The sequence below is a fragment of the Oncorhynchus gorbuscha genome, linkage group LG10 (genome assembly GCF_021184085.1).
Source record: "Oncorhynchus gorbuscha isolate QuinsamMale2020 ecotype Even-year linkage group LG10, OgorEven_v1.0, whole genome shotgun sequence".
Classification (NCBI taxonomy): domain Eukaryota; kingdom Metazoa; phylum Chordata; class Actinopteri; order Salmoniformes; family Salmonidae; genus Oncorhynchus; species Oncorhynchus gorbuscha.
The window spans coordinates 22,191,017-22,315,154 of record NC_060182.1 but is presented as its reverse complement, the minus strand read 5'-3'; the positions used below and the strand labels follow the sequence as shown (position 1 = coordinate 22,315,154).

General features: G+C 43.4%; 6 protein-coding genes across 13 annotated transcripts; 4 read left to right on the top strand and 2 right to left on the bottom strand.

Moving 5' to 3' along the window:
- Positions 1–18,430: 18,430 nt before the first annotated feature.
- On the bottom strand, positions 18,431–29,448 carry LOC124045428 (transcription initiation factor TFIID subunit 4-like). The gene is made up of 17 exons (XM_046364718.1): positions 29,217–29,448; positions 28,731–29,065; positions 28,272–28,548; positions 26,222–26,370; positions 26,005–26,130; positions 25,784–25,912; positions 25,572–25,694; positions 25,363–25,452; positions 24,996–25,238; positions 24,393–24,528; positions 22,578–22,692; positions 22,267–22,436; positions 22,044–22,174; positions 21,652–21,777; positions 21,480–21,536; positions 21,157–21,276; positions 18,431–20,427 (listed from the first exon to the last, which is right to left on the bottom strand). The coding sequence occupies exons 1-17, from the start codon at positions 29,446–29,448 to the stop codon at positions 20,263–20,265; spliced, it is 2,724 nt and encodes a 907-aa protein (XP_046220674.1). The 3' UTR covers positions 18,431–20,262.
- Positions 29,059–34,332, top strand: LOC124045694 (protein LSM14 homolog B-like). 4 transcript variants are annotated; one of them, XM_046365228.1, is made up of 9 exons: positions 29,059–29,511; positions 29,798–30,690; positions 31,005–31,168; positions 31,806–31,938; positions 32,077–32,265; positions 32,617–32,694; positions 32,837–32,998; positions 33,276–33,414; positions 33,546–34,332. In XM_046365228.1, the coding sequence occupies exons 2-9, from the start codon at positions 30,570–30,572 to the stop codon at positions 33,691–33,693; spliced, it is 1,134 nt and encodes a 377-aa protein (XP_046221184.1). In that variant the 5' UTR covers positions 29,059–29,511; positions 29,798–30,569; the 3' UTR covers positions 33,694–34,332. The 4 variants fall into 4 exon arrangements, with proteins under 4 accessions (XP_046221184.1, XP_046221186.1, XP_046221185.1 ...); XM_046365230.1 differs by lacking the exon at positions 29,059–29,511 and having other exon boundaries at positions 29,538–30,690; positions 33,546–33,704; positions 33,812–34,332; XM_046365229.1 differs by lacking the exon at positions 29,059–29,511 and having other exon boundaries at positions 29,539–30,690; positions 33,546–33,700; positions 33,812–34,332.
- A 2,071-nt stretch (positions 34,333–36,403) lies between these two features.
- LOC124045425 (calcium-responsive transactivator-like) lies at positions 36,404–66,511 on the top strand. The gene is given in 12 exon segments (XM_046364717.1): positions 36,404–37,031; positions 41,934–42,010; positions 58,868–58,952; positions 59,142–59,199; positions 59,202–59,288; positions 59,955–60,194; positions 61,191–61,352; positions 63,850–63,951; positions 64,543–64,635; positions 64,870–64,989; positions 65,167–65,294; positions 65,519–66,511. Coding segments are annotated over 12 exon segments (1,248 nt in total). The 5' UTR covers positions 36,404–36,962; the 3' UTR covers positions 65,546–66,511.
- A 4,930-nt stretch (positions 66,512–71,441) lies between these two features.
- mtg2 (mitochondrial ribosome-associated GTPase 2) lies at positions 71,442–81,625 on the top strand. Of its 5 annotated transcripts, XM_046365223.1 has the most exons (7): positions 71,442–72,147; positions 72,477–72,624; positions 78,501–78,589; positions 78,978–79,101; positions 79,225–79,377; positions 80,010–80,192; positions 80,400–81,624. In XM_046365223.1, the coding sequence occupies exons 1-7, from the start codon at positions 71,917–71,919 to the stop codon at positions 80,516–80,518; spliced, it is 1,047 nt and encodes a 348-aa protein (XP_046221179.1). In that variant the 5' UTR covers positions 71,442–71,916; the 3' UTR covers positions 80,519–81,624. The 5 variants fall into 5 exon arrangements, with proteins under 5 accessions (XP_046221179.1, XP_046221178.1, XP_046221180.1 ...); XM_046365222.1 differs by lacking the exons at positions 78,501–78,589; positions 78,978–79,101; positions 79,225–79,377; positions 80,010–80,192; positions 80,400–81,624 and adding exons at positions 73,500–73,615; positions 73,791–74,009; positions 74,172–74,310; positions 74,396–75,022; XM_046365224.1 differs by lacking the exons at positions 71,442–72,147; positions 72,477–72,624 and adding an exon at positions 77,864–77,981 and having other exon boundaries at positions 80,400–81,625.
- Positions 81,626–87,590: 5,965 nt separating this feature from the next.
- Positions 87,591–108,821, bottom strand: LOC124045691 (cadherin-like protein 26). Its single transcript, XM_046365220.1, has 19 exons — positions 108,732–108,821; positions 104,681–104,752; positions 104,488–104,580; positions 104,118–104,279; positions 103,804–103,951; positions 103,372–103,544; positions 102,577–102,705; positions 102,246–102,431; positions 101,565–101,842; positions 101,295–101,440; positions 100,883–101,110; positions 100,296–100,517; positions 99,778–99,908; positions 95,994–96,077; positions 93,567–93,635; positions 91,699–91,806; positions 91,464–91,496; positions 91,253–91,324; positions 87,591–89,190 (listed from the first exon to the last, which is right to left on the bottom strand). Exons 1-19 carry the CDS (start codon positions 108,759–108,761, stop codon positions 88,984–88,986), a joined length of 2,571 nt encoding a protein of 856 aa, XP_046221176.1. The 5' UTR covers positions 108,762–108,821; the 3' UTR covers positions 87,591–88,983.
- On the top strand, positions 107,846–118,284 carry LOC124045692 (uncharacterized protein slr1851-like). Its single transcript, XM_046365221.1, has 3 exons — positions 107,846–108,065; positions 116,769–116,814; positions 117,081–118,284. Exons 1-3 carry the CDS (start codon positions 108,012–108,014, stop codon positions 117,410–117,412), a joined length of 432 nt encoding a protein of 143 aa, XP_046221177.1. The 5' UTR covers positions 107,846–108,011; the 3' UTR covers positions 117,413–118,284.
- The last annotated feature ends 5,854 nt before the right edge of the window (positions 118,285–124,138 follow it).

The window sequence follows — 124,138 nt, the reverse complement described above, 5'->3', positions numbered from 1 at the left end:
AAGAGATGGCCCAAAACTCCCTCCGCCACTCCTCCACTAACCCGTTTCCATTTCAGTGTGTACTAGGATATCAGCCGGTCCTGGCACCGTGGCATCAGAGCCAGATCGAGGCACCTGCGGTGGATGAATGGTTTCGGCGGTCGGAGGAGACATGGGATGCTGCCCATGTGCGCCTGTAACGGGCCATCAGGCGACAGAAGGCGAGCGCCGACCGTCACCGTAGTGAGGCCCCGGTGTATGCACCGGGGGACCGGGTCTGGCTCTCGACCCGAAACCTGCCCCTTCACCTGCCCTGCTGGAAGCTGCGGCTGCAGTTTGTGGGGCCATCTAAATTCCTGATCAGACTGAACGAGGTATGCTATAGGTTACAGCTTAAGCACCTGCTTTCAATATACTTTACATCCCTCATTTACTCAAGTGTTTCCTTTATTTTGGCAGTTACCTGTATGTGTCCATGTTGGAAATAGTATAGGAAACACATTGTCAAAAACAAACATTTCAGATTCCGTTTACGGAGATTACTTGAAGCCCAAAATCAGTGGATGGAATAACAACCATTAGGATAGAATGACAATCTGAAGTCTAAGCCTTTTACTACAGACAGTAAAAAAACAACATTTGGACACACCTACTCATTCCAGAGTTCTTCTTTATTTTTACTATTTTCTACATTGTAAAATAATAGTGAAGACATTACAATTATGAAATAACACATATGGAATCATGTAGTAACCAAAAAATTGATAAACAAATCTAAATATATTTCAGATTCTTCAAAGTAGCCACCCTTTGCCTTGATAACAGCTTTACACACTCTTGGCATTCTCTCAACCAGCTTCAGCTGGAATACTTTTCCATACATTCTTGAAGGAGTTCCCGCATATGCTGAGCACTTTTTGCCTGCTTTTCCTTTGTTTTGCGGTCCAACTCATCCCAAACCATCTCAATTGGGTTGAGGTCAGGTGATTGTGGAGGCCAGGTCATCTGATGCAGCACTCCATCACTTTCCTTTTTGATCAAATAGCCCTTAACCAGTCTGGATGTGTGTTGGGTCATTGTCCTGTTGAAAATCAAATGATAGTCCCTGTTAGTGAGCATTTCTCCTTTGCCAAGATAATCCATCCACCTGACAGGTGTGGCATATCAAGAAGCTGATTGAATAGCATGATCATTACACAGGTGCACTTTGTGCTGGGGGCAATAAAAGGCCACTCTAAAATGTGCAGTTTTGTCACACAACACAGTGCCACAGAGTTCTCAATTTTCAGGGAGCATGCAACTGGCATGCTGACTGCAAGAATGTCCACTAGAGTAGTTGCCAGAGAATTGTTTGTTCATTTCTCGACCATAAGCTGCCTCCAACGTCATTTTAGAGAATTTGGCTGTATGTCCAACCGGCCTCACAACCGCAGACCACGTGTAAGCACGCCAGTCCAGGACCTCAAAATCTGGCTTCTTCACCTGCTGGATCATTTGAGGTCAGCCACCCTGACAGCTGATGCAACTGAGGAGTATTTCTGTCTGTAATAAAGTCCTTTTGTAGGGAAAAAATCATTCTGATTGACTGGGCCTGGTTCCCAAGTGGGTGGGCCTTCCTGCCCGGTCATGTGAAATCAATAGATTAGGGCCTAATGAATGTATTTCAATTGACTGATTTCCTTATATGAACTGTAACGCAGTAAAATAGTGTAAATTGTTGCATGTTGCGTTTATTTTTGTTCATTATAGTTTGTGGGCCAAATATTTCAGATGTTTTCATTAGAAGCACGATTTTCGGGATGTCTCGTGGTTTGACAAACACAGCAGATGAGGAAGGGCAATATTGGTGGATGCAATAGATTGAGATGCAGCCCTGCATAATAAAAAACACATATCTCTAGCTTAAACTGTAACAAGTATTACGATGGGTATTTCTTTCTAATGTAATTCGATTACCACAGGGCTGCAGAAATTGTGTTTTTATTTTTTCCAGCTCGTAACCATGTGTGTGAGGTGTATACTTTTGTTTCAAAGTAGATTGTTTAAGATTACCAAGAAACACTCTGCGTGACCCTGATTTAGCCCACTGCAGTAAAAGGTGAATATATATATATATATATATATATATATATATATATATATATATATGTATATATATGTATATATGTATATTTTCTAAACAACAATTTGAGGGCAATCAGAGAGAAAGTTTCCAATATCCAGCAAAAGTAACTAAATCTCTATGAGTAAGGGAACTGTAGGTGGTCTGTGTACTGACCAATCAAACGGCATTGCAGTGTTTTTGCACACATACCCTCATTGAACAAAATCACTTCAGTCTCAAATAAACCAGTCCTTGGTAGGCCTACCCGTGGGTTTACCCATAATGAAAGGCCTAGAGAATGACATAGGTTATCACAGGCCTATGTCCATTACAAGGTTTGTACCAGTCAGAAATGTGAGTGATTGCTGTTGCTGTTAAAAATCCCAACATAATCAAGAAGAAAACAGCTACAACGACCATGTTGGAAACCATGTGTAGGCCATGGCCTAGCATCATGCCTATTCACAGTTCAAAGGCTAGACTATTCTCCTCTAGGCCATGGCCTAGCATCATGCCTATTCACAGTTCAAAGGCTAGACTATTCTCCTCTGGCCTAGCCATGGCCAGTTCAATCATGCCTATTCGCAGTTCAAAAAGGCTGGACTATTCTCCTCTAGGCCATGGCCTAGCATCATGCTTATTCACAGTTCAAAGGCTAGAAAGGCTAGACTATTCTCCTCTAGGCCATGGCCTAGCATCATGCCTATTCACAGTTCAAAGGCTAGACTATTCTCCTCTAGGCCATGGCCTAGCATCATGCCTATTCACAGTTCAAAGGCTAGACTATTCTCCTCTAGGCCATGGCCTAGCATCATGCCTATTCACAGTTCAAAGGCTAGACTATTCTCCTCTAGGCCATGGCCTAGCATCATGCCTATTCACAGTTCAAAGGCTAGACTATTCTCCTCTAGGCCATGGCCTAGCATCATGCCTATTCACAGTTCAAAGGCTAGACTATTCTCCTCTAGGCCATGGCCTAGCATCATGCCTATTCACAGTTCAAAGGCTGGACTATTCTCCTCTAGGCCATGGCCTAGCATCATGCCTATTCACAGTTCAAAGGCTGGACTATTCTCCTCTAGGCCATGGCCTAGCATCATGCCTATTCACAGTTCAAAGGCTAGACTATTCTCCTCTAGGCCATGGCCTAGCATCATGCCTATTCACAGTTCAAAGGCTAGACTATTCTCCTCTAGGCCATGGCCTAGCATCATGCCTATTCGCAGTTCAAAGGCTAGACTATTCTCCTCTAGGCCATGGCCTAGCATCATGCCTATTCGCAGTTCAAAGGCTAGACTATTCTCCTCTAGGCCATGGCCTAGCATCATGCCTATTCCCAGTTCAAAGGCTAGACTATTCTCCTCTAGGCCATGGCCTAGCATCATGCCTATTCGCAGTTCAAAGGCTAGACTATTCTCCTCTAGGCCATGGCCTAGCATCATGCCTATTAGTTCAAAGGCAGTTCAAAGGCCAGACTATTCTCAAAGGCTCTAGGCCATGGCCTAGCATCATGCCTATTCACAGTTCAAAGGCTAGACTATTCTCCTCTAGGCCATGGCCTAGCATCATGCCTATTCACAGTTCAAAGGCTAGACTATTCTCCTCTAGGCCATGGCCTCATCATGCCTATTCACAGTTCAAAGGCTAGACTATTCTCCTCTAGGCCATGGCCTAGCATCATGCCTATTCACAGTTCAAAGGCTAGACTATTCTCCTCTAGGCCATGGCCTAGCATCATGCCTATTCACAGTTCAAAGGCTAGACTATTCTCCTCTAGGCCATGGCCTAGCATCATGCCTATTCACAGTTCAAAGGCTAGACTATTCTCCTCTAGGCCATGGCCTAGCATCATGCCTATTCACAGTTCAAAGGCTAGACTATTCTCCTCTAGGCCATGGCCTAGCATCATGCCTATTCACAGTTCAAAGGCTAGACTATTCTCCTCTAGGCCATGGCCTAGCATCATGCCTATTCACAGTTCAAAGGCTAGACTATTCTCCTCTAGGCCATGGCCTAGCATCATGCCTATTCACAGTTCAAAGGCTAGACTATTCTCCTCTAGGCCATGGCCTTCATGCCTATTCACAGTTCAAAGGCTAGACTATTCTCCTCTAGGCCATGGCCTAGCATCAGCCTATTCACAGTTCAAAGGCTGCCATCATGCCTATTCACAGTTCAAAGGCTAGACTATTCTCCTCTAGGCCATGGCCTAGCATCATGCCTATTCGCAGTTCAAAGGCTAGACTATTCTCCTCTAGGCCATGGCCTAGCATCATGCCTATTCACAGTTCAAAGGCTAGACTATTCTCCTCTAGGCCATGGCCTAGCCCTAGCATCATGCCTATTCACAGTTCAAAGGCTAGACTATTCTCCTCTAGGCCATGGCCTAGCATCATGCCTATTCGCAGTTCAAAGGCTAGACTATTCTCCTCTAGGCCATGGCCTAGCATCATGCCTATTCACAGTTCAAAGGCTAGACTATTCTCCTCTAGGCCATGGCCTAGCCCTAGCATCATGCCTATTCACAGTTCAAAGGCTAGACTATTCTCCTCTAGGCCATGGCCTAGCATCATGCCTATTCACAGTTCAAAGGCTAGACTATTCTCCTCTAGGCCATGGCCTAGCATCATGCCTATTCGCAGTTCAAAGGCTAGACTATTCTCCTCTAGGCCATGGCCTAGCATCATGCCTATTCGCAGTTCAAAGGCTAGACTATTCTCCTCTAGGCCATGGCCTAGCATCATGCCTATTCGCAGTTCAAAGGCTAGACTATTCTCCTCTAGGCCATGGCCTAGCATCATGCCTATTCACAGTTCAAAGGCTAGACTATTCTCCTCTAGGCCATGGCCTAGCATCATGCCTATTCACAGTTCAAAGGCTAGACTATTCTCCTCTAGGCATGGCCTAGCCCTAGCATCATGCCTATTCACAGTTCAAATGCTGGACTATTCTCCTCTAGGCCATGGCCTAGCATCATGCCTATTCACAGTTCAAAGGCTAGACTATTCTCCTCTAGGCCATGGCCTAGCATCATGCCTATTCACAGTTCAAAGGCTAGACTATTCTCCTCTAGGCCATGGCCTAGCATCATGCCTATTCACAGTTCAAAGGCTAGACTATTCTCCTCTAGGCCATGGCCTAGCCCTAGCATCATGCCTATTCACAGTTCAAAGGCTAGACTATTCTCCTCTAGGCCATGGCCTAGCCCTAGCATCATGCCTATTCACAGTTCAAAGGCTAGACTATTCTCCTCTAGGCCATGGCCTAGCATCATGCCTATTCGCAGTTCAAAGGCTAGACTATTCTCCTCTAGGCCATGGCCTAGCATCATGCCTATTCGCAGTTCAAAGGCTAGACTATTCTCCTCTAGGCCATGGCCTAGCATCATGCCTATTCGCAGTTCAAAGGCTAGACTATTCTCCTCTAGGCCATGGCCTAGCATCATGCCTATTCACAGTTCAAAGGCTAGACTATTCTCCTCTAGGCCATGGCCTAGCATCATGCCTATTCACAGTTCAAAGGCTAGACTATTCTCCTCTAGGCCATGGCCTAGCCCTAGCATCATGCCTATTCACAGTTCAAATGCTGGACTATTCTCCTCTAGGCCATGGCCTAGCATCATGCCTATTCACAGTTCAAAGGCTAGACTATTCTCCTCTAGGCCATGGCCTAGCATCATGCCTATTCACAGTTCAAAGGCTAGACTATTCTCCTCTAGGCCATGGCCTAGCATCATGCCTATTCACAGTTCAAAGGCTAGACTATTCTCCTCTAGGCCATGGCCTAGCCCTAGCATCATGCCTATTCACAGTTCAAAGGCTAGACTATTCTCCTCTAGGCCATGGCCTAGCCCTAGCATCATGCCTATTCACAGTTCAAATGCTGGACTATTCTCCTCTCTCTGTATCCTCTCAGACAAGCATCATATGAATGAACATGATGTCCTAATAATAAGCTTTACATTGCAGGTTATTTTTTCCCCGGAATACTGCGGCTGTAATTAATGGACACTTGGCATGCTTGGTGTGCCTGGCGATTTGTCGAATCCATAAAAAGAGATGTCGAGGTAATTATGTTTGGCATGATATATTGAAAGTAGGAATGGGCGAGCTAGTCAGAATGCCTGACAGCTGTGGTGTGCAGATGCTATCAGACCTCTTGTCCACGGCGATAAAATGAAAGCGGGTCATTTTAACAGCTAACAGCTGTTCATGGCTAATTTGTTCAATTATGTGTGGAGGAGGCACGAAGAGGTTGTTTCTGGGCCCTAAGGGACTTCCACTCCTAGATATTCTCTCTTTCTCTCTCTCTTGTTTTCTGAGAATGAACATACCTGCAAGCAGAGCGACTTTGTATTCCTAGCATTCAGCAGCAGGGGAAGGCTCCGATAATGACACGATTGATGTTGTTATTTCTCTAATGGTTGCTCATGTTGAGCAATTCATTATCAAGACATATGTATTTATTGCAGTGCAACTGTCTTAATAAAAGGACACCAATAATTAAAATCTCTTGATGACTTATTGCCAGAACAGTTTCTTTCCCCCTGAGTGAGATGTAAAACTGTAAAGTTGCAGGAGTTGTCTGACTGATTTCAAAACCATATAACGTTTATTTTAAATATTTAAAGTGTGTTTATTGGTCTGTGTGGCATGGCAGGATGTGTGTGAGGGTGGGGGGGGGTGGTCCACATGTGTTTGTGCATTTGTGCTTGTGTGTGCAGAGCCGTAGCCAGGGTTCATTCACCTCAGTCTATCTACAAACACATAGCCTATTAGCTATATAATTAGCCGCTGCACATTAACTGAGCACAGGGAAAACTACAATTTACACTGAACAAAAATAAAAATGCAACAATTTCAATGATTGTACTGAGTTATAGTTCATATGAGGTAATCAGTCAATTTAAATAAATTCATTAAGCCCTAATCTATGTATTTCACATGACTGGGAATACAGATCTGTATCTGTTGGTCACAGATAGCTTTTAAAAAAGTAGGGGCACATCTCCTTTGCATAGAGTTGTTCAGGCTGTTGCTTGTGGCTTGTGGAATGTTGTCCCACTCCTCTTCAATGGCTGTGCAACATTGCTGGATATTGGTGGGAACTGGAACACACTGTCAATACTGAGCATCCCAAACATGCTCAATTGGTGACATGTAGCAGTGAATTGGTTTAGGTCTTATATGACCAACAGAACAGAAGTATGTAATGTTGATGATGTTTTGTCAGAGGCCAAATAAATATCCTGTGGAGCACCGCAGGGCCTCGCTTATTTTATATATGCCAGATACAATAAAGTTTAAACTCCTGCTTTATGCTGATGATTCAGCCATACTGGTATCAGGGAAGGATACAGTTTACATAGAGGAAACCCTTAGTAAGTATTGCATTTTGTAGAGATTGGTTGACTGACAACAAATTGTCAATACATTTAGGAAAAACGAATCAATTTTGTCTGGAACAAAACGTAGATTGCTTAGAGTTGACAAGATAAAGGTCAACTGTGCAGGTAAGGATATTAAATCTAAAACAAGTGTAACTTATCTGTTGTGTCCATAGATGAATCCCTTTCTGGAGACCTGATTTCTGCAAAAATGATTTCAAAAATGGCGACCAAATTGAAATTTTTATATTGTAACACTAGATATTTTTAAACATGAGCTGGCGCACACCCAGAAAAATAGTTTGTGTGGAGGTGCTGACTAACAACGAATAAACAATAAACTATCAAAATAAAGAAAGTCGCACACTCCATGTATGAACTCCCAGCAATTGAATGGGTATTTACCAACATTTGGCATCACTGTGCCTTCCTCAGGGTAATGTCATGAATACTTGAATCAGGTTATGTAGACAAACAGTGCAATTAGTGCAACCAATGACAATAGTGAAGGGTGGGTCATAATGATTAAGTTAATTAAAATTAATTTGTGAAACTGATAAAAAAAATAGTATATGGCATATTAAATGTATTTTTCATATTTCGTTTCATATTTACATGTAATCTTTTGGTTCAACCTTAATGTATAATTAATGTATAATGAGCATCATCAAACAGGGGGAACATATTAAGTGTACGCGACTGAGCTGTAGAAAGAATATATACATTTATTAGACTTGTTCATAAAGGAAAAATGTGTTCATTAGGGCCTGAGGTCAAAGTCAATATTCAGACCACTAGGGGTCAACGTTTTTAGAGAGGATATCCAGTAAGCCTCCCTTTGTATTAGTGGGATCTCCATGTTACCTCATCTCCTTGGTAGAGCAACATGCTCAATGCCTGTGTATTTGAGGGAGGAGATGGGATGGTTAGCTTCAACAAAGTGAGCTGCTACTGGATAGTCAATGTTCTTACACCTGATTGAGCTGCAGTGTTCAGCTCTGCGTTGTTTTAATTGTCTTTTCGTTTGTCCTACATAGGCTTTTCCACATGGGCAGGTGATGAGATATATTACTCCCTTGGTTTTGCATGAGATGATACCTCTAACAGGGATCTTTCCACCTGTATGTGGGTGTTTGAAGAAAGATGTTTTATAGTGCTATTGCACTGTGCGCATGAGCCACATTTGTAGTTCCCATTTTGGATAGGTGTCTCGAGTGTCTGAGTGGGCTCAGGGGGCAGGTCAGATCTCACCAAGCTATTTCCAGGAGTGTGAACACGCTTATAGACCACCAGTGGGGGTTCCTTGAAGAAGTGTGCAATTTTTTTTCTGATTGCAGAATATGCCAGTGCTTTTTCAGGATTGCTTTCATTTTGGGTGGTATGCAAGCCAGCGGCATACCACCCTGCATACCACTGCTGGCTTGCTTCTGAAGCTAAGCAGGGTTGGTCTTGGTCAGTCCCTGGATGGGAGACCAGATGCTGCTGGAAGTGGTGTTGGAGGGCCAGTAGGAGGCACTCTTTCCTCTGGTCTAAAACTATTCCAATGCCCAGGGCAGTGTGTAGGGTGCCATCTTTCTGATGGTATGTTAAATGGGTGTCCTCACCTCTCTGAGGTCATTAAAGATCCCATGGCACTTATTGTAAGAGTCGGGGTGTTAACCCTGGTGTCCTGGCTAAATTCCCAATATTTCAATCATACCATCACGGTCACCTAATAATCCCCAGTTTTACAATTGTCTCTCTCCTCTCCCCTGTATCTATTCCCCAGGTCATTGCTGCAAATGAGAACGTGTTCTCAGTCAACTTACCTGGTAAAATAACAGATAAATAAACAATGTAAAAATTCTCAGAACCCTTGGTGTGCTTAGTTCAAAAGATGGTTGTGTTGTTTTTCTGCTTTGGTTGAGTTTTTAGTAATTCCTCTCTTGGTTTTGGAGATATTTTCATCATTGCAGCATCAAGAGTTTTGTCCTTGTAGCATCTCATTTTAAATGTATCTGTCATTTCATTTTTTTAGCATTGAGGTCAAAATGGTGGCCACAGATTCGTTTAACCCTGCATAACTGGCTATATGGTAGACCATTGAGGGAAAGGGGATTGATATTTTACATGAGATATTTTAACATAAAAGTTAAGAAACAGCTTGTCCCAACTTTGATTGTGTTATTTTGACTGCCTGCTCTGCTTGATATAGTGGGCTATCAAAACAGCAACAACAAAAAAGAGAATGCAGGTCAAGCAAAATAATGTTATCAGTACAGTGCCTTGGGAAAGTATTCAGACCCCTTGACTTTTTCCACATTTCGTTACGTTACAGCCTTATTCAAAAATGTATTCATTCATTTTTTTCCTCATCAATCTACACACAATATCCTATAATGACAAAGCAAAAACAGGTTTTTAGAAACGTTTGCTAATTTATAAAAAATAAAAAAACAGAAATGTCACATTTACATAAGTATTTAGACCCTTTACTCAGTACTTTGTTGAGACAGCTTTGGCAATGATTACAACATCGAGTCTCCTTGGGTATGACACTAAAAGCTTGGCACACCTTTATTTGAGGAGTTTCTTCCATTCTTCTCTGCGGATCCTCTCAAGCTCTGTCAGGTTGGACGGGGAGCATTGCTGCACAGCTATTGCTATTTTCAGGTCTCCGAGAGATGTTCGATCAGGTTCAGGTCCGGGCTCTGGTTGGGCCACTCAAGGACTTGTCCCGGAGCCACTCCTGCATTGTCTTGGCTGTGTGCTTGTAGTCGTTGTCCTGTTGGAAGGTGATGCCAGCAGATGAATGGCACGACAGTGGACCTCAGGATCTCATCACGATATCTCTGTGGATTCAAATTGCCATCGATAAAATGCAATTGTTTTCGTTGTCAGTAGCTTATAATTGCCCATACCATAACCCACTGCCACCATTGGGCACTCGGTTTACAACATTGATAACAGCAAACTGCTCACCCACACAACGCCATCTGCCAGGTACAGCTGAAAACAGGATTTATCCATGAAGAGCACATTTCTCCAGCGTGCCAGTGGCCATTGAAGGTGAGCATGTGTCCATTGATGTCGGTTACGATGCCAAACTGCAGTCAGGTCAAGACCCTGGTGAGGACAACGAGCATACAGAAGCGATTTTCTGAAATGGTTTCTGGAGAACTTTTTTGGTTGTGCAAACCCACAATTTCATCAGCTGTCCAGGTGGCTGGTCTCAGACAATCCTACAGGTGAAGAAGCCAGATGTGAAGTTCCTGGGCTGGCGGTTACACCTGGTCTGCAGTTATGAGGCCGGGTGGACGTACTGCCAAATTCTATAAACATTGGAGGTGGCTTATGGTAGAGAAATTAACATGTAATTCTCTGGCAACAACTCTTGCTGAATGCAGGAATGTCCAACATACCAATTGCATTCTCCCCCCAAAACTTCAGACATTTGTGGCATTCTGTTGTGTGACAAAACTGAACATTTTAGAGTGGCCTTTTGTTGTCTCCAGCACAAGACACACCTGTGTATCACGCTGTTTAAGCATGTAAGCTTCTTGATATGCCACACCTGTCAGGTGAATGGATTATCTTGGCAAAGTAGAAATGCTCACTAACAAATTTGCACACACATTTGTGCACAAAATTGGAGATAAGTTTTTGTGCATATGGAACATTTCTGGGATCTTTTTATTTCAGTTCATTAAACATAGAACCAACCCTTTACATGTTGCATTTATATTTTTGTTCAATTTAATACATGCTGAGGGATCTGTTTTGCAGAAAAAGTATTATGTAAACAAATTAATTTAACAGCAAATTTCCAGCAATTCCACACATTTTGCCATGACTTATGGTAGGTTATTAATATTACATCTGAGTGAGATTGACTAACAAAATCATTGGGGCCCCCTGGAGGTCAAGGCCCCCGGGCACTTGCCCTGCATGCCCGGTCGGTAATTCTGGCATGATTATTACAAGTCTAAAAATCTGTCTAGACTAACTAATTTCCCAATCAAAAATATTTTAACGGTCATGAGCTAATTGAGTGACTGTCAGTGAGTGATATAACACGAGCAAAACTGCTGTAACCAAGTTTCGAAATTGCACCTTGTGTATTCTAACTCTCAACAGTAAATTGAGACTCTGACTGAGATCCAAAAACATACTCTGTTTACTGAAGAGTATCGCTGTCTAATCCTCTCCCACTGATAAAAAAACCACTCAGTGGATGAAAGTCATCAGTAGGGATCTACCCAAACAAACTACTGTCTCTCTCTCTCAGCCCCACTGCTCAGAGGGATTTGGCTCCTTGGTGATTCAACCTGCTAACATATTTCTGCCAATTAAATTAGATATGTGCAAGGCAATATGTAAGATTACTCAGAAATGATGAACATATACCGTTAAAGGCAGATGTTTACATACAGTGATGACTCCAACCTAAGTGTATCACAATTCCAGTGGGTCAGAAGTTTATATACACTAAGTTGACTGTGCCTTTAAACAGCTTGTTCCAGAAAATTATGTCATGGCTTTAGAAGCTTCTGATAGGCTAATTGACATAATTTGAGTCAATTGGAGGTGTACCTGTGGATGTATTTCAAGGCCTACTTCAAACTCAGTGCCTCTTTGCTTGATTCATGGGAAAATCAAAAGATCAGCCAAGATCTCAGAAAAACAATTGTAGACTTCCACAAGTCTGGTTCATCCTTGGGAGGAATTTCCAAACGCCTGAAGGTACAACGTTCATCTGTACAAACAATAATACGCAAGTATAAACACCATGGGACCACGCAGCTGTCATACCGCTCAGGAAGGAGATCTGCACGTCGCTCCAACGGGTAGTATAACTTTTTCATTATATTTCATTATATCACAACGGTTTGATTTGTCTTATCTTAGCAATTTCTTCTCAGCTAGCTACATAGCCGTCTTTGTATCAAAGATAATTGCGTAATTATCGTATTTCGCCGTCCTAACGTAGTCTTCACTAGCCAGCTAGCTAACGTCCACTGATTAGCTGCACTGGAGAAACTATTACACTCAACTGAACGACTTGATTAGTTTAGTGTTAGCTAGCTACATAGCTGTCTTTGCTGTCTTCGTATCATCGTATCATCGTATCCAAGATAATTGTGTTGTTTAGGTTTAGAGTGTGTAGTCTTAGAGTGATTATCTTAATTTACCGAGGTTAGCTAGCCAGCTATTTGTCATCCTTAACGTAGGTGACTCTGCTAGCTAGCCAACAGCTAGCCAACGCTAGCCAACGTCTTCTGTATAGAACTCAACTACCTGGTCGCATTCACAGGTAGTATCACATTTTCACTTCATTTCATTACAGTACAACGGTTTGATTTGTTTGATCGTAGCTAGCTACTTAGCTAGCTACATAGCCGTCTTTGTATCAAAGATAATTGTGTAGTCTAGAGCGATTTTCTAGGTTCGCTAGCCATCTATTGTCGTTCTTTTAACGCAACGTAACGTAAACAACACTGCTAGCTAGCCTGCTAGCCCCCGAATAGCAACACTGCAGAAACTATTACACTCAACGGAACGACTTGATTAGTGTAGTGTCAACAACGCACCCACTGCCAGCTGGCCTACTTCAGCAGTACTGTATCATTTTAATCATTTTAGTCAATAAGATTCTTGCTACGTAGCTTAACTTTCTGAACATTCGAGACGTGTAGTCCACTTGTCATTCCAATCTCCTTTGCATTAGCGTAGCCTCTTCTGTAGCCTGTCAACTATGTGTCTGTTTATCCCTGTTCTCTCCTCTCTGCACAGACCATACAAACGCTCCTCACCGCGTGGCCGCGGCCACCCTACTCTGGTGGTCCCAGCGCGCACGACCCACGTGGAGTTCCAGGTCTCCGGTAGCCTCTGGAACTGCCAATCTGCGGTCAACAAGGCAGAGTTCATCTCAGCCTATGCCTCCCTCCAGTCCCTCGACTTCTTGGCACTGACGGAAACATGGATCACCACAGACAATACTGCTACTCCTACTGCTCTCTCTTCGTCCGCCCACGTGTTCTCGCACACCCCGAGAGCGTCTGGTCAGCGGGGTGGTGGCACCGGGATCCTCATCTCTCCCAAGTGGTCATTCTTTCTCCCCTTACCCATCTGTCTATCGCCTCCTTTGAATTCCATGCTGTCACAGTTACTAGCCCTTTCAAGCTTAACATCCTTATCATTTATCGCCCTCCAGGTTCCCTCGGAGAGTTCATCAATGAGCTTGATGCCTTGATAAGCTCCTTTCCTGAGGACGGCTCACCTCTCACAGTTCTGGGCGACTTTAACCTCCCCACGTCTACCTTTGACTCTTTCCTCTCTGCCTCCTTCTTTCCACTCCTCTCCTCTTTTGACCTCACCCTCTCACCTTCCCCCCCTACTCACAAGGCAGGCAATACGCTCGACCTCATCTTTACTAGATACTGTTCTTCCACTAACCTCATTGCAACTCCCCTCCAAGTCTCCGACCACTGCCTTGTATCCTTTTCCCTCTCGCTCTCATCCAACACCTCCCACACTGCCCCTACTCGGTTGGTATCGCGCCGTCCCAACCTTCGCTCTCTCTCCCCCGCTACTCTCTCCTCTTCCATCCTATCATCTCTTCCCTCCGCTCAAACCTTCTCCCACCTATCTCCTGATTCTGCCTCCTCAACCCTCCTCTCCTCCCTCTCTGCATCCCTTGACTCTCTATGTCCCCTATCCTCCAGGCCGGCTCGGTCCTCCCCTCCCGCTCCGTGGCTCGATGACTCATTGCGAGCTCACAGAACAGGGCTCCGGGCAGCCGAGCGGAAATGGAGGAAAACTCGCCTCCCTGCGGACCTGGCATCCTTTCACTCCCTCCTCTCTACATTTTCCTCCTCTGTCTCTGCTGCTAAAGCCACTTTCTACCACGCTAAATTCCAAGCATCTGCCTCTAACCCTAGGAAGCTCTTTGCCACCTTCTCCTCCCTCCTGAATCCTCCGCCCCCTCCCCCCCCTCCTCCCTCTCTGCAGATGACTTCGTCAACCATTTTGAAAAGAAGGTCGACGACATCCGATCCTCGTTTGCTAAGTCAAACGACACCGCTGGTTCTGCTCACACTGCCCTACCCTGTGCTCTGACCTCTTTCTCCCCTCTCTCTCCAGATGAAATCTCGCGTCTTGTGACGGCCGGCCGCCCAACAACCTGCCCGCTTGACCCTATCCCCTCCTCTCTTCTCCAGACCATTTCCGGAGACCTTCTCCCTTACCTCACCTCGCTCATCAACTCATCCCTGACCGTTGGCTATGTCCCTTCCGTCTTCAAGAGAGCGAGAGTTGCACCCCTTCTGAAAAAACCTACACTCGATCCCTCCGATGTCAACAATTACAGACCAGTATCCCTTTCTTTTCTCTCCAAAACTCTTGAACGTGCCGTCCTTGGCCAGCTCTCCCGCTATCTCTCTCTGAATGACCTTCTTGATCCAAATCAGTCAGGTTTCAAGACTAGTCATTCAACTAAGACTGCTCTCCTCTGTATCACGGAGGCGCTCCGCACTGCTAAAGCTAACTCTCTCTCCTCTGCTCTCATCCTTCTAGATCTATCGGCTGCCTTCGATACTGTGAACCATCAGATTCTCCTCTCCACCCTCTCCGAGTTGGGCATCTCCGGCGCGGCCCACGCTTGGATTGCGTCCTACCTGACAGGTCGCTCCTACCAGGTGGCGTGGCGAGAATCTGTCTCCTCACCACGCGCTCTCACCACTGGTGTCCCCCAGGGCTCTGTTCTTGGCCCTCTCCTATTCTCGCTATACACCAAGTCACTTGGCTCTGTCATAACCTCACATGGTCTCTCTTATCATTGCTATGCAGACGACACACAATTAATCTTCTCCTTTCCCCCTTCTGATGACCAGGTGGCGAATCGCATCTCTGCATGTCTGGCAGACATATCAGTGTGGATGACGGATCACCACCTCAAGCTGAACCTCGGCAAGACGGAGCTGCTCTTCCTCCCGGGGAAGGACTGCCCGTTCCATGATCTCGCCATCACGGTTGACAACTCCATTGTGTCCTCCTCCCAGAGCGCCAAGAACCTTGGCGTGATCCTGGACAACACCCTGTCGTTCTCAACTAACATCAAGGCGGTGGCCCGTTCCTGTAGGTTCATGCTCTACAACATCCGCAGAGTACGACCCTGCCTCACACAGGAAGCGGCGCAGGTCCTAATCCAGGCACTTGTCATCTCCCGTCTGGATTACTGCAACTCGCTGTTGGCTGGGCTCCCTGCCTGTGCCATTAAACCCCTTCAACTCATCCAGAACGCCGCAGCCCGTCTGGTGTTCAACCTTCCCAAGTTCTCTCACGTCACCCCGCTCCTCCGTTCTCTCCACTGGCTTCCAGTTGAAGCTCGCATCCGCTACAAGACCATGGTGCTTGCCTACGGAGCTGTGAGGGGAACGGCACCTCAGTACCTCCAGGCTCTGATCAGGCCCTACACCCAAACAAGGGCACTGCGTTCATCCACCTCTGGCCTGCTCGCCTCCCTACCACTGAGGAAGTACAGCTCCCGCTCAGCCCAGTCAAAACTGTTCGCTGCCCTGGCCCCCCAATGGTGGAACAAACTCCCTCACGACGCCAGGACAGCGGAGTCAATCACCACCTTCCGGAGACACCTGAAACCCCACCTCTTTAAGGAATACCTAGGATAGGTTAAGTAATCCCTCTCACCCCACCCCCCCTAAGTTTTAGATGCACTATTGTTAAGTGACTGTCCCACTGGATGTCATAAGGTGAATGCACCAATTTGTAAGTCGCTCTGGATAAGAGCGTCTGCTAAATGACTTAAATGTAAATGTAATGAGATGCGTTCTGTCTCCTAGAGATGAATGTACTTTGGTGTGAAAAGTGCAAATCAATCCCAGAACAGCAGCAAAGGACCCTGTGAAGATGCTGGAGGAAACAGGTAAAAAAGTATCCATTTCCACAGTAAAACCAGTCCTATATCGACATAACCTGAAAGGCCGCTCAGCAAGGAAGAAGCCACTGCTCATTACATTTACATTTAAGTCATTTAGCAGACGCTCTTATCCAGAGCTCAAAAACCACCATAAAAAAGCCAGACTACAGTTTGCAACTGCACATGGGGACAAAGGTCGTACTTTTTGGAGAAATGTCCTCTGGTCTGATGAAACAAAAATAGAACTGTTTTGCCATAATGACAATCGTTATGTTTATAGGAATGGGGATGCTTGCAAGCCGAAGAACATCATCCCAACCGTGAAGCACGGGCGTGGCAGCATCATGTTGTGGGGGTGCTTTGTTGCAGGAGGGCCTGGTGCACTTCACAAAAGACTGCATCATGAGGAGAGAAAATTGTGGATATATTGAAGCAACATCTCAAGACATCAGTCAGGAAGTCAAAGCTTGGTCGCAAATGGGTCTTCCAAGAGAACAATGACCCCAAGCATACTTCCAAAGTTGATGCAAAATGGCTTAAGGACAACAAAGTCAAAGTATTGGAGTGGCCATCACAAAGCCTTGACCTCAATCCCATAGAAAATGTAGAACTGAAAAAGCGTGTACGATCAAGGTCTGCAAACTTGACTCAGTTACACCAGCTCTGTCAAGAGGAATGGGACAAAATTCACCCAACTTATTGTGGGAAGCTTGTGGAAGGCTCCCGAAACATTTGACCCAAGTTAAACAATTTAAAGGCAATGCTACTAAATACTAATCAAGTGTATGTAAACTTCTGACCCACTGGGAATGAGATGAAAGAAAAAAAGCTGAAATAAATCACTCTAATATTATTCTGACATTTCACATTCTTAAAATAAAGTGGTGATCCTAACTGACCTAAAACAGGGATTTTTGTACTCTGATTAAATGTTAGGAATTGTTTAAAACTGAGTTGAAATGTATTTGGCTAAGGTGTATCTAAACTTCCAACTTCAACTAAGTATTTGGGTAGACTTGCGATGCTGCCCAAGTATGGGATATAGACTGGGTGAAGACACAGGGATTCACAGGAATCTACTGTGTCTGCAGAGTGAACAGAAACAAACTCCATAAGCCTAATATCCACACTATCTGAAACAGGGACATGACTCTGTACGCTTTACTGTGAGCCCTCAATGAGCTGCCCAACTGTGTGTGTCTGAGTGTCTGTAGTAACCCAGTGGTGTGTACGTAAAGATCAACAGTCTGCATTCTCAGTCACTGGAGCCAGAGCACAGCCAGAGACATGACTCCTGGTGCTGTTTGGCTAGCTAGTGTTGCTCATAAAATCTCTTATCAGTCTGGCATTCTCAACTCATATCTGTTGCTGAGCTAAGGGGAGAGTTTGGAAACTGACGGTATGCACCAAAGGCTGCTGTACTGATAGAGCCATATGCAGGGGTGGAATTAATAATAATAATATGCCATTTAGCAGACGCTTTTATCCAAAGTGACTTACAGTCATGTGTGCATACATTCTACGTATGTGTGGTCCCGGGAATCGAACCCACTACCCTGGCGTTACAAGCGCCATGCTCTACCAACTGAGCTACAGAAGGACCAGGCTACAGCGGTCAAGGCTTTGTGATGGCCACTCCAATACTTTGACAGCTTTGAAACATTGTAGCATCTTAAAATACTCCCCCAAAAGATTTTCACTTCGTGAACTCCATTCACACGTGTGTGACTTTGGCGGCATTGACTTGGATCACGTCCACATAGATACAGGTGAGATCGGTCTCACTCCCAAAGACACAAAGCTAATTCATTTGGTTTTCTGCCTGATGCTGCCTCGCTCTGTTTGAGGGACATAGAGATTGTGACAAAATAGTGCCCTCAGGTGGAAGAATTATGCACTTCAACTCAGGAACTATATTAATTCAAATGTAAATCATTCATCATAGCTACATCATTGGAGCCCATCTGTCTTTGGGCTAATAAAGTTGATAACCACTGTATAAGACAAACTACAAAACACACAGGCATTGGCAAGATCCACCGATAGGTTGTGGCACTATTTTACATTTTAATGAAGGAGATCATTCTCTCTCAATCATCTATAAAACAATTGCAATTAAAAAAACATTCTTTCACTTAGAATATTTACATATTAACAAGTGGCTGTGCAAAATGTACAAGATCTTAATAAGAAGTAATCTGCTTCAGGTTTTTCACTAAAACCAGTTCTCTGATAGAACATGGATAAAGGGACAGAAGCGGAACAGCTGCTAGGGGCTACGGTATTGAAAAATATGTACAGTCAAAGGTTTCATCAATACCATCCAAAAGCTTAACAACCAACCAATTAGTATGTGCGCTAAGAAATACAAAGAATACACAGAAAGTGGGTGTATGCTTCTGACCGACTGCTTGATTAAAAAACGGATCGTTCGGGGGGTGATTTCTGTATACCATATTCTGCATTCCATCCCACATCACCATGGCAGCTAGTAATGGCCTCCCTTCAATCATAAACGCTATCCATTGCCAACTTTGCATCAGTCTCACTTTTCATTGTTGCATCAATTAATTAATGTAAATTGTTTTACATTACTCCTCTGAAAAAATATATATATATATTGTATATCAATTTCTTCACACGGTCTACTGATAAAAAACTTCAATTTACCGACTGCTTCCATAGGATGTGTTTGTGTGTATGTTTTCATGTAGGCATATACATGTACAAAATTATTATCAACAGACATGCTGACAAAATAAATAATCATTATAAGTGACTAAAAACAAAGTCCAACACACAAGCACCTGGGAAGAGACGCTAAAGCAGAAATCAAACGAGTCTAAAATCTCTGTGGAAAATTGACTGATTGAGAAGGAGTTCTGTCAGAGGTGGAGAGTTAGAGATGTATGATTAATATGGCTTATTATGGCTGCAAGGCAGCTCGGTGGAAGAGGAATACCAGTCAAATTAAAATAATCCTCAGTCCGTAAAAGAGCACGAGAATGAATGACTAGAAAATAGGAAAAATAAAACGTCTCCTCAACAAAATGCACAGTCTCTGTATCGTCAGGTATTTGACGTTACTCCTGCAGGTTTATACATTTGTTGGTTAAACATGTTAAAAAGTCCCCTAGCTGGGGATCTTTCTAAAGAATGTCTAATCATATATTGCATGAGGTTAAAGGATGGAAAAGCTAATGCATGTCCTTACTGCAAAACATGAGGATATTTCCAGACCCAAAGGAGACCTCACAAATAAGAGCATTTCCCCTCCAGAGGAGTGTATGGGAAGGGACCTGGTTGCAAGTAGCAGGTCTCTAACATAGAGAATGATTGAGGCCTCTAGTGGACAAAAGGCCGTATTAGCATAGGCAGCGCCATTGGGGGCATCCACCATTTTAATGTGGTCAACTAGGTGGGACTTCCAACTTTATTGGCAGATCTCTCCTGGTGGCCTTGTTGAAGTCATGTCCAACTGGGTCATCAGGAGGGATCAGGCAATCGCGAAGAAGGCCAGAAGAGCTAGTTTGATAGGTCAGTCCCAACAACTCATTGTTTCACAGCTGCAACAGCCTGGTCTCTCTTGAGGAGGGAGTGTAGGGTTCAGCTGATGATTCATTTTCCAGGTGTCATTGGTCTCTCCTCTAGTCTAGGAGGTCATGATTCTAGGAGAGCACAGAAGAAGAGACGGTACCATCAAGGGTAGCTGGTCTATCTTGCCCTTTGAGGGAGGTGCTATTGGTTGTTCTTGTCTCTAGGGGAGGTGCTATAGGGAGTGGCTGGTCTCTGTCTGTTAGGGAGGTGAGTGACTTGGTTAGTCTCATTCATTTCTTGTCCCTTAGAAAAGCATTATTGGGCATGTCCGGTCTCCCTGTGTTATTTGAGGAGGCCTTTATAGAGCAGGTGTGAGCGGCTGGTGTCCCGCTCATTTTCCAGACAGAAGAGCAGGTCCCTGAGGTTAACCCGGGTGATGCGCTGGCGCTGAGGCCTGGAGCCTCCGCTACTGTACCCACCTGACGGAGAGGGACCAGAGCACATGTCCTGAAGAGAAAGAGGAAAAAGGGGAGAGAGAGGTGGGGGAAGATAGAGGAAGTAAAGTCCATTTGATCTTCAAAAATATGTGTATGATAGGGTGCTATCATCTAAAAAGCATTATTTTCTTTGTTAATATCCATTAGGATACTGTCTCATCCTCCAGTATTTATGCTGCAATAGTGTGTGTCGGGGGGCTAGAGACAGTCTGTTATATCTGGAATATTTCTCCTGCCTTATCCGGTGTCCTGTGTGAATTTAAGTATATATTTTCTCTCTCCCCCCCTCTCTCTCCCTGAGCCTGAGGATCATGCCTCATGATTACCTGTCCTGATGACTCCTTGCTGTCCCCAGTCCACCTGGGCATGCTGCTACTCCAGTTTCAACTGTTCTGCCTGCGGCTATGGAACCCTGACCTTATCCCAGACCTGCCGTTTTAAACTCTCTAGAGACAGCATTTACTCCTGAGGTGCTGACCTGTTGCACCCTATACAACCACTGTGATTATTATTATTTGACCATGCTGGTCATCTATGAACATTTGGGCCATGTTCTGTTATAATCTTCACCCGGCACAGCCAGAAGAGGCCTGGCCACCCCTCATAGCCTGGTTCGGGTTTCTGTACAGCACTTTATGACATCAGCTGATGTAAGAAGGGCTTTATAAATGAATGTAATTGATCAGGAGTCAATGATCTAGCCCAGAGTAGAAGTCTATGTTTGGTTATGGTACTCTACCTCAGCCCCGGTTCCGCTGACAGGGGAGTTCATTTTCCTTTTCTTCCTGGGGCCGATGGCTGCCAGGGCCGTCATGTTGGCCTCCGTCTGCCTGATCTGATTCAGCTCCTGCTGCTGCATCTAGACCACACACACACAGAGAGAGGGAACAGGCATTACAACACAAGACTACTTTGCCTGAAGACAGACACATGACCACACATACCGGCACCCACTATAAATGAACATATTGACACACAAAGAGTATGAGAAACACTACAATTCATTCACATACAACATGTTACACACACCATGTATACAGCTACACCAGCCTGTACTCTTACCTCTTTAGCCTTCTGTTTAAGCCGAAGCTGCTCTGGGTCCTCTTGTCGTGATCGAGACTGGGGGAAGAAAGAGGCACAGTATTCAGTATCAACACTACTAGCACTTGTAGTATATGACCACTAGATGGCATAAACACCTATACATTACTGCCTCTGGTGGAGAGTTAGTTACCTTAGCTGCCTTCATCAGGATCTCTCTCTCCTGCTCCTCCTTCCTCTGTTTCTCCATCTGATCCAGCTGCTCAAAGAACTTCAGCTGTGCTCGCACGTCACTCACCTGTTCACACTTATCCTCCTCCTGAAGGAGAGCGAGAGAGAGATGGAGGGAGAGTGGAAAGATAAATGAATTACAAGGGTAAAATGGTTCAATCAGATATTATCACTGGCATCATCAAATTATTTCAGCACTTTTTGCAAAACTGTTGCAATGAGCGCCAGTGAAGATCAAATACCAAATAACAAACTGGTTTTGACTAAATATATATACAACTTAAATAGCTCATGAAATAACTTTACTCGTGAACCTCTTCCACACAAACACCCACAGAAGCTGTGTTCATTCACCTTGAAGGTGATGCTTTTCTGCTGCGCCACCACCGTCAATTTCTCCAGCAGGTTCTGCAGCCGATGCTGTGTTGCATGGGACACGTAGCTGATCACCTCCGGCCCCAGGTCAGTCACCCCTAACCTCCCGCCTGTTACAACACAAGAGGACAGGAGATGTCATAGATTTTAGGTACAGAATGTGTGTGTGTGTGTGTGTGTGTGTGTGTTGTGTGTGTCTCACCTATCTCATGTACTCTCTGGGTTAGTGAGGAGGTGAAGAGGAAGGCCTCGTCTTTACAAGAGCGAGTCACCATGCCGACCAGCTCAGAGTTGGTTGCCAGAATGCGGGCACTCTCCTCTGATAGGTTGACTCCAGCCATAGAGGCCACGTCATTTATATCATCATCATCCCTGAATGGAGGGAGAGAAACTGTTTATAAGGCCTCATTTTCACTTGAAGAATTCCAAAATCATCTGATTTGGACATGTATGTCTATTATGAGTGTGTGTGTGTGTGTGTGTGTGTGTGTGTGTGTGTATATGTGTGTTTGTTTGAAGGTTCCTCCGCCTGCCTCCTTCTGCCTGTTCTTCAGTACTACAGAGAGCATAGACTGGGGCCCCAGTGTTACCTTGGCTCCTGGTGCTAGAGCCTGCTTCACTACAGGAACTGAGAGAGGGAAGAGACGGAGAGAGAGCAGGAGAACGTGAGGGGGCAGTTACATAACAGAGACACTATATTTTTATTTAACCTCCCAACCCTTTCACATTGTATATCATAACTCAGTAATAAATCATTCACTTTTTCTTGGTAGAGCTGAAAAGAGAAGCGGATGTCAAGAGGAAGAGAGATGGCGGAAGAACACATTTCACAGATGGAGAGCTTTCCATGGGTCCCTCAAAACCCCATCCATCAATATAGCATGCAGTTATATACATATGTCACAAGGGGAAGTGTTTCAATATAGTCCTCGGTCAGTGAAGCCAGCAAGGCAAGCCAGGAGGACACCGGACACACATACACACCCACAGCAGCAGCACTTATCATATTACTGCCATCTCCACTAGCTAATAGCAGCTGGCCACAGACAGAACCAGTACACTTCTTTCTGTCTGTCGCCTTCGATCATGGACACTGCTAACTGGCATTGTTCACACTGTGTGTCTTTGTCCCAGAGCCTCACAGCCCAGTGGGAAAAATACCTCACACAGGAAAGATCCAATCCTGCACAGGTGTCGTATCACATTCTACAGCGATGGTATCAAAGCATTAAATAATACAATGAATCAGGTAATACAAAGTACTATTAGGCCCATAGTATATTTTATCTTTTGTATAAATTATATTTCTATTAGAATGTTCATCTATGACAAGTACACAAACACATGCATCAAACACACAGGCAAAATGCAGAGAGTCAATGTCTGGCCCCAGCGAAAACCTAATTAGCATTGCTTCACAAGACACATCTGAAGGTCCCTCGTACCAGTTGAAAAAATGAATGGAAGTATAAAGAGCATTCTGAAATATTCAGACCCCTGGACTTTTTCCACATTTTGTTACGTTCGAGCCTTATTCTAAAATTGATTAAATTAACTGTTTTCCTCATCAATCTGTACACAATATCCCCCATAATGACAAAGCAAAACCAAGCCATGAGGTCGAAGGAATTGTCCATAGAGCTCCGAGACAGGATTATGTCAAGGCACAGATATGGGGAAGGGTACCAAAACATTTCTGCTGAACTGAAGGTCACCAAGAACACAGTGGCCTTCATCATTCTTAAATGGAAGAAGTTTGGAACCACCAAGACTCTTCCTAGAGTTGGTTGCCCGGCCAAACTGAGCAATCAGGGGAGAAGGGCCTTGGTCAGGGAGGTGACCAAGAACCCGATGGTCACTCTGACAGAGCTCCAGAGTTCCTCTGTGGAGATGGAAGAACCTTCCAGAAGGACAACCATCTCCTCAATAAAACTGAGTGGCCTAGCCGGAGACTGGACTTGAACCTGATCGAACATCTCTGGAGAGACCTAAAAATAGCTGTGCAGCGACGTTCCCCATCTAACCTAACAAAGCTTGAAAGAAATGGCAGAGAAGAATGGGAGAAACTCCTCAAATACAGGTGTCCCAAGCTTGTAGTGTCATACCCAAGAAGACTCGAGGCTGTAATCGCTGGCAAAGGTGTGTCAAAGTACTGAATAAACAGTCTGAATACTTCTGAAAAAGACTAACGTAACAGAATGTGGAGAAGGTCAATGGGTCTGAATACTTTTCACATTTCTGAATACTCCCCCCACGCCCCCGGCTTCGACAGGGCTAAGATTGTAATGGGATAAGAAAGGACACAGAAAATACAAAACACACACACACCTGTCTGAAGCTGTCTGACCACCTGCGGCTGCCCCATGATGATGTGACTGTGGGGTTGGCCTCGGAGCGTAACCATGGGTGACTGGGCCAGAGTCACCTGAGGCCTCCCCATTGCCCCCTGCTGCTGAGGCACCATCTACACACACAGAGACAGAGAGGGGCAGAGAGAGGCCATAGAGAGTGAGACCAGAGAGAGAGAAAGCGACCAGAGAGAGAGAGAGAGAGAGAGAAAACAGAGAGAGAGAAAACAGAGAGAGAAAGCGAGAGAGGCCATAGAGAGTGAGACCAGAGAGAGAGCGACCAGAGAGAGAGAGAAAAAACAGAGAGAGAGAGAGAAAACAGAGAGAAAGCGAGAGAGGCCAGAGAGAAAGAAAGAGTGCAGACCTGAACCTTACTGTGCAGGCTCGGGTATTTCCTTTTCACATAGTCCTTTCCAGCATGTTTCCACCAACTATGGTGGACGCGTAATCAGGCGATACACTTGGGGTCATCCCTCAACATAACATACAGTCATATAGACTTCCCATTACATTAAAACAACAAGGCACCCTACCCATACAACAGAGGAAACACTGAGTGGAGTATCATTAGGATATAGTATACCAGGCCAGGCTTGCTATGAGGTGTCTGGGCCAGGCTGATGACAGGAGACTGGTGCATGGTCCCCTTGGCCCCAGGGCTACTACTGTTGAGACGGGAGTTCTGTGCCGTGGACGTGCCCCCCAGCACCGCAGCAGTCAAGGCCTTGGAGGGGGCAGCAGCCTGGGCGCCAGTGTGAGGCAGCTGGCTCTGCTGGATGAAGGCTGCCGAGTCTGGGGTCATTTGACGCAGTGCAGGAAGACTCCTCTGGAGATGGGAAGGAAGAGCACAAATCATTCTCTCATCTACAGTATATTGCATCGTTGGCCACTTGTATTTATTTGAGTGTATAGCTAGCTACATTAGATAAGGGAACAGCCATCAGTCTCACCTTGAGGAAAGGCACGAGATATGGCTGAGGAGAGGAGTTGAGCTCCCGGTATAACCGACTGGTGAAGTCCTCCGCTTCGATCTTACTCTCCTGTGGTGGTAGAAAAAAACAGACAACATAGAAAGATAAAGTGAGAAAAATAGTGGGAGTGAATGCAAGAGACCGACACATATGGCCAGACAGATGGCCAGACAGATAGAAAGGTGTACCAGCAGGCTCTTGACTAACTCCTTGACGTTGGCTGTGGTCTCAGACGACTGCTTCCCGCTGGATGCCAGTTTGATCAGCGTGGACAGGAAGTTCTTACACTTCTTCACATTCTCCAGGATCTCCTAAACACACATATACACAAGTTAGGACCACTGCATGACTATTTAGGAGTAGATAAATGTTGGAAGGAGGGAGATGAATGTTGTCTCACCATGGTAGAAACGACCGTGGGGGCACCTGGTGTCCCAGGGGTCCCTGCTCTATGGGTGACTGCTGCCGAGCAAGGCTGCACTGGAGCCTGACCTGAGGTGGCGGCCGCTCCACCCAGCATAATGGTGTTCTGTACGAGGTGGGAAAGAGGAAGCAGGGTATGAAATGAGACTAAGGGGGAGATTGAAGAGAATTGAAGAGGGGAATGAGTTGTGTACCTACCTGTTGTAGTACAGGAGGCCTCTGGAGGGTGGTGGTGGCCTGGACAGTGGTCTGGGCCGTGGAGCCCTGCTTAGTGATGGTGGTGGTGGGGGTCACCTGACGGGACATCATGGGCGTCCCTGGAGCCTGCAGGACAGAGGAGAGGACAAGGGTTCAGGGGTTCACACTGCGATCTCTCCATCCCTGTAGGCAAGATATGATTAGTGTGTGTGTGCACCTGTACAGAAGTGATCTGGACAGGGGGAGTGCTGGTGGGGGTGGCTGCCCGTGGGGTCATGGCGCTCTGGGACTGGGATTGCATCTGGGCCAGGGTCTGCTGGTGGATCATCAGAAGCTGCCCACTCTCACTGCGTACCAGCACCATGCCTACACAGGGCATGGAGGGGTCAGGGGTAAAAAGTCAAAACAGGGGATATAGATCGACAGACAGACACTTACTCAATACAAATAACGTTAAATATCTTAATAATAACTATGGAAACACTTTGTTTGGTTAGAAAATACAGTGTTTGCCACTCTTGGCAGAAAAGTACCTTTTTTATTGTCACAACAAAAAACATTCAGCTCTCAGTGGAGAGTTTAACGAGAGCTAGCATTGTTAGCCAGAACCTGTGAGACATGCAACTCCCACAGAAAATGTGCCACATGCATGCAACTACATTACATAATGTGCTATGGTGTCAGCGTGGCTATTGATCAAATCAGTCCATTGTATGTGTGCCAGGGTAGCCTGTGTGTGATTTTACAGACGACACAAGTAGACAGAATCAATAGAACGTTCCCACAGGTCAATGTCCTCGTGGAGCATAAACAACTGACAGCAAAACACACACGCACACACATGCACAAGGAGTTTTGTCTAATAAACAAACCAAAGGTGCAGCAGCGATGGCAACTGTAGCTGATATGACATCTCCAAATGTTAACTACAAGTTTGCAACAAAGTTTCTGTTTCACAGAGAGTTTTTTAGCTGCCCGCAAAATACATTGTAGCCTCTCTCCACTGTGGCTAACTGACATAGGGTGAAGTCAGCTTTAGTGGGACACTTTTTGGTAGATTACCATGTAGACAGTCAAAATCAGTGTACCCCTACTCAAGCAATGTTTATTTAAATTAATGAATGTCTTATCTACATTTTAATGATAAAACAAGTTAACCATTTATTATTCAGTGGATGCTACATCCCCTAAAACAAAACCAGAGCCCTACTTTTGATGAAGAGTCTTTCAATGCTAGTGGGACACTTTAGTAGATGAAGTGGGACACTATTTTCTCATTAAGAACACAGTGGCCCACAGCACCTGGCACTTGTGAAATCATCAATTATACTTTGTAGAGGCTTATAGAAAACACACCATCTGTATAAAAAAATGAAGTTAAAGACAACCTTCGACTAGACCCTCTCAATGCCCTTGGAAAATGTATTTGGGAACACTCCAAGCTCTTGGTGAAAAATCTAACAGAGACATCACAGCTTTACCCCCCACTGTCCCTTTCCAAAATGGTGCCTCTTTTCTATCCTCCCTTTCCCATGTCACTGTCCTTTCTTTCCTTTCCTACTCTCTTTCCTGCTAATTCTATCCATCATCACCCTATGCTGTTTATGTGCTACATAACATCTAGAATCCATTTACAGATGTTAGGAACAACTAAAAGAATATATTTCAATGTATTTTAGAATATCCAATGAGTGAATTTACATTTAAATTTGATTAAAACGTTTATTTTGTGCATTTTAATAGCTGAAAATGTCCCTGTCCCACTATCCAAACAGTGGGACACCACTATACATCAGATTGTCATAAATATTATAACTATTTACGTGAATGGTTATTATATTTCAAAACACTAGCAGTAAATATTAACTTTAACATGAAAAGCTAGATTGTTGAATTATAGTTGACAAAATGGCAGGGCATATGTTTCATCTGGTCTCTCCATCTGAGAAACCTAATCACACACAAATACCACAACGATGTCACACTCACCAAAACCATGTTTTCATGCACAGAACACATTCAGCAAAACCATGTTTTCATGCACAGAACACATTCAGCAAAACCATGTTTTCATGCACAGAACACATTCAGCAAAACCATGTTTTCATGCACAGAACACATTCAGCAAAAAAAATAAAATAACATGTGTTGGGACTGGGCTGCAAAATTATAGTACAGTTACAGTACCCTCAAAGAAATGGCCCACTAATGCTGACTTCTCCCTAACTGGCTACTACTACGTCAAAACACCTGAGAATTAAAGTTACCTGGAGGGAGCTGAATGTTTTGGATGTTTGAAGCATTTTGTTGGGGTTGCGGAAGTCTCGGGGAGAACACCTGTGGCGCGATCGCCTTTATCCCACCAGGACAGGCTGCAATGGTCGATGGGATGGAGGTCCTCACATTTTGCAAAACCAGGCTTTTACCTATAACACAGGGGCCGGTCACTTCTGAAGTCGTTTGTCTGGTCTTTTTGGAGACTCCAATGTGTTGATTTGGGCTTCTGAACTTGCAGGGTGGGCAACGTTGACAGATCGTATCAGAACCGTATTATTACTCCCGCTCTGCGCGGTGACTGTTCCGAGGGGTTGCATAGGCGGCCTCACGAGCGTGACAGTGGGCACACTGTTTAGAACAGACTGCTGAGACGATATCACAGTTGAAGTGACAGCATTGTGCATAAGAGGTGTTTGAATGACTGTGCTGGAAGTTGAGGGTAAGACTACGTTTCCTTTGACTACGGAGCTCGGTCCGTTGTTGACAACCGCGACGGCGGGCACAGTGCTGCTTGCCGAGTTCACCAAAGCAGCAACACTTCCTGAATTATGAGAGTTTATCGCAACGCTCCTTCCATTTAAGGTTTGTACACCAGCCGCCCCAGTTTTTCTGGTCCCAGCTCCGTAATCGGGAACCTCCGTTATCACACCACTGACTGCCCCAGTCTTGCTCGGACTGTGCCCGGCTGTCATGCTCGATCCCACCGCCGTTGTCCCGACCGCAGCATACATGGTTGAACCCTGGGACCTCCTACTATTAATGACCCCCCCTGGCACGCCAGTCCCTACAAAAGAGGAAACAGATGAGGGATGGGAATATCTATCAATTGAACATGTGTAGCTAGATAAGCAAGTTGTCAAATTGTTTGGCTAAAAGAGACAAAAACAGAAAAACGTGACCAGAATAAACTAACGTTAACCAGTAATCTATTTTACCTGGTTTAGCAAGCTCTTGTGAAAGTCCCATTTCGCTGTCCTGGAAATTGGAATTGCGACCTACAGCTGAGTTGTCAATGTGATTTGCTGCAGCCTGGACCCTAACTGAAGACTTTCCACGACCCGATCCCGTGAGCTCAGACTCCAAAGACCCAACTAGATCACTAACTACTTTCTCGTCCACCTCTGTGTTGAAGAAAACATCATCCAGTAAATCGGAGCCCGCCGCCATCTTTACTCGGTCGTGAGACGCATGCACCGATTGGATACTCCGTCACTCACATCGGATTCCAGGGTGCTCTGATTGGTTATTGTTAGATTTACAGTTTGGGATGAATTGTTATAAATTACATTTAAGGAATCGCAGCAGGATGCGATATAGCACGGGCGAAAAAATTGGGACGACAGTACAGACAGGGTTGCATTTGGTAGTTGTGCGGCTAGCGTTTCCAAATGGAAACGAACCACACACATCGATTATGTTACCGAGTTTTGTTACTATTTTGAATCATTATAGAGGAAATGCAGTGGCTTTCTTTGAGCTTTTATTCTCGACTCAAAATGGCTGCGTTGTTTTTCAGGCGGTCTGTCCTACAGCTGCTGTCACCGCCCGCACGAGGGCGCTGGTCGAGCGCTCGCTGCCGACTGTCAGAACTGGACAACCAGCTTCGTGCCCACTGACAAACACTGACACATATGCAGGACAATAGCATCTGTCATTTACTTTGTTTTACTGCGGACATGTAACGGTAGCCTATTCATACGTTAGAGATTGATGTACATGTGATATTTTAACTTTCACTTGGTATGCTGGTGCTATTGCCTCAATAATGCGCTCGAGAGAGAATGTGTAGGCTAAATGTAATTTTAATAAAGTTGAATAAAAACATTATAGGCCTATACAATTATCATATATTTATTGGTTTCGGTCATATTGTACATTTGTTTTGATTAGCCTATTGATATTTAGCCTAGTTAGGCTTTGTAGCCTAGTTTATGGGCTACAATAAATATTATAGAACGAAATTGCATGAACTCGGCATATTTGCAACGACACTTAGCCAATATGCATATATGCCATCAATAACTGTTACATATAGAGTATAGTTGATTAAGTTCCAATTAACTTTTATAACTCTTCAGCAAATGCAATCCAACCATGACCCCTTGAGGCACAGGTGCACTTGTAAATGAGAAGGCGTGGCCCATGGCTCACCTTGGAGTGATGGTCCATAAATTCCCTCTAATGAGCCGCATATTACCTTGCTGTCATGTGAATCACATTTAAAATACAACGCAGAGATTAATTAGGCTACTTGACGATTACTTGTTGCCATTAGTTCACCAGCCACCATGAGCGTCGGGACTCCTTATATCGGCAGTAAAATCGGTTTGATTTCCAAAGCTCTAAATCGGTATGAGGGCATCTTATACACCATCGATACCGTGAATTCGACAGTGGTGTTGACAAAAGGTAAATTATGCGAGCGGCCAAAGAGAGCATATCCACTCTCAGACGGCAGTTGGAGTCAAAGAAGACCTGTTTGCTCCTAAAATAAGGGATTGTGATCACATGTGGCATTACAAATAGGTGATGGAGCCCATACTTTAAACACAGACAATGCGAGCAGTGGGATGTGAAAGTAAAGTTTCAATATGGTCACTTAGGCCTACTGTTGTATTTTGTACCGGATAGTTTGTGTGTACAGATGTCAATGGATTGCATAGTAAAACATCTGCTTTGGACTGTCAATGACCTTCCATGATTGTTTTCTTGTTCATATGCAGTGAAGTCATTTGGATCAGAGGGCCGACCCACAGACAGGCCAACCCCTCCCAAAGACGACGTCTATGAGTACATCATATTCAGAGGAAGTGATATCAAAGACATCTCATTGTGTGAGCCTCCAAAATCCCACCATGGCCTGCCCCAGGACACTGCCATTGTGCAGGTAGGCTGGCTATGCCTCCCTCTCACTCTAAGCGACATTCTGCCTTCTCAACCATTAGCTTCGCCCAAGACTGCCTAGTGTGAACTACAGTACGGACGCTGTGTTTTAGCATTAAGAAACGCCAATCATCGCTTGCGATACTGCTTTTGAAACATATGGCCATTTCATCAAGGGAAGCCTCCATCCAACAAAACTACACTTCCACCACATTTCCAGAGTTGGTTTACACAAAGGTGTTTGGAACACGCTAATTAGCAAAGGTAGTCGCTTGTCTTCTGTTTTCCGTAAACAAACGTTGTATTATGGAGCTATGGCAATTTGGGAACACTAGCCCTTGGGTGTTTATCAATTTAAACGTTTTTACTTTTTAAAGTATTTATCGGTGTTGTGTAATGAAAGCTAACGTCCTTCTGCTTCCAATACTGTACCGCAAGCGACACGTTAATGTTCAGATTGAGCATCGGGGATCTTAGTTAACAAAACTCCCCCTACAGAAAACGTCTTCGTCCAATGATTTATGTGTAATGTAATTGAGTCATGATCAATGGCTATGCCATGAGCCCGTCCATAATATCAGTGTTTCGAGTAAATTATTTATTCATTTGCTGTATTCTTTCCTTGTTTTGGTGGGGTTCAGTCATCACTCAGCACCTCAGCGTCCTCCTATAATCCAACTCCAGGACCAATCAGTCCCTACAGGATCCCATCGTATAACCAGCTAGCAGCAAACTATCTACTCAACCAGCAGTATGCTGCAGCCCTTGGTTTGGGTGAGTCAGTGAATAAGACTGGGAACTGATGGAGATGATTCATGTTGCAACACTATTCATTTTAATGATAAAATCCATTATCGGGTGCTTGTTTCCAATGATGATATATAACCTCCCTCTTGGTCCTATTCTACTCAGGTGGAACTCATGGCCCTCAAGTGAGAAGGGGTCCTATGGTGGAGCAGGCTGTCCAGACTGTGCCTCTAGATGAGACAGGGCAGAAGAAAGGCCAGAGTCTGTCTCAGGAGCAGCGCAGGGAGACCAGTAGGCCCATGCAGCGAGCTGCACGAGGGAGCCCACAGCCCCAGAGAGGTTCTGGACCAGGCAGTAAGCAGACTGGGAGCAAGCCGGGATGAGCTGGTGGTACTTCAGGCTGATATGGGGGGGATTTCCTCTATTTACTTTATGCTTGTAAAATAAGGATAAAGAAATGCATTGTAGAATATGAAAAATAGAAAGGACCTGAATGTGTGTTCAGCTTTTGCATTGTAGAAGATGCATTACTTCCCATAGTATACATTGGCATAATGGCTGATTTTGAATTTAACTGATGTCATTTCACTTGTTTGTTCTGGTTAAGTTGTAGATGTAATAAAAAATTACGCCTGTGGAAAAACATGCGTTCATACTGTAAAACGGACTATGTAATGTGATTTGCAACTAGTTTTCTACCATCAGGTGGCTCCGATGTACAGCTTCGGTGTACAACTTCCCAAGCCAATGATGAGAACAGGCCACCACCAAGGAGGAGACCAGGTGACCCCCTCCTGTTTTTAGCTCTTGGGCCAGGGACATTATCTAATTTGCTCTGGATGGTTGTATAGTAAACCATTTTGTTATAGAATTTCTCATACCTTAGAATGAATGACTTGTCATTCTTTCCATTTTTGTCCTGCAGGAGCTCGTAGGCCCAGGAATCGTAATCGGGGCCAGCTCCTTGTGAAGAGCTCCATGCCCAGCACCCTCAAGTTTGAGTCAGACTTCGACTTTGATTCTGCAAATGCCCAGTTCGACAAGGAAGCGCTAGAGCGGGAGATGCAGGACAAGTTGAACATCAAAGGTTGGTTGCATTAAAATAACCACATGTCTGTGACCAATGGGCCTTTGTGCTTTGTACTATAGTTGCAGGAATGTGGCAATTTGACCATGACTGTGATCATGCATTAGGCAACCATTAGCTCATGATTTGGCCATCACTGAGTGGGGAAAGTAATGCAAAAAGGGGACTTATAACTCTGGCGGAAATGTATCCTCCCAAAATATGATTTGGTATCATGTGCAAGCATTTCAGAACCATGATTTTGTTCATTGTTCGTCCATGCTTGCATCTTCACTAGAAACACAGGATGAAGGGAAGGAGAAACCAGAAGTAGACACTGGTGAGAAGACAGTGGAGAGGGATCCATTTGGGCCCAAGTGCTACTATGACAAGGCCAAATCCTTCTTTGACAACATCTCATCAGACCATAAATCCAGGTGACCATGTTTATTTTATAGATGTGCTCTGAACATGACTATCTATTGTGCTGTCAATTTCATGTGTCACAAAATGCTTATGAAGATCTGACTAATCTCTGCGTGTCTAATCATGTTACACTATGACCCAGACGCACTACCAGGGCGGAGGAGAGGAAGCTGAACGTTGAGACCTTTGGGGTTCCTGGTAGCTTCCTGAGGTTCCGTGGGGGCTACCGCGGCCGCAGAGGGCTAGGGTCCGCACAGCGCCGGCCCTCCCAGCGAACTGGGAGGCTGTGAGGGTCAAGTGAGTAAGGACGCATGTTTATTCAAAAGCCTGGGTATATATTGCTTGTGATTAGAGTCTAACCAGGCAAGTCTAGTAGTATATATATATATAATTTTTTTAACCCTGCAGGCCTCGTTTGACGCTTGGGTTACCTTGTGCATGAATTGCCACTGTGGTTGGTTGTGTATGTACTTTTGTTTTTGTAGTTAACCAAAATGTAACATTTTGCATTCCATTATTTTTCTCTGCCATCATGAAGTGTTTTGTAATGAGAATTTATTTTTACTCTTGGGACCCCACACCTGAATAAGTATATGAGAAGTGAAATGCATTGCTTTTTCTTTATTTTCTTTGAGCCTAAGGTACATTTTGGCTTTTGACATTGTTTTGAATTTGCTTGTGCTTTTCATCCTTTTCTGTATTCGGATAAATGGATGACATGCAAACTTCCTAAACTGTTCAAGGGATCAATTTGAAGGTGAAACTGGTGAGGGTAAAATACTTCATGATATTGTAAATATTACTTAACTTAATTAAAACAGACCATGTCTGCTAAAAATATTGAATTCCCATGTATTGGTTTGTTCTTATCATTTTGAGAAAGTAAGTGTTCAATTGTTACAACGCAAATAAACATGGGAAATTGCTTATTCACTTGTTCTCTGTTCAATGATACTAGGTGGATGTTGTAGTTTTTAAATGCAGATATTTTGCATTGCAAGAATAAGGTAAAATCTTAAGAATGCATGTGATCCATTCGGGCACCATTGTTTCTCAATCCATTCCATTGGGACTCCCAGGGAGGGAGCATTTTGTTTTAGTCTTAACACCCAGTACCTTGAGCACTGGAGTCTACCAGCACTACCATAGCCTACCTGATTCAACCAAACAATAGTCTGCTGATTAGTCAAATCGGGTGTTTATGCCGGACTAGAACAAAAATATGCAATCCTTGGGGGTCCCTCCAGAAATGGCTAGAGAAACGATGAGAATTCATGTAAATGATGAGATTCCTGTTTTTTAGTTATGACTGGTCAAAGTGTACATGGTTTTTCTGCTTTCTCTGTTTCAATAGCCGTGACATATTCCTCGATTTCCTCTTGGACCAGAATCTATTTACAGTGGAAAATAAATAATTAGGGGAACATTAAGCTGCACTATTACACAGGTGAGATCCTCTGGATTTGCTGAGATGTCACGATTTCAAACAGACCATTGATTCATCCCGCTTCATAATGGCTAGCTCAATGTTCTTTCCCCCTGACTGGACAACCTGCGAACACAGGGTGCAAAGTTTGATGGAGGAAAATCTGTGTTTTGTTCCAATCACTACATTGTTGCCATCAAATGTTCTTAAGTGGTGTAAGCCTCACCTCAAGTAGCCCTCTGATGGCAAGCGTAATGGTGTCTGTATCGGACTCCATATCCTCTTTATAGTTCTTCTCTAGAAACTCCCGAAAAGTCTTGGCAGATCTTCCAATAGCATTTGCCTATGTACGGTTCTTAAGAAAACAAATGAGGTTCATAAGATAGTTCAAAGGTGTAATTCCTCAATATCTTAAGATTTAATGATTTTCTTCCGAACTTCCCAAATATCTTCTTACAAATCTTCCAAATATGTTTGTTGCTAGGTGTGTTGTTAGGCAACCATTTTAGCTATCTAGCAATGGTAATCATGTTATCATATTTCTTACTGAGATTACTGCTCTAAAACATGTTCTTGGGTTTAAAATAATCAATACTGAATTTTTCAGATTAAGTTTGTGAGTGAATTAAACATGGTCAATTGCTTTCGTGAGCTTTTTTTCTCTCATTACCCTGAGTTTAAAACAAGGGTTTAGCTATCTTGGAATTAAGAACATTTCCAATAACTTTGTTTAATTTTTTTAAAGTATAAACATATGAAATAGAGCAAGAAAATGTCAAACATTTTGGAGGATTTGCACATTTACTTAAGTATATAGTTAAGAAAAAAATGCCAGTTAACAAGAAGTTTCTTAAGGTTTTATGAATTTGGGCCCTGCACCTGCGAAATTCGGCGCGAAAGGACCCGATTTCGTGTTTTTACGAATTAGTTTAGCTATCCAACGTTGCCATGACATCGACTACAAGTGTGATGGGAGAAGGAGAAGCAGTTTTAGCACAAATATAACTAAGCCAAAATAGTTAATCTGTGTCGTTCACAGTGGGCGCAAATTAAGCACTGTGAACGGAACACGCAAGGAGGGCGGAAAAGCCAAGTACTAGCTGGTGAAATCCTATTGGCGCGTTGTAGCATGTATTTGCATATTTCCGTTAGGGCTCGACACGTCTGTGAAGTGCGCGTGTGTACAAACTAAATTCATTCCTTCTTAACAACGCGATATTTTACAATTTAGTGCACTGTGTTCGTAACAGATTCTAGTTTTGGAAACAGAAAAAGGTATTGAGATCAGATGTCTCATGGATGAGAATTAGCATAATGTCGGCTCAGTTTCATCTAGTTCCACTCTCTCTCACTACCCGCGACTGGACTTCCATTCAATTCAAGGGGTTTTATTGGCATGGGGAACATGTGTTAACATTGCCAAAATAAGTGAGGCAGATAATATACACAAGTGACATAAACAATAAAAATGAACAGTAAACTCACTACCATATTTGGTGGTGAGAACGTTCTAAAGGGATGCTTCCTTCAGCTTTATAGCCACGTGACGTGTCTGGGTTACCTCTTCTCTCTGTGGTACTGTACTGTACTGTCTTTGCCTCTACTACTGGGTTGTCTGGCTATATTGTAAACATTTATGAAAACAAAAATTAGCTTTTTGCTCTTAATTTAAGGTTAGGGTTATGTTTAAAATCAGATTTTAAGAAGACAAATTGTAGAAATAGGCGGGGTTTAGGACTTTGTGGCTGTGGTAACTAGGGACGACCCTACTACTGTGAGAAAAAATCTACTGCAGCCTGCAGCCTATGTCTGGTTTATACCAAAAAATTACTGAGTGAGCGTCTCGATCAAGGCGAATCTTTTCATAGACATTATGGAACTCTCCACCTTTGCAACATCACCAAATGTATAGTAAACTATCAATTTGCGTCCAGGAGAATATTGTTGTTTATTCGTCATTTATTTTCATTTTGGTGTAATCCAGGGGTTCACACACCCCTATGATTTTCATAAAATGGGAAACCTAACTATGTTATAGAGGGCAACTATGTTATAGAGGGCTGCGCGCTAGATATAAGCTACATATTACAATACAAATAGGCTTTTCATTTTTTTCCATTTCCTAATATCACAATGTCGGTTGCATTTTCATCGGCGCGCCCAAGGAGCAATGGGGAGGTGACACAACAAACTATACAAAAGGTAATGCTATTTCTTTTTGCTCCATTACGTCGTCAAATATGACATATTTTGTCGATTTGAGAGCTTGCATAGTCAGTCAGTGTCAATGGTGGGAAAGTAGTGAACATCATCACAGAGAAGGCAACTGGTACAGTAGAGCGAGGCAAACAGCGAGGGGATGATATGACACTATTAAAACAGATTGACATTACTCAAAGGCTACTTTTTGTTGTTGTTTCCGTTGCCCCCTAAAACTTCAGTGTGCCTTTCCATGTAAGCTTACATAACGGCTACTATGTTATGCGTTAAAACATCAATGTTGACAAATAATAGAGCATAAACATCCTAGAAAAATATGCAAGTTTGTCCCGAGTCTGACTGAAATAGTGCTTATTCTGGTGCATGCCCTTTATAGGATTTTTTTGTGAACTGTTGCGAGTGATTTTTTTCTTGGATCAATATTGTTTCTTTTGAAAACCATACTCCAAATTGTTACCAAAAATAGCAAGCCGTGACAGAGACGTGAGAGTAGACTAGTGATAATTATTTGGACAGCCACTGAGTGGTAAAGAGGCACGTGCACTCGATGAACGGATAGTCTGACAGTGGCGACAGAGAGTGATTCATGGAAGGTGTGTGGATTACGGGACAGTTTTGAGCCTACGTGCAGCAACATCCTTGGACATTTGTTAAGCCTAGAGGTGATGAGGCAGGCATTGCATTAATTTAGGGTGGCTTTCCAATGTTTTAGGGCATCTGGAAGTATTTTAATCAAACACGGTTAGAGCGCTTAATTTGGATATGCGTACCGTAGTTAATAGAAGACAGCACAGGTTCTCCTTTCTAGTTCACTGTTTTTTGTCACTGATGACGAAATGTTATGATTGGCTGAAGATAATGAAAGACTTGAGTTGCAGGGAAAAAAACAACGGCTCCGTTCCACTGAAACAGTCTCTTATGCGACGTTAATGATGCTCCAAGAAAAACATCCGACCCAGATAATTGTGTTGAGCAAGAAAGGGGGGGTATTCAGGACAATTTATTATAGTGTAGTAACATTATAGTAAACTACTCTAACGTTTTTTTTTGGTATCACTTTACTTGACACCCAGTGTCATGACACGATCATAATATGTCATAATAGTAACCTGTCATAATATGGTCATGACCCATATATTTACACCTGTTGTGACATACACTATATATACAAAAGTATGTGGACACCCAGTGGATTCAGGTATTTCAGCCACACCTGTTGCTGACAGGTGTATACAATCGAGCACACAGCCATGCAATCTCCATAGTCAAACAATGGCAGTAGAATGGCCTTACTGGAGAGCTCAGGGACTTTCAACCTGGCACCGTGATATGATGCTACCTTCCCAACATGTCAGTCTGCCAATTTCTGCCCTGCTAGAGCTGCTCCAGCCAACTGTAAGTGCAGTTATTGTGAAGTGGAAACATCTAGGAGCATCAACGGCTCAGACGCAAAGTGGTAGGCCACACAAGCTCACAGAATGGGTCTGCCGAGTGCAGAAGTGCATAGAATGTATAAATTGTCTGTCCTCAGTTGCAACACTCACTACTGAGTTCCAAACTGCCTCTGGAAGCAATATCAGCAAAATAACTGTTAGTCGGGAGCTTCATGAAATGGGTTTCCATGGCCGAGCAGCTGCACACAAGCCTAAGATCACCATGCGCAATGCAAAACGTCTGCCGGAGTGGTGTAAAGCTCGCCACCATTGGACTCTGGAGCATCTGGAGTGATTAATCACTCTTCACCATCTGGCAGTCTGGCGAACAAATCTGGGTTTGGTGGATGCCAGGAGAACACTACCTCCCCCAATGCAACTGTAAAGTTTGGTGGATGAGGGATAATGGTCTGGGGCTGTTTTTCATGGTTCGTGCTAGGCCCCGTAGTTCCAGTGAAGGGAAATCTTAATCCTACAGCATACAATGATATTCTAGCCGATTCTGTGCTTCCAACTTTGTGGCAACAGTTTGGGGAAGGACCTTTCCTGTTTCAGCATGACAATGCCCCCATGCCCAAAGCGAGGTCCATACATAAATGGTTTGTCGAAATCAATGTGGAAGAACTTGACTGGCCTGCACAGAGCCCTGACCTCAACCCCATCAAACACCTTTGGGATGAATTAGAATGCAGACTGCGAGCCAGGCCTAATTGCCCAACATCGGTGTCCGACCTCACTAATACTCTTGTGGCTGAATGGAAACAAGTCCCCACAGTAATGTTCCAGCATCTAGTAGAAAGCCTTCCCAGAAGAGTGGAGGCTGTTATAGCTGCAAAGGGCAGGCCAACTCCATATTAATCCCCATGATTTTGGAATGAAATGTTCGACAAGTAGGTGTCCACATACTTTTGGTCATGTAGTGTATATTGCGTTATCTTATGGCTGGTTCTGACACTTGAATAAGAGTGTAGGTGTCATTTATTCAAATAATTTTATTCCCTGCCAAGAAGTTTCCTTTGGTTTGAAAGTTTGTTTCTCAAGTCCTTTGATGTTGTACAGTCATGTTTTTTTTCATCATATTTTAATTAACTGGTAGAAAATACACTTTATGACACAGTCAAGAAGAATTATAATCATCCTGTGTCACTTTACTTGGACTAATAATATACTCTTTTTGACCATAATCATATAAGCCAGATAGGCCTATCACCTACAAGCCCTTATATCAGTCATCAGTCAAGAAGAGGGTGCCTTGTCCTTCTCCTGACATCTGCTGTCACGACTTCCGCCGAAGTCGGTTCCTCTCATTTGGCTTTCTAGCTATCGCCGCTCCATTTTTCACGTGTACATTTGTTTTGTCTTGTTCCCTGCACACCTGGTTTTCATTCCCCAATCAATTCATATGTATTTATTCCTCTGTTCCCCATCATGTCTTTGTGTAGAATTGTTTGTGTTACGTGTATTTTGATATTGTGGATATTGTTACTCGCATTACTTTTTGTCTATGTTCTGTGTTTTCGGCATATTATATATGTTACTTTGTGCTGTTATTTTGACCGGAATAAAAAGTGTGCCTGTTCACTACACTCTGCTCTCCTGCACATGACTTCACCTCCAATACACACTCCTAACATCTGCTCCTGCATTCATTCCAGTCATCAGCAACAGAGCATTGGGGTAGGTGCATGTCTGACATCAATGTGTGAGCAATAACAATGATAATTAACAAAATGTTAAACAGTATAAACAGACTGTTGAAAAGTAGGCTATGGTGCAATGGAATGTTTTGCCTTGTGTGATAGGTTTTGTGGGTTTTTACACTATTATGTAGGTGTCATATTTTTTTCAGATGTTACTATGGAATACTAAACTATTATTACAAGCATTTCGTAAGTGTCAAAGGCTTTTATTGACAATTACATGAAGTTGATGCAAAGAGTCAATATTTGCAGTGTTGACTCTTCTTTTTCAAGACCTCTGCAATCCGTCCTGGCATGCTGTCAATTAACTTGTGGGCCACTGATGGCAGCCCATTCATGCATAATAAATGCTTGGAGTTTGTCCAAATTGGTGGGTTTCTGTTTGTCCACCCGCCTCTTGAGGATTGACCACAAGTTTTCAATGGGATTAAGGTCTGGGGAGTTTCCTGGCCATGGACCCAAAATATCGATGTTTTGTTCCCCGAGCCACTTAGTTATCACCTTTGCCTTATGGCAAGGTGCTCCATCATGCTGGAAAAGGCATTGTTCATCACCAAACTGTTCCTGGATGGTTGGGAGAAGTTGCTCTCGGAGGATGTGTTGGTACCATTCTTTACTCATGGCTGTGTTCTTAGTGAGCCCACTCCCTTGGCACACATGAATGGTCTCATGATGCTTTACTGTTGGCATGACACAGGACTGATGGTAGCGCTCACCTTGTCTTCTCAGGACAAGCTTTTTTCCGGATGCCCCAAACAATCGGAGAGGGGATTCATCAGAGAAAATGACTTTACCCCAGTCCTCAGCAGTCCAATCCCTGTACCTTTTGCAGAATATCAGTCTGTCCCTGATGTTTTTCCTGGAGAGAAGTGGCTTCTTTGCTGCCCTTCTTGACACCAGGTCATCCTACAAGTCTTTGCCTCACTGTGCATGCAGATGCACTCGCACCTGCCTGCTGCCATTCCTGAGCAAGCTCTGTACTGGTGGTGCCCCTATCCCGCAGCTGAATCAACTTTAGGAGACGGTCTTGGTGCTTGCTGGACTTTCTTGGGTGCCCTGAAGCCTTCTTCACATCAATTGAACCGCTCTCCTTGAAGTTCTTTATGATCCGATAAATGGTTGATTTAGGTGCAATCTTACTGGCAGCAATATCCTTGCATGTGAAGCCCTTTTTGTGCAAAGCAATAATGATGGCACTTGTTTCCTTGAAGGTAACCATGGTTGACAGAGGAAGAACAATGATTCCAAGCACCACCCTCCCTTAGAAGCTTCCAGTCTGTTATTCAAACTCAATCAGCATGACAGAGTGATCTCCAGCCTTGTCCTCGTCAACACTCACACTTGTGTTAACGAGAGAATCACTGACATGATGTCAGCTGGTCCTTTTGTGGCAGGGCTGAAATGCAGTGGAAATGTTTTTTTGGGATTCATTAATTAATTGCAATTCATCTGATCACAATTCATCTGATCACATAACATTCTGGAGTATATGCAAATTGCCATCTTACAAACTGAGGCAGCATACTGCGTGAAAATTAATATTTGTGTCATTCGCAAAACTTTGGCCACTACTGTGTGTGTGTGTATATATATATATATATATATAATGTGTGTGTCATGACAGTGTTATGATCATATTATAACAGGTTATGTCAGCTGTTATGACATTTTATGGCATGTTATCACCGTGTCATAACGTGTTATGACGCTGTGTGTCAAGTGAGGTGTTACCTTTTTTTTACCTCCCAAAGATGCTGGATGAAAATCACCATCTGATACAATGTATAATGGATTACCAGAACAAAGGAAAAACAGCAGAATGCACACAGTAGGTGTCACATCTGTCTTCATAGGCCTACTGTTGTGCACATATACATGTTATAGGTTACTGTATGCAGAAGTTTGCCGGGAAACTCGATGTTGAATTGCATTGAATTCCACTTTGGGAAGAAATGAGAGTTTGCATCAGGAAAGTATAATTACATAAACTTTTCAAAGTTCTGATGAATGAATGAATTACTTTTTATTTTCGCGTCAAATCGCCAGTTGGCAACCCATCCCTTATGGGATTAATTGACACATAAACAAACAATACAATAATTAACTGTGATAATTCAGTGATAATTGTTCTTCCGGGGATTTCTGCTGTGCGCATCACATAAAAAGTGAACAAAATTAAAGATAAAAATCAATACATAATAATAAACAAGGTTATCCACACAGTAATTATATCCCTAGAGCAGTAAATAATATACATACAATTACATATATACATACACATACCTGTCACGCCTGTTCCCACTCCCCCTCCCTGGCGCCTTGTGCCAGGCTCCCCACATTACACACTCCTGCCACCATCATTACGCACACCTGCCTATCCCACGTCACGCGCATCAGCGATTATTGGACTCACCTTGACTCAATCACCTCTGTAAATACCTCCCCTATATCTGTCTGGTTCCCTGCTTCAACATGAATTGCCGTTTGTCGTTTTGTACCCGTGTGCTGACGCTGTTCTTGTCTTGGTCATTGTCTGTTTCCTTATTAAATGTTGACTCCCGGTACCTGCTTCTCATCTCTGGCGTCGCTCTTTACAGAATGCTGAAGCCCCCAAACAAAGCTTCGGGGAGTGCTGGCTTTCCAGTTGGTGGTGACGTTGGGTCCGGAGGCCGCCACCAATGGACCCGGGGGTGCCTAAGCCAGCTCGTCGGCCTGTCACGCTCTAGCTGGCTAGAGAGGTTTCTTGCCCCGGTTGGCTCGGGAGGCACCCATCCTACGTCGATCGTCAGGGATTTACGTCCAGCCGGCTCGTCAGGCTGCTATGCCTCAGACGGATCACTGGGTTCCCACGCCTCAGAGGGATCGACAGGTTTTCACGCCCCAGCCGGATCGTTGGGCTCCTATGCCTCAGCTGGCTCGCCAGGCTCCCATGCCTCTCCCGGTTCGTCGGGAGTTTACGCCCAGCCGGCTTGTCCAGCGCCCGTGCCTCGGGCAGGCCTGTCAGGCTCGCCCAGGTGGGACGCCGGGTGGTGCCCCTAGGGGGGGGGGGGGGGGTACTGTCACACCTAATCCAGCTCCCCCTCCCTGGTGTTCGAAGGCGCCAGGCTTCCCAGTTTTACTCACTCCTGCCACCATCATTACGCACACCTGCCTTCCCCCCGTCACACGCATCAGCAATTATTGGACTCACCTGGACTCAATCACCTCTGTCATTACCTCCCCTATATCTGTCTGGTTCCCCACTCTGTTCCCTGCTTCAGCATTAATTGTCGTTTGTCATTTTTGTTCACATGTGCTGACTGTTCTTGTCTCAGTCTTTGTTTGTTTCCTGATTAATGTTGACTCTGTCAATAATTTCCCTGTATTTAGTGCCATACACCATTCCTTCAGTTCTGACCAGTTCCTGCCGATGAAAAACATCCCCACAGCATGATGCTGCCACCACCATCTTTCACTGTGGGGATGGTGTCCTCAGGGTGATGAGGTGTTGGGTTTGTGCCAGACAAAAAGCTAAATTTTAGTCTCAACTGACCATAATACCTTCTTCCATATGTTTGGGGAGTCTCCCACATGCCTTTTGGTGAACACCGAACGTGTTTGCTTATTTTTTTCTTTAAGCAATGGCTTTTTTTCTGGCCACTCTTTTGTAAAGCCCAGCTCTGTGGAGTGTACGGCTTAAAATGGTTCTGTTTGTTGCCTCTCTGATTAATGCCCTCCTTGCCTGGTCCGTGAGTTTTGGTGGGCGTCCCTCTATTGGCAGGTTTGTTGTGGTGCCATATTCTTTCCATTTTTTAAATAATTAATTTAATGGTGCTCCGTGGGATGTTCAAAGTTTCAGATATTTTTTTATAACCCAATCCCAATCTGTATTTCTCCACAACTTTGTCCCTGACCTGTTTGGAGAGCTCCATTGTCTTCATGGTGCCGCTTGCTTGGTGGTGCCCCTTGCTTAGACTCTGGGGCCTTTCAGAACAGGTGTATATACACTGCTCAAAAAAATAAAGGGAACACTAAAATAACACATCCTAGATCTGAATGAATGAAATATTCTTATTAAATACTTTTTTCTTTACATAGTTGAATGTGCTGACAACAAAATCACAAAAATGATCAATGGAAATCAAATTGATCAACCCATGGAGGTCTGGATTTGGAGTCACACTCAAAAATTAAAGTGGAAAACCACACTACAGGCTGATCCAACTTTGATGTAATGTCCTTAAAACAAGTCAAAATGAGACTCAGTAGTGTGTGTGGCCTCCACATGCCTGTATGACTTCCCTACAATGCCTGGGCATGCTCCTGATGAGGTGGCGGATGGTCTCCTGAGGGATCTCCTCCCAGACCTGGACTAAAGCATCCGCCAAGTCCTGGACAGTCTGTGGTGCAACGTGGTGTCGGTGGATGGAGCGAGACATGATGTCCCAGATGTGCTCAATTGGATTCAGGTCTGGGGAACGTGCGGGCTAGTCCATAGCCTCAATGCCTTCCTCTTGCAGGAACTGCTGACACACTCCAGCCACATGAGGTCTAGCATTGTCTTGCATTAGGAGGAACCCAGGGCCAACCACACCAGCATATGGTCTCACAAGGGGTCTGAGGATCTCATCTCGGTACCTAATGGCAGTCAGGCTACCTCTGGCAAGCACATGGAGGGCTGTGCGGCCCCCCAAAGAAATGCCACCCCACACCATGACTGACCCACCGCCAAACCGGTCATGCTGGAGGATGTTGCAGGCAGCAGAATGTTCTCCACGGCGTCTCCAGACTGTCACATCTGTCACATGTGCTCAGTGTGAACCTGCTTTCATCTGTGAAGAGCACAAGGCGCCAGTGGCGAAATTGCCAATCTTGGTGTTCTCTGGCAAATGCCAAACGTCCTGCACGGTGTTGGGCTGTAAGCACAACCCCCACCTGTGGACGTCGGGCCCTCATACCTCCCTTATGGAGTCTGTTTCTGACCGTTTGAGCAGACACATGCACATTGGTGGCCTGCTGGAGGTCATTTTGCAGGGCTCTGGAAGTGCTCCTCCTGCTCCTCCTTGCACAAAGGCGGAGGTAGCGGTCTTGCTGCTGGGTTGTTGCCCTCCTACGGCCTCCTCCACGTCTCCTGATGTACTGGCCTGTCTCCTGGTAGCGCCTCCATGCTCTGGACACTACGCTGACAGACACAGCAAACCTTCTTGCCACATCTCGCATTGATGTGCCATCCTGGATGAGCTGCACTACCTGAGCCACTTGTGTGGGTTGTGGACTCCGTCTCATGCTACCACTAGAGTGAAAGCACCGCCAGCATTCAAAAGTGACCAAAACATCAGCCAGGAATCATAGGAACTGAGAAGTGGTCTGTGGTCCCCACCTGCAGAACCACTCCTTTATTGGAGGTGTCTTGCTAAATGCCTATCATTTCCACCTGTTGTCTATTCCATTTGCACAACAGCATGTGACATTTATTGTCAATCAGTGTTGCTTCCTAAGTGGACAGTTTGATTTCACAGAAGTGTGATTGACTTGGAGTTACATTATGTTGTTTAAGTGTTCCCATTATTTTTTTGAGCAGTGTATATTGAGATGATGTGACAGATCATGTTACACTTAGTTTGCACACAGATGGACATTATTTAACGAATTAAATTACTTCTGAAGGTAATTGGTTGCACCAGATCTTATTTAGGGGCTTCATAGCAAAGCGGGTGAATACATATGCACGCACCCCTTTTCCGTTAGTTATTTTTCATTTCACTTCACCAGTGTGGACTATTTTGTATATGTCCATCACATGAATTCCAAGTAAAAATGCATTTAAATTACAGGTTATAAAAATAAGAAAAACACGAAAGGTGTCTGTTTATCCCTGTTCTCTCCTCTCTGCACAGACCATACAAACGCTCCACACCGCGTGGCCGCGGCCACCCTAATCTGGTGGTCCCAGCGCGCACGACCCACGTGGAGTTCCAGGTCTCCGGTAGCCTCTGGAACTGCCGATCTGCGGTCAACAAGGCAGAGTTCATCTCAGCCTATGCCTCCCTCCAGTCCCTCGACTTCTTGGCACTAACGGAAACATGGATCACCACAGACAACACTGCTACTCCTACTGCTCTCTCTTCGTCCGCCCACGTGTTCTCGCACACCCCGAGAGCTTCTGGTCAGCGGGGTGGTGGCACCGGGATCCTCATCTCTCCCAAGTGGTCATTCTCTCTTTCTCCCCTTACCCATCTGTCTATCGCCTCCTTTGAATTCCATGCTGTCACAGTTACCAGCCCTTTCAAGCTTAACATCCTTATCATTTATCGCCCTCCAGGTTCCCTCGGAGAGTTCATCAATGAGCTTGATGCCTTGATAAGCTCCTTTCCTGAGGACGGCTCACCTCTCACAGTTCTGGGCGACTTTAACCTCCCCACGTCTACCTTCGACTCATTCCTCTCTGCCTCCTTCTTTCCACTCCTCTCCTTCTTTTGACCTCACCCTCTCACCTTCCCCCCCTACTCACAAGGCAGGCAATACGCTCGACCTCATCTTTACTAGATGCTGTTCTTCCACTAACCTCATTGCAACTCCCCTCCAAGTCTCCGACCACTACCTTGTATCCTTTTCCCTCTCGCTCTCATCCAACACCTCCCACACTGCCCCTACTCGGATGGTATCGCGCCGTCCCAACCTTCGCTCTCTCTCCCCCGCTACTCTCTCCTCTTCCATCCTATCATCTCTTCCCTCCGCTCAAACCTTCTCCAACCTATCTCCTGATTCTGCCTCCTCAACCCTCCTCTCCACCCTCTCTGCATCCTTTGACTCTCTATGTCCCCTATCCTCCAGGCCGGCTCGGTCCTCCCCTCCCGCTCCGTGGCTCGATGACTCATTGCGAGCTCACAGAACAGGGCTCCGGGCAGCCGAGCGGAAATGGAGGAAAACTCGCCTCCCTGTGGACCTGGCATCCTTTCACTCCCTCCTCTCTACATTTTCCTCCTCTGTCTCTGCTGCTAAAGCCACTTTCTACCACGCTAAATTCCAAGCATCTGCCTCTAACCCTAGGAAGCTCTTTGCCACCTTCTCCTCCCTCCTGAATCCTCCTCCCCCCTCCTCCCTCTCTGCAGACGACTTCGTCAACCATTTTGAAAAGAAGGTCGACGACATCCGATCCTCGTTTGCTAAGTCAAACGACACCGCTGGTTCTGCTCACACTGCCCTACCCTGTGCTCTGACCTCTTTCTCCCCTCTCTCTCCAGATGAAATCTCGCGTCTTGTGACGGCCGGCCGCCCAACAACCTGCCCGCTTGACCCTATCCCCTCCCCTCTTCTCCAGACCATTTCCGGAGACCTTCTCCCTTACCTCACCTCGCTCATCAACTCATCCCTGACCGCTGGCTACGTCCCTTCCGTCTTCAAGAGAGCGAGAGTTGCACCCCTTCTGAAAAAACCTACACTCGATCCCTCCGATGTCAACAATTACAGACCAGTATCCCTTCTTTCTTTTCTCTCCAAAACTCTTGAACGTGCCGTCCTTGGCCAGCTCTCCCGCTATCTCTCTCTGAATGACCTTCTTGATCCAAATCAGTCAGGTTTCAAGACTAGTCATTCAACTGAGACTGCTCTCCTCTGTATCACGGAGGCGCTCCGCACTGCTAAAGCTAACTCTCTCTCCTCTGCTCTCATCCTTCTAGATCTATCGGCTGCCTTCGATACTGTGAACCATCAGATCCTCCTCTCCACCCTCTCCGAGTTGGGCATCTCCGGCGCGGCCCACGCTTGGATTGCGTCCTACCTGACAGGTCGCTCCTACCAGGTGGCGTGGCGAGAATCTGTCTCCTCACCACGCGCTCTCACCACTGGTGTCCCCAGGGCTCTGTTCTAGGCCCTCTCCTATTCTCGCTATACACCAAGTCACTTGGCTCTGTCATAACCTCACATGGTCTCTCCTATCATTGCTATGCAGACGACACACAACTAATCTTCTCCTTTCCCCCTTCTGATGACCAGGTGGCGAATCGCATCTCTGCATGTCTGGCAGACATATCAGTGTGGATGACGGATCACCACCTCAAGCTGAACCTCGGCAAGACGGAGCTGCTCTTCCTCCCGGGGAAGGACTGCCCGTTCCATGATCTCGCCATCACGGTTGACAACTCCATTGTGTCCTCCTCCCAGAGCGCTAAGAACCTTGGTGTGATCCTGGACAACACCCCGTCGTTCTCAACCAACATCAAGGCGGTGGCCCGTTCCTGTAGGTTCATGCTCTACAACATCCGCAGAGTACGACCCTGCCTCACACAGGAAGCGGCGTAGGTCCTAATCCAGGCACTTGTCATCTCCCGTCTGGACTACTGCAACTCGCTGTTGGCTGGGCTCCCTGCCTGTGCCATTAAACCCCTTCAACTCATCCAGAACGACGCAGCCCGTCTGGTGTTCAACCTTCCCAAGTTCTCTCACGTCACCCCGCTCCTCCGTTCTCTCCACTGGCTTCCAGTTGAAGCTCGCATCCGCTACAAGACCATGGTGCTTGCCTACGGAGCTGTGAGGGGAACGGCACCTCAGTACCTCCAGGCTCTGATCAGGCCCTACACCCAAACAAGGGCACTGTGTTCATCCACCTCTGGCCTGCTCGCCTCCCTACCACTGAGGAAGTACAGCTCCCGCTCAGCCCAGTCAAAACTGTTCGCTGCTCTGGCCCCCCCAATGGTGGAACAAACTCCCTCACGACGCCAGGACAGCGGAGTCAATCACCACCTTCCGGAGACACCTGAAACCCCACCTCTTTAAGGAATACCTAGGATAGGATAAGTATTCCCTCTCACCCCCCCTTTAAGATTTAGATGCACTATTGTAAAGTGACTGTTCCACTGGATGTCATAAGGTGAATGCACCAATTTGTAAGTCGCTCTGGATAAGAGCGTCTGCTAAATGACTTAAATGTAATGTAAATGTAAATGTAAATGAATACTTTTGCAAGGCACTATATATATATATATATATATATATATTATATATTTATACACATGCATTTGGAAAAGTATTCAAACCCCTTGACTTTTTTCAAAAATAATATAATAATAATAATATATGCTATTTAGCAGACGCTTTTATCCAAAGCGACTTACAGTCATGTGTGCATACATTCTATGTATGGGTGGTCCCGGGGATCGAACCCACTACCCTGGCGTTACAAGCGCCATGCTCTACCAACTGAGCTACAGAAGGATGTTGTTACGTTAGTCTTATTGTATAAAAAAAAATCCCCTTCATAAATCTACACACCCTGTGGTGACAATGCAAAAACAGCTTTTTAGAATTTTTTGCAAATTATTTAACAATACAAAACTTATATCACATTTACATAAGTACTCAGACCCTTTACTCATTACTTTGTTGAATCACCTATGGAAGAGATTACAGCCTCGAGTCTTCTTGGGTATGACTCGACAAGCTTGGAACACCAGTATTTGGGGGGGTTTCTCCCATTCTTCTCTGCAGAGCCTCTCAAGCTCTGTCAGGTTGGATGGGGAGCTTTGCTGCCCAGCTATTTTCAGGTCTCTCTCTCGAGTTTTTCAGGTCTCTCTCTCTCTCTCTCTCTCTTGTCCCAAAGCCACTCTTGCATTTTCTTGGCTGTGTGCTTAGGGTTGTTGTGAACCTTCAACCCAGTCTGATGTCCTGAGTGCTCTGGAGCAGATTTTCATCAAGGATTTCTCTGTACTTTGCTCCGTTCATCTTTCCTTCGATCTTGACTGGTCTCCCAGTCCCTGCCGCTGAAAATCTTGGTTTCATCAGACCAGAGAATCTTGTTTCTCATGATCTGAGGGTGCTTAAGGTGCCTTTTGGCAAACTCCAAGTGGTCTGTCATGTGCCTTTTACTGAGGAGTGGCTTCCGTCTGGCCACTCTAACATAAAGGCCTGATTGGTGGACTGCTGCAGAGATGGTTGTCCTTCTGGTTCTTGGTCACCTCCCTGACCAAGGCCCTTCTCCCCCTATTACTCAGTTTTCAGGCGGCCAGCTCCAAGAACAGTCTTGATGGTTCCAAACTTCTTCCATTTAAGAATGATGGAGGCAACTGTGTTCTTGGGGACCTTCAATGCTGCAGAATTATTTTGGTACCCTTCCCCAGATCTGTGCCTCGACACAATCCTGTCTTGGAGCTCTATGGACAATTGCTCTGACAGGCACTGTAAACTGTGGGACCTTATATAGACAGGTGTGTGCCTTTCCAAATCATGTCCAATCAATTGAATTTACCATAGGTGATACCATAGTCTTAACGTCAACAGTGAAGAGGCGACTCCGGGATGAGTTCCTTTGTCCAGTGTCTGTGTTCTTTCACCCATCTTAATCTTTTATTTTTATTGGCCAGTCTGAGATATGGCTTTTTCTTTGCAACTCTGCCTAGAAGGCCAGCATCCCGGAGTCGCCTCTTCACTGTTAAAGTTGAGACTGGTGTTTTGCGGGTACTATTTAATGAAGCTGCCAGTTGAGGACTTGTGAGGTGTCTGTTTCTCAAACTAGACACTCTAATGTACTTGTCCTCTTGTTCAGTTGTGCACCAGGGCTTCCCACTCCTCTTTCTATTCTGGTTAGCGCCAGTTTGTGCTGTTCTGTGAAGGGATTAGTACACAGCATAGTACAAGATCTTCAGTTTCTTGGCAATTTCTCGCATGGAATAGCCTTCCTTTCTCAGAACAAGAATAGACTGATGAGTTTCAGAAGAAAGTTATTTGTTTCTGGCCATTTTGAGTCTGCAATCGAACCCACAAATGCTGATGCTCCAGACATTCAACTAGTCTAAAGAAGGCCAGTTGTATTGCTTCTTTAATCAGAAAAACAGATTTCAGCTGTGCTAACATAATTGCAAAAGTGTTTTCTAATGATCAATTAGCTTTTTAAAATGATAAACATGGATTAGCTAACACCACATGCCATTGGAACACAGGAGTGATGGTTGCTGATAATGGGCCTCTGTACGCCTATGTAGATATTCCATAAAAAAAATCTGCCGTTTCCAGCTACAATAGTCATTTACAACATTACCAATGTCTACACTGATTAATTTGATGCTATTTTAATGGACAAAAAATTAGCTTTTCTTTCAAAAACAAGGACATTTTTAAGTGACCCCAACCTTTTGAACGGTACAGTATGTAAATAAGGTATTTCTGTTTTCTATTTTTAATAAATGTTCAAACATTCTGAAAACATGTTTTCATTTTGACATTATGGGGTATTGTGTGTAGTTTGAAGATGATATATTTTTTGTGAATTAACTTAAGAATAAGGCTGTAATGTAACAAAATGTGGAAAAAGTCAAGGGGTCTGAATACTTTTCGAATGCACTGTACATATACACAGACAGTTGAAGTTGGAAGTTTACATACACCTTAGCCAAATACATTTAATCTCAGTTTTTCCACAATTCCTGACATTTAATCCTAGTAAAAAAAATCCTGTTTTAGGTCAGTTAGGATCACCACTTTATTTTATGAATCTGAAATGTCAGAATAATAGTAGAGAGAATGATTTATTTCAGTTTTTTTTCATCACATTCCTAGTGGGTCAGAAGTTTAGATACATTCAATTAATATTTGGTAGCATTGCCTTTAAATTGTTTAACTTAGGTCAAATGTTTAGGGTAGACTTCCACAAGCTTCCCACAATACGTTTTGTGAATTTTGTCCCATTCTTCCTGACAGAGCTGGTGAAACTGAGTCAGGTTTGTAGGCCTTTTTGCTCGCACACGCTCTTTCAGTTCTGCCCACAAATTTTCTACAGGATGAGGTCAGGGCTTGTGATGGCCACTCCAATACCTTGACTTTTGTCACGCCTTGGTCATTGTATTTTGTGTTTTCGTTATATATTTGGTTAGGCCAGGGTGTGACATGGGTTTATGTTATTGTGTTTTCGTATTGGGGTTTATAGTATTTGGGATCGCGGCTGATTAGGGGTGTTGTATAGGCTTGGCTGCCTGAGGCGGTTCTCAATCAGGTGAGTCAGGTGATTCTCGTTGTCTCTGATTGGGAACCGTATTTAGGTAGCCTGAGTTTCGCTTTGTATTTCGTGGGTGATTGTTCCTGTTTCTGTGTAGTTTCACCAGATAGGCTGACTCTTCACCAGATAGGCTGTAATAGGTTTCTTGTTCTGTTTGTTGTTTTTGTATATGTAATAGTTATTTAATGTATCGCGATCTCTTCATTAAAGACATGAGTAACCACTACGCTGCATTTCGGTCCGACTCTCTTTCTACAAACGAAGAACGCCGTTACAGAATCACCCACCACACACAGACCAAGCAGCGTGTTAACAGGCAGCGACAGCTTGAACAGCGAAGGGAGGACGTTATGGACAGCAGAGGCATGGAGTATACGACGTGGGAAGAAATCGACAGGTGGGCGTCCGACCCAGAGAGAGTGCAGGAGCCCGCCTGGGATTCGCTGGAGCAGTGCGAAGAGGGCTATAGGCGAATGGAGTCGAAAAAAAAACACGGCGGCGCAGAGCGAAAACCGAAAGTAACCCCCAAATATTTATTGGGGGAGGGCTCAGAGAGAGAGAGTGGCTGAGTCAGGAGTCAGACCTGAGCCTACTCTCCCTGTTAATTGTGAGGAGCAGCGATATAAGGACTTCTGGTCTTGGGAGATGATATTAGACGGAAAAGGACCCTGGGCTCAGCCTGGAGAATATCGCCGTCCCAAGGAAGAAATAGAGGCGGATAAAAAAAGCGGAGAGGCGCTGGCATGAGGAGGCAGCACGGCGCGGTTGGAAGCCCGAAAAGCAGCCCAAAAAAAATATTGGGGGGGCTTAATGAGAGTATGGCTATGCCAGGTAGGAGACCTGCGCAAACTGCCTGTGCTTACCGGTGGGCTAGAGAGCCCGGGCAGACACCGTGTTATGCTATGGAGCGCACGGTGTTTCCAGTGCGGGTGCATAGCCCGGTGCGGTTCATACCAGCTCTTCGTATTGGCCGGGCTAGAGTGGGCATCGAGCCAGGTAAGCTTGGGCAGGCTCGGTGCTCAAGAGCTCCAGTGCGCCTGCACGGTCCGGTCTATCCAGAGCCACCTCCACACACCAGTCCTCCGGTAGCAGCTCCCCGCACCAGGCTTCCTGTGCGTGTCCTCGCTCCTGTAGCACCAGTTCCAGCACCACGCACCAGGCCTTCTGTGCGCCTCGCCTGTTCAGCACAGCCAGAGCCTTCCTTCCCTCCTGCGCTGTCGGAGTCTCCCGCCTGTTCAGCGCTATCAGAGCCTTCCTCCTCTACAGCGCTACCGGAGCCTCCTGCCTGTTCGGAGCAGCCTGAGCTGTCAGTCTGCTTGAAGCAGCCAGAGCTGCCAGTCTGCAGGGTGCTGTCAGCCTGCATGGAGCAGTCAGAGCTGTCAGTCTGCATGAAGCAGCCAGGGCTGCCAGTCTGCAAGGAGCTGTCAGTCTGCAAGGAGCTGCCAGTCTGCAGGGTGCTGTCAGCCTGCATGGAGCAGTCAGAGCTGTCAGTCTGCATGAAGCAGCCAGAGCTGCCAGTCTGCAAGGAGCTGTCAGTCTGCAAGGAGCTGTCAGTCTGCAAGGAGCTGCCAGTCTGCAGGGTGCTGTCAGCCTGCATGGAGCAGTCAGAGCTGTCAGTCTGTATAAAGCAGCCAGAGCTGTCAGTCTGCCATGATCTTCTAGATCTGCCAGTCAACCAGATTCTTCCAGATCTGCCAGTCAACCAGTCTCTTCCAGATCTGCCAGTCAACCAGTCTCTTCCAGATCTGCCAGTCAACCAGTCTCTTCCAGATCTACCAGTCAACCAGTCTCTTCCAGATCTGCCAGTCAACCAGTCTCTTCCAGATCTGCTAGTCAACCAGAATCTTCCAGATCTGCTAGTCAACCACAATCTTCCAGATCTGCCAGCCAGCCAGGATCTACCGGAGTCTACTACCTGCCTGAGCTTCATCTCAGTACTGTGCTTCCTCTCAGTACTGGGCTTCCTCTCTGTACTGGGCTTCCCCTCAGTTCCGGGCTGCCCCTCAGTTCCGGGCTGCCCCTCAGTTCCGGGCTGCCCCTCAGTCTCAAGCTGCCCCTCAGTCTCGAGCTGCCCCTCAGTCCCCTCAGTCCCGAGCTGCCCCTCAGTCAGTCCCTCAGTCCCGAGCTGCCCCTCAGTCCCGAGCGGCCACTCAGTCCCGAGCTGCCCCTCAGTCCCGAGCTGTCCCTCAGTCCCGAGATGCCCCTCAGTCACGAGCTGCTCCTCAGTTCTGTGGGGTTCTGGGTGAGGACTATTAGGCCATGGTCGGCGGCGAGGGTGGATTATCCCAGGACGCGAAGGGGAGGAACTAGGACTTTAATGGAGTGGGGGCCACATCCTGAGCCGGAACCGCCACCATGGACAGACACCCACCCGGACCCTCCATATGGTTTTGAGGTGCGTCCGGGAGTCCGCACCTTAGGGGGGGGGGGTTCTGTCACGCCTTGGACATTGTATTTTGTGTTTTCGTTATGTATTTGGTTAGGCCAGGGTGTGACATGGGTTTGTGTTATTGTATTTTCGTATTGGGATTTGTAGTATTTGGGATCGCGGCTAATTAGGGGTGTTGTATAGGCTTGGTTGCCTGAGGCAGTTCTCAATCAGAGTCAGGTGATTCTCGTTGTCTCTGATTGGGAACCGTATTTAGGTAGCCTGAGTTTCGCTTTGTATTTCGTGGGTGATTGTTCCTGTCTCTGTGTAGTTTCACCAGATAGGCTGTAATAGGTTTCTTGGTCCGTTTGTTGTTTTTGTATATGTAATAGTTATTTCATGTATCGCGATCTCTTCATTAAAGACATGAGTAACCACTACGCTGCATTTCGGTCCGACTCTCTTTCTACAAACGAAGAACGCCGTTACAACTTTGTTGTCCTTAAGCCATTTTCCACAACTTTGGAAATATGCTTGGGGTCATTGTCCATTTGGAAGACCCATTTACGACCAAGCTTTAGCTTCCTGATTGATGTCTTGAGATGTTGCTTCAATATGTCCACATAATTTTCCCTCCTCATGAACCAGTCCCTCCTGCAGCGAAGCACCCCCACAACATGATGCTGCCACCCCCGTGCTTCACGGTTGGGATGGTGTTCTTCAGCTTGCAAGCCTCCCCCTTTTTCCTCCAAACATAACGATTGTCATTATGGCCAAACAGTTCTATTTTTGTTTCATCAGACCAGAGGACATTTATCCAAAAAGTATGATATTTGTCCCCATTTGCAGTTCTTTGTCCCCCAAACCGTAGTATGGCTTTTTTTATGGTGGTTTTGGAGCAGTGGCTTCTTCCTTGCTGAGAGGCCTTTCAGGTTATGTCGATATAAGACTTGTTTTACTGTGGATATAGATACTGGAGGAAACAGGCACAAAAGTATCTTCACAAGGTCCTTTGCTCTTGTTCTGGGATTGATTTGCACCAAAGTACGTTAATCTCTAGGAGACAGAACACGTCTCCTTCCTGAGCTGTATGACGGCTGCGTGGTCCAATGGTGTTTATACTTGTGTACTGTTGTTTGTACAGATGAATGTGGTACCTTCAGGCATTTGGACATTTCTCCCAAGGATGAACCAGACTTGTGGAGGTGTATAATTGTTTTTCTGAGGTCTTGGCTGATTTCTTTTGATTTTCCCATGATGTCAAGCAAAGAGGCACTGAGTTTGAAGGTAGACCCCGAAATACATCCACAGGTACACCTCCAATTGACTCAAATGATGTCAATTAGCCTATCAGAAGCTTCTAAAGCCATGACTTAATTTTCTGGAATTTTCCAAGCTGTTTAAAGGCACAGTTAACTTAGTGTATGTAAACTCCTGACCCACTGGAATTGTGATACAGTGAAATAATCTGTCTGTAAACAATTGTTGGAAAGATTACTTGTGTCATGCACAAAGTAGATGTTCTACCCGACTTGCCAAAACTATAGTTTGTTGACAAGCAATTTGTGGAGTGGTTGAAAAACGAGTTTTAATGACTCCAACTTAAGTGTATGTAAACTTCCGACTTCAACTGTACATACATGCATTGGCGATTTTAGTATGTAAATAATAATAATAATAATAATATATGCTTTAGGTGGGGGGGTGGTCCCGGGAAAAAAAGCGCCATGCTCTACCAACTGAGCTACAGGACCACGTAAATCTTGGTGGGGGGAAAAAAAAGAAAGTTGGATGCATGCGAGCAAAGCCACTCCACAATACAACACTAAACAATATAGGAATTGCCATGTTGGGCCCACAAACGGTTAGGGCCTACATAAAGCTGTCCCAACAGCAGTCCCAAAGTCTTACCACTGTTCCACCTGGCTATCAGTGGTGCCTTGTCTGGCAGCAAAACAGTTCAGTTCATTCAGCCTCATTTACTGCCATTAACAAGGGGCATATAAGCAGACAATGAAAGCTCTTACAATATTCTATGTTTACATTTCTCTAAAACAGGTTATAGGCTACATGTGCACCACCAAGTCAGAACAGTAGGCGTAATTAAATTATTTGGGTGAGGCACATGAGCTACTAACATCTTACTACACAACATACACTTAGTATTACATTCTTAGCTACAGTATACATATCTCCCTGGCATATTACATCATTTATGCAGTAGCATACAATACATTTTTGGACTCACCTTGTTCTGGTGTTCTCACTTGAACAGGAAGGCGCCGCAAATTGTATCATCAAAGTCTGGCATTCTCTGGATTCATGGTGCTTTCAAAACAACTGGGAACACTGAAAAAAATATGGTTGAGTCATGACAATGTCATTGATCTTTAGGTCGCAGCTCTCAAAAGAGGCCTGATTTACAATTTCCCAGTCGAAGCTTGTGTATTCCTGGCTTCCCAGTTGTCTTGAACTCATAGAAGTCACATTTTCGCAGTTCTGTGTTAACAGTTGTTTTGAGCACGATACAAATCATGCTTCATTAACAGAATGCCCGATGTTGAATGTTTATCATTTTGAATTTGTGATTTCCAACTTGTTCTGTAATGTTTATGTCCAATGGCCAATGACCACCGATACGTTTTATCTATGATTTCTCTTCAGTTTTTCTCTTCAAGGATGAAACATTATTTGCCAGTAGATTGTCGACTTTATTCATGTTGATGACTGCTAGCTAAGATTTTGAAAGTATGATGTCAAAGCTACTGTAGATATAACGTGATTTGACATAATTTTATCTGTGGCCAATGACCTTGAGCCTTCTTGGATAGGCACTTCTAATGTAACTTTATGGCAGCACCCAAGGTGCTAGAATTTTTTACATCTACCCTTAGACTTGGCAGTGACGTAATGTCCCCATGAGTGACAAACACTGAGCCAATCATGGCGTAATGCTCTGTATTTTCTGCTGGCTTGCCCCACCACATACATACATACATACATACATACATACATACATACATACATACATACATACATACATACATACATACATACATACATACATACATACATACATACATACATACATACATACATACATACATACATACATACATACATACATACATACATACATACATACATACAGTATATATATATATATGTATACAACCAGTTAAAGGTTGTGTTATTCCATGTGTTATTCAATCGTTTTTATGTTTTCACTATTATTCTGCAAATGAGAAAATAATAAAAATAAAGAAAAACCCTTGAATGAGTAGGTGTGTCCAAACCTTTTACTGGTACTGTACATATGTATACATATACTTACTGTACACGGTATACATACACATACATACATAACATCTACAGAAAAATTAAACAAGGCATTTGAACTGTCTATCATTTGAATAATGCGCAGAACCTTGTAAACACATGCAAGAGGTCAAGAAAGTATGCATGTTTCTGTGGATGCATGTTTATCTTGTACACATGCTTCAGGTGATAGAAATCTGAACGCCCTACCAGCGCTTTGAAAGCTGATGTCGTTATACTTTCCTGTGGATATATTGTCTCACCTTCCTACAACCAAAAGGACCAACCGCGCAGACAAACGTACTTTAAAATGGTATTTTATTCATCATTCTGGCTTGTAGAGATCGTGAGAGGAAACTTTCTGTTATGCAGGTGAGTGAGGACCCAAAAGCGACTTAACAGAAACAGAGTTTATTCAAGTCCAAACAGAAAATAACAAATCCTGAATCCTTAACAGGAAATGTCCAAACGGGGATAACAGAAATCCTCTAGTTTGTAGAGGGGAATAACAGGATAAGCGGCCACAGACTGCAGGTCGCTTCGGGTAGGCGCAGGCCGTAGCTGACAGAGACACCTGCTCACACGCAGCATCTGATGAAGGCAAAAACACGACAGGACGGAACAAGAACACAGCACAGCAAACAAGGATCCGACAAGGACAGAAGCAGAAACAGAGAGAAATAGAGACTTAATCAGAGGGCAAAATAGGGGACAGGTGTGAAAGAGTAAACAAGGTCGTTTAGGAGAATGAGGAACAGCTGGGAGCAGGAACGGAACGATAGAGAGAGAGAGGGATAGAAACCTAATAAGACCAGCAGGGGGAAACGAATAGAAGAGAAAGCACAGGGACAAGACATGACAATACATGACACTTTCCTGATTGAAACGCTCATTTCTACCCGACAGAACGTAATTCAACGTCAGGTTTCCAGTCAAAGCAGATGTATACTTGGATGAAGATGTTTTAAGCATGAAGATAGTATATCACAGGTTAATGATAGTCATTATGTTAAAGTCTCTCTGTGCTTTGATAGGTATCAGCAGATTCTTCACAGAAACCTGGTCTATCTGGCCACGATAGCAGATTCTAATCAGAACATGCAGTCACTGTTACCTGCGGTAAGTCAGCATGGAGTTACGCAATTTAGTCATTTCTTTCTCTCTCTCTCGTTATCTCTCAATTTCTCTCACCACACACCTCTCTTTTAATGTCTTTCTTCCTCCCTCACCCTTAGAGCTGTTATTTTTCTGTAACACAATTCTCGAGAGATGTAAATTCACATCTCTCCTCTCTTTCTTTTTTTCCAGCCTCCTACCCCTAACATGGGGAGTATGGGTCCTGGAGGGATGGGGCAGAACGGGGGCAGTGGCCCATACACTTCCAGAGCAACCTCAACGACGCCATGACACCTGGCCTGCCCCCCTCCTCCATGATGCAGAGTCAGATGAGCAATGGTGAGACCCCCATCTCCCCACACGAACACACACACCTCCATCCACACACACTCACACACCTTTGTCTGTACGTGTGTACAATCTCACTGCTGGTTTCTCTGCTCAACTGACTGTCTGCTGCATGGTCTGTCTGTCTGACCCTCCAATTCACCCCCTATAGCTTGGCAGCATCTCGGATCTCAAGTCTTCTCATCTCTGCAGACATCATTTTATGGGTGCATATTGATAGTTTAAAGTGGCTTCTTATTCTAATATCTTCATAATCTTCTTCAGCTGCACTGATCCCTTAAGACATTACAAATGGATGCAATTTGGCAGATGCTAACTGTGCATTTACTTTCACCTGGCCAGTTCTCTCATGGTATTGCACATTAAGGAATGGAAAAATGGAGAGGAAGCCACTTTAGACTATTGAGATGCACCTTTATGTATCCATACAGGTCTTTTTCCTCTTGTCAATCTGTCCCTCCATGTTTCCAGTAATTCTTCTCTCGTTAAGTGTCTCTGCATAATCCCAGCACCCCAAACCTCTTAATTTAGTCCTACACGAGCCTCCTGTGGTGTAGCGATGAACTGAATGTGTTGCGTTTCCATGGTGCCTGTGGCCATGGTGGCATTACGTGTGCCTGAGGGTCCGGCTGCTTTGACTGCTCAGTGTGTTGTCAGGCCCCAGCCATGCTCCCATGCTGCAGCAGCAGCAGCATGCGGATCAGACACAGTCGGCTGGGCCCTCCTCCACGTCCCTCAGCCTGCCGGCCAGCACCCACAGCTCAGCCTTGGGCTACAGCCACCCCGTGCCCTCCTCTTCCCAGGGCAGCATGGTCCAGGGGCCTGGCCCAAGCCCAGGCTACGGTTCTTCCTCTTCTTCCTCCTCCCGCAGCAACCTCAACATGCAGTCCAACCCAGGTGAGCCAGCCAGGTGCGGAGGAACCAGAGACCAAGGACCAGTGGCATAGCAATAAGCCATCAAAGCCAATGATATTCAATAATTGAAAAAACAATTCCTTTGGCAATACATGATTTCTAATTTGGCTGTTCTATTTTGCTTGCCTCTAGTGAGTCTTGTTGCTAAGTACGTTACTAGTTAATGACGAGTCCACTCCTAGCTCAGGGAGTGTGATTGGCCAGCCCCCACTGCAGTAAATGTCAGAGCTCTGGAGGGGAAGGGGGGATGATCAAGGAGAAAGGGAAGCTGAGAGGATGAACAGATGTGAATCTGAGTGGAGTGTATTCTGGAGTTTGAGTGAGGTTGTAGTTTTGGCCTAGCTCTCAGCAGGGCAAAGAGAGGGAGGGAGCGATAGGGAGTTGTGCTCTCTCTGAGGATTCTAGAAAATGACGATTGTATTGATTTAGACAGGACACCAGTGAATGATTGACTGATCCAGGGAACCCTGAAGGTATTCCACCTCCACAACTCTTCCACATCGTTCTCTATAACCTCCCTTCTCTTCCCTAGCTTTTAGAAAACCTTCTCTAGTCTTTATACGCTTGAACTTCACAATCCATAACCTCCGAATATCGCATTGTCCTGTATGAACGACAAGAAGATCCAAACATATTCAGTTCATCAGACTGTTAGGCATCCCCTTCCTCCCTCTGGAGTCTAGTATCGTCCCCAATCCCAGTCACCACCCTGCTTCAGGCTCTCCTCTCCTCTCCTGACCTCTAACCCCTGACATGCATCCCTGCAGCCCGCCCTCGTCTCCCTGGTAGTCAATGTGTATTTATCTCTGTTTTATGCACTGACCCCTCTCTGGCTTCTTTTGCATTTACTGCAGAGATTTACTCCCCCAATTTCTGTTCTGGTTATTAATGATGATGACAATAATGAAGACGATGATGATGTTGACATAGGGGTGTGTGTGTTGATGAATAACGGCCCTTCCCCCCACCATCCTCTAGTCTCCATGATGCAGCAGCCTCATTACCCGTCGTCCCAGACTGGGGCCGGGCAGCAGCACTACCAGGGCCAACAGACTGCTATGGGCATGTTGGGGCAGAGCGGACAAGGCAACAGTATGGTGAGCCAGAGGCCCATGGGGACTTACCGACCCACACAGCAGGGTAGGTGACCATGTCTTTCTCTGTGTTCCTACAGGCTGCTGCGGTTTGGTTAAGAGCTGCAGGGGCATGCTAAGTCTGCAGGGATGCATGTGGCTCACTGTGGTCTATCGGTGGAGAAGATGGCTGTATGGTTTTGAGTGTAGGTGATTACTTGTGAAAGATGTAGCCAAAGTGAATGCAAAGGACATGGATGTGGGTGAAACTTTGAGATGTTAATAGTTAGCAGGCGTTTAGGAAGTGTGCGCCTAAAAACAGACTATGATATGTAGGGTGGATGTAATCTGTCTATGATGCACGTACGTTACCATGGTATCGCAGGTGTGTAGCCTAGAGGATCTGACCTATGGTAATGGTCTGCCAATGACTTTAGGAAGAAGCAGACTGAAGATTTATGGCTGTTGTCACTTGAAGTCCCAGTCTCTGTAAATCACTTTACCCACGCTGTGTCAGCATGTGCCTAAAAATAGTCCCCAAACATCCCCTTGTTTGGTGTGGGATGTGGGCTAGACACGTTCCTCACAGAGACTCGTCAGTAGCTTGTCTGTACTGGATTTCTGAGACACTGTCTCCAGGGCAACAGAGGTCACTAGCCCCGGGTTGTATGGTGTGACTTACCCTGGTCTTATCCCAGCTTGTCCAGGTACAGTCACTGGGTCCTGTCTACATGGACTGTATTGTTCTGACTCCGAGTTGGGTTAAGTGACCAGCTCACAAGCCATCCTTTGATTGGTCGAATGGTTGTTGCTAAGGCGCTTCTCTCGACTGTGTCTGATGATATTGGGTATTGTATTATCGGATATCACGCTTGGAGATTGTCTTTCTAACACTGTCAGACTTTTTTTGTGGCAAATTGTTGCCGGTGTAAAGTTCATCTCTGACAATGGATATTTATCAACGGGAATGTAATAAGACTTTGTTTTGCCATGGAAGATGCTTTCTTCTCTAGCTGTTGACTGCTGTGATAATGGTCCTTTAGAATTACGTCATAGGATCAATATGTTGTAGAATATTTATATTTTGCGAGACTGCGAGTTTCTATCTTGCAGATATAACGATATTTCCAGCAATACATTTGGCAACAGAATTTTTTTTTTTTTTAGTTGGTAGTTTGTGATGTAAAAGGAAGGAATGGCATCTGTAGTTTTTGCAGACCACCAACAACACCACCAAGACCAACACCACCAATAACACCACCAAGACCACCACCAACACCACTGCTTTCTCATAGGAATCTATAATTTTTCAGATCATGGTTTGGATAGGGCTGAACATTCTGAAATGAGAATGATTGGACTCAAATGGCAGCCAAAATCCTTCACTTCTTTGATGAATTTTCTTCCCAACACAAGCATTATCAATTCACATTTCAGATAGAGTAGGGAATAGCCATCCTTCGGAACAAAATAAGTGAAAACCAGAATACGTGTGTTTCAACAAAGAGACTTCAGTTTACTTACCGCCTCCTACACTATCATTTACATTACATTTACATTTAAGTCATTTAGCAGACGCTCTTATCCAGAGCGACTTACAAATTGGTGCAATCACCTTATGACATCCAGTGGGACAGTCACTTACAATAGTGCATCTAAAACTTAGGGGGGGTGGGGTGAGAGGGATTACTTAACCTATCCTAGGTATTCCTTAAAGAGGTGGGGTTTCAGGTGCCTCCGGAAGGTGGTGATTGACTCCGCTGTCCTGGCGTCGTGAGGGAGTTTGTTCCACCAGTCTAATTCTACTTGAACTTCAGTCATTCAACCACAAAAAAATCTTCTCATGACATCATTTAGCACCCATATGACGCCACTTCTCCTCTCCCTCACTCTCATACGCACAGACACACACTCATGCGCATACTAATGCACGCAGGCACGCATTGTGCATCTCTCACTCTCGTGCCTCTCGTTCTCTCTCACAGTCACACACATTTTGCTATTCTATCCTCATGGGGAGCTATTTTCCCTAACCTTAACCCCAGCCCTAAACCTAACTAGAGTAACCACTTACTCTAATTGTAACCCTAACCGCTATTCTTAAAATAGCCTTTGTCTTCATGGGGATGTGGGAAATGTCCCCACAAGGAAGAATTGTCCTTGTTTTAACTTCCTTGTAGGGACTTTGGGGGATTTAAGGTCACACACACACACACATTTGTTTTACTATCCTTGTGGGGACCAAACAATTGAATAACAAATCCTATTTTACCTAACCCTTAAGCCCTAACCCTAACTCCTAACCTTAATTCTAACCCCCAAGCCTAAAATAGTAATTTTCCTTCATGGAACCGGTGAAATGTCCACACTTGTCTGAATTTTCCTTGTTTAATATTGTTGTGAGGACTTCTGGTCCCCAGAAGGATAGTAAAACCAAACACGCAGACACTCCCCTCCAACTCTCCAACTCCCAAAGTGTCCTGGCCCAGCCTCCTTTAGTCACCAACAGAGCCCCATTGGTCGGACCAGCTGATTAACCAATCCTGGTGTCGCCTGTCTTGCAGGATGTGCACTGCAGTACATGGGACAAGACGAGTTCTACGGAGAGCAGTATGGACACACTCAGAGCTCCAGTGAGCCCATAAACCAGCAGTATTACCCTGATGGTAATCATTCAGAGCCTTGACCCTCACACACACAACCACTCCAAACACATACACACCTTTCAGACATCTCAATCAAACACACACACACACATACATGCCTTCCTGTCTGTGTTATCCCACTGCCCTGTCTTCAGCGCTGAACTCAATAAATCAATCCTCTGGCTTCTTGTCTTTTCTTTATCTTCTTGTGGGAGTTTAATGGGAGTCTTTTGTACGGTCATAATATGGATGGATTATGATTGTTATGGCAAAGTGCAGAGGTTGGTCCCAGAACTGTTACCTCCTGGTGTGTCTCTGTTAATAGTGTTCCCCTTTGGTGTACCTAAACTTGCAGTTGGTCCCAGAGATTTCCCAAAGCCCCAACTGATTGTAGGGTGTTTGTGTGTGCTTTGTTTAAATGTGAGTTTGTATTTGAGTGTCCGAGGCACGGCAAATGTCTGTTTGTGCTCTTGTCATCTTATGGGTGCACACCTATGTATGTATACGCTTTATGAACTGTGAGAGGACCAAGCTCTCTATAGCATATGTGTGAGAACCCACATTGTTTATAATAGAGTGGTTTTGGCACGTGCTCATTCCTGCCCACTCCAGGTCATGCCGAGTACTCCTACCAACAGTCGTCCTACGGCGAACAGGGCTATGAGAGGCCCTTTGACGAGTCCTCACAGCACTACTACGAAGGAGGTATGTTCCCAAACCACATCAGACTCATGCCTAATAAGCATAAAGGTTGTGATAGTATTGTAGCTGCTAGCTATCTGCCACACTAGACCTAATCTCAGACACCCAGAATTAAAATATAGCAGATGCTTGATTACTATTTATGTTATGTGCATCTGTCCACAAGGAACTACAGTCCTCTTAATACAAGTCTGAAGTCAATCTTGAAGAAGTTACATCCCTACTTCTGACCCCCAGGCAACTCCCAGTACAGTCAGCAGCAAGCCCAGTACCAGCATGGCTCAGGTCAGCAGCAGCCCTTCAGCCAACAACAGTACACCTCACAGCAGGGCTACAGCACACAGCAACAGGGCTATGGTAAGGAACACACACACAGGTGCTCACTTGCCTATGTTTTGCTATGGACATGTTGATGCAGATGGTTGGGAATTTAACATTAAATCAGTAAATTGGTATTTTGAGAAGATTATTGTTTTACTGTTACATCTGTCAGAGTGATTGAATACTTGGTTGACTGACTGATTTGGTCTCCAGGTCCAGGTCAGGGTGCGTCGTCCCAGTACTCCCAGTACCAGCAGGGTCAGGGCCAGCAGTATAGCTCCTACCGCTCCTCCCAGGCTGCCCCTGGGGCACAGACACAGAGGCCCTACGCTTACGAACAGGTACAGCTACAGCTACCCCTGACCCCACGTTTTGAGGAGGACGGTGCTGTCCAACCAAACATTGGGTAAATTGGGCAACTCACACCGCAAATTACCACAATGGCGATGCCCATGGGTTGCTTTTAATCATGAGAAAGTATTAATGATCGAAAGTATTCCCCATCTCACGCTGACCTGAAATGACTAAAGATTTGTGTTTTCTTTTCTACCTCCCACTCCCTTAGGGTCAATATGGAAACTACCAGCAATAAGGCACCACCTCCTGGGCAAACTGGTGGACAGGTTAGGCAAGGGAACAGTTCTGTGAATGCCCCTTAACAGTCATGTGTAAACCAGTCTGAGTAAATTAGTTAGATTAAGCTCTGAATCCTTTTAGTTTGCTGAGAGACATATTAGAAGGCTAGAATATCAGCTCCATTGTCCGCTTATTCACTATTTTCTAGCTGAATAGAGGTAAACTGGTTCAGGAGATCCTGTATGAAGCACCTCTCATCTCTGCTTTCTCTCCTCACCCTCTATAAGAGGCTTTGAATTAGGGGGGTATCTGGTAACAAGTCGGGGCATCCTCAATAGTATTATTATATTAACATGGGCACTATATGTGTTTTAAACTCATGTGAAATTTTAAACCTGCCTCTAAATGTCTTCCTTCCTTGGTCTGTGACCTCTATCAGCCTCTACCTGGCTCCTCATATCCTCCCTTTCTGTCTTTGTTCTTCACAGGGTGCACAATACAAGTACTATCCTCTCTTTAAGAATGTAATTGGAAATGTGCCAATTAGGTTGTTCACATTTACATAAGATTGATCTAATATCATACAATCAGCATCTATTATTCAGTGTAGAGAATAACTTAAGAGTTGACTCTTGATAAGTGTACTTTGATTAAGGTGAAAATGGGGCTTGTCGGTGGTGTTCAACCTGTCTTTAGGTTGTGTGTTTTTAAATCTGTGAAGTTGTGTGGGTCAGTCAGTGTGTGGTGTGACAGACTGTTTTGTGTTAACACTCTCTTTGTGTAAGAAGAACCAATGTTTTAGTAAGGTAATAGACACAATAGCTGGTGAATTGACAAGTGTGCATCAACTACACTACATTGCCAAAAGTATGTGGACATCTGCTCATCGAGACTGCCAGATGGTGAAGCGTGATTCATCACTCCAGAGAAAGTGTTTCCACTGCTCCAGAGTCCAATGGCGGTGAGCTTTATACCACTCCAGCCGACGCTTTACATTGCATATGTTGATCTTAGGCTTGTGTGCGGCTGCTCGACCATGGAAACCAATTTCACGAAGCTCCCGATGAACAGTTATTGTGCTGACATTGCTTCCAGAGGCAGTTTGGAACTCAGTAGTGAGTGTTGCAACTTCAGCTTCTGTCAGTCCCGTTCTGTGAGCTTGTGTGGCCTACTACTTCGCGGCTGAGCCGTTGTTACTCCTAGACGTTTCCACTTCACAATAACAGCACTTACAGTTCACCGGGGCAGCTCTAGCAGGGCCGAAATTTGACAAACTGACTTGCTAGAAAGGGGGCATCCTATGAAGGTGCCATGTTGAAAGTAACTGAGCTCTTCAGTAAGGCCATTCTACTGCCCATGTTTGTGTAGGGAGATTGTATGGCTGTGTACTCGACTTTATACAGCTGTCAGCAACGGGTGTGGCTAAAATAGCCGAATCCACTCATTTGATGGGGTCCACATACTTTTGTATATATAGTGTATCAACACCATCATAATCTCATCACATAATACAGTATGGAAAATACATGTCCATGATCAACCCCTTTTGTTCAAATTTGGTCTGATTGCCTTTCTATTTTTTAACTAAGTGTTTTTTTAAATAAGCTAAATCATTTAACTTTTATATGGTATATTGGAACTTTTTCCATCCTATATTTATTTATCAATTAATTTTATTTAATTATCAGATGTTTCAGTATTTATTATTCTGTTTCATTCTCTGTAATGCACTTTTATTTATCATAATGTCATTCAAGTTGTTTCTAAGAAATGATTTCCAAACAGAAGAATGTGTTTGGCAATCGGTACAACACCTTTTCAATACGAGCAATACAGTCAGTCATTGGAGCAGAGTGATATTATCAGTAGGCTTGTAATTAGATTTTCTGTGTGCTACCACACATTTTTGAGTCTATAGCCTATTAGAGTACAAAAATGAAAGTCTTATTAGCAATGTGTCTTGCTGAATACATAACCCAAAGTATTATTGTTGGCAATTGGTTTGGATTTTGCTTCAACTGTCTTAGCCCATATGAATGGATTTTTCATTTTTTTTTAAATTATTGTGGAAGGACCACTAGAGGGCAGGCTGGGCTCATGGATAGTAGCCCAACAAAGCATGGGAGACAAGGTAACCAGAGTCAATTAAGCACAGCTGACGGTACTAATGAGATACTCTCCTTCCCCTATAAAAGAGAGAATGGAACCAGCAGAGAAGGGGGAAACTATCTCTGGAAGATGGCCACCGAGAGAGAGAAGCTGTGCTGAAAGAACCATGAAGACGGTGACAAACCCATGATTTATGTTTGTTGTAGTTTAAAGATTATCCTATTGTGTTCTTGTTTCATCTGGAGAAGATGTGTTTTTTTCCTTGGAAGATTTTTCATTGATTATGTAAATGTTTTTGTTGACAAAATACCCTCAATAGAGAACAGTGTTCAATCAGAAAAACCTACTCCTGACTCGTTTATTCCACCTTCCCGCTTTAGAGTGACGCCTAATTACTTGGTACGCTCACATTATGTTTTTACGAAATGTATGTCGTCATAGCCTATGTCTGTGAGTGCATATGACATACTGACATATTTGGTTTCCAGCAACTAAAAAGTTTGCCATTTGTCTTGCTCAATAGACTATATTTGACATGATCATAGATCAAGTTCGGAGGTAAGGCCTTAGTGTTATAGAAGACAATTGTCAAATCAGTTTGTCACACAAACACATTGCCTTATTATTTATTGACAAAGTACAATAAAGAGATTTTGTAAAAAGATTTTGTGGTGGTTTTTATTTAACTCAAAAGATTTAATAATTTTTGAAAATCATGGTATGTTTTGTTGTATAGGCCACCATTAATATATCCCCTGTAATAATCGTAGTAATGTCAGACTAGAACTTTTCTATATGGTGCTGAAATGATATGAATCTCAAAAGGGGACAGCACAACTCATTACACCTGGAAGTTGCCATAACTTACCAAGACAGCGGGAATATCTGCTCACCTGTATGTTAAATTAACTATACAGTGACAATCATAGGCTTCTTTAAATTGCATAATAATGTATTATTATCGCTAGCCGTGTCCTCAGAGCATGTGCAGACCAGCTGGCTGGAGTGTTTCCAGACATATTCAATCTCCTTTCCCAGTCTGCTGTCCCCACTTGCTTCAAGATGTCCACCATTGTCCCTTTACCCAAGAAAGCAAAGGTAACTGAACTAAATGACTATCGCCCCGTAGCACTCACTTCTGTCATCATGAAGTATTTTGAGAGGCTAGGTAAGGATCATATCACCTCCACATTACTTGATACTCTAGACCCACCTCAATTTGCATACCACCCCAATAGATCCAGACAATACAATTGCAGTCACACTGCCCTATCTCATCTGGACAAGAGTAGTCCCCGTGAATAGTCCCTGCGAATAACATCGAATAGTCCCTGTGATATGCAACTGTTCAGAGAAGTCAGGAACCAATACACACAGTCAGACAGGAAAGCAAAGGCAAGCTTTTTCAAAGAGAAATTTGCATCCTGTAGCTCAAACTCTAAAAAGTTTTGGGACACTAAAGTCAATGGAGAACAAGAGCACCTCCTCCCAGCTGCCCACTGCTCTGAGGCTAGGTAACACGGTCACCACCGATAAATCCATGATAATCTAACATTTCAATAAGCATTTCTCTATGGCTGGCCATGCTTTCCTCCTGGTTACCCCAGCCAACAGCTCTGTCCCCCCCGCAGCTACTTGCCCAAGCCACCCCATCTTCTCCTTCACCCAAATCCAGATTGCAGATGTTCTGAAAGAGCTGAAAAACCTGGACCCTGGGCTAGACAATCTGGACCCTCTATTTCTAAAACTATCCGCCGCCATTGTTGCAACCCCTATTACCAGTCTGATAAACCTCTCTTTCGTATCGTCCGAGATCCCTAAAGATTGGAAAGCTGCCGCGGACATCCCCCTCTTCAAAGGGGGTAACACTCTCAAACTGTTATAGACCTGTATCCATCCTGCCCTGCCTCTCTAAAGTCTTCGAAAGCCAAGTTAATAAACAGATCACTGACCATTTCGAATCCCACCGTACCTTCTCCACTGTGCAATCCGGTTTCCGAGCTGGTCACGGGTGCACCTCAGCCACGCTCAAGGTCCTAAACGATATCTTTAACCGCCATCGACAAGAAACATTACTGTGCAGCCGTATTCATTGATCTGGCCAAGGCTTTCGACTCTGTCAATCACCACATCCTCATCGGCAGACTCGACACCCTTGGTTTCTCAAATGATTGCCTCGCCTGGTTCACCAACTACTTCTCTGATAGAGTTCAGTGTGTCAAATCGGAGGGTCTGCTGTCCGGACCTCTGGCAGTCTCTATGGGGGTGCCACAGGGTTAAATTCTTGGACCGACTCTCTTCTCTGTATACATCAATGATGTCGCTCTTGCTGCTGGTGAGTCTCTGATCCACCTCTACGCAGACGACACCATTCTGTATCCTTCTGGCCCTTCTTTGGACACTGTGTTAACAACCCTCCAGGCAAGCTTCAATGCCATACAACTCTCCTTCCGTGGCCTCCAATTGCTCTTAAAGACAAGTAAAACTAAATGCATGCTCTTCAACCGATCGCTGCCTGCACCTGCCCGCCTGTCCAACATCACTACTCTGGACGGCTCTGACTTAGAATACATGGACAACTTCAAATACCTAGGTGTCTGGTTAGACTGTAAACTCTCCTTCCAGACCCGCATCAAACATCTCCAATCCAAAGTTAAATCTAGAATTGGCTTCCTATTTCGCAACAAAGCTTCCTTCACTCATGCTGCCAAACATACCCTTGTAAAACTGACCATCCTACCAATCCTTAACTTCGGCGATGTCATTTACAAAATAGCCTCCAATACCCTACTCAACAAATTGGATGCAGTCTATCACAGTGCAATCCGTTTTGTCACCAAAGCCCCATATACACCATTGCCACCTGTACTCTCTCGTTGGCTGGCCCTCGCTTCATACTCGTTGCCAAACCCACTGGCTCCATGTCATCTACAAGACCCTGCTAGGTAAAGTCCCCCTTATCTCAGCTCACTGGTCACCATAGCAACATCCACCTGTAGCACGTGCTCCAGCAGGTATATCTCTCTGGTCGCCCCCAAAACCAATTCTTTCTTTGGCCGCCTCTCCTTTCAGTTGTATGCTGCCAATGACTGGAACAAACTACAAAAATCTCTGAAACTGGAAACACTTATCTCCCTCACTAGCTTTAAACACCAACTGTCAGAGCAGCTCACAGATTACTGCACCTGTACATAGTCCACCTATAATTTAGCCCAAACAACTACCTCTTTCCCTACTGTATTTATTTTATTTATTTATTTTGCTCCTTTGTACCCCATTATTTTTCTTCCGCTGCAAATCTACCATTCAAGTGTTTTACTTGCTATATTGTATTTACTTTGCCACCATGGCCTTTTTTTTGCCTTTACCTCCCTTATCTCACCTCATTTGCTCACATCGTATATAGACTTGTTTATACTGTATTATTGACTGTATGTTTGTTTTACTCCATGTGTCGTTGTATGTGTCGAACTGCTTTTTTTAATCTTGGCCAGGTCGCAATTGTAAATGAGAACTTGTTCTCAACTTGCCTACCTGGTTAAATAAAGGTGAAATCAAATAAATAAATAAACATTGAAGAATCTCAAATATAAAATATATATTTTTGACTGGTACTGTATATATTTAACCAATTATGAATGTTTAGCTGCTTGTTCAGTTTCGATTTATTTTACTGTTTTAATACGTTAAATAAATCGACTTTCCGCTAGTTTTGTATCCGTATTGTATTATTTATGAATAAGCAATGTGTAGACCCATCGCTGTGATTTGCTGTGCTTTTTGACCCTCGGTCGGTCCCGTAGGTAGATCTCGTTGAAGATGACATTCAAAATAGGTACCGTGTAGCTCATTTGATCCAAAAGCTACATATTACTTAGAGTTGCAGATGGCGATGTTATGTGTAAACTCTAGATAGATTATTGTTGTCATTTGTTATCGATTTAATTAGCTAGTCGGTTTATTGACGGTGATTTCGTTAACTAGTAATAGTAGCTGACATTAGCTTGCAGGCTAAAGCTGGTCTAACGCAGGGTTTTCTGGGTGCACGTTTTGGGTTTTGCCCTAGTTCATCACAGCTGATTCAAATAATCAAAGATTGAAGATGGGTTGGTTATTTGAATCAGCTTTGTAGTGCTGGGGTAAAAAAAAAAACTAAACGGTGTCCAGAACAGAGTTTGGGATACCCTGCTTTAACGAAACGAGGTCAGGGCTACACTGGCTGTCTCACTACGAAATAACTACGGTCTATGCTCTGAGATTACATTTGATTATTTTGCAATGTTAACTACATTGACCAAATTTCAAAGCCGAAGATGGTTTGTCCAAGAGATAAGTCAACTATTTGCACAAGTTTGCGTTAGGCACGAGTTCATTGGCAGCTTGTTGCTAGGGCTCAAAAGCAACTTGGCAGCACAGAGGAAAACTGGAATCATGAATGTCAGCACGTCCTGTGCATTGTGCGCCAAACCTCGAATTTCTAAAAAGAAAGAACTTTCAGAAAAGAAACTGGTATGTCATGATATACTAGGAAGATGGCTATCTCATATCCTCTGTCCTCATCACACTAGCCAAGCACACGTTGGTTTGTTTATATTTGCAATACCCAAGTTAGCTAGTTTGTTTAGATTGCTTGTTTTCTTGGTCTTCTGCTCTATCATGCACTCACACATGGATAAGTAGATATTGATGACACTATTAGTTAAGATGAAACATTGGTGCTATGCCAGTCCAGTGTGATATGAGTTTAGACCAATGACTTGTGTATATAGACTGCAGGTGGCTAGTTAACGAAGCTTATGTTAATGTTCACTTTGGGTCTCTCTCTCTCTGTTGCTCAGACTCGCCACTTTGTGGACCACCGCAATGTAAAGCTACTGGCTGGAGCAGGTGGAAAAGGGGCCTGCACCTTCCACAGTGAGCCCCGAAAAGAGTGGGGTGGACCAGATGGAGGGAATGGAGGAGATGGTGGGAACATAATCATCAAAGGTGTGTCAGACACACCGTCACACTCAAGTGGTGCACTGTTCCCAAACAGAATTGTTTATCACAGGTCGACCGATTTATGATTTTTTTTTCAACGCCAATACCGATTATTGGAGGACCCAAAAAAGCCGATGCCGATTAATCGGCCAATCTTTTTATTATTAAAAAAAAAACATTTTTATTTGTAATGATGACAATTACAACAATACTGAATGAACATTTATTTGAACTAAATATAATATATCGCTAAAAATCAATTTAGCCTCAAATAAATAATGAAACATGTTCAATTTGGTTTACATAATGCAAAAACAAAGTGTTGGAGAAGTAAAAGTGCAATATGTGCCATGTAAGGAAGCTAACGTTTGATTTCCTTAAAAAAATTTTTTTTTTTTTACCTCTATTTAACCAGGCAAGTCAGTTAAGAACAAATTCTTAACAAGGCAGTTACCCCACCGTTCCTAGGCTGTCATTGAAATTAAGAATGTGTTCTTAACTGACTTGCCTAGTTAAATAAAGGTATAAAAAATTGGCAAAATCGACGCCCAAATTTTCCGATTGTTATGAAAACTTTAAATCGGCCCCAATTAATCGGCCATTCCGATTAATCGGTCGACCTCTACTGTTCATACATTGTTTATAATCTCGTTACAATGTGTTTGTCTTCTGAGGTGCTCTCGTTTGGCTATTCAGATCAATGTTTTGATCATCAGGAGATCCACAATAGGCTTACAATTTCACAAGGATATAATCAGGCCGAAGAACATTTTTCTTTATTTGTTGGGATATTTTAACCAGGGCATTGGAGACGGTTTTCATATGTGTACTTCAAGCCATCAAGTCCTATTTCCGAATATCTGTGATTTGCGTGCCTCCAGTCGACCTGCAGGTGAAATCCCTGGCGCAGGTCGCCCCCGTTTACAAAGGAGACAATGGCGATTCAGGAGGCAGTAAGAACTGCTATGGACGCAACGCCAGCACAACCTACATCGCTGTGAGTTAGTTCCCATGACTACAGCTGGGGTGTTGCTTTTAATTAGGGGTTCTTTATATTATTATTATTTTTTAAACTTTTGTTTAGCCACGTAATTGCCACAAATACCAGATACTAAAATGCTGACTGTAAAATAGTGTAACTGAATATTGTTTGGTATTTTGTGATGGTGCAGGTGCCAGTGGGCACGGTGGTGAAGGAGCAAGGGAAGACTGTGTCAGACCTCTCCCAGCACAACCAGGAGTATGTGGCTGTGTTTGGGGGGGCAGGGGGAAAGGGAAACCGCTTCTTCCTGTCCAATGAGAACCGCGCCCCCATGACGGCCACCATGGGAGAGAGGGGACAGGAGAGGGTCCTCCAGCTGGAGCTGCGCACCATGGCCCACGCCGGACTGGTGAGACACGGAAGAGGGACTCACTCTACTGACTTGGCCTATCTTATTAAATGTGGGCTGGTTAAAATAATATTGTATAAATATAAATGGTATGTACTCTATCCCCCCAAAAATGAATAACATTTTCTTGATTTACCTGTTGGTGTGTGTCTTCCACTCCAGGTTGGGTTTCCCAATGCAGGGAAGTCTTCCCTTCTAAGGGCCATATCCAATGCCAGGCCTGCTGTGGCTGCCTACCCCTTTACCACTCTTAACCCCCATGTGGGTATTGTCAACTACAGGGACCATGAGCAAGTGGCAGGTAAAGGAGTTTTTGATTTTAGTGTTGTATATTGTTGGGCACAAAGGTTGGTGTTGTAGTTTACTGTCCCCATCCTCTTGTCTAGTGGCTGACATTCCTGGTATCATCTGTGGGGCCCATCTGAACCGAGGCCTAGGGATCTCCTTCCTGCGCCATATTGAGCGCTGTCGCTTCCTTCTCTTTGTCCTGGACCTGTCCTCCCCAGAACCCTGGACTCAGCTCCAACAACTGCGCTATGAGCTGGACCAGTACGAGCCCGGCCTCACCCACCGGCCCCACGCTATCGTGGCCAACAAAATGGACCTGCCTGGGGCTCGGGGAAACCTTGAGGCCCTCCGGGGCCACGTGGCCCACAGGGTAATCCCTGTGTCTGCCCTCACAGGCCAGAACACAGAGGAGCTGATCCTGCACCTCAGGGAGTTATATGATGGCTACCTACAGACCCATGGACAGGGCAGTGGGCAGGACATGTCCACCAGGTGGTAGGTCTGCCCTGGAAAAGGACTGAAAGACTTCCATGCCTTTTCCTCACTGCGCCTCACCTGCTAAGTGTATTTTGTTTAAATTATAGAACTAAATAAATACACAGCTCAAAAAAATAAAGGGAACACTAAAATAACACATCCTAGATCTGAAAGAATGAAATATTCTTATGAAATTATTTTTTTATTTACGTAGTTCAATGTGCTGACAACAAAATCACACAAATTATCAATGGAAATCAAATTTATCATCCCATGGAGGTCTGGATTTGGAGTCACACTCAAAATGAATGTGGAAAACCACACTACAGGCTGATCCAACTTTGATGTAATGTCCTTAAAACAAGTCAAACTGAGGCTCAGTAGTGTGTGTGTGGCCTCCACGTGCCTGTATGACCTCCCTACAACGCCTGGGCATTCTGATGAGGTGGCGGATGGTCTCCTGAGGGATCTCCTCCCAGACCTGGACTAAAGCATCCGCCAACTCCTGGACAATCTGTGGTGCAACGTGGTGTTGGTGGATAGAGCGAGATGATGTCCCAGATGTGCTCAATTGGATTCAGGTCTGGGGAACGGGTGGGCCAGTCCATAGCATCAATGCCTTCCTCTTGCAGGACCTGCTGACACACTCCACCCACATGAGGTCTAGCATTGTCTTGCATTAGGAGGAACCCAGGGTCAACAGCACTAGCATATGGTCTCACAAGGGGTCTGAGGATCTCATCTCAGTACCTAATGGCAGTCAGGCTACCTCTGGCAGGCTCATGGAGGGCTGTGCGGCCCCCCAAAGAAATGCCACCCCACACCATGACTGACCCACCGCCAAACCGGTCATGCTGGAGGATGTTGCAGGCAGCAGAACTTTCTCTGCGGCGTCTCCAGACTCTGTCACGTCTGTCACATATGCTCAGTGTGAACCTGCTTTCATCTGTGAAGAGCACAGGACGCCAGTGGCAAATTTGCCAATCTTGGTGTTCTCTGGCAAATGCCAAACGTCCTGCACGGTGTTGGGCTGTAAGCACAACCCCCACCTGTGGACGTCGGGCCCTCATGGAGTCTGTTTCTGACCGTTTAAGGAGACACATGCATATTTGTGGCCTGCTGGAGGTCATTTTGCAGGGCTCTGGCAGTGGTCCTCCTTGCACAAAGGCGGAGGTAGTGGTCCTGCTGCTGGTTTGTTGCCCTCCTACGGCCTCCTCCACGTCTCCTGATGTACTGGCCTGTCTCCTGGTAGTGCCTCCATGCTCTGGCCACTACTCTGACAGACACAGCAAACCTTCTTGCCACATCTTGCATTGATGTGCCATCCTGGATGAGCTGCACTACCTGAGCCACTTGTGTGGGTTGTAGACTCTGTCTCATGCTACCACTAGAGTAAAAGCACCGCCAGCATTCAAAAGTGACCAAAACATCAGCCAGGAAGCATAGGAACTGATAAGTGGTCTGTGGTCACCACCTGCAGAACCACTCCTTTATTGGGGGTGTCTTGCTAATTGCCTATAATTTCCACCTGTTGTCTATTCCATTTGCACAACAGCATGTGAAATGTATTGTCAATCAGTGTTGCTTCCTAAGTGGACAATTTGATTTCACTGAAGTGTGATTGACTTGAAGTTACATTGTGTTGTTTAAGTGTTCCCTTTATTTTTTTGAGCAGTGTATTTATTCAACTGTGAAAATGGAATTGATTTAATAAATGCGTTTCAGTAAATCTGATTACTCATTGTTTTATTTACACAAGTACTGAGATCTGTGTACAAGGGTCAGTACTGATGACATCAGAGTTATTGTGATGTAATATGTACTTGTGTTTTCCCTTATATCAACATTATACATTTTACACCTTGGATGTCTAGAAACACACTTCATCAAAAATGCAAGTACTGGTACATCTTAGACATTTGGATTATTTTAACTACGCTGATAAATATTAACGCAGGTTTCCTTATATGAACTGTCGCTCAATAAAATCTTAAATTGTTGCATGTTGCGTTTTATATATTTGTTCAGTATAATGACAGGAATTCTCATTGATGCGTCTGTCACCTTCGCTAAAGGATTTTTCTGTGTTTCTTGGTTGAAAAACAAAACAGCAGTGAGTTTCTGCTGACCTTTGACCTCTTGAGAGCAAACGAGATCAGGTATGGGCTGGCACACCATGGCTAGGTTTCATTCTAGAAAACTGATCCCTCTGTCCTTGTTATATGGCAGAAACTAGGTGGAGCTAATGTATGTAAAGGGGAAACAATTAGAGAATAGAAGGGGATAAAATAAAATGTAGCGCTTGTGTTGTGGATGGGGTTGGGTCTAGTCATGTGACAAACAAAACAACATCCAATTTAAACTTGAGTGGGGGTGTGCAAGCAGGTTAGCAGGAAATAGCTAGGCTTTAACAGAGCTCTGTTGATGGTTCCTCACAGATTTTTCACTTTGGAACCTTTCAGATGTGTCTACTTCTTTCTACTCCACTTAGAAACATCATCAGCCTACACTCAGACCAGTCAGAGTCAAATAAAAATGGACAAAGACAGTTATACACTATTGCCGCGTTCGTGCTATAAGAATTATCGGAAGCTCCAAGTTCCCTGTGGGAAATTTCGCTTGATAGACACACCAAATCGTAATTACAAGTGGGAAACAGAAAATTGTGTTTGCCAAGTTGTGACTTTTCACTCACTGACCTTTTACCTTTTCAACCAAAGGATGACAATCAGTTTATTACAATACATATTGACCTTATCAATATGTATAATGTAGCTAATTTGACCACAAGCTAGCTAATAACTGGGAACTCGGAAAGAAATGTGGTCAAATCATGACATCAGTGATCTTTAGGTCAGAAAGTCGGAACTCTAGTTTCCGATTTAGAATTCCGTGTTGGATGACCGTTCAAAACGATTTATCCTAATCGTTACATCGTTTTTCCCCTAGTTCCCAGTTGTCTTGAACACGCTATAGCTGGAGATTTACCAGTTCCTAGTTGTTTTGAACGCGGCATTACAGAGACTCACCAACCAATCGAATAAGAGAAAGGGGGCCTAATCAGCCGGTCGGATAAAGAGTGAAATGTAAATTAGCCAATGAGAGTTAGACAGAGCAGCTGGATATAATTTAGACTAGCCAATCACAATAATGTCATAGAGTGGAATCTGCAGTGGAATATGCCGGAACATTGGCAGTGCATCCTGGGTAAGAAAACATTGACAGGTGAATGAGAACAGTCGAGATAGAGAGAGTATCGCGCAGGATGAAAGAAAGAGACCTGGATAGAGAGCCGCTGGGGTGTGTAAAGCTTTCATCCTTGCGACAAATGAGAAATAGAACGACAATTGTAATGGCTTCTGAATGATGTTCGGGGAGTTAATGAGTTTAACACTGGTGCAGTGCAGTGTAGTGTGTTGAGCATGGCCACTTCTGCAGCAGACGTCTGTACTTTTAAAGGATGACCCACGACACCTGCCCTCAGGGCGCTGTTATTGTGGTCTGCATGCTGCTGTTGCGTCACATGTTCATTGTCAACTCGACGGGCCTCCACTACAGCTCAGTTTGTTCTCCCCTGAGGTGAGGTGGAGTGCCTCCTCTCCACATATGTATTTCATGAGGACATTGTTGACCTGTGAAAAGGTCTACTTTTAAGTATTGATTCATTCCGTATCATGTTGTTTATTCCATTTGGTTCTGCATTTGAAGTGTCTTTCTCTCCCACAGACCAGCATGTGAGAGAAATGGACAAAGAGAGTGAGAAGTGGGCCAGAATTCTGTGGGACTACCTTTGTCTGCCCCATTCTCTGGAAAAGGCAAGCCTTCATATCTGATTGTACAGACACATAAGATACTTTTTGACTGGATTTAAAATGAACTGCAATCAGAATTGTAAGCAGTATGATGCTACATCCTTCCCCATTATCTTTTGATTTGATATGATTATATGATCTGCTCTTCTGGCTTCACCAAAAATAACAACATAATGATCTGTACTCTTTTAGGATGATGTCATACTACTAGATTTTCTCTCAGTGTTTTTGTAACAATCAATGCTGTCTCTGTTGAATAATCATGTATGTTCTGTCAGTGATGTCATCATTTGAAATGCCATGATGTCCTCTGTTGAAGTGCCATAATCCTGTCATAGTGATGTCATAATTTATGTATCTGAAATTGCATCATAATCCTGTCTGATCTCAGAGTGATGTCATAATAGGCCTGGGTTGCCATGATGTGCGTGTGGCGGAGAGGTCAGCCGCTCTCTTCCTCGAAGGGTGGGCTCCTTGGCTGCTCTTCACTGGTTACCAAGGCAACCAGACTGCAGGTCAGCAAGACTGAGCATCATTCTCTCTTTCTGTCCCTCTTTCTGCAAGAAAGCACAAAGGCACACACACATTCCATTTTTCTACCCAATGTCTCTGTCTGATGTGTGTCTTGTGTGGTCCAGGTGTGTGGTCGAGGCCAGAGGCTGACGTGTTCCTGGATGTGGCTCTGAGGATGGGAGTGCCCAGGGTGAACATACTGCTGGAGACAGAGGCCACCAACACTGGAGACAACATCTGCTTCTCATACAGGCTCCTCAAGGAGAGAAACATCCCAGGTGAGAGACTCTTCATTAGACACAATGATGGAGAACCTTTCTTATGAAATGTCTGTTATTGTTGTTGCGTTATTCTACAGCTAGGGGGCAGGACAACACAACTGAATCACTGGAACACATTTCAGCCAAGCCAATATATTATTCCTATTACAGGAGGCTGTTGAGGGGAGGACGGCTCATAATAATGGCCTGTAAGGAAACCATGGAATGGCATCAAACGCATGGAAACCATGGAATGGCATCAAACGCATGGAAACCATGGAATGGCATCAAACGCATGGAAACCATGGAATGGCATCAAACGCATGGAAACCATGGAATGGCATCAAACGCATGGAAACCATGGAATGGCATCAAACGCATGGAAACCATGGAATGGCATCAAACGCATGGAAACCATGGAATGGCATCAAACGCATGGAAACCATGGAATGGCATCAAACGCATGGAAACCATGGAATGGCATCAAACGCATGGAAACCATGTGTTTGATGTATTTGATCCTATTCCACTCCAGCCATTACCACGAGCCCGTCCTCCTCAGTTAAGGTGCCACCAACCTCCTGTGATTCCTATGTACAGTATACCGATGTGTATTTTGTCATGTACCCATTTGTGGTTGTCTACCCCAGCCAACAGGGTGATCCTGGTCCAGCAGCCCTTTATGGAGCGCAGGGTCTCTGCAACATTCCTGCGCCAGTGGCCTGACCAAGGGGAACATACGCATGCCATCGTTACCTCCCCCCAGATGGGCATCTCTGCCTACCCCCATCCCACTGTGGGCACTGCCACGGACCTCATCACATACATGCTAGGTATGTACTCTGTCCATAATCCCAGGACTTGTGTGTTGTCTTAAAGCATTTAGACCATGTCAAATAAATATTTATATGGTAAGCCCACCTGTCATCTTTCTAGTGCAGGAATGTATGAAGGATTTCAGAATAAAATATTGTAAAAGACGTGTACAAACAACAGACCAGAATATGATGCTGTGAGTAAGGTGTAAACGTGTGTTCCAGGTGTTCTAGAGAGGATCCGTGACTACCCACAGAAAGGTTTCCAGGTGGAGCAGGAGATCACACCCAGTGCTCTCTCTGCCTACCACTGGTTTCTGCAGGCTGGCTACATTCCCAAGTGAATACACAACACACACACTTGTGCTTAAGTTTCGCCACGGACATGTTGATGCTGCTGATGGTTGGGAATTTAACGTTAAATTTCAGTAAATTCATATTTTGTGAAGATGGTTGTTTCATTGATACCGTGACTTGAGGCGTATGAAAATGTGCCACAGAACTCAATTTGTGCTTACCCTTATTTACATACCATATAGAATATACATTAAAAGACGACCTCAGAATATACACCCAAATAAAACAACTGGACTTAAGCCCAAGTGTTTAATTGATAATAATCTTAAACATGACCATCATGTATAACATCATTAGACTACTTTTGTCTTGCAATATGTAGGTAAGAGATGGTATGTTAAAAGAATGACCTCTTTCTCTCTCATTCACCATTATAGCACTGTTTCATTGCAGCCATCACATTTGTAAAATCAGAGCTAAAAAGTAATTGACATTCAAGTATTTTACACTCCATGTTGCTCACTTCCCTGGTCTGTTCTCAGTGCCGAAATCCTTTTGTTTTCTGCTGGCTGGTAAAACCTGGCCAGTGTACAATAGAGTAGAATGTAGCATGATATGTACAACCAGGCTCCCTACGGCACAGCTGTACATAGCTACTGCCCTGCCATGTAAGATCCATTGGTAAATTGCATTTATTTTCCTTCCAGCACTGAGTTCCATCTTGGTCATTGATCTCCATAGTCCTGTGTATTTTATGCTTTAAAAAAAGTAAGTTTAACATTGCTTGTTGTTATCCAGATTTTCCAAGAGCAGGTTTGCTGTTCTACCTCATTTTTAAGCATGAGTGATCCAGTTCAATTTATAATCCATGAAAGCAGCCGGTACCTAGCCTGTTATGCCCATGCTAACTAGTCAGTCCTTGCAGAGCCTCTTGCCCAAGAGGGAGAGGTGGGCTTAGGATGTGCTGGGGTATGGGGTGTTGCAAATGGAGGCCAGCGTGTTGAACCTGGCGCCCAAGTAGAGTAGCTTTTCCTGGTCGAAGGGGGGTCTCTGATGGCAATAGCACCCAGCTGGAGGTCGGTCTCTAGGTCTAGGTGGGGGGCATAGTCCCCCAGCTCCTCTCCGGGAATCTGCAGAATTAACATCCTCTGGAGAAGGAGGGAGGGATAGAGGGATTAGAGGTCAAAGGTTAATGAAGGGATAGAGTTCACCAGAGATTTAAAAAATAAACATTAGAAACAGTTTTTTTTTTTTGCTGCACATTGTTACATGATTGAGTAGAGTCACCAAGGGTCTGGTGTTATTGAGAGAATAATTTTCTCCCCATGAGGAGTATCTTGTTTTTGTCATCATTGATCTGCTCATCGTTGACCCCTGAGTGATCAGAAACATACTCTACACACACAACCAATACAAAGCAACATTAATCAAGTCAACTACTTTTCCTGAGAGTTTCACAACTTTAATTGACATTTTAGATCTTGAAATACCTGTCCATAACCATTGGAGTGTAATTTTGTGGGCGCACTCTGAAACCAAATTCAAAATGTTGCAGTAGTTCAGTGCCACTGAAAATGTAATTGACATGTTAAAAGTGGATGAAGGTAGTAGATTTATTAGACTTATATAGCCTACCTTGAGGTTCCTTGTTGAAACTGTTCCCGTTGCTCTTGGTATGAGGAAAAATACCCTGAATATCCTGAACACACCGGTGCTCGCATACTGGTGGACCTCTGTACAGCCTGGGGAAAGAGTATCACATTTACTTTGCATGGATCAACAATTTTCCATTTGCCAAATATGCCCAGTGTGAACCAAAACAGTACTTATGAATGGTGATTAAATATGGCTGGTTTCCAAACCGGCATCTTGATTGGTAGAACAGCAGCTTTTGCTCCCAGCAGACTGTCCACTTTGAGTGTGATACATGTAGGCACCAATGATCAAAATAGCATATTGTGTGATGGGGAAAAAAGCAATGACCAGAGATTAATGTGATGTTAATGTTGTCTGTTACCTTGCAATCAGTTCCTGGGATCTCAATGTTAGATTTGATCTGACGTTCTTCAGAGTTTTCATCTGTAGGGATCAGCTTCAGTTCTCTTTTACTGGTCAACAGGAGGGACAACAGTAGACAACCTAGGAGGAACTCACACTTGAATAAATACAAATCTCCACACACACTGAAGTTCTAACGAACTATACCAAATCAACACTAGGTGGGGATGTAGGCCAGTATATCTTTCTCAAGTGTAAGATTCACATCAATGGTGAAGTTTCCCCTAGGCACAGATCTAGGATCAGCTTCCCTGTCCCAATCCTAACCTTAACCATTAGCGGGGAAAATGCAAAACTGGCCCACAATTAACATCTAGGGGAATCTTCACCCTACTCCTAAGATTGACTTACTTTGCAGTAGCAGCGTGACACCGATGACAATCCCTACAGCCCTCGCTCCAATCTTGGTTCCAGAGGCCCTGCCGAGACTGCAGCTGGCCACCAGAGCAGTCATACACTGTGACGGACAGGTTGTGGAGGGCTCCCTGACCCTGCTGGTCCAACACCATGAGCAGAAGGTTGTAGTGACCTGCGTACCCTGGGTTCTCCTTCACCAGGTTCACTGTATCCTGGAGGGATGTGTAGTAAGAAAGAGAGTCATTAACAGCATTAGTTTAGCAAGTTTATGACTGCGTGAAGTGTAGGCTAATAGTATGAGACTTGGGCCTACTTGGTGTGTGAAACCTACAATAGTGGTGTGTAAAGGTCAAAGAGACCATATGTAATAATGGATGAGGAATGAGATTCCAGATAGTGTGTACACACTTTAAAAAAGGTGCTTTCAAGAACCTAACAGGGTTCTTCGGCTGTCCCCATAGGAGAACCCTTTGAAGAACTCTTCTTGGTTACCGGTAGAACGCATTTGGTTCTAGGTATAACTGTCCACCGATGGTTCTACATGGAACCCAAAAGGGTTCTATCTGAATCCAAAAACGGTTCTACCTCAAACCAAAAAGAGTTCTCCTATGGGGACACCCGAAGAACAGGTTTTGACGGTGTGGGTGAAGATTGGCGGATCGTTGACATCCTCCACCGTGACTGTCACCTGATGTGTTGTGCATTGAAGTCCACAAGCAAAGGCAAAAGGTGTTCAGAGGAAAGCGCATAGATGCGAGAAGGAATTCTACAACGAGCAAAATTATCATGAGGTTTGTATTTGTAAGTCGCTCTGGATAAGAGCGTCTGCTAAATGACTTAAATGTAAATGTAATGTAAATGTATGTGGCTGCTATGAAAGGGAACTGTGTTTGCGTGTGATCAGGGGTGTATTAATTTCGTCGATCCTGTTGAAAAACGTTTCTTAGACGTAAAGAATTGGGGATAAACATGCCTGAATTTGTCCAATAGAATCTCTTGTTTGCAACTATTGGACTGATTATACCCTAGATCAGCTAGACGCAGACGAGTGTGCAAGGCGGTTTTGAATATGTCACTGTCTGCCACCTTCATTACAAAATGTTCCTCTCGACCTGTTCACCTAAGTTGTAAATGTTCATTCATAGACTAGGTTTTAGCAACCTCATGATAAGTATAGAGAAATATTAGTATCATGTAGTAGACTAAACATATCGATGTTACATTGAGCTGGTTGAATGGAATATGAATGACAGTCTATTACCAATATGCTGTAATAGAAATGGCCATGCTCATAAAAAAAACCATTAACGTCACCGACTGCCATTGGTAATTTAAATCCTAGTCTGAATGAACACAGATGGTTCGGTCCCTCTCACAATAAAACTCCTATTCCACAAGTCACCAGAGGGAATCTCAAATGGTCTTCCCAAACTGTGTCCAAATTAATAGTTGCTCATGATAAACCACTGTCTGTCTGCCCGTCAGTCCATTGACCCTGCATCCCTCTATTCAGCAGATAATCGATAGCAAACGTCAATCCTTACCAGTATCATGAGCAGACATGTAGTTGTAGTCATCCTCATCATGTATCCAACTGTGTGAAATTATGTTACTCCAATGCCACAGAGTGTGGGCTTGATCCCTAAGTACAATACAGATACAGTCCACCTGAGGTGAAAACACAGCTCAAGAGACGTGTCCTGGCTTCAGTATTTATTTCTCTCTCTCTTTCGCTCTCTTTTACTCTCTCTGCGGCCTTAGTCAGTCATGCAGTAACTACAGTACCAGTCAAAAGTTTGGACACACCTACTCATTCAAGAGTTTTTCTTAATTTTTTTACTATTTTCTACATTGTAGAATAATAGTGAAGACATAAACTATTAAATAACACATATGGAATCATGTAGTGACCATAAAAGTGTTAAACAAATCAAAATATATTTTACATTTGAGATTCTTCAAAGTAGCCACCCTTTGCCTTGATGACAGCTTTGCACACTCTTGGCATTCTCTCAAACAGCTTCATGAGGTAGTCACTTGAAATGCATTTCAATTAACAGGTCTGCCTTGTTAAAAGTTAATTTGTGGAATTTATTTCCTTCTTAATGCATTTGAGTTGCATTTCAGTTGTGTTGTGACAAGGTAGGTTTGGTATACAGAAGATAACCCTATTTGTTAAAAGCCAGAGTTCATATTATGGCAAGAACAGCTCAAATAAGCAAAGAGAAATGACAGTCCATCATTACTTTAAGACATGAAGGTAAGTCAATCCAGAAATGTTCAAGAACTTCAAGTGCAGTCGCAAAAACCATCAAGTGCTATGATGAAAGTGGCTCTTATGAGGACTGCCACAGTAAATGAAGACCCAGAGATACCTCTGGAGGAGGATATGTTCATTAGAGTTAACATTATAGTTAACTGCACCTCAGGATTTGCAGCCCAAATAAATACTTCAGAGTTCAAGTAACAGACACATCTCAACATCAAATCTTCAGAGGAGACGGCGTGATTCAGACTTTCATGGTTGAATTGCTGCAATGGAACCACTACCAAAGGACACCAATGTGAAGAAGAGACTTGCTTTGGCCAAGAAACACGAGTAATACACCATTCCATTTGGGTTGTGCTTAGTGGGATTATCATTTGTTTTTCAACAGGACAATGACTCGGTACCAGTGCCCCCTGTATATAGCCTCCACACTGACTCGGTACCGGTACCCCCTGTATATAGCCTCCACACTGACTCGGTACCAGTGCCCCCTGTATATAGCCTCCACACTGACTCGGTACCGGTACCCCCTGTATAGAGCCTCCACATCTCCTTACTGTGTTACTTTTTATTATTGCTTTTTATTTTAGCCTATTTGGTAAATATTTTATTCTTCTTGAACTGCACTGTTGGTTAAGGGCTTGTAAGTCAGCATTTCACGGTAAAGTCTACACTGTTGGTTAAGGGCTTGTAAGTCAGCATTTCACGGTAAAGTCTACACTGTTGGTTAAGGGCTTGTAAGTCAGCATTTCACGGTAAAGTCTACACTGTTGGTTAAGGGCTTGTAAGTCAGCATTGCACGGTAAAGTCTACACTGTTGGTTAAGGGCTTGTAAGTCAGCATTTTACGGTAAAGTCTACACTGTTGGTTAAGGGCTTGTAAGTCAGCATTTCACGGTAAAGTCTACACTGTTGGTTAAGGGCCTGTAAGTCAGCATTTCACGGTAAAGTCTACACTGTTGGTTAAGGGCCTGTAAGTCAGCATTTCACGGTAAAGTCTATACTGTTGGTTAAGGGCTTGTAAGTCAGTATTTCACGGTAAAGTCTACACTTCATATCTTCGGTGCATGTGGCAAATAAAGTGTAACGACCCTGGGTTTATAAGCGCGGAAATCGACCCTGCTGCTCGAGCATGCTTTTGCGGCACAGTCGATAGCGCGCCGGACCTCGGGCTCGAAGGTCAAGGGTTCGAGACCTGCTCCCTGCTGTTTCATTTCAAAAGTATGATTTGATTTGATAAATTGGACACACCTGAGCGTCATTAATGTCTCTAGGACGGTCTAATAGGACAAAATGCCAGGGCTGAATTCTTGTCCCAGTCCATCTGTGACGGGAAGTCAATTCAACCCCAATGTCATTTACTTTAGAAGGTGGATACTGTATAAAAAATATTAGGACTTGCAATAATGTTACTAATAGAAATGGGTTTTCTAGCAAATGCATATGTATTATAAACGGCTACCCTGGGGCAGCAGGGTAGCCTAGTGGTTAGAGCGTTGGACTAGTAACCGAAAGGTTGCAAGTTTGAATCCCCGAGCTGACAAGGTGCAAATCTGTCGTTCTGCCCCTGAACAGGCAGTTAACCCACTGTTCCTAGGCCGTCATTGAAAATAAGAATATGTTCTTAACTGACTTGCCTAGTAAAATAAAGGTTAAAATAATAAAAAATAAACAAATCAAACTGTTAGCTCCTTATCGATCCTCTGCTTATTACATAACGTTGCAGCTCTACTGCAACATAGAGGACAATATTATCTAGTGCTTGATGTTGTGTGCATACTGTTTTTTATATAGCACAAACTTTACAGAATCAAGTTGTGTACCGCACCTCTACACACTCTAGGTCTCTCCACTCCTCTATTCTGTAGTATTACAGAACCTGTTCTACAACTTTGTCTGTAGCATCAACAAGAAGGGAGGGTCAGAGCATGTACTATCAGCATGATTCAAACTCAGTTTGCTGAGGGATCATTAGAATGGGTTAGATATGGGTACAAATTTAGATCTTAATTTGAGCCAGTTTGCTATAGCAGGAAAAGAATCCTGCAGCAACAGCAAATGTGCATTATTATGTGGATTATAATTCATGGCCATTTTTTTTAGGGGTTGATATATTCTTCATAAGAGAAAATCAAGTCTGAAATGTTAACGTGGAAATTATGAACTTCCGAAGCCTTTTAAACCTCAAATACACTACACGTTTTAAGATATCCTGCAAAAGAGTGGGCAAATTAGTGCCAGGACGACACAAAAAATGACCTCCTATTCATATGAATTGTTACAGTGGGTGTGTCAGTTTTACGGAGAACACAAGGGGGTGTTCCAAGGAATCCATGTCATTGAAGTGATGTCATGTTTAGTGTGACTAACCTTGAAAACCGTTTAGGATCATAATCGTGTTTGTTGTGAAGTATGGCTAAGAGATATGGAGACACGTTTCCATGACGCACATACTTTAATCAAATTTGAAATATAAACAAAAACATTTTGATATATTGACTACTGATACAAAAGCGGCATGGTGGACGTTAGCAGGGAGTAAAAGAGAAGCAAGTCAAAAATGTTAAAAAAGACCAGTGGGCAAAAGTGAAGGAAACCAAGTCTAGTATTATACAGTGAACCTTTACGTTATGTTTAGGATACACAACAGCACAGCTTTGATTGCTCTTAAAGGTTTGTTGAGGGCAGGGCACACACTGGTTCCAGGCTCTCAGATTAGCCATGGTTAGGCATTGTCACTTTTCTGCAGATAGGTGATGATTCCAAAATAGCTATCAATTGTTCTCCTGAATCTGCTGTGTCCCAATTCTATACTACCAGATATCTTGTTGGATTCTACTCCATCGAGGTCAAGAAATTAGTTGAAAGCAACATGTGTAAATCATTATCCTAAACAGAGAGAGGTTATGAATTATCATTAGCACAATAGTAAAACTCCCACAGAGGTGATGATGACGTTTCCATTCAAGTGTTGGCATCGAAGTTATCCCATTCTGGCATAGCTCGTAGATCAAGAGATGATAAGCTGCTGCTGAAAAGTACTGTGAAGCGTGATGATAAAAAAACACACATTAAACAACAAAACAACAGTGGTGGAAAAGTACCCAATTGTAATACTTGAGCAAAAGTAAAGATACCTTAATAAAAAAGTACTCAAGTAAACGTGAAAGTCACCCAGTGACATGTACGGATAGCCAGGGGTACACTCCAACACTCAGACATTATTTACAAACAAAGCATTTGGGTTTAGTGTTTAGTGAGGTTGCCAGATTAAAGGCCCTATCGATGAACAGGGATGTTCTCTTGACAATTGTGTGAATTGGAAAATGTTCCTGTCCTGCCAAGCATTCAAAATGTAATAAGTACAAAATGTAATGAGTTATTTTCTTTAGTAATGTATTGGAGTAAAAATAAAAGTTGTCAAAAATAAATAGTAAAGTACTATAAAGTATTTATGCTCAAGTACTTACTTTACACCACTGCAAAACAATCACCATACAAACACACCCCGGCCCTGTCAAAACATAAATCAATAAATCCATCCGAGCATGATGTGGTTTATTCAGTGCAGTGATTCATTGTGTCTTCAGTCCCTCAGTCCCTCCTTGTGTGGGTAAAAGCCAATCCAGCTTGGTTTTGGTCGGTATTTTCTTTCCCCTCTGTCGTATGATCCAGAATCTCAATGGATGATGTTTGGTGTAAGTGTGTCCTCTTCTCCAGCTGATGGCTCTCACCCTATCAGTGTCGTAGAGCAGTTACATAAGAACCATCTCCAGTCCCAGTCCAGCCAGTTGTTTGTGTTTGTGTTTGTGTTCATGTGTGTGCGTGTCTACAGCCTGATGTTCCTCTCCTGCATGTCCTGCCGACAGATGCCCCCCAAGGTGTTGAACTTTGACCCCAGGTCCCCCAGGAACTCCAGGTTGTCATCTAGATTGTTTAGTGACAGTTCGTCCAGTGACTGGCACTTGCTGCCTGTCCCCTCGTAGCCATACCCGTAGGGTTGGTAGTCCACCTCGTCTCCAATCATATGCAGCTTCTGGAGATCCAATGTGTCAATGTTAGAAAAAAGTTCTTAAATCATATTTTTTAAATCATATTTGAATTAGATTCTACAAAATCTTATAAAACTCTCAATACTAGTAACTAAACAAGCAGGCTATTTATATGTAATAGATCCAATAGAGGGATACTTGTTACATTACAGAATTGGTATTAATGATAAGACAAATATTACCACCATTTGTTCTTGTTTTCAAGACCACATGGTGCATCACACACATCTTTACCTACATGTCTCTCTCTGTTCCAACACCACAGGCTACTTACTGTATGTAACCTTTTCCACATGTCACCATGACATTTTCTGCATGTCACATACAGTACCAGTCAAACATTTGGACACACCTACTCATTCAAAGGTTTTTCTTTATTTTGACTATTTTCTACATTGTAGATTAATAGTGAATACATCAAAACCATGACATAACACATATGGAATCATGTAGTAACCAAAAAAGTTTTAACCAAGACAAAATATATTTTATATTTGAGATTCTTCAAAGAAGCCACCCTTTGCCTTGATGACAGCTTTGCAAACTCTTGGAATTCTCTCAACCAGTTTCATGAGATAGTCACCTGGAATGCATTTCAATTAAGAGGTGTGCCTTGTTAAAAGTTCATTTGGGGAATTTCTCTCCTTCGTAATGCATCTGAGCCAATCAGTTGTGTTGTGACAAGGTAGGGGTGGTATACAGTGGGCTCCAGTGTAGTGCAACGGTCTAAGGCAATGCATCTCAGTGCTAGAAGCGTCACTCCAGACCCTGGTTCGATTCCAGGCTGTATCACAACCAGCTGTGATTGGGAGGCCCATAGGGCAGAGCACAATTGACCCAACGTTAGGGTTTGGCCGGGGTGGGCCGTCACTGTAAATAAAAACGTGTTCTTAACTGACTTGCCTAATTAAATAAAAAAATAAAAACTGAAGATCGCCCAATAAAAAATAAAAAACAGAAGATCACCCTATTTGTTAAAAGACCAAGTCCATATTATGGCAAGAACAGCTCAAATAAGCAAAGATAAACAACAGTCCATCATTACTTTAAGACATGACGGTCAAGTCTGTTACTTGAACTCCGTGAAGCATTTATTTGGGCTTAAATCTGAGTTTCAGTTAATTGCCGATTTCTGAGGCTGGTAACTTATCCTATGCAGCAGAGGTAACTCTAGGTCTGATGAAACTTTCAAAGTTCTTGAAATGTTCCGCATTGACTGACCTTCATGTCTTAAAGTAATGATGGACTGTTGTTTATCTTTGCTTATTTGAGCTGTTCTCTCAACATCAACTGTTCGGAGGAGACTGCGTGAATCAGGCCTTCGTGGTTGAATTGCTGCAAAGAAACCACTACTAAAGGACACCAATAATAAGAAGAGACATGCTTAGGCCAAGAAACACGAGAAATGGACATTAGACTGGTGGAAATCTGTCCTTTGGTCTGATGAGTCCAAATTTGAGATTTTTGGTTCCAACCGCCGTGTCTTTGTGAGACGCGGAGTAGATGAACGGAGGATGTCCGCATGTGTGGTTCCCACCGTGAAGCATGGAGGAGGAGGTGTGATGTTGTGGTGGTGCTTTGCTGGTGACACTGTCTGTGATTTATTAAGAATTCAAGGCACATTTAACCAGCATGACTGCAACAGCATTATGCAGCAATGCACAATCCCATCTGGTTTGCACTTAGTGGGACTATAATTTGTTTTCAACAGGACAATGACCCAAAACACACCTCCAGGCTGTGTAAGGGCTATTTGACCAAGAAGGAGAGTGATAGAGTGCTGCATCAGATGACCTGGCCTCCACAATCACCCGATCTCAACCCAATTGAGATGGTTTGGGATGAGTTGGACCGCAGAGTGAAGGAAAAGCAGCCAACGAGTGCTCAGCATATGAGGGAATTTCTTCAAGACTGACTACCTCATGAAGCTGGTTGAGAGAATGCCAAGAGTGTGCAAAGCTGTCATAAAGACAAAGGTTGGCTACTTTGAAGAATCTCAAATATTAAATATATTTTAATTTGTTTAAAACTTTTTTGGGCTCTTACCCGGTCTATGTGCTCTGAGATGTGCTGGTTTGACAGCAAGCCGAAGGAACGGGAATACCTCGAAGAGTTACTCTGAGGAGAGAGTGGAGAAAACACAAAAAAACAAACATGGATGATTGATGGAGGAACAACAGTGTATGTCGTGTGTATGTATGTGTCAATGGTGTGGTGTCAAGTCGACCACATCCTGATAGTGCACGGCAACACTTACCCTCATGGTATTGTTCCTGCTTGTAGTCTGGTACTGCAATTAGAAAATACACATTCATATTAGAAGGATCAACTGCATTAATGCACCCACTTCACTGTATAAAACCTTGATAACATGTAGTTCATCTGTAATAATGTGTATCTATACACCTGTCAAATCATACAGCACTATGGTAAAGAATTCATAAAAGGAGGGTTATGTTTCCCTCTAGTGGCTGCCTGGAGATGTCACTCACCATGCCCCGCCCACCCTGGCTTCTCAGAGTTCCGTTGGCCTCGCCCATTCTCTGGAATGTTCCCCCTCCTGAGAACCCTCCCTCTCCTGACGAGGACACCTGGGTGACCTGGGGAGAGATGGAGGTTGAGTTCTGAGACACAGACGCTGCTGCTGGGACTGTACTGGATGGCTGCTGTTTGGCAAGCTCTGACCCAACTTCACTATTTTGAGATTCTTTTGTCATTCATTTTTACTTTATTTTCATGAAATGTATCCTCTATCATTTCTTACAACCGACAAGAACATTTGAACATCAGATCAGCAGTTAATTACCTAAATTCAGCCTTCATCTTCAACTCATCTGCCCTGAGGTCTTTTTGTAATTCCGACCCAATTTTTGGGATACGCAAGAGGAAACGCCGGCATTACAGAGGCAAGAGAGGAAGGATCCTGAAGAGTGTAAGGCGAAGGGAAAACCGGCCACCTCTTCCCTCCATTGTACTTTTTGATTCTTGAACTGCAATATTCTCTGCATTTCTGAAACATGGCTCTCGGTCTCCCTCACCACTAGGGGTGATAAAGTCGTTGACCACTGTTATTTTACCCACAAGCAAGCATACAAGGCCCTCCCTCGTCCGCGATTCGGCAAATCAGATCATAACTCTGTACTCCTGCTTCCTGTTTACAAGCAGAAGTTCAAACAGAAAGTACCTGTGACACAATTCATTGAAAAATGGTTACAAGAATCAGAGAATATGCTACAGCAATACTTAGTTAGCGCTGATTGGAATATGTTTTGAGACTCCGCCGATAACATCAACAAGCTAACAACTTCCCTCACCGGCTTCATTAGGAAATGCATCGGCGAATTTGTCCCCACAGTGAAGGTTCGCTGCGTCCCCAATCAAAAGCCCTGGATTAACACTGAGGTTGGCGCTAAACTAAAGAATAGGGCTTCCGCAGACAGGGCTTTCGCAGCCAACCCTGAGGCTACGGCTGAGGACTGGAACAAGTACAAAAAGTCCTGCTATGTCCTCCGCAGAGTCATCAAACGAGCAAAAGGACAATATAGGAATAAGGTGGAATTATATTACACATGCTTAGACACCCGCCGCGTCTTACAAAGGAAGACCCAGCCGTAAACTGCCCACCATTGCCTCTCTATCAGACGAACTCATTGCATTTTATGTGTGCTTCGACAATACCAACATTGTGCCGCGTGTGAGGGCCGTCACCGAACCCAGATGATTGGGTGATATCGCTCTCTACAGCTGTACCATTGAGAACACCTTGACTGGCTGCATGACTGCCTGGTATGGCAATAACACCGCCCTCGATCACATGGCACTATAGAGGATGGCATGAACAGCCCAGTAGGTCATTGGGGCCGAGCTTCCCGCCATCCAGAACCTCTATTAGGCGGTGTGAAAGGAAGGCCTGGATAATCGTTGAAGACTCAAGCCACCCAAGCCATAGACTTTTCTCTCTACTTTCGCACAGCAAGTGGTACCGGTGCATCAAGTCTGACACCAACAGGCTCCTGAACATCTTCTATTCCCAAGCCATAAGACTGCTAAATAGCTAACTAAATGGCTACACGCACTATCTGAGTTAACCCTTGTCACACACACTGACACTCAGATTGAGCTGTAGCCAGTGAACATGGGCAGGCATGAACTGCAAGTATTTCACAGTGGTTTGATGTGATGTGAGACTTCCATTGACTAGAGGTGAGATGCATCCAAAAGGGAAAAGTATTTCAAGTTATTTAAAAACATATACTTTTAAAAAAGTTTTTAAACAATGCATTGATGTTTGCATTGTGTGGACCTAAGGCTGAAACTTCAATGCTTGAAAATTGTCATTGTCAGTAAGGATGTCACTTACAATGGTCCTCCCTGGGGTTCTGTACATCTCATTGGTCTCTTGGGTGATCTCATTAGTCTTCTGAGTAAACTGTCAAATCATAGAGCAAGAATTAAGCACAGCATAAACAACAGTTATTTAGACTGTGATCAAAGTGTTGTAGTAAGATGGTAGAAGATATAACAACTAGTCTTGTTGGTGGTGACAGAATTAAGAATATAATAATATTTACATTTTAGTCACTTAGCAGACACTCTTATCCAGAGCGATTTACAGTTAATGAGTTCATACATTTATTTTTTTTTTCTCCATGCTGGTCCCCCGTGGGAATCAAACCCACAACCCTGGCATTGCAAGCGCCATGCTCTACTGTACCAACTGAGCCACATAATATGATATACAGGTATGTGGAGTAGAATTTCTCTAATGGTGGCAAATTAAGTGGTGTAGTACAGATGTAGGATCTTCATTTGATCCCCCTGTTGCAGGAGAACTTTTCACTTATAGTGTATTTGAGGTTTTGAAATTTCAGACTAGATTTTCCCTTACGAAAATCTATCAACCCCTACAAAATTTCTGCCCTGCTAGAGCTTCCCCCGGTCAAATGTAAGTGCTGTTATTCTGAAGTGTAGGAGCAACAACGGCTCAGCCGCGAAGTGATGAACCACACAAGCTCACAGAACGGGACTGCCGAGTGCTGAAGCACGTAGCCGTAAAAGATGTCTGTCCTTGGTTGCAACACTCACTACCGAGTTCCAATCTGCCACTGGAAGCAATGTCAGCTCAATAACTGTTCATCGGGAGCTTCATGAAATAGGTGTCCATGGCCGTGCAGCCGCCCACACAAGCCTGAGATCACCATGCGCAATGCCAAGCGTCAGCTGAAGTGGTGTAAAGCTTGCAGCCATTGGAGTCTGGAGCAGTGGAAATGTGTTCTCTGGAGTGATGAATCACGTTTCACTTTCTGGCAGTCCGGTGGACGAATTTGGGTTTGGAGGATATCAGGAGAACGCTACCTGCCCATGCATAGTGCCAACTGTAAAGTTTGGTGGAGGAGGCATAATGGTCTGGGGCTGTTTTTGATGGTTTGGGCTAGGCCCCTTAGGTCCAGTGAAGGGAAATCTTAACGCTACAGCATACAATTACATTCTAGATGATTCTGTGCTTCCAACTTTGTGGCAACAGTTTGGTGAAGGTCATTTCCTGTTTCAACATGACAATTCCCCCGTGCACAAACTTAGGTCCATACTGAAATGATTTGTCAAGATCGGTATGGAAGAACTTGACTGGCCTGCACAGAGCCCTAACCTCAACTCCATTGAGCACTTTTGGGATGAATTGGAACACCGACTGCGAGCTAGGCTTAGTCGGCCAACATCAGTGCTCGACCGCACAAATGCTCTTGTGGCTGAATGGAAGCAAGTCCCCGCAGCAATGTTCCAACATCTAGTGGAAAGCATTCCCAGAAGAGTGAAGGCCGTTATAGCAGCAATGGCGGGACCAAATCCATATTAATGCCCATGATTTTGGAATGAGATGTACGAGTAGGTGTCCACATACTTTGGACATGTAGTGTATGTTAGTCAGCGCCCTTCTAAATCTTCTGAATCTCACTGATGTGGTCCACCGGGCCTACTTCACCATGCACGCTGTGTACTACACAATCCAATACACTCAATGTCTTAGTGCATACTAATTCTCTCCATAATATCCGTACACTCTATACATCTCTGGTACACACTACTTAGATGTGGCCTATACTTAGCTCTTTAGTAGTCACATCTGTACTGTATTCTATAATTAATATTCACCCTTTACAAAATGCAAGTCTCCAAGACTTGTAAGCAAATGTTTAGGTTTCTGAAAGCACATTTTAAAGTGGAACTGCCACCTGTTTTTTTGGCGCTCTAACACATTCTTTGAGCAGATGAGTCATCTTCCCTGCACAGTCAGCCTTACCATATAAATGTGGTTTGGAGAATGTGGTCAGTGTTGTAGGCTTACTCACTCTGCATGTGGCACATGTTCTCATGAGTCACACCAAAATCATGGATGTGATCTTTAACTCTCTCATTGGTACTACAGAAACTAAATGATGCTAATAGTGACCGAACCTGCTTCTTTCAGTGATTACCATGCATACAGTATGTTTTAGAGGGAAGCACACACCCTACACAGAAACCACTAATTACCTGTAACTGTCTTGATATTAATTCCTTTCTCCTCCATCATATGACACCTCACACACTCTCACACGCTCTCTCTCACACAACTCCACCTAACCGTGCAGAATACACCCACAGATACAACTTTGAAAAATCTCCGACCCTGTGTTGACCATAGACTGTTTTTTGTCTTTTTAAATAAGGGTTGTGACACGGAAAAATATGAGTTACAGAAAGAATGAAAAAGAAGACAAGAAGAAAGTAAGAATAGTGGCCAGTTTACCGGTATTCCTAAGGTGGCCTGCTTCATTCCATCTATCACCTCCCTGTTAGGAGTGGTGGGGGTCAGGATCAACATGGGCTCACCCTAAAAGGAAGGGACAGGAGGAGAGGGAGAGAAGAAAAAAGGAGGATATGGGTATAAGAGCGGAAGAGAGGAGACAGGTAAGTAGAGAGGATAAGAAAAGAACAAGAGTTTATGATTGCAGAGGAGAGGAAAGAGAAAAGAGATGAGGAGAGGAAAGAGACGAGAAGAGGAAAGAGGAAAGAGATGAGGAGAAGAAAGCGAAAGAGATGAGGATAGGATAGAGATGAGGAGAGAAAAGAGGAAAGAGATGAGGAGAGGAAAGAAATGAGGATAGAAAAGAGATGAAAGAGAAAAGATAGAGGAAAGAGATGAGGAGAGGAAAGAGGAAAGAGAAAAGAGATGAGGAGAGGAAAGAGAAGAGATGAGGAGAGGAGAGGAAAGAAGTGAGGAGAGGAAAGAGAAAAGAGAGGAGAGAAAAGAGATGAGAAGAGGAAAGAGATTAGGAGAGGAAATAGGAAAGAGATGAGGAGAGAAAATAGATGAGAAGCGGAAAGAGGAAAGAGAAAAGAGATGAGGAGAGGAAAGAGCAAAGATATGAGGAGAGGAAAGAGCAAAGAGATGAGGAGAGGAAAGAGAAAAGAGATGAGGAGAGGAAAGAGTAAGAGATGAGATGAGGAGAGGAAAGAGACGAGAAGAGGAAAGGAAGAAAAAAAGAGATGAGGAGAGGAAAGAGTAAAGAGATGAGGAGAGGAAAGAGTAAAGAGATGAGGAAAGTAAAGAGTAAGAGTAAGAGATGAGGAGAGGAAAGAGACGAGAAGAGGAAAGGAAGAAAAAAAAGAGATGAGGAGAGAAAATTAACATTGAAAGTTATTACAAGATGAAACATCATGTCAGACTACAAACTGTTCACATACCAGAGGAAGAATACCTGTCTTGCCAACAGTAAAAACATGTCTAACCCAGACTCAATGACAACAATAACATGACTAGGGTTTCAAAGCTATTGGTGATTTACCAAAGTTACCGGAATCTTCAGTAATTTTGGTTATTTACAGAACATCTATGGCAACCTATTGTAACTTTGGTCAATTATACTTGAATAACTAAAATGTATATATATTTTATATATCTGTGTCAATATCATCCATGAGTATCTAGTAGATAGACCATATGGTTCAAAAGAAAATAGCCCAATTCATGAATAAAGCATCAAACTAACATGGCATTATTTTCAATTACCTCTGAAACTCTTCACCTATTGACTTTTCACAACTGCCACCAGTTTGACGCCAAAACATTGACAACAAATACATATTGACATAATAAAATAATTACATACTGACATAGTAAAATAACTACATACTGACATAGTAAAATAACTACATATTGACATAATAAAATAACTACATACTGATATAGTAAAATAACTACATATTGACATAATAAAATAACTACATATTGACATAATAAAATAACTACATACTGACATAGTAAAATAACTACATACTGACATGGTAAAATAACTACATACTGACATAGTAAAATAACTACATATTGACATAATAAAATAACTACATATTGACATAATAAAATAACTACATATTGACATAATAAAATAACTACATATTGACATAATAAAATAACTACATACTGACATAGTAAAATAACTACATACTGACATAATAAAATAACTACATATTGACATAATAAAATAACTACATACTGACATAGTAAAATAACTACATATTGACATAATAAAATAACTACATATTGACATAATAAAATAACTACATACTGACATAGTAAAATAACTACATACTGACATAATAAAATAACTACATACTGACATGGTAAAATAACTACATACTGACATAATAAAATAACTACATATTGACATAATAAAATAACTACATACTGACATAGTAAAATAACTACATACTGACATAGTAAAATAACTACATACTGACATAATAAAATAACTACATACTGACATGGTAAAATAACTACATACTGACATAGTAAAATAACTACATACTGACATAATAAAATAACTACATACTGACATAGCAAAATAACTACATACTGACATAAAATAAAATAACTACATAAAATAACTGACATAGTAAAATAACTACATACTAAAATAACTACATAATAAAATAACTACATACTGACATGGTAAAATAACTACATATTGACATAATAGTAAATAACTACATACTGACATAGTAAAATAACTACATAAATAACTACATACTGACATAGTAAAATAACTACATACTGACATAATAAAATAACTACATACTGACATGGTAAAATAACTACATACTGACATAGTAAAATAACTACATACTGACATAATAAAATAACTACATACATAGTAAAATAACTACATACTGGCATAAAAAATAACTACATACTGACATAGTAAAATAACTACATACTGACATAGTAAAATAACTACATACTGACATAGTAAAATAACTACATACTGACATAGTAAAATAACTACATACTGACATAGTAAAATAACTACATACTGACATAGTAAAATAACTACATACTGGCATAATAAAATAACTACATACTGACATGGAAAAATAACTACATACTGACATGGTAAAATAACTACATACTGACATAGTAAAATAACTACATACTGACATGATAAAATAACTACATACTAACATAATAAAATAACTACATACTGGCATAATAGAATAACTACATACTGACATAGTTAAATAACTACATACTGACATAGTAAAATAACTACATACTGTAGTAAACTAACTACAAATTGACATGAAAACATAGTAAAAAATAACTACATACTGACATAATAAAATAACTACATATTGACAAAGTAAAATAACTACATACTGACATAGTAAAGTAACTACATAGTAAAATAACTACATACTGACATAGTAAAATAACTACATACTGACATAGTAAAATAACTACATATTGACATAGTAAAATAACTACATACTGACATAGTAAAATAACTACATATTGACATAGTAAAATAACTACATATTGACATAGTAAAATAACTACGTACTGACATAGTAAAATAACTACATACTGACATAGTAAAATAACATAGTAAAATAACTACATACTGACATAGTAAAATAACTACATACTGACATAGTAAAATAACTACATACTGACATAGTAAAATAACATAGTAAAATAACTACATACTGACATAGTAAAATAACTACATACTGACATAGTAAAATAACTACAAGTGTGTCAAATATTTTTAAAGGTTATTTCATGATGAAACCCTCATATTAAACACCAGTGGTATTCACTGGTATTCACCAATGGTATTCACTAAGTTGATGGTTTATATTTAGGATGATGTTTTACAGCTTTGTCATTCTATTTTTTATTTTAAAATAATCTTGTTTTATTATTACATATTTTACATGTGATAAAGCCACACAGAGTGCCAGAGATAGTTACAGACACCTGTGATATTCTGAAGTACCCAAGAAGGCCGCGAGATGTCTTGTGATAGATAACATAACATCTGTGAAAGACACACAAATTCTGGTAGTTTACTGGTAAACTTATAAAGTTTCCATTAATATCCCCTTCCTTTGCAACCCTACACATGACAGCTCAGTAAGTGATTGTATTGTACACTCCTGTCTTTGTGCTGAACACCCAGACACATAACTTAATGTATACATTCGGCACAAATACTGTAGATATACATGCACGTGAACATATCCACACACACCTTGCATGCACTGCCCCCTGCCTCCTCGTTGTATTTGATGAGAGTCTGGTTGCCCTCTTCTTGCAGGTTGAGGGGGAGGTGTGTGAACGTCTTACCGCCACACTCACACAGCAGGAGGAAAAGCAGTAGCACTGGGAGAGGGACATACAACCACAGTCACCACTAACAGTCATATCTCATAGCTTTTTACCATACAAAAATGGATGCATGCTGTATCACTGCTATCTATGTTTTAATTACAATAATGCATCAAAAGTTTGCTCTCAATTTGATAGATGTGATTTAGTTTAGACTGAATTGGTGTCTCTCTCTTTATTTTTTCCACTCTGAATTTCAGGCCACAAGCACTAAGTTCTACGAGTATCTGAGTAACTGACTTACTGATTATCCTCCTACTCTATAACAAATCAAATCAAATCAAATCAAATCAAATTTATTTATATAGCCCTTCGTACATCAGCTGATATCTCAAAGTGCTGTACAGAAACTATAACCATTCCTATTCCCTTCTAACTTACGTAAGAGGAGCAGCAGTCCAGCCAGCAGCAGTCCTATAGCGGCAGGGCCCAGGCTGGAGCTCTGGGGGAGAGAGGCCCTACACTTGTCTCCTTTCCCACAGTCACACACTATCACCTGGACAATGTTATGTGACTCCTGGCTTTGCTGGTCGAGGATCACCAGAGGCACTGTGTAGTTACCGTACGGCAGGGTCTTCAGACTGACCAGACCCGCCTCCATACCTGACCACCGGGGGGAGAGCGAGGGAGAGTGGTGAACGGAGAGGAAAAGAAGGTAGGAGGTTAATTAAGCAATAAGTCCTGGGGGGGGGGGGGGGTGTGGTACATGGCCAAAATACCACGGCTAAGGCCTGTTCTTACGCATGACTCAACCCAGAGTGCCTGGATACAGCCCTTAGCTGTGGTATATTGGCCGTAAGGACCTGGCGTCTGAGTAGTGGTATTTTCTAGGTTAGCAGGTTGTATGGAGATAGTAGATGGATAAAAGCAGTGCTTTGGTGTGTGGGTGTGTGTGTGTCCGTGCGTGCGTGCGTGCGTGTGTGTGTGTATGTGCATGCGTGTGTTTATGGGTGTGTGATTCTGCTGACCATTGGCAGGGTCCAGTTTCCAGTGGCTCTTCAGTGTTTTGTCTCCATTGTCCACTCCCAGGGAGAAGGAACAGGGGCATCCAAAGGGAGGTTTGTCCTTGTCTTCTACTGGCACAATCACTTTGTTACCACACATGACCAGCTCCTTCTCCACCAAAGAGGGTATGTTATCATTGATATCCCCCAGGTGAACCAGAATGGTGCCTGTAGCTGTGGCAGGAGGTTTGCCTGAGAGAGGAAGATATTCTTTAAATACTTTATTATGCTCAATAGCATATACTGTACATATGCATACGTACGTACACACACAGCTACATGCATTTTCACACGCACACAGGTGCACATGCAGGCACACACACAAACACTCACACAAACACACAGACACAGACAAACGCACACCTCACGCACTAACCGTCATCTATGGCATGGATTAGGATAGTGTATATGTTGTCTTTGTTGACGTGAGGTGACTCCCGGTCCATCTTCTTCACTGTGGTAACCGCTCCTGTCTTGTTATCTATGGTGACCCAGCCTGCTGGGTCCTCAACTAACTCATACCTGGTCAGGACATGGATGGGACAGATAGATGCTTACTTTGAATGCATACTGTACATACAAAATAAGTTGTGGTAATCAATTTCACAACCCAGGTGAATCTGAGTCATCACATGTTGCCACCTACCTGATTTTTCCCACATCTGAGTCAACGTCAGTGACCTTGGGCGTGTACAGCACCTTCCCTGTCACCTCCTCCTCCTTCATGTACACGTCTACCACCTTTTTGTCAAACTCCGGGGGGTCGTTCACGTCAATCACCTTCACCGCCACGTTCACTCTCTGGGGGGGCGCGGTCAGGGTTTTAGGGGAGTTGGGCCCTCCTGAGCCACACACAAACAGAGGCTCCTCGTTCTCCACGGCGATCTCCACGTTGGTCACCGTCGTCTTCTCAAAATCCTTCCCCTGGGAAATGTAGTCAATAAGTCAATACAGAACAAAAACTACTTGGAACTGAAAAAACTACTTGGAACTAATACTAATACTAATCTTAATTTGACCAGTTTCTCACAGCAGGAAAGTAATCCTGCAGCAACAAGACATGTGAGTTAATATGTGGAGTATAATTAATGGTCATTTATGTAGGGGTTCATACATTTTTCATCAGGGCAAATCAAGTCTGACATTTTAAGGTGGAAATGACAAACTTTTGAAGCCTTTTTAAACTTTGAATACACTAGAAGTTTGCATTTACTGTTGTGCAGGAAAATGATCTGCAACAACAGAGTGATCAAATTAAAATGGCATATCTGTAAGTGACGTTGATGCTCAGAACCTTGTATAAGGTCATAAGGTCAAACAGACTCACCTTGATGACAGTCAGTATACCCTCGTTGGTCTTGGGGTCGGTCTCAATCTTATAGTTCCCTTCCTCGTTCCCCTTCACAATGGAGTAAACAGCCCGCCATGCGGGGGTATTGGGGGTGTCTGCGTCAGTCACAGCCACTCGGAGTATCTCCCTATTGGACTCCATCTCCATAACCTGAGTATTGTACTGCACAGAAAGAAGGTAAAGTAAATATTTGTGTTTCACAAATGACTTAAGACATGTTCACTCAATCAATCAGTTGATCAATTGATCAATCAACCAACAAATCATTGAATCAGTCAATCAACCAGTCAACCAACTTGGAACTTACAGTCTTGTTTTTGAACACTGGCTGGTGAGTGTTGGAGTCTATTATGTGGAGGTTGACCACTGCAGTTGAGGACAGGGCTGGTTTCCCATGATCCTTAGCTTCAACAGTCACTTTATACATCTTTACTTTCTACATGAAGAACAAAATAAATTAAATATTGATCCCACCATTTTTAAATACAGATTAAAATACATATTAAGAACCCCTTTGTAATATTGAGTTACACCCCATTTTTGCCCTCAGAACAGTCTCAATTCTTCGGGGCATGGACTCTAAAAGGTGTTGAAAGTGTTCCACAGAGATGCTGGCCCATGTTGACTCCAATGCTTCCCACAGTTGTGTCAAGTTGGCTGGATGTCCTTTGGGTGGTGGACCATTCTTGATACACACAGGAAACTGTTGAGCATGAAAAACCCAACAGCATTGCAGTTCTTGACACAAACCGGTGCACCTGGCACCTACTACCTTACCTCATTCAAAAAGGTGCTTAAATATGTTGTCTTGCCCATTCACTCTCTGAATGGCACATACACAATTCATGTGTCATTTGTTTCAAGGCTAAAACACCCTTCTTTAACCTGTCTCCTCCACTTCATCTACACTGATTGAAGTGGATTTAACAAGTGACATCAATAAGGGATCATAGCTGTCACCTGGATTCCCCTGGTCAGACTCCCCATGTCATGTTCATAATGTTTTGTGTATGTGTTTGTGCGTGGGTGCATCAAGTGGGTGTGTGTCTGTGCATGTAATGGCTTGTCTGTTTGTGTGCTGTGTGTTGTAGTGGAATCTCACATCGTAGTCGAAGCAGCCGGTGAAGGTGAGCTGGCTCATCTTGGTGCCCTCCACCTGCTTCAAGTTGATCTGGGGCTCAGCTGGCTCCTGAGACAACACCCTTAAACTGATGGCAGAGTTCTCTGTGTTCGCCTCATCCCTGTCCTTGACTATCAGAGGCACTGGCAGATAGCCTAAGACGGGGAGACGAGGGCAGGTGGGTAAGAGCAGGAAGGTTGAGGAGAAATATTGGGGAAGAGGAGAGAAGATGAGAGAAGGGGAAATTAGTTCCCCTTTACATGTTCTCTCTGCTCAAAAAGAGCACCCACTTGCCACTTGATTTCTCAGCCGAACGCAATGACTGATTGGTTCTTGTGCGAACAGTCTAGTTAAGTATATTTTGTGCAAGGCCTATATGCAGGCATATGATTTACAGCCTTTCTGTGTACTGACCCTCTGGTAAACTTTCTTTCACACTGGCTTTCGTGACAAGGTTCTCAAAGTAAGGCTCATTGTCATTGATGTCCTTAATCGCCACGTCGAACCCCAGAGTCCTGTCCACGGGATTACCAGTCGCCTTGTCCATGATGTCAAAATTAATCTGTAGGAAATAATATTATGATTGTCAATTTATGTTTAGATATTCTTTTTGGTTAAGATAGTTTTATCTGTCTGTTCTGTAGTTTATCTGTGGTTTTATATTTTATCTGTCTGTTCGTCCGTCTGTCTGTCTGTCCGTCCTTCTGTCTGCGTGTGTTGATGCTTACGTGAAAGAAGGGGTATGTCTCCCTGTCGATGGGCTTGTGTACAGAAACCACTCCGTCCGTTTCGCCGATGGAGAACACGCCCATCGGTTCCTCGGTCACTCCGGTTCCACTTATACGGAACTGGTAGTTGTTTATGAGCATTGGTGTTCTATCGTTGAACATCTGGAAAGACAGCCTTGTTGATGAGCAGTTTGCAGTGCTATGAATACTGTATCCCTGGTTTAGGAGAAGCCCAAAATGGGTCCAGGGTTTACAGTATGACTTACTACAGAGTTATGTTGGAAGCATCTGTTCTTCTGATGAATGACTATTATACTATTTATGTGCCCAGTGCTTTTGTACCTTGTTTGGTGGTGTATGATATTTTTACCTGTGTGGCTATCTTGGGAAAAGGTCCAGGGTCCTCCTCCACTAGCTCAATGGTGGACAGGACCCACCTTCTTTTGGAACGCACCAGCAGCTCCTTTAGGAAAGGGGATGAGGGCCATTGTACTTCTTTCTTTAAACTCAAAAATGTATTTCAAATTGTTCTCTCTTTTTTTCTGGAAATGCCCATGACATACCCGCTTTTCCCGCTTGTTCATTGTATAGTTGCCAGTATCGTGTGCCAGTGCTAATGCAACCATGATTGAGACCTGATGACATAAACAGTGCAAACATGCAATTAGAGAGAATATATGTGTGCATAGTAAAAATCCAAAAATACATGAAGGTCAAGGTGTGGTTCATCCAGTCATATTCCCACCCTGGGTTCGATCTAATAGCCTGCAGGTGAGTCATTGTAGGTGACAGACCTCTGGGAGACATGATCTCTCTCTCTCTCTCTCTCTCTCTCTCTCTCTCTCTCTCTCTCTCTCTCTCTCTCTCTCTCTCTCTCTCTCTCTCTCTCTCTCTCTCTCTCTCTCTCTCTCTCTCTCATGAACACTGTTCATAGACATTTGTATAGACATAATAAAAAACACAGATTATACCTAATGAATCATCCAATGAGGTAGCCTAGCGGTTAATAGCATTGGGCTAGTAACCAAAAGGTTGTGTGTTTGAATCCCTGAGCTGAAAAGTGAAAGATCTGTTGATGTGTCCTTAAGCAAGGCACTTATCCCTAATTGCTCTGAATAAGACTGTCTGCTAAATTACTCAAATGTACATTTAATTAGAAGGGAAACTAAGAGATGGACACTTGTAGTTGGTCAAGGGATGGTCAAATTGAAAAGTTGCACCACAAATTAACAAATTAAAAAGCTGAATAATATGTTTATTCAGGGTCAGGCATTAAAATGCAATGGGGTGTGTATTATGATGATTTAAGCAAAGCTCTTACGGTTGAAGGCAAGGTGAAAGTTTATAACAATTGATTTGGGATTATATTTACTGCAATCAATTGACATGTATATTACATAATAAGTAGTTTGAGAATGTGGGGCTACACCCCAATGAAGGCTGTCCGCTACACATTGACAGTTTTGGCTCAGTCCAGTAAAGAAGTTCAGAGTGAAAGCGCAATTCGATAGATCGGTGATCGATTAAATTCTGGAGACTGTTACAAAGTATGACGTGAAATGAGGACACTTGCATTCTCACCACCATGGACTCTGATAAAGACTTCAGGTTTATTCATCCTCCATAAGCCCTGCATACTCAGCTATCAACACCCATTCAGTGATGTCTCAATTATCATGGGAGATTTTCAAAGTCATTATTGATTCAAAGCTCAGTGAACTCCCTACATGTTCAGACAGGTCGTTTTAGTAGAGAGTAGTTTTGCATTAACATTCCAAGAAAGTTATTTAGCATATTTCAGTAAGTGATGCTGTGAAATTACTGTGAACGGACATGTCCGTTCACAAAATAATAGTGGTAAAAGTTTAAGGGAAGATGGTATATTTACAGTTAAATAGAGTGTGTGCAGAGCATTGGATAGCATAATTACTTACGCCTGACATGATTTTCAACGGAAAGTCTAGTTGAAAAAAGTTCACCAGATAATACCAGTTTGCAAGCTAGATTCAGCTAGCCTACAGTACAGCTAGCTAATTTCTCTGAGGTGATTTGGCTAGCTAGACAGCTAATATGGACATAATCAGCTTTGTAAAACATGGATGAACTTGACTGATGCTCCAACAGGCAGAAGCAGAGATTCGAAGACTAGGGAAAATATTCTCTTCCCATCAGTTGTTGATGTTTTGATTTGTAGTCTACTGCCCTGAAGCACACTTCACAGCTGAATCTAAAATAATAGGCATCCTTGCACACTCACACTTAAAACCTCTTAAGGATCCGCCCCTTTTTTCAATTTTCGCCTAAAATGACAGACCCAAATCTAACTGCCTGTAGCTCAGGCTCTTTAGCAAGGATATGCATATTCTTGGTACCACTTGAAAGGAAACACTTTGAAGGTTGTGGAAATGTGAAAGGAATGTAGGAGAAAAAACAAACATTTTTTGTGTATTTTTTTGTACCATCATCTTTAAAACGCAAGAGAAAGGCCATAATGTATTATTCCAGCCCATGTGCAAAGTTTCGGAATGATCCAATGAACCATTGCATTTCTGTTCAAAATGTTGTATCAAAACTGCCCAAATTTGCCTAATTTGTTTATTAATCACTTTTCATGTTCAAAACTGTGCACTCTCCTCAAACAGTAGCATGCTATTCTTTCACTGTAATAGCTACTGTAAATTGGACAGTGCAGTTAGATTAACAATAATTTAAGCTTTCTGCCAATATCAGATATGTCTATGTCCTGGGAAATGTTCTTGTTTCTTATAACCTCATGCTAATCGCATTAGCTTACGTCAGCTCAACCGTCCCGTGGAAGGGACACCGATCCCGAAGAAGTTTTCAAGACAATGTCAATCAGATGGCAATGAAATCTCCCATTTGTCCAAAGTGTAATTGGTATATGCCTATATGTAGCCTAACTGAACATCAACGGCACCAGGTAGCCTAGTGGTTAGTGTTGGGCCAGAAACCAAAAGGTTGCTAGATTGAATCCCTTGAGCTGACAAAGGAAAAATCTGTTGTTCCGCCCCTGAACAAGGCAGTTAACCTACTCTTCCTAGGCCGTCATTGTAAATAAGAATTTGTTCTTAACTGACTTGCCTCATTAAATACAATGAAAAGCCCCAGCTAACACACTGACTCCAATAATCAACTAATCATGATCTTCAGTTAAAAATGCAATTATTTTAAGTCAGGTGTGTTTGCTAGGGATGGAGAAAAGTGTGACACCAATCAAGCCCTGAGGACTGGAATTGCCCAGGATTGTCTGGAGGGTTAAAACCCCTGTTAGGTATTTTGTGCCATTGTTTATGAGTTAGGTTAGATATACTAAAAACCTTTCAACATTCAGAGAGAAAACACTCAAAGCATTGCAGAGTGGCATACTGTTATTTTAAAGCATGGGAACAGGTTATAATGTTGTTTTACACTCTGGACATTTTTTTCCAATCCCACAAAAAACACAACAAAGCGCCTATGCAAAACCCTCACTGTCACTCAAAAATGTGTCTGCCCGCTGAAAATCTTTTCCTGTGTGTGTGTGTGTGTGTGTGTGTGTGTGTGTGTGTGTGTGTGTGTGTGTGTGTGTGTGTGTGTGTGTGTGTGTGTGTGTGTGTGTGTGTGTGTGTGTGTGTGTGTGTGTGTGTGTGTGTGTGTGTGTGTGTGTGTGTGTGTGTGTGTGAACTCCACCTGCCCCTCTGTCTGAAGCATGCATAGGGTACTGTAGCTACTGACGTTACAGGCGTGATTCAGAAATTAGGGAGAGATTTTAATTAGAGAACAATGGATACACTTTTTCAATGCCAGTTAACAATATTATACATTTACATTACATTTAAGTGATTTAGCAGACGCTCTTATCCAGAGCGACTTACAAATTGGTGCATTCACCTTATGACATCCATTATAGTTATCACGTTTCACATTGTATTTATCAACTACAAAAAGGTAAGACGTGTTTTTATTTTAATTCTGGTGTTGCTCCACACATACAATCTTGTTAGCTAGCCAGCTTGTTAGCTAGCTCTGATCTAGCTCTGGAAAACTCTAGGTGACATTATGTGTAATGTAATGGATCTGAGATTCATGATCAAGAGCTAGCTCTGGTCCAACATTAGTTAAGCCAAAAACATTCAAAGTTCCTCCATAGAAGCCGATCCTCCGTAGGTATAATTCTGTGCATGTCATAACAACAAGATGCCCAGAGCTCTATTCATCCTCAAAATTTAGGTCGCATGTCGCACCTTACACTACACTTCTATGTCCAATGCATGTACATAGCTTGCCCGCTCCACAGCAAGCTACTCTATCCATTGGTGAAGCAATTTAATGTCAAGCTAAATGTAAAAAAAAAATGTTTTTTCAAATTGAGATTTAAAAAGGAACACAGAGGAACAATATTAACCATGACTTATTTTGGGTCGAAACGTTTCAGAACTTTATTTTGCTGGTCGGAACAGTGAAACTGAACACAAAAAAATAGGGTTCTGTTCAGAACGAAACAATTGGAAAATAATTTGAGTTCCAACCCCTGGTTTAGACAAATGTGCCTATTTTGTCAATGCTAATATACTTTAGCACAATGAATTCTGTAGAAGCTGGTTTTGTACTCACTATCAGCTGAAGCAAGGACAACTTCCCCATTTTGGAACGTTCCGCTTGATATCCTCTGGGTGAGTGTCAACAACTCACCTGTGGTAGAGGAGCTTGAGACACTTGGTACAGGCAGTATGTGAGGGACGGCCCACTATCCCTCCAGGCAGAACAGGCGTGTTTGATCCTGTGTGCGTGTGCGTGTGTGTGTGTGTACATAATCAGGACCCTAATGTGCTAACAAATCACCAGAATGTCCTAACAAGGTAGGAAAACAAGAAGATTTTAGAAAATTCTGAACTTTTATCATGTTCTGAATTAGTTAAAATGCTATTTTAGGCTTAAGGGTTACACTCTTAGAAAAAAAGGTGCTATTTAGAACCTAAAAGGGTTCTTCGGCTGTCCCCTTTGGAGAACCCTTTGAACAACCCCTTTTGGTCCCATTTAAAACACTTTCCACAGAGGGTTCTACCCACTGTTCTCTCTAAGCTGTTCACTGCACAGGACTGCGTGGTCCCCGGGACTGCCCAGGCAGAGAAGAACCAGAGTGAACTTCACTCCACTAGAGATTTCCCTGTTAGTTAACACTATCAACGTTTCCCTTTACTGTGGGAATTGTGATCGAATCAACGCAATATTAGCCACTTTCAATGCAACATACTGAAACAAAACAAACTATGCTTTTGTTGTAGGCAGAATGCAGTGGAGAGTAGGATTCTATTGCATTGACAGGCACAACTCAGGCCCATACTCTTCTACACAGACATGTGCGCCATAACCAGTCAGAGCTGCAGTACGCCTATATGCAAATAGACCAGTGCAATATACTGTATGGATCTGTGCCCTTCAGCGGTTGTGATTAGATGAGCTTGTTTTGAGATCAAAGAGAGAGCTACATGTAAGGACATGAGCACATTTGTACATTTGTTCATATCCTTTGCTTGTAAGTGATTTATTAGCCCCGTTACAGATAATGTGTAGTCAACAATGGAGGAGTGATTACCTCCTACAAGAGCACAAAACGTGTGCATTTATAGACATTGTTAACCAATAAAATGTATAAAAATGATTAAATAATTTATCTTTCGTCTCTCTGTGTTTTCATAATTTGCTGTCAATTAGCAAGTGGCTGAATCTCACAGGAGAAATCATCCGAGTGAGGGAAACAGTGCCCCTCTGTCTCAGTATGTGTAGTCCATGTATCTGATGCTATCTGGAACAAAAGAGTATGACATGTTGCCGCCATAGCATTTGATTGATTGATGGTAGCAAGCATTTGGCCTCCCTTGATCATTTTTCAAAATAAAATAATTAGCCAATCAGCGTTGAGCTGAGCTCAATTGTGGGTTGTCCTGGCACAGAAAAATGCCCCCCAGGGGAAGTCAGTTTGGATTTGCCTTACACCAATCAAGTCACATCCTAAGCTAAACGTCATCGTTGTCAGTCAAAAGTGTCTGTTTCTGGTCTGCTTGTGTTGATGTCCTGCAGTAGCTAGCTTGCTAAATCAGCCCTTTCCTAAGCCATGGATGGAGATTGGATTTGGACTTGGGGTTTTGACTGAATTCTCTGTACAGGCCAATGATTATGATGGTGATTCTGGTGATTCTAACCATGAATTAATATATTGTGCCACTGGTCTGTGATGATTTAATTTCAATATGTAGCCTTAACTAGCTAGCTAACTTAGCCAATTCCTTTTTGCCCATGCATTTTAGCAAGGCAGCCTATGAAAACTAAAACTAAAAGAGTACTGTATGACATAACCATAAACCATTTTGCAAACATGAAAGAAAGGAGAATGGCATTGGCATTCAACTAATCTACAAGTAGGGTGAGTCAACATTATTTTGTTTAACTTGCGCATGCATGCAAGCACACACACACACACACACACACACACACACACACACACACACACACACACACACACACACACACACACACACACACACACACACACACACACACACACACACACACACACACACACACACACACACACACACACACACACACACACACACACACACACACACAGAAATCAGTACCATTACAAGCCACATCATGCAGTGCAATCTGAAAATATTCAGACCTCTTGACTTTTTCCACATTTTTTCCACATTGTGCCTTGTTAAAAGTTTATTTGTGGAATTTCTTTCCTTCTTAATTAGTTCGAGCCAACCAGTTGAGTTGTGCCAAGGTAGGGGTGGTATACAGAAGATAGCCATATTTGGTAAAATACCAAGTCCATATGATGTTAAGAACAGCTCAAATAAGCAAAGAGAAACGAGAGTCCATCATTACTTTAAGACATCATGAAGGTCAGTCAATCCGGAAAATTTCAAGAACTTTGAACGTTTCTTTATGTGCAGTCGCAAAAACCAGGAAAGGAAGACCCAGAGAAAGGAAGACCCAGAGTTACCTCTGCTGCTAAGTTAATTAGATTTAACAGCCCTTAACAGAAATTGCAGCCCAAGTAAATGCTTCACAGAGTTCAAGTAACAGACACATCAACTGTTCAGAGGAGACTGTGTGAATCAGGTCTTCATGTTCGAATTTCTGCAAAGAAACCACGACTAAAGGATATCAATAAGAAGAAGAGACTTGCTTGGGCCAAGAAACATAAGCAATGGATATTAGCCTGGGGGAAATCTATCCTTGGTCTGATGAGACCAAATTTGAGATTACTGGTTCCAACCGCTGTGTGTTTGTGAGACACAGAGTAGGTGGACAGATGATCTCCGCATGTGTGGTTCCCACTGTGAAGCATTGAGGATGAGGAGTGATGGTGTGGGGGTGATGGTGTGGGGGTGCTTTGCTGGTGAAACTGTCAGTGATTTATTTAGAATTCAAGGCACACTTAACCAGCATGTCTATCACAGCATTCAGCAGCGATATGCCATCCCATCTGGTTTGTGCTTAGTGGGACTATCATTTGTTTTTGAACAGGACAATGACCCAACATACCTTCAGGCTGTGTAAGGGCTACAAATATAAAATATATTTCGATTTGTTTAACACTTTTTTGGTTACTACATGATTCCATATGTTTTATTTCATAGTTTTGATGTCTTCACTGTTATTCTACAATGTAGAAACCCTTGAATGAGTAGGTGTGTCCAAACTTTTGACTGATACTGTAAGTATTCAGACACTTTGCTATGAGACTTGAAATTGAGCTCAGGTGCATCCTGTTTCCATTGATTGATCATCCTTGAGATGTTTCTACAACTTGGAGTCCATCTGTGGTAAAATCAATTGATTGGACATGATTTGGAAAGGCACACAACTGTCCATATAATGATTAACAACTCATGGTGTAATTGTAACAACATACAGGAACTCAAGTCATTTAGTTCACCTAACCTAGAATGCAGACCGTATTATCTCCCACAATAATTTTCTTCCGTTATTGTCACAGCCGTGTATATCCCCCTCGAGCCGATACCATGACGGCCCTCAAGGAACTTCACTGGACTTTATGCAAACTGGAAACCATATATCCTGAGGCTGCATTTATTGTAGCTGGGGACTTAACAAAGCTAATTTAAGAACAAGGCTATTTAAATTCTATCAGCATATCGTCTGTAGCACTCAAGCTGAAAAAACGCAGGACCACTGACCCTCCTTTCAGCAAATCTGATCACGACTCCATTTTGCTCCTCCCTTCCTATAGGCAGAATCTCAAACTTGAAGTACCCGTACTAAGGGCTACTCAACGCTGGTCTGACAAATCAGAATCAACCTTGAAGATTGTTTTGATCACGTGGACTGGGATGTTTCGGGTAGCCACAGAGAATAATATTGACGTATATGCTGACACGTTGAGTGTGTTTATAAGGAAGTGTATAGGAGATGTTGTACCCACTGTGACTATTAAAACCTACCCTAACCAGAACCGTATATAGATGGCGGCATTCGCGCAAAACTGAAAGCATGAACCACTGCATTTAACCATGGAAAGGTAATGGAATATGGCTGTATACAAACAGTGTGTTTATTTCCTCTGCAAGGCAATCATACAAGAAACACGTGATTATAGAGACAAAGTGGAGTCGCAATTCAAAGGCTCAGACACGAGATGTATGTGGCAGGGTCTACAGACTATCACAGGCTGCAAAAGGAAAACGAGCCACGTCACGGAAACCGACGTCTTGCTTCCAGACAAACAAAACACTTTCTTTGCCCGCTTTGAGGATAATACAGTGCCACTGACGCGGCCCGCTACCAAGGACTGTGGGCTTTCCTTCTCCGTGGCCGACATGAGTAAGACATTTAAATGTATTAACCCTCGCGAGGCTGCCGGCCCAGACAGCATCCCTAGCCTGGTGTGTTTATGGACATATGCAATCTCTCCCTATCCCAGTCTGCTGTCCCCACATGCTTCAAGATGGCTTGGGGGTATATCTGTTAAGAAACCTTTTGGACCTAGACTTGGTGCTCCGGTACCGCTTTTTAGCGGCAGGGACTGTGAGACTATTCAGGATCAAGGGAAAGATTAACGGAGCGGAAATACCCCGTGATGAAAACCTGCTCCAGAGAGCTCTGGACATCAGACTGGGGCAAAGGTTCACCATACAACAGGACAACGACCCTAACCACACAGCCAAGACAACGCAGAAGAGGCTTTGCGACAAGTCTCTGAATGTCCTTGAGTGGCCCAACCAGAGCCCTGTCTTGAAACCGATCGAAACATCTCTGGAGAGACCTGAAAATAGCTGTGCAGTGACGTGCCCCATTCAACCTGACAGAGCTAGAGAGGATCTGCAGAGAAGAATGGGAGAAACTCCCCAAATACAGGTGTGCCAAACTTAGTGTCATACCCAATTATACTCGAGGCTGTAATTTCTGCCAAAGGTGCTTCAACAAAGTACTGAGTGCAGAGTCTGAATACTGTAAAATTTCAGTCTATTTTTATACATTTTGAAAAATGTTGAAAATGTTGCTTAGTTGTTATGGGGTATTGTTTGTAGATTGATGAGAATAAAACAAAATCCATTATAATCAGGGTGCACATGGGCGGGGTCCCAGGTCTCCTCCGAGCGCTTAAACCATTCGTCCACCGCAGGAGTTCCGATCTGGCTCTGATGCCAAGGTGCCAGAATCAGCTGATACGCCAGTATGCACTGGAAGGGAGAGAGGTTAGTGGAGGAGTGGCGAAGTGAGTTTTGGGCCATCTCTGCCCAGGGGATGAACGCCGCCCACTCCCACAGCCGGTCCTGGCAATATGACCAAAGAAACCTACCCACATCCTGGTTTACTCTTTCCACCTGCCAATTACTCTCGGGGTGAAAACCTGAGGTAAGGCTGACCGAGAACCCCCAGACGTTCCATGAACCCTCTCCAGACCCTGGACATGAACTGGGGACCCCGATCAAAGACTATGTCCTCAGGTGAACTGTAGTGCCGGAAGACGTGAGTGAACTGGGCCTCCGCAGTCTGTAGGGCTGTAGGGAAAGGGATGAGACTGCAGGACTTAGAAAAACAATCCAAAACGACCAGGATGGTGGTGTTGCCCTGTGAGGGAGGAAGATCCGTCAGGAAGTCCACCGACAGGTGCAACCATGTAATCTCCCTCTGGGCAGGTGCCTGGGATCCTTGCACTGGGGAGAACACAGAGCAGGAGGAAACATAAACCCTCACATCCTTGGCCAAGGTGGACCACCAGTACCCACTAAGGCAACGCACTGTCCGACCGATGCCAGGGTGACCAGAGGGGGGTGACGTGTGGGCCCAATAGATCAAATGGTCGCGGACAGCAGACGGAACGTACAGGCGCCCAGCTGGACACTGGGGGGGGAGTGGGCTCTGTGCGTAATGCCCGCTCGATGTCCGCGTCCAGCTCCCACACCACCGATGCCTGGCGAGGGTTCAGTCTCCTCGCCGCCCTGATGTACTCCAGATTGCAGTGGTCATTCCAGATGAGAAAAGGGTGTTTAGCCCCTTCAAGCCAATGTCTCCACGCCTTCAGAGCCTTGACAACAGCCAACAGCTCCCGGTCCCCCTGTGAGCTGTATCAGTGGTCTTGTATGTCTTCCATTTCCTTGCCCGGGAGGTGTGTTTGGGATCATTGTCATGCTGAAAGACCTAGCCACGTTTCATCTTCAATGCCCTTGCTGATGGTAGGCTTTGTTACTTTGGTCGCAGCTCTCTGCAGATCATTCACTAGGTCTCCCGTGTGGTTCTGGGATTTTTGCTCACCGTGTGATCATTTTGACCCCAAGAGGTGAGATCTTGCGTGGAGCCCCAGATCGATGGAGATTATCAGTGGTGTTGTATGTCTTCCATTTCCTAATAATTGCTCCCACAGTTGATTTCTTCAAACCAAGCTGCTTACCTATTGCAGATTCAGTCTTCCCAGCCTGGTGCAGGTCTATAATTTTGTTTCTGGTGTCCTTTGACAACTCTTTGGTCTTGGCCATAGTGGATTTTGGAGTGTGACTGTTTGAGGTTGTGGACAGGTGTCTTTTATACTGATAACAAGTTCAAACAGGTGCCATTAATACAGGTAACGAGTGGAGGACAGAGGAGCCTCTTAAAGAAGAAGTTTAAGAGGTCTGTGAGAGCCAGAACAGGTCTGTGAGAGCCAGCAATCTTGCTTGTTTGTAGGTGACCAAATACTTATTTTCCACCATAATTTGCAAATAAATTCATTAAAAATCCTACAATGTGATTTTCTGGATTTTATTCTTTTCATTTAGTCTGTCATAGTTGAAGTGTACCTATGATTAAAATTACAGGCCTCTCATCTTTTTAAGTGGGAGAACTTGCACAATTGGTGGCTGACTAAATACTTTTTTGCCCCACTGTATGATTGACACATTGATGCAGTTCACCCCTTACCTTGAGACATTGTAGACTCCTATGATGCCATATTTAAGAGCAGATTCACATCTAACACTATCTAACACTACACGCTATATAACACTGTACAATATTCATGAAATGCTTTTATTACAGCTTGAGAAGCTACAATTCCTGGGCTTTAGGCCAGTGTTTCTACTTTGTAAAGTGGAGGTGGAGGTGTGAAACGATGACCCCAAGAGCAACCTTGGTATAGTCCTCCAAAGTTTGCCTTAACAAATGCAGGGCATTTTCGAAATTGTGGTAGAAAGTAAGATTACCTTATTTCACTTGGCTTAATTGAGGGGGAAACATTCTGGTTTCGGTAGATTGAAGTGAGGTACATTGAGTATGCAGACTTAACCAGAGCAATACCCAATTAAAATATCTGATTAGCCCAGAGGAGGCACACATGTTTAAAGCAATAGTTTTCAGTATTGATTTATGATAAACTGAGGGATAAGGTTGGAGAAATGTAGACAGAGATGTGGATGCACGGATGGGCAGTCGATGATAGTTTTAAACACATTTAAAGCTGTACATTGCCTTCAAACAAACATAAACAATGCACTAATACAGGCTTAGTTCTTGGTACCAAACTTGCATACAAGTTGGAGTTACCTTTGCAGTTCAAGATCCCTGTGAATAATGGATTTGTAGATGGAAGAGGAAAAGGATATTGATAACTACAAAGTTGAAATATGTCTGAAATCATGCCATGTGTTGATGAAATTAGTAACCAGTGTTGTGGCTGACCTTCCTGATATCCACTCTAGCACAGGTGGGAATGTTAAGAAAAGCATAGCAATATCATAGTTCCATAGTCTTAACGTGTGCACGGTGACCGTGGTACACATGTACTTTGATGTCACGCCCTGACCTTAGAGAGCCTTTTCATGTCTCTATTTTGGTTTGGTCAGGGTGTGACTTAGGTGGGCATTCTATGTTCTGTTTTCTATGTTTTTGTATTTCTATGATTTGGCCGGGTATGGTTCTCAATCAGGGACAGCTGTCTATCGTTGTCTCTGATTGGGAATCATACTTAGGCAGCTTTCTCCTTTTGTCATTGAGGGAAGTTGTCTGTGTTAGGGGCACTATTGCCCTTGTAAGCGGTACGGTCGTTTTTGTTATTTATTGTTTTGTTGGTGACACTTGACTAAATAAAAGAAAATGTACGCTCATCACGCTTAGCTTTGGTCCACTTATTCTTTCCAGGGAGACGCCGGTGACATTAGACCAGTGACCCATGACTCAACATATAGTGAGTGCAATCTAGGAAAATTGTCTTAGACACAGTATACACAAACATACAAATTATTTTGGTGGAGTTTCCCTTTAACCTAAACCTTGTACCTAAACAATATCAACCCCCATTCCTAACTTTAAGTTTTCGTTCTGCCACTTCCATTTGAAATAGTTTAAAAACCCATGTATGGAATGCTTGCTTCAACAAGGGGAATACATGTGTAGAGCAGGTGTAAATTTAGTCTGCAATTGTTCCTAAATAATTGATTGTGCCTCTCTCAGGTTGGATACCCTTTAACCCTGATGGCACCCCGAACGACATCACCCAGGTCAACAAAAGCCAGGCTAACATCCCTCAGGCCAATGACAGTCAGGCCTCCGTCACCCAGGCCAACATCACCCAGGCAAACGTCACCCAGGCAAAATACAGGCAAACTGACGTGTCCCAGGCCAACGTCACCCAGGCAAACTACAGTCAGACTGACGTGTCCCAGGCCAACGTCACCCAGGCAAACTACAGGCAGACCGACGTGTCCCAGGCCAACGACAACCAGGCCAAAGTCTCCCAGGTGAACAACAGCCCAGACAACATCACACTCAGATACCCCCCCTGACTCCGGATGACACTGTCACCCTGAACTCAATCTCAGTTGACTCCCTATCCCTCCCGACAAATGGAGGAAGAAGGATGAAGAAGACATGAATGTTTAGTGCCTTGGAGCATTTTCACAAATCCACATCTGATTCTGATCTTTGTGTTTAGTACCTTTATTGGCACTAAAATATGTAAATTAAAAATGAAACAAAGTCTTGCTCTAACAAATCTTGGTAGCTGCCTGAGGTGGGTGTAGGAACAGTGAAAATATACTAAGATGACGTTTTTAGATCAGAAGTAGTTGAGTACATAAGGCTCCTTAACTGCAACAGAGTGATACTTCTGAAGATGTAAGATCTGTTGGGCAGTATGTGAAGGTGCACTCAAGAACAGTATTTCCCTCCCTTGTCTGTCTCTGATAGCTGTCTCCCCTTCTCTTGGCTCTTTGAACTCCGTGGCTCATTCAATGCCTCACAGTTGCATTCCCAAGCAGGAAATCTGTAGATCATTGGTGTTTGTAGTTAAGGTCATCTTGTCTTTTTGTAGTTGAAAGGGAACTTAGTCATTCTGCTTTTGATATTGCAGTGTGCACAATGAAATATGGCCAGTGAAGTCCGTGATCGGGGAAAGGTTGGGCCAGGCAAGGCACAGAAAGAGAAAATAAATGTGATCGTAAAACCTACTGTACGTATTATTGAAGATCATTGGCTGTTTATAAGAAAAATCACAATGTCCCATGATTAGGACCTTGTGTTTTGTGCAATCATTTCACATAGCCTGAGGATGGTTTAAATAAAGGTACAAGTACAGGCATTTCACATGATTTCACAAAACACAGGGTCGTACCCATGATTTCCCAATAGCAGTGGTACATAAAGGTGACGGACCCCATACACTTTCCACAAATTTCTCGTTTTGCCAAGTTCTCCATATGGTACATTGCTCTCCTTTACTGTTTTTTGTATGGTCATTAGCAGGGTATACATGAGGCCAATTTTAGCTTCCAGACACAGGCAAAAAATGAAATAATATATTGTGCTTATTCATTGGTATATTGAACCATATCGCTCGCCGTAGTTTAAAAACTCATTGTGGATAGTGTTAACAATAACATTTTGGGATTCTGCCATCTATGCACCTTCCCCATTGTATCTCAGCTTATACATTTGATTAATTTATGTTTTTTTCTTTGCAGTGGGATGACGTTTGGCCAATTTGCTGTAGTGGTGGCGACTACAGTAGTAATGGTGATAGTAATGGCAGATAGTCCACTTAAATATTTTGTCTTGCCCATTCACCCTCCGAATGGCACACATACACAATCCATGTCTCAAGGCTTAAAAATCCTCCCCTTTAACAAGTGACATCAATAAGGGATCATAGCTTTAACCTGGTCAGTCTGTCATGGAAAGAGCAGGTGTTCTTGATGTTTTGTACACTCAGTGTGTACACAATGACTCTACAAGAATATAAATGAAAAAATGTCATGAGGTAAGTACAATTACATATGTCTGCCTCACTCTCAGAGAAAAAAGTAGCACTGCAAGGTTTTACACAGTCAAATGTGACAAACAAAGAACTGTACAAATAATATATTTGTGGCATGAATATTTAAAAATAAATATATTGAAACATTTATCAATAGAATAATATGACAGTACAATAATATGAGATATAGGGTCTGGTCAAAAGTAGTGCACTTGGGAATAGGGTGCCATTTGGGATGAGACCTAACTCTAACCAAACACTATCGCATGAAGCCAGATTTATGATGATTTGAATTTGTATGTTAATATACGGGACACAAACATATTCCAACTAAACAATGGATATAAGGTGTTTTGCAACTAAACCAGTATAACATCTAGGAATGAGTTATATTTTACAAACACATAAAGGTACCCACAAGCATAATATTTCTGATGGAAATAAACTCTTCAGTCCTTACATCTAAAGTGTTGTTTAAGAATTTAAGAGGGCTTACATTTTCCCAGGACCATCCTTCCTCTGTAGCCAAAAATAAGTGTCTGGGGCTGAGAGGTACAGAGAATTTAATTAAATGAGTCCCCCTTAAATGAAAGGGTGGTACTGTGGGGGACAGATTCACAGCTGCATGGAGTGGGCTTTTGGTGAAGGTAGATGGTATGACAGCTGTCTTCTGAAGCAACTCTTCCTGCTCTCAGGAAGGGAACCTGAACTGCACTTGTCTATTACATAGTAAGAAAGACAAAAAACAAAAAGCCTAATAAAATGTATTGCAGCCATAGTAATCCATCTGTAATGGATGTATGTACATGTAAAAGACAGTTATTTGAAATGTCAACTACACACAAAAACAAATAACAATGTAAAAACTATGGTAACTCATAAAAGCTCAAGGCAACAAAACAACATCAGTATAATTAAAATGTACTGTAGTACCTAGGTTGCTCCCTCTTCTGCCTCCTCTTCATCATCACCACTGCTGTAGTCTTCTGTAGCTCAGTTGGTAGAGCATGGCGCTTGTAACGCCAGGGTAGTGGGTTCGATCCCCGGGACCACCCATACGTAGAATGTATGCACACATGACTGTAAGTCGCTTTGGATAAAAGCGTCTGCTAAATGGCATATATTATTATTATTATTATTAATGTAGTCATATCCCTTCTGTTCCTCCTCATCCCCATCTAAAAGAAAAGAGGAGTTCAGACCCAAAGCAGTCTTGGACATTTGCCTGAGTAACTTAAGCCTCCCCCAAATTTCTGCGAGTCTCAGTAGACCTGTGTGTCCTTCTGCAGAATGTCCTGTAGTATAGGTACGAAAGAAAGACATCAAATTATTAACATACAGATACAAAATCACAAGACTGATCAAATAAATACATTAACTTGGTGGGAATTGACAGAACAATATCGGGATTTGTGTGAAATCAAACTAGCTGAAAAATGGTGGGTATGAGAGGAACCTGCCATCACTTGAAATCTGGGTCCTAAGGACCAACGCAAAGCTGTTCAGAGAAGAACAGTGCTGGGCCATCTCCCTAACCAGAATTGTTTTCTCCCACAAAAGGAGTATGCTCCGCACGTGCTGATCGTGGACCTTTTTCTTGGTCAGGTTTGTAACAGATGATCCTGGAACAATTACAACCACATTAATTATGTATGGCCCAAAGAAAACTCCAGCATTCGCTAATTACATTTCAAACACGTACAACTGCTATGGATTTCCCAAGGCAGATCTGCACTTAGGAACCACTCTCAGGATCGACCAGATTCCCCTCAACGATTTTAGGGAGTGCGCACAGGTGTCTATTCTGTGTTGAGAGGTTAACAAAGAAATATGTACACCTATATCAAATCAAAATCAAATCATATGCACGTGTTTACCAGATGTTATTGTGGGTGTAGCAAAATGCTTGCGATTCTAGCTCCAACAGTGCAGAAATATCTAACAATTTCACAGCAATACACACATCTAAAGTAAAGGAATGTAATTAAGAATATATAAATATTTGGATGAGAAATGTCTGTCCCGTTCATATAAAGGATCGGGAGACAGATGCAGGAATGTGTAACAGTTTGTTCTATTACTACCCAAATTACAGCATGCCCTGTTAACTTCTTCGATATAGGGGGCGCTCTTTTAATTTTTGGATGAAAAAACGTTCCCGTTTTAAACAAGATATTTTGTCACGAAAAGATGCTCGACTATGCATATAATTGACAGCATTGGAAAGAAAACACTCTACACTTTCTGTCGTTTCCCCAAGGTGTCTGCAGCATTGTGACTTATTTGTAGGCATATCATTGGAAGATTGACCATAAGAGACTACATTTACCAGGTGCTCGCTTGGTGTCCTCCGTTGCAATTATTGCGTAATCTCCAGCTGCGTGCATTTTTCCATTTGCTTCAGAGGAGAAACCCAACTGCCATGAATGACTTATCATCGAATAGATATGTGAAAAACACCTTGAGGATTGATTCTAAACAACATTTGCCATGTTTCTGTCGATATTATGGAGTTAATTTGGAAAAAAGTTTGGCGTTGTAATGACTGAAGTTTCGTTTTTTTTTCTTAGCCAAACGTGATGAACAAAACAGAGCGATTTCTCCTACACAAATAATATTTTTGGAAAAACTGAACATTTGCTATCTAACTGAGAGTCTCCTCATTGAAAACATCCGAAGTTCTTCAAAGGTAAATTATTTTATTTGAATGCTTTTCTTGTTTTTGTGAAAATGTTGCCTGCTGAATGCTAGGCTTAATGCTATGCTAGCTATCAATACTCTTACACAAATGCTTGTGTAGCTATGGTTGAAAAGCATATTTTGAAAATCTGAGATGACAGTGTTGTTAACAAAAGGCTAAGCTTGTGAGCCAATACATTTATTTCATTTCATATGCTAATGAGCTTGAGGCTATGATTACGCTCCCGGATACGGGATTGCTCGACGCAAGAAGTTAAGGCACGGGACAAAGACCAAACAAACACGTATACAAAACACAGGGTTGAGACCCAAACAAAAGAGTGAGGAGTACCTCGAAAAAATACACGGGACGAGTCCTGAAAACACAAGCGTACAATGATACAATACGGGACGAGACCCGTAATCATCTGCACACTACAAGCGACACGAAAGCCTAAACAACAAGGCACATGTACTCACATGACCAACGGACATGGGAACAATAATCAACAGCCCAATGGTGAACCAAAGGCACATTTATACAACTATAAATCAGTGAGGAAATGGGGACCAGGTGTGTGCGTAATGGCACAGTTCAGTGCCTAGAGGCCGGTGATGTAGACCTCCGAAACTGGTGCACGGAATGAGCAACAGTACCAAGGGCTCTGTGACGATCTCAGAGCGGCATAGACTAAGATACAGTAGACTAGAATAGAATACAGTATATACATATGAGATGAGTAATGCAAAATATGTAAACATTATTCAAGTGTTAAAGTGACTAGTGTTCCATTTATTAAAGTGGCCATTGATTTGAAATCAATGTATATATGCATCCTGTAATGTGCTAGTGATGGCTATTTAACAGTCTGATGGCCTTGCGATAGAAGCTGTTTTTCAGTCTCTCGGTCCCAGCTTTGATGCACCTGTGCTGACCTCATCTTCTGGATGGTAGCGGGGTGAACAGACAGTGGCTTGGGTGGTTGTTGTCCTTGATGATCTTTTTGACCTTTCTGTGACATCGGGTGCTGTAGGTGTCCTGTAGGGCAGGTAGTTTACCCCCACAACTGCGGTTGTGGGCGGTGCTGTTGCCATACCAGGTGGTGATACAGCCCGACAGGATGCTCTCAATTGTGCATCTGTAAAGTTTGTGAGGATTTTAGGTGCCAAGCCAAATTTCTTCAGCCTCATGAGGTTGAAGAGGCGACTTCTTCTCCACACTGTCTGTGTGGGTGGACCATTTCAGTTTGTCAGTGATGTGTACGCCAAGGAACTTGATAGATTTTTATGCATAATTTAGAGTTATTAATGTAACTATTTGTTCTATATGTTTGGATTTTTAATACAAGGCTGCATGATGAGACTAATGATGATTTGAATAAAGTTGCTTGAAAGTCATGAGCTGTGCAGGCTGTACACACTTCATCAGTCTCACATTCACAATTTGACAAGCACTTGATAATGCCTCAAATTTCACGGCGGCATTCCCTTTGTGTGACCGTAATGCACCCTAAAAAATCCGGGCCTTTTGCGCCCAGTGGCATTTGTGCCCTTGGCACGGGGTGCTGCGTTGTGCTCTTCTCCCTGAGTGCTTTGTGCTCTGAAACACATCTCACTCACATGGCTCTCCATCACCTGATCGGGTCTTTCTCACAGGCTACAAATGAAAACAGACACATCGGGAACGCAACTGCACTTGTCCTTATCCAATTCCGAGGTGCATATTGAATATATTGGAAGAATTGTCCACATTACATTTTGTCAGCCAACAAGGTGAGTAGGCCTAACTAACAGCAAAAGCACTAGCCTATGTCCATCTACTATCCCCCATAGTACTATTCTATTCTGTCCGAGAAATTAATATTCCAAACATATTCTGCCACAGTTGGAGATACGATAGATCACAAATTAATCCAACCACTGCCATCAAAAAATATTTTTCACAATGTGGCTGACACATCAGATCAGTATGTTTAGCTTAAAATGTTGATAAACTATTCAGCTATTTCTTCACATTATAAGCTCACCAATGTGCATATGACAGAAGGCTATAGGGAAAACACCATTATCAAAAGTGACAGAAAATGTGATCATGCATGAAATGCTTTTATTATGAACTTGAAACTCATGTGCTGCTTATGTATGCCAGTTAGGCTCTACACCCTTTGATTTTATTTATACATTTCACATTTTTGTTCTATTTTTTTACCCCTTTTTATCCCCCATTTCATGGTATCCAATTGATAATTAGTCTTGTCCCATCCCTGGTAATTCCCGTACAGACTTGGGAGAGGCGAAGAAACACAACCAAGCCAAGCAACACTGCTTTTTGACACAATGCCCGCTTAACCCGGAAGCCAGCTACACCATTGTCTCGGAGGAAACACTGTACACCTGGCGACCGTGTCAGCGTGCACTGCGCCCGGCCCACCACAGGAGTCGCTAGTGAGCGATGGGACAAGAACATTCCTGCTGGCCCTATCCTCCCCTAACCCGGACGACGCGGTGCCAATTGTGCGCCGCCCCATGGGTCTCCCAGTTGCGATCGGCTGCGACCGAGCCTGGACTCGAACAAGTA

Coding starts and splice junctions, on each gene's coding strand:
- LOC124045428 (XM_046364718.1), bottom strand. CDS start 29,448: ATGGCGGCGGGCTCCGATTTACTGGATGATGTTTTCTTCAACACAGAG. Junction 26,131..26,221: donor TCCAGATCACTTCTGTACAG/GTGCACACACAC, acceptor TCTGTCCTGCAG/GCTCCAGGGACGCCCATGAT. Junction 25,695..25,783: donor CCACGGTCGTTTCTACCATG/GTGAGACAACAT, acceptor ATGTGTGTTTAG/GAGATCCTGGAGAATGTGAA.
- mtg2 (XM_046365222.1), top strand. CDS start 71,917: ATGTTAACTACATTGACCAAATTTCAAAGCCGAAGATGGTTTGTCCAA. Junction 73,616..73,790: donor CCAGCACAACCTACATCGCT/GTGAGTTAGTTC, acceptor GTGATGGTGCAG/GTGCCAGTGGGCACGGTGGT. Junction 74,311..74,395: donor GGACCATGAGCAAGTGGCAG/GTAAAGGAGTTT, acceptor CCTCTTGTCTAG/TGGCTGACATTCCTGGTATC.
- LOC124045692 (XM_046365221.1), top strand. CDS start 108,012: ATGACATCCATTATAGTTATCACGTTTCACATTGTATTTATCAACTAC. Junction 108,066..116,768: donor TATTTATCAACTACAAAAAG/GTAAGACGTGTT, acceptor TATTCTTTCCAG/GGAGACGCCGGTGACATTAG. Junction 116,815..117,080: donor GACCCATGACTCAACATATA/GTGAGTGCAATC, acceptor TGCCTCTCTCAG/GTTGGATACCCTTTAACCCT.
- LOC124045691 (XM_046365220.1), bottom strand. CDS start 108,761: ATGGGGAAGTTGTCCTTGCTTCAGCTGATA. Junction 104,753..108,731: donor TGTCCTTGCTTCAGCTGATA/GTGAGTACAAAA, acceptor TTATGTCATCAG/GTCTCAATCATGGTTGCATT. Junction 100,518..100,882: donor GAAACTGGACCCTGCCAATG/GTCAGCAGAATC, acceptor CCCGGTGGTCAG/GTATGGAGGCGGGTCTGGTC.
- LOC124045694 (XM_046365228.1), top strand. CDS start 30,570: ATGAGCGTCGGGACTCCTTATATCGGCAGTAAAATCGGTTTGATTTCC. Junction 31,169..31,805: donor AGGACACTGCCATTGTGCAG/GTAGGCTGGCTA, acceptor GGTGGGGTTCAG/TCATCACTCAGCACCTCAGC. Junction 32,999..33,275: donor GGACAAGTTGAACATCAAAG/GTTGGTTGCATT, acceptor CATCTTCACTAG/AAACACAGGATGAAGGGAAG.